This window comes from Mya arenaria, chromosome 11 (genome assembly GCF_026914265.1).
Source record: "Mya arenaria isolate MELC-2E11 chromosome 11, ASM2691426v1".
Taxonomy (NCBI): Eukaryota; Metazoa; Mollusca; class Bivalvia; order Myida; family Myidae; genus Mya; species Mya arenaria.
The window spans coordinates 44,054,358-44,178,612 of record NC_069132.1 but is presented as its reverse complement, the minus strand read 5'-3'; the positions used below and the strand labels follow the sequence as shown (position 1 = coordinate 44,178,612).

At 34.2% G+C, this 124,255-nt stretch overlaps 3 protein-coding genes across 4 annotated transcripts; 2 read left to right on the top strand and 1 right to left on the bottom strand.

Annotated features, from left to right (window-relative positions):
* Positions 1-17,444: 17,444 nt before the first annotated feature.
* On the bottom strand, positions 17,445-78,474 carry LOC128208234 (cleavage and polyadenylation specificity factor subunit 2-like). The gene is made up of 22 exons (XM_052911709.1): positions 78,379-78,474; positions 75,082-75,179; positions 73,955-74,031; positions 72,042-72,201; positions 71,550-71,655; positions 63,997-64,126; positions 63,394-63,515; positions 59,612-59,700; positions 54,171-54,269; positions 46,570-46,692; positions 28,622-28,789; positions 28,247-28,347; positions 27,961-28,063; positions 27,249-27,352; positions 25,931-25,985; positions 25,542-25,575; positions 25,000-25,142; positions 21,882-22,022; positions 21,328-21,484; positions 20,428-20,489; positions 19,010-19,144; positions 17,445-18,250 (listed from the first exon to the last, which is right to left on the bottom strand). Exons 2-22 carry the CDS (start codon positions 75,151-75,153, stop codon positions 18,158-18,160), a joined length of 2,274 nt encoding a protein of 757 aa, XP_052767669.1. The 5' UTR covers positions 75,154-75,179; positions 78,379-78,474; the 3' UTR covers positions 17,445-18,157.
* On the top strand, positions 37,409-44,000 carry LOC128208235 (neuropeptide F receptor-like). Its single transcript, XM_052911711.1, has 2 exons — positions 37,409-37,791; positions 42,081-44,000. The coding sequence occupies exon 2, from the start codon at positions 42,545-42,547 to the stop codon at positions 43,706-43,708; it is 1,164 nt and encodes a 387-aa protein (XP_052767671.1). The 5' UTR covers positions 37,409-37,791; positions 42,081-42,544; the 3' UTR covers positions 43,709-44,000.
* A 17,851-nt stretch (positions 78,475-96,325) lies between the features above and the next one.
* On the top strand, positions 96,326-120,593 carry LOC128208246 (uncharacterized). Of its 2 annotated transcripts, XM_052911729.1 has the most exons (14): positions 96,326-96,518; positions 98,934-98,987; positions 100,860-101,006; positions 101,755-102,002; positions 102,654-102,748; positions 103,421-104,161; positions 105,835-105,890; positions 107,154-107,224; positions 108,720-108,785; positions 109,238-109,334; positions 109,629-109,671; positions 110,288-110,454; positions 111,024-111,101; positions 112,971-120,593. In XM_052911729.1, the coding sequence occupies exons 1-14, from the start codon at positions 96,378-96,380 to the stop codon at positions 113,091-113,093; spliced, it is 2,127 nt and encodes a 708-aa protein (XP_052767689.1). In that variant the 5' UTR covers positions 96,326-96,377; the 3' UTR covers positions 113,094-120,593. The 2 variants fall into 2 exon arrangements, with proteins under 2 accessions (XP_052767689.1, XP_052767690.1); XM_052911730.1 differs by lacking the exons at positions 110,288-110,454; positions 111,024-111,101; positions 112,971-120,593 and adding an exon at positions 109,878-110,157.
* Positions 120,594-124,255: the final 3,662 nt, after the last annotated feature.

The following is a 124,255-nucleotide window of genomic DNA, read 5'->3' as shown; positions in this document are numbered from 1 at the left end:
CTAGTGTATGCATTTGTATGGAATGGAGTGTCTGTGTGATGTTTTGTTGATGTGGTCCGTCTGCGGTTAGCTGAAAGAGAAATCTGTTGTTCAACACTTCATCAATCATGAGAATAGCCTGCAAAGCTCGGTCAAAGTCTTTGCCAGACAATATATGATCAGCTGTCAACTTTGTAAAAACATCAGACTCTACCATCAACTGTTTTAACCCCGCATCACCATATATGTTCCCTATCCCACCAAAAATACTGATCATGAAATGCATGCCATCTTCATAGGTATAACGCCCTCAAACTCACTCGGGTAGGCCCAGACAATTTCAAGGGCCTTTGTCAATAAACCCATATCAAACACAATTGGACAAATATGTTGTCCTAAAGCACCCATCTGTTCTTTTGTACGGACTAATGTGGTATACACAGTGTTAAGATCGGGGGAGCTAATATGATTGGGTTAAAAACAATGTCTGATGTTTGGACTAATGTGTCCTCCTGGATATTTGTCTGAAATACAGTCCATGGTGGTGGCTTGAAAGCTTGGTCATCACACATGTGGACCAGGTTGCTCCTGCTCATGTGGTACATAATTTCCTGCAAGCGAATGATCTTTGTAGACTGGCTTTCTGGTTTGCCTAATTCAGCTACATGATATCTCGCTTCAACTGCAACAAGATCACCACTACACCCAAGTAGCCTAGCATGTAACGCATGGTCATTTTTGGCTTCAGTCACTTTTTAAAGTTTGGTTATGAGTATAGAATTTTCATTTGTGGAGCCTTCCACTTTCGACCACTCATTTCTATGTTTGTTGCTACATCTTTTACTACAGATAAAACAGTTCTCTTTCCAATCAAATTCTTTTTTTTGTGATCTGGTTAATTTGTTTGTTGTGTTGTCATTTTGTTGCTGATCAATCATGCCATTGCTATTATAGCCGTTATAAAATGGGTGCAAAAACTTTGATCTGCATGCCTTATGGTAGTGAACTGCTATTTCATTGTTCCTTATCATAGACTCATACTCTACAAATTTCATCATTTCTGCCTTTACAAGTTGTAAGCAATGAATCAAACTTCTTTGGATTAACTGTAATTCTATTGCTCTGGAAACCTCTCTTACAAAAACAACATGTTTCTGGGCTGAATATTAATTTATTCTTTTTTGTAGTACATGGGACCGCCTCAGAAACGTTCATTATCAAACTTTCATACTGAAAATACAGTGGATATATTTGAAGGGATATAATTTACAGTTGCACGGTTTTTCATTTATAGAATAGATTTATTTGCATTTCAAGCATATATTGTAATATTTATACTTATTCAGCTGTCTTATAGTGAACATACATGTAAACAAATGTCTTTGAACCATTTTCACTCATAACATTATTGCGAATTATCAAAACAAATAGTCTAGGACACTCTCAATTCAACTTTTCAAGTTTCTGATCAAATAAATAAACAATCCATCCATCTCTTAAATATTTTAACATTTTATACATGACAAAAAACACTTACTATGTTTAAGAAGGAATAAATATTTAATATTCATTACAATTATACTCACTTTAGTGTCAAATGTTGAAAAAGAGGCATATGTTTACATGTTTTTAAATTTTCCCGCCGAAAAAACTTCCACGGTGCTGATGTAAATTCTATCCCTGGAAAATGATGTATAAATGGCTTTTAATTTATAAAATCCTGAAATTAATATGCTTTGATCAAACATAATTATAGATGGCAGTTTTGCAACTTAACAGTCTGTTCTCTCTAGTATATTCTGAGCTAAATCCTGACCTGGTCCGAATTTTAAACCACTTCAATTTACCCCACCCACCCCAAAACAGCTTTTGACAATTTATGACTTGGTGATAGATGGAAACAAATTTGTAAATTATGTATAAATGTTTATAGTTCTCTTTTAATCTAAGAAAAAGGTAAAGGGTGCAATAAATAAAAAGATACAAATTAAAATAGTACCCTCATATGCAAAATTCTGGCAAAATTTTCACTATTTATTATGAAATAATTGTAAATCTTTTATATTTTTACCAAGTTACATCCTGAAAAGACATAAACCATCTATATTTTTGCAAATGAGATGGAAAAAATGTAAAAATAAGATAACAAGTTCTATTAACAAGGCAAAAAAGAGCATAGCTGATTTTCAGATTTTGGCGGCCATCTTTGTCGGCCATCTTGGATTTTCTCGGCTCGCCGCCATTTATGCCAATTTATGCCGGCAGTCTGATAAACTTCAGACCTTCCCGGTTATTATGGTATATAACATGAAATGTAGCAAAGGGGGGTCCGGGTCCCTGTTTTCAAAAGTGCTGAAAGTCACCCTACCATTTGACGGCAAGTTAAGTATAAGATAAGGTTTAATGAGCATGTCCTTCAATTTCTAGTGTAGTATTCTTTAAGCCTTTGATCAAAATGTCATAGTAAAATGGCAGTTGGCATATTACTAATTTGCAAACATATTACAGGAAAGGTTAGCAGACTTAACGAATATGTTGTTTGTTTGTGAACTTTTATATTACCAAAACAGTTTGAGAAATGGTTTCAAGAAGTTTAACATACAATGAAAAATAACAACGAGCTGGTTAATACGGAAGCATGGGTGCATAATTCATTTTTAATGGAAAGCATCATATTTCGATTGCTACTTACTTGGACCTTGTATTCCCGCGTTTAAGCAGCTCCTTATGGCATAAAGTGTCATAATAAAATGCTTAGGTCTGTATTTTTATTTCAAGCCTGTCTTCATGGGTTAACAATTCGCTTTTGCTTTTACGACTCCTATCATAGAAAAAATGTTTGCCCTCACAGACCAGTTCGAAATAAATATTAACACATAAATAAATGGCTCATGGCATCAACAGTAATTTAAACAACTATAAAACAGGAAACAAGGGATCATGCGTAGCAATCATAAGAAATTGATGCATTGTATTTCAATTACCGAATTTGATATACACAAACACACATTTTTCCGTAGATTGTTGCAGAGGGTGGTGTCACATTAGAGTGCAATCGCGAATATTTTAGAATTTCAGTAAAGTAACGAAACGATATGTTCAGAGAGTTACTAGTTTAAAGGGCATGTATGTTTATTTAACGGTAAAACCTGGAAATAAGGGGCCTACTGCAGACATAATTTAATGTCACACTCGCCAATCGGCGACAAAACTCAGCATATCAAACAATGGTCCTTTACCATTGTTGCCAGGCTCTATTATACATTTTGGAATACGGGGAATATCCAATCTGCTTCAAAAACCAACACAAAAAGCTACAAGATGCCAAATCAATGCACTAAGTGTGAATGTCCTACAGAATTTAAATAAATTGATCATGAGAATACAACTACTTTTTGACATGTGCAACCATAGAATTTGCATACAGATATTTCCATTTAATGGCCCTCCCGGAAGAATGGAGTGGTAGGGTTTCAAACCAACGACGACTTCAATATTGAATACATATTACAGAAATGCAAGTGACTTCACAAATTTCCACGGCAGTGTGCCATATAGATAATGGACTTAATTGACATTACTTTATCAAACATGTTCATGCTTATTGAAAGCTTATGTGATATAAGCGATATAAGTTTGTATAAATGATGACTTATAAAACGATGGGATGCATTGTTTAGTATGTAACGTTTTTTAGCATGTTCCAAAAACCCTAAAATCATATTTATTCAATTAAGAGTTTTTTTAAGTGGTATAAAAATGAAAAAAAATGACAAGGATGAAATAAAAGTGAAATCACCACGAAGGTACAGTCACGGAAACGGGATGAAAACAATTTGCTATTAAAAACACACGGCATTCACTGCAAGATGATTGGTGGCTGAAAAGTGATAACTTGGTGGTTTTATCCTTTTCATAATTAACTAATTGTGTTTATAGTATTGCTTGAATGAAAAAGGAAGATTTTGTTCTTGAAAGCAAATTTTAAATAAACACAATGACATTTAGCTGCTTGATCAAACAGGGCCCATTTAAATAGCAATTAAAATATTATGACTTGCATTGTTTACCCATTAGAAATACACGAAGTCAAACACAGAACCTACTTTTTTAAAGATAGTTTCAGAGGGTTTCTACATACGAAAGCACTTGAATCGCAATCAAAAGTATTTTAGAACCTCAGCAAAGTCACTTAAAATTATTCTCACGTATGCTTATATTCCAGTAGGTGTGTACACTTTTTTAAAGGTGACTCATGTATATTCCTTCATAACGTCGATCCGAATGAACAGTTAAATCTACTATGAAATTCTTGAAGAAGAATAAATCAATATCAATAAAATAGGCACTTTTTGGAATATCCTGGGTATGATGATACACACAAACACATCAGGAGCTGCAATGCAATTTGTGGTGATTTTTTTTTTAATTTTAGCTTATTCTCATAATATATCAAAAATACCCTAAAGGAATATATATTTTCTTAGGAGTTACGTAAGTAAGTAGTAACGTCTGCTTGGTTCATTCACCAGCAATCTAATGTTTTAATTTCCATAAGGTCTTAAAACATATAATATGGTGCATCCTCTCTTACACACATGGATAACTACCTACATACTAGAGACAAACGTATTCCAAGAGAGCTGACAGTCTGGGTGCCCCAACCAGTTTGCAAACGTTGTATATATAATAATAATTTGGAAAACTACTAATAGGCCGCGCTGTTTCAAAATCTAAAGCAACACAAGGCAGTATAACACAATTCAACGTCAAAACATCCAAAATATAAATTCATCCTGAAACTACAAGAAAAGGAGGAAATTATATTACAAATGGATGGTATACGAATGACAGTAATAGCTATAGAACGATTTTTAGGCAGATTTTAATCTGTCCTGTCTTTCAAATTGGATAACAAACTGCATTGAATGCAGGACGGTTCCTGACTAATAAGTGGTTATTACTAATGTGATTATTTTTACATTTCCAGTGAATTACTTTTATTTTTGTGAGTCTTTGAAGCAAAAAGAAAACGTTTACTCTTAAAGATAACAAGGAAATAAATACATACTCATAAACATATTGCTAATAACAAATACAGTCAACAGCAGCTGTTTCAATAAAGGATAGCAAGGTCCCATTAAGTAACAATCAAAAGATTATGATGTCTTGTCTTTCCAATAAAAACGGTCATGAAACACCCAATTTTCTGTAGATTATTAGAGAGGTTTAGTGCATGTGGAACCTCTTGAAGCTCATTCGCAAGTACTTTAGACCCTCAGCAAAGAATAGGTTGAACAAAACAAAGATCCCGTCAGTTAGATTATCTTTCCGCCTGGAATGCAGTGTTGTGCAGTAGGATCGACAGTTAGGCTTACATTCAAAAACATGTGTCTTACCACTTGATCAATAGGTTGAGGGTCCACCACTATAGACTATACAGTGAGCCGATTGTTCAGAAGTCAAAGTAATCATTATAATTAACGACACCATTGTTAACCTTTAAAGGTGAAATATTTTATGTTGGGCTCCCATATTTTATTATAAACAAATACAGCTAAACAGACGCGTACAAGTGTGTTAAAAATCAACAGATGTGTTCCATTAAACTTCCAACTCAGTAAAGATTTGAAAGTTAGCAAATATGACATAAACAATGTTGTTAACATTAGCAAAATTAAGTAAATTAATAATAGGGCCAATTAAATTATTTTAAATGCATGTACTATGGGAATAGGATAACAATGATTTCAACGTTAGCTGTTGTATTGATGAGTATATTAATAAAATTAAATGAAAGGACGTCAATTAGGAACTACAATAAAATAAACTTACGATAATCTATCATGGTTCTTTGTAAAAGACGTCTTAAATTGGACTTTAATCATGATAAGTCTGAGCTATTTTTTTCATTCATCTTTTAATCAAACTCATCACAGTTTTCACTCTCTGAAGAAGAAAAAACATTTATCAAGTTAAAAGGAATAATCTGTAATAGAGTCCAAAAGCAAAAATTATTGGCAAAGGCAAATGGTAGACATAACAAATTCACGCTTCTGTCTAAGCAACAAAATCATACAAAAATACTTATTGTGTTTTCATCTTAATTTCTGTACTAAAACACCAGACCCAAATGCCACAAAAATACATAAGTCAAATCTCAATAACTTTACCACATAACATCAAAATTAATCATAAAACGGATGCTTTTACCTTTTTTAAAAGCATGTTTTCTTATTAAATATAGAACTTACTTCAAGATTCCGAGGAAAACTCATTATACAGCGAAAAAAGGAAATGAGTAGTCAACTCATTGCTTTTAAAAAATACAAATTACTCAAGTCTACAATGTGCTCTAGAATTAGTTATCTTTGAAATACATGTATGAATAAAATATTATTATCAACGCATTATATAAAAAATACGTCTTAAAATAGTAAAATCATACCAGATATTGAATCATTCTATGTTTTTGATGTGTAAAATCCGTTGAGATTGAGTATTTTTGTGATGTATTCAATTTCACAGTGCTACATGAGGGATTGGCTAACATATAATATATAAGTTAGGTAAAACACAACCTTTTAGGCATGACTCAAGGTTAAAGTTCTTGAACAGTCTGCCTCCAAAAATAACCCTCCTTTTACAAATACATAAATTGAATACAGGTCATTTATAGAAGAATGTCTAAGAGATTAAAGAAAACTGAATTCAATTCCTTAGGATTGGAATTTGAGAAAGTGATAAAATGTTCACATCAGGGTGTTAAGCAACTTGAAATGAGCCAGTACTGAAAGGGTTTTTAGAGAAATCAAATTGAAGAGACTACTGTACATGAAATTTGATAAACATTAGAAATAGGTATCACACTAAGTCATGACAAAAATGTTTTTCTTAAGTAAATTAAAAACCATAACCGTTTAAATGTGGAATAATTATGAAAACATTAAAATCGCCATTTACTCAACTACACTTAATGCATTCAAAACTCAAGTACATAGAATAATCAATGACTAAGGCATTTAAACATAATTGTAGAGTGAAGAAGAAAGATATACTCAAGAAAACTAGAATCCTGCAAATCTACTGATTGCATATCAAATTTGAAGACTCTATACCAAGTCATTTAAAAGTTAATGAATGGAAGAGAAATGATTACAAAGCATGGATGACACAAAACTGGGCTGATGTTAAAATAATACAAGGCTCCGGCTTATGCCCTACATATGGCGTCAAAAGTGCTAATGTGTAATTAGTTTTAAATGTCTTCACTTTGTAAACAAGTTGCCATGATATGAAAGCATGGCAGCTCAAATATTACTTCATGTCTTCTTTTTGGAATGGATGGGAATTACAATTTTGTGCCAAGAGTAAATATTTACATTTTCTATATCATTAAATTTCTTTTAAAATGAACCTGTTCATCATTTGTGACCTCTGTAAACAGATGTTCACAAGAAAGACCCGGGTCGTGCATAGTTATGTAGAACATGATTAAAATATATCAATAGCTTTCTTGATATTTTTACAACCAAAACCAGTATTACTACAAAAATATAAAGTAATATAAAGGAAATAATGTTAATGTAAGAATTGATTTTTAGTGTATTCATGCAGTATGAAAGCTCTGCCAAATTCTGCAAATCTTCAAATAAGCACTAGCGCACTTCATGGATTTGCCAAATCTCCATCGAGTATTCATACTGCATGAACACACATAAGAATAAATTCTTAAATGAACACAAAAAGCTCTTTCTGCCTACAACTGCTAAGAAATGAATGTTCCGACAATCCCAAGCAAAAAAGATTGTAACTCTTTGGTGTTCATTTCAGGAAATATGTTTCCTCGATTACACAGAGATATGGATAATAGACTACACCTACTGTCTAATGTTGTTGTTGTTGTTTTTTTGTTTTTATTTCGTCCACCTTCCAATCCTGAACTGCCTGCCTTTCAACTACACACACTGGCTTCGCTGGTCATCACAGCGTCTGGTTGTACTTCGGAAGGTCACTTGGCTGTTTGGGTACTACCAGGTTGTCAACTTGGCTTCCCTTGCACAGCATTGGTCTGGTTCCCCTTAAAGCGAATTGAATTTCTTCCCCGGAAGTATTCATCGTGTAGAGTGTCCCCTGGTACTGCTATTCCAGGGGTAGTTTTTCATTCACCTGTTCAAGGAGGCGTCAATCCTCATAGTACTTCAGATGACCGATATGTTGTTATCTTCCCCCACTTGTCCATCCAAAGCTCTTTTGGTCGTGTCACAGGTCGGCTGAGGGTCGTTTTCATATAACCCACAGGCAGTTTTTTATTGATAGGCAGGTTTTACTATTCCGGTGGGATGGGAAATACCAGATGTTATTTTAGAAAAATGCTAGGCTAGACCCGGTTTTGAGCCACACTCCTCTTGCATACTTAATTCTTACTTAAAGATCAACTAATCCACCTGTTATTCTTATTATTGCTGTAGGTTTTTGAACATAGTAGAGTTGTATTTTCTATCATGAGAGGTACTCCATTATTAAATTATTATTGAACTGTGTTTATATACAACGACCACCCAATTTCACAACACTTACAACAGTTTTAGGTCTGTTTCAAATGAGTGTCACATTTTTCCTTCCTGGACTCGGAACATTATATAGTGCAAATTGAATCATTACAGTTGATTGTTCTTTAATGGTTCAATTCTTAAAGAAGCATTGGCAATTACAAAGAAATGAAAAGGAAGTTGCTTGTTTAAATATACAACTACTACAGGCAAAGTGATAAGTGCATCATAAAACTCATTGGAGAAAATAATACAGTTAACAAGAATTCCACAAATTGAACAAGTCGAATATGTTGACAGGTGGGAATGTCTACTATTTCGAAGAATAAATTTGTTTAATTATGCACAAATCCCCCCAACCATAAAAAAATAATAATAATAAAACCCGCCAAACTATCGCTAATGTTTTTTATTTGAACATACATCAAATGTTGTTGTTTTTTTGCTTTGATCATAAGTCAAATTAGTTAAGCATAATAATGAATTACAATTAATATATTTCTGTTGTAAATCTATCTAGACATAATCACTTTAAAGAGGCACACTTACTCCCAAATGCGAGGCACTCTTACTACCAAAGAAGATTTACCATAGTTGATTGTTTAAATTTAACGAAAAGGATGGATAAACATTGAAAATAATGGTTCTTATGAAGGAACCATACTTAATTTGAAAGAAAAATATTATTTTATCAGTCATTTAATATATGTGCGTTTTCAGCTATTAAATACACGGTTACAATCTTATCAGTAAATAATATTTTCTATAAATGCATTATTGAGTAAGTAATTCAAAATTTATGTTTGTTATACATGTGTATGTATTGATTTTAAATAAGAGTGTCAATTTAAACATAAAGATATAGCTTTTAACTGTTATTGTTGAGAAGTTCAAGAATATACCTGGTGTGGCCCGTGTCAGTGTTTCTCCAATTTTAGTCCTGAAGTGAAGGCAATAAATTATTTTAGATTATGACCCCTGGCCTTTCTGAGCCCTGGGGGGGGGGGGGGGTCCAATCCATTTAGGGAAAAACACAACAATACATTGATCTAACACAACAAGATGGCCTTGGAGCAACCGCCAATGCGTGTTGTTGTTTTTTGAATTGAACTCATCAGTTATTAAGGCCACACTTATGGGCTTTGCTGATCATGCATATTTTCTATGGCAGCATGTGTACCAACTTTCATTTGAAATTTATAGACAATATGTTTGAGTTTTAGCTAAGGTTAACGTTTTTGCACAATGACGCCGCAGACAGTAACGAAACCAAAGATATCACAATACTCCGACATTTTTAAAACGGACGAGCCATTAAACACTACCATGGGACATTTGATTTGGGCTAGTATTAAAATAAAAGCAGATTAACTTTACAAAATGTGAAAATTATCATAATTCAATACAATGAGGTTAATTTAAACATATTGTTTTTAGTATATATATCATCCATTAGACTGCAGCATTATAACCATGGTATACAACGTTATAATTAAAACTTTGAGCAGGTATAAGTAAATGCTTTTACAACATATAAGGTCACGTTATAGTAGGAAGTTGTTTACATTAGTTAGCGCATTTAATATGTGTATTTTCCTTCTTAAAAATATTTGGGGTTAAAATAAAGGAACAATTGAACAATATTTTTTTTTAAATATTGTTCTGGTATTATTTTTCATTACTAATGACAATAAATTGATTGCGGAGAATTGGAAGCTGAAAATTCGTCTGCAGCACAGAGTCAACATGGCGGGTGGTTTGTCATATTTCGACATGTTTAAAGATCTTTTTGGTAGTTTTGAGTTGTTTGCGCCGGAATTGAGTGACGAAACTGCTGCTGCTGCTGCTGCTGCTGCTGAGATTCCTCCAGTAATTGAAGAACTGATGAATATTTTAATGATTTACATGAAGTTACAAACAAGAGACCTAAGAGGGCCTATGCTCTACTGGCATCGCTCTTGTGGTCATCTTCAATACAGAGCATGTACGTTTGCGTAAAAGGAAGCAAATATATAGTTCACTTTTTGTGCTTGAGTTAGTTGAAAACGCTGCACGTTCAACATCTGAGGACAGAAAGTGTTCTAAGCAGATTAGTTGAACTAGCATGAACTATTTTAATATGTGCCAAATAAAAGTAATCTGAGGGTAAAACATATTTGCTTTCAAAACTGTACTCATTTCTGTAGCTTTAAAAATAAAAAGTTGGTCAAAAGATCAAAGTCAAGGACATTCGAGGACAACATTGATGCTCGTTTGCAAAACTGTACACATGGTCATAATTTCATTGTTGTACCTTTTAAAAATTAAAAAGTAAGTCAAAAGGATTGGGGCCAGATTTTGCCCAAGGGGCATAATTTCAAATGTTTTGCTCATATGATGCTTCACAACAAATATCAAATTTATGGGCCTTGTGGTTTGAAACAAGAATGTTTTGAAAATATTTCTTAAATAATTCTCTAGGAATCGTGTGACCCCCGGGACAGTGCCAGTTTTGACCCAAGGGGCATAATTTAAACAACCATGGTAGTGGACCACTAAATTAAGCCTTGTTCAAAATAGCAAGGATCTGCATAGCTGTTTCAGACAAAAAGGTTTTTAACATTTCCCAATTTAAGTATACCAAACTTGTGAACCCGGGGGCGTGGCCAGTAATGACCCCAGGGGCATAATTTGAACAAGCAATTGTGACTTTACATGTAAACTTGTCTAAAAACACACTTCGCTCATGTAGACTTGGCTAAAAATAGACTTTAAAAATATAGCATTTTTTTTATATTTCCGAGACCCATTATCTAGGCATGCATGGGCATATCTGGCTGGTTTTAGAAAGGAACCGCGCGCTAATGGATATCTAAAAACTGTACAAGTTTCATCGAGATGCAATCAAATCTGAAGACTGTATCGTGTTCACAAGCAATTGTTTACAGACGCACGGACGCACATACTACGTACACATTACCATCGCATAAGCTCTTCTGGCCTTTGGCCAGTAGAGCTAATAAAAATGAGAGTGAAAATGAAAGTTTAGATCTAGGTCAACAGCTTAATGAAAGTAATAACATGCCAATCACTCATGTATATAAACAACAGGGCAGTAGGTTCAATGGTAAAAATATTGTCTTAGGCAAGGAATAATGGAAGATACATTTCAGAGTTTAGACAAGTCACCTTTACGTAAATATCATACCTGAAAAGTGCTGCTAATCCGTTTCGGAATGGTAAAAAATGAGGAGTCAGCAGCCATTACTGGTCTCATTGTTACCAAACTTAGCCCCACGTGTCGCCAAGTCACGATGTATTCATATGCGCGGGAAGGCTACATGCTACTTGGAATTATCGAGTGATGAATTGCGGTTCGTGGATTACAGCAAAATAAAAATTATCTTTTAATTTTTATAGTTGTAATTATAAGTATTGAATATTATTTTTCGGCGTTTCATTGATGTATGAAGTGTCTGAAAAATTACACCTTATTTATACACCGAAATGTTCAATTCCTAAATAAACGGGACAATATACAATATATATATATATATATTTATCATAATTCGAATGAAAGTAAAACATAAGTTAAAACTTTTAAATAATCTAGAAATAAGCGACACTTCATGCGATTAAACGTTTCATACACATAAGGTTGATATCAGGTGCGTACTCGTCGTATGTCTGCCTAATTCAGTAATCTGAGCATAACGCTAATCGCTATACATGTACACTGTGGTTCTTAATGTAAAAACACTAAAGACATGTATGCGCGTGTATATGTAGCGAGTTTTAAGTACAGGGCTTTCCCTTGACAAAGGGAGATAACCACTGCGTCTGACAGGCGACCAGGCGCCTTGACAAAAACACGCGTAGGACAGCGCACTCGACTATACGCCGCTTTGTCTTAGAACTGAATACAATAATGATGTAATATTTGCATGTCAAAAAATGATAACAAGAAACGCCGCAATGCAACGAAGCCAGGTGATCAATGATGACAGAAGAACTTCAGCCATCTTTGTAAGATTCAGTTTCAACATTTCTCTTTTAGTGACCTTGAACATAGGGGGCCCCAAATGCAATCCCATGTAAATCCTCAATAAACTCTCTCTACGTACCAAGTTCGGTCACAATTTGTCAACCCTTACTAAAAGTATTCCGTACAAAAGTGTTATCTTTATTTCCTTTAATTCTGACCATTACTTCCGCGGCGTCAAACACAATTCCATGAAATGAGTCTATACGCTGTTCTATATACCAAGTTTGGTCGCAATATGTCAACACTGACTTAAGTCATTCAATACCAACCATTTTTCTTTTTCTAAGTGGCAGAGACCTTGTAACTCTTCCAATATATCAAGTTGGGTCCCTATATGGCAAACCTAACTGCAATTATTCGACAGTGAGCTTGACGCTTCCCTCCCGCCGGACTGCCGGAACAACAACGTACGTACTTCTAATTAACAGGTTTTGTAAAAAAAATCTGAATATCTGCCTTGTCTATAAAAGGCCATAATTAGTATTTATGGTTAATATAGAGTTATGTAACTTAATTCTATGATGGCTACTGTGTAAGAAATAAAGGCAATTTAAGAAAAACAGTATTTGAGATCTGAGCTAAAACCCAAACTTAAAGAAAACGTTTTAAGTCGATCAAGGGCCATAATTTGTTTCTTGATATTATGGAGTAATGTAATCTTATTGTGTGATGGCCGTAAATCTGTGTGTATTAAAGTATTAAGTCCATTAGAGAAAGGATATTGAAGTAATTTATCAAAACACAAACTTGCTCTTAAACTTGACCAAACACAATGTGTCATAAAACTTTAACGTAAGTGTTTAAGTCACTCAGGGCCATAATTTGTGTTTAGGGTTAAATGGTGTTAAATAACCTAATTGAAAGATGGTCGTTAAATATTATGTGCTGTATGAAGTAAATTGAATAAATTGAATAAATTGAATTTCTTACAATCTAAAAAATATCCATAATCGCTTTTTGATCGAAAACTAAAGACACGTTTCCCTATAGACGCGGCTTAATAATGAAGGGAAATAGAAACGAATTTAAACGCAAACTTATCATGTTTCTCTTCGAATAATATCAAATACGCTAATGCGAGGTAGAAGCTACACTTTAGCTTAAATATGTATGCATACGTTTTTATATATGAGGTGTATATGATGCAATCCTTTAAAGTACAGTTTCAGAGCTATATTAATTGTTAAAAAACGGCACACTTTTGGAGAAATCGTCTTAAATTATTTGATTTATTTAAATGACTATGTCGGCAGAAGACTCGGTAGTGCTGTACCAATTGGTTTTGTCAATGAATATTTCAAATGAAAATGAGACTGTCATTTTCCATTTTTCTTTTGTTTCCAATGGTTCCCCTTCAATTATTGTACTAAAAGAATACTTGATATATGGGTGGCAATCTGTATAATGGCATCCCTCAGGGGAACGTTGCCTCAACCAAATGTGTCATTTTTTTCTAACCAGTGTCAGAAGTTTAGCCGAAAGATATGAACCAATTAGCATCACATTAAAATCTCAGGGGAGCCTTATATTTTCCGGATCTTTCTAATGGGCATTCCCTTACTGGACATTACCGACCTACTACGACAATTAAAGACACTGATCGATTGAAATCGAAATAAAGTACTCGTTTGATTCCCATTCCATGTGTTACATGTCATAAGTTACCTGGATAACACATTTTAATGACTCCTCGTTAACTATGCTAAATAACTTGTTAACCAAAAACCAGATCATGAGAACAGATATTAAAACATATTAAATGTTATTGTTTGACAAAAATATCACATGTTTAAATTTATCATAAAAAACATGAATAACATCTCATTAACATTGCTCTATTATTTGGAAAATAAGAAACATACAGATCTTATGACGATTTACACGTAATTGCAAAAAATGATATTTTGAGTAAAATACGAACACTTCAAATATTATGATCTATCTCTGCAAGGAATAATTCCAGGTAGCTTTTATATTCCTCATTGAACGGTTGATAATTGTTAAAAAAGTTTGGTGTTTGAGGTAATTTTATTCCTCCCACCTCAGATAAATAGATCCAATAATTTAACCATGCTAGAAATTCTTATCTTGTCTACGGGCGAAGATAAAATGCCCGAATTGAACTCATTTTTTAATGGTCGCCACATTGTAATTACCTCCCTTGTTGAAGACTGTCGTCTGTAGCATCATGGAAACCTTGTCTTGTGGCAATATTTAGACCGCTGATTAATTATTTCTCGCTTCAAATGTCACCATAGAACAGTTTCCACGCACCTTTCAAGAAATAATGCTTCACCCTCCTTAGAACTATTTAAAGACCGATTTGACTAATAACATAATCTGAATCACTGCGCGCATATCCATGACAACCAAGAATTATCGCATTTCCATACGCAATTATTTTCACTAAGAACAAAGAGTTCCAGCAAAAAAATACATTTTTACTTAATTTTGTTTAACTGAGGTGAAAAAGCATCTACCATAGCCGCTCGTGTAAGATAGGTTCATCCCGACCCTCGCGCAGGGTGATTTGCGGAAACTCGGTAAACCTTGTTTCCACAAAACAACCTACGCTCGGGTCGGAATGAACCTATCTTATACTCTCGGCCATGAAAGATACTTATAGTCTATGATTGTTTCATATTCGTAATCACAGTTTTTATGTTCGTGTTGTTCAATCCCAAGGCCTGTTAATTAGATATGAAACAATCAGTTGTTATTTAGAATTCAATGAACTGAATAGATATTCTTCCCCAGTGGCCATAGATATTATTTTCTTATTCTCAAACATATAGGTCCGACTTGTTTACCGAATGAACATCCTGGAATAATAATGTTCACTAGAATACACTGCATAATTAACTGTCATGAGCTTGATGAACCACGAGAACGTCACCTCATTGACAACGTTGTTGGGTGGACAATAATTGTCCATAGTGATGAAAGGTATAGATGATATTTCTAGAATTTCCGTGTTAAAAAGAAACACAGAAAGCAATATTTTCTGTTATTACGTCTGATATTAAATTTGATATAACTCAGAAATTTAACATGCTTTCTGTTTGTTCAATACTATGATATAAGAACAATTTCAATTTAATTCACATCTTGCGCGAAAAGCAATATCCGAAATATTGAAGGCTATAAAACTTTTATAAAAACGCGTAAGAGAAGTGAACTGTGGAATAAATACCATGATAATTAAGAATAGCGATGCAAACTCATTTATTTATATACACGTGTGTGCTCCTTTGTCATTAGTTAATATGTATTTAATTAATCTGAAATGTATGAAATGGTATGTCCATCGAACTAGTAAAGATAGCGGTTGCAAATTAACTTCTGTTTTGCTAATGTTTTATACATGCTATATACTATTTTTCGCATTGCATATGTAAAAATTCAATATATTTTTACAAATGATATTAGTCCTATACTTACCAAAGAATAATGTATCATATTGAGTGATGTACCCTTAAAGCAATATTCGAGAAAAAATAATCTGTATTCATCTTTGTTCAGAGGGCATTAACCGCATACTAATTACAGTGAAATTTTCAATTGTTATGTTATTCAGAAAAGGAATTACTGCTATTTCTGCAGAAAGACAATTACTTTGCTTACTTTGTTTCGAATAATAACAAAACAAAATCATTTTTCAAATTTTAATTTAGAAAATAAGGACGGTGAAAAATGCAAACAAATATCGAAGCAATTTTTACTTAATGTTAGTCTAATGTATTTAGGAGATCTCAATTGCTCCATACATTAATGTGATTTATTCGTCATTTAAGAGTTGTCTGATTACATGACATGACCGATGGAACATTCCAAAAGAATGTAAAAAAATATGCACATCATCTGTCAGTCTTTCCTTTACCTTGAAATAAAGCGGTGCTAACTGTTTGATAAATGTCCCTCCAACAGGATTAGTCTGGTCAAGATGGCATATAACAGCTGCTAAACCGGCGATTTTAGTCGCCACAGACATCATTACCATTAGTTTTACAACATAATTTTTGTTAACGGATTTTATGGAGAGCTGCTAAAATGTCTACAAAAGCTAAACATTCCTGACAACTAAGACGAATTGAGACAGGCATACGGTTAATAGAAAATATCCTTTCTTGCATATGATGGTAAAATTGGATATAGAAGACATAAAGTTCCGAGATACACTAAAGGCGTCTTTTGATATGTATTTGCAAAACACACAGCAATAAGGAAAATGGTTTAAATTACTCTGAATATAATTAAGAAAACTTGAAACCACGAGGGTTAACTGGATTATACTCAAATTATATATCAAACGTTTCTTGTTTTTTCCTGAATTGTCTCCTTTTTAGATATGGATAGACTGGTATAAACTTTATTTTTGTCAATGTTCCAGTTGATTAAATTGTATTGTGTGGCGTCGAAAAGCGGTATTTATTAAATACTTTATACGTTAAAAGGCGAATGAGAATTCATGGAAATTTATTTTTAGTAAATTTCCTAATATTATTTCATCTGAATTCGTTTTGGCATTCGCATATGGCATGTGCATTCAATATTTGTAGAAATGTGATTAAACAAATTAAAACAACAACCATAAAATGATTGCTTCCATCCGGTTGTATGTCACCAGTGCTGTTGACCTAGCTCTGATCCCTGTTACTGACACATGCGTATATCCTAGATATTAACTGATGCCCTCGTAAAAGGAAGATACAAACCCTGAAGCAGGTTCAACAATAACAAATCAAACAACCACCAAATCAATTATTTTAATCCGGTCTAAAGCGTTTTTTCAAACAAAAGTTTTAATTGTTACCAATTCATCACGTTTAAGATGGCTTTGCTAAATACATTTTAAGGATTGTTTTATTTCCTACACTAATATAGGAGGTTGTTAGCTTAAATGTTATTGTTTTCCTAATTCTTAAAAAAACAGTGGCTTATTAAAGTGAGATTTAAATAAGATCCATTTTATTTCGACACTGCGCGATTTTTGTAGTTTTATATTAAAACAAGATATAAGTCCGCTGCTTAGGTGTGAAGGAATGTAATTCAAAATATTTTTTGCATTTTTATTTGACATATCAAATACGACGAACTTTATAGTGTTTCAAGCAACGTCTAGTGACAACCCTGCTTTGAGCAACTGATTACAGAATCAGTATACTTGAATACTAAGATATTTCAAGGAAATGGGTTCAGGACATCAACAACTTTTACATTTTGCCATCAATATACTTCAGATCTTAAATACAAAAGTAAAAAAGTATTTACATTTTTATTGAATGAAACGACTACGTCTTTTGTAATGTTAAATTAGTATGTAATGTTCTTGAGTCGGTGAGAAAGAGTACTCATCCAATTAAAACAAAATACTTTGACATTTTCAAACGGCATTGATAGGTTCAATCATTTTACAATGAAATGTACGAATAAAACTGATCTGGAAAAACAAAAAGACACTCTGATTTCCACTTCATTAGTTACCGTCAAATGTAACGTTATAGGTCTCTTGTACTTTATACAGATAAACGTTCATGAACACACTCCAGTAATGGTGATTTCCAAACGAACGTCAAAAACAACACGATGACCTCAGCATTGGTCAAACAATGGCGTACTGTTTATACAAAAGATCTCGCACTTTGAAATAGTCACGTGAGATAGCACCCTCCAGTTGCATACGTCCAGCCTCGTTCTGAAACATCAACATTGGCTTATGGAACGAAAAACAATATGTCATTTTCAAGAATACGGAGGTACCAAATACCTATTGCCATGGTGGGCGAAACAGTTAATCAAAACAATGCTTAGACTAACATTTCATCAAATAGCAAATTTGAAGAGTGCTATTTAGTCTCACCTGAATCCTTGCATTAATTAATGGTCAGTTAAAGTAATTACGTGACAGGCATAGGGAATATCGCAATAAAATTGTATAACAAAGGTTATTATCCAAAATATGGAATAAAACACACAGCTATGTAAAGTGCTTGACAAGAGTAATTATTTCAATTGATGAAAAATAAATGTAGGCGAAATTTTATTTCCGTTGATAATAAAGACTATCATTATTTTCAAAACACTTGATCCTATCAAATTAAATCTTCACTTCTCTATCTCTGCTAGAAGAGTAGGATTTTCAGGCTCAATAAGACCAGATCTAAATCGTCTTAAGGAATGTACAGAAAGACGTACGAAAATAATACACCTTCTATCATATAAAAATAATTAAGGAGATAATTGCCAAATAAAATATTACTCACTCTGCGCGATAATAGTGAGAGTTGAATACATTTTTTATAACGCAAGTATGATTAAAGAGATAATCAATGAATGCAATATTATGTAGAACGTAAAAGTGCACTATTATATGTGTCTCTTCAAATAAAGTAAATATATGTTCACGTATTTTCCATTAACACTTTCGAAAAATAAATAGAATGATCATCCTTACCCTTCTGACTGCGATGGTGTCGTTACAAACCAGTGCTCCCGCACTAAACTCAGCCTGAATGCCTTCCTGTAACAGCACTACCTTAAAGTCGCTCAATTTCGGCTCGTTGATAAACACAGCTGTGTGTCCTGAGATCTGAAAATAGACGGCTTGTTTGCGTTGCTATGGACGTTTATCTCCAAACAATATAACAGTAATACGATTAGGAGCGTACAAAACATCTAATCAACGCGTAAGACAACATTTTATTTGAATACTAAGCGAGTGCCATCACAAATTCGATTGAATTCTACGCGTCGAGGATTGGGCATAACGAATGTACCTTTCGTTCGATTTCCAATGTATTTGTTACATGTATAAGAAGTTACCAGAAAACCGCTTATGTAGCATAGTCAGATTCTTAGTTTTGATACTAATAAACCTAGACCTAAATGAGATAGTGAATGTACAAAGAAATATCTCAGCAATCTAGATCTATTGACCAATAATTCTTGGAATGGTAATTCAATGAAATCTGTAGGGACAAACCCAGAAGTCAAACTTCAAACCCAGATAAAAGGCACAAGGTAAAGGTCAAAACGACCCTGAGCGAGAGACACAAACGTACACACAACAAACAGACAACATACGAATCTAAATAGTATTACCGATAAATAATCGGATTAAGTCAGTGAAACTTCACATGAACACGCGTTTACTGGAATCATAGATAATTTACCCAAATTAATATTATAAACCAAGACATTGTTTTCCGCGTTTACTGGAATCATAAATAATTTACCCAAATAACTGTTATAAACCAAGACATTGATTTCCGCGTTTACTGGAATCATAGATAATTTACCCAAATAACTGTTATAAACCAAGACATTGTTTTCCGCGTTTACTGGAATCATAGATAATTTACCCAAATAACTGTTATAAACCAAGACATTGTTTTCCGCGTTTACTGGAATCATAGATAATTTACCCAAATTACTGTTATAAACCAAGACATTGTTTTCCGCGTTTACTGGAATCATAGTTAATTTAACAAAATAACTGTTATAAACCAAGACATTTGCATCATGTTTTGCTTCAAAATTATGCCGTTTGATAGTCTCAAAAATCGTATAAAGGAGAACAGTACATTATTTAAACGAAAACAAAATAGTGAGCTTAACTTGTATGTAGTATATATGCACTGTGCTGTAAGTGGAGTTTTGTACTGTTGTTCCATGTTTCTTGTTTGTGATTTTTTGTTTTTGTGTTCTACGTCTATGGCGTTTACCCTGTGCCATTAAACAGGGTTTATGTTTTAACTTTTGGCTACTGAGATTGTTTCTGTAGTTTTTCTCATAAGTATGATCCTGTTAAAAAAATTTTTTATGAATTTTCGAGAAAACGGTACCTGCTTAAATGTAACCAAGAACACCTACCTGGTTAGAAGGAACAGCCTCCAAGATGGGCACGTTTTCGAGGCCTTCTCGTCCTCTTACAACTGGCAAACAAAGTAGGAGATAATCATGGAAACCAATCGTTTTATATTGTGATATTGTTAAAGTGTTTTACTTATAAAGGCAAGATCATTAATGTATTGACGACATCATCCATACATCATCCATAATACATGTAACATTTTTCTAAATGACTGTAGCAAAGGTAAACAAAGAAAGAATGAACAAGAGCACCGCGGAGTGGGTGCCAACGCTCGTCTGTTTTTTAAAGTCTAAAAAGGGGCATAACTCTAAAAAACTAGAGCTATGACCTGCTATAAACATGCATAGTGTTAATAGGAACACGTGTAGCAAGTTTAATGTGAAAATGTTGAACGGTTTTTGAGTTATGAGGTAAGGTTAAAGTTTTTGGACGACGACGACGACGCAGACGCAGACGCAGACGCAGACGACGCCGACGACGCCAAGGCTATCACAATAACTCGACTTTTTTTCTTCGAAAAACAGACGAGCTAAAAATGATCAAAACCTGGCGCCAACTGCTCTTTGATATGTGTGAGAAAACTGTCAATTTCACTCTTCTAATCTATAATAAGACTTTATCAATAACATTGCTATGTTTAATGAAATAATAAATACTAATGACTGAAAGTCAGTTTATCATTTCTGTTCTAAAATATTTATACGAAAAACATAACCTGATATGCCTGAAATGAGAACACCATTTTATTCAAGATTACAAAATAATAGGCGCTTCGCTTTAGATGACGTTCTGATTTCCTCTTTTAAAAAACACATTAGTGTAACTTTGCTACATCCGTTCCCCGCATATATTTAACAAAAAATATATTAATCAATACAATATAGACAATTTTAACTCACTGGACAGTTTAGCATCTTCCTCATCATCTTCTTGTATATCAGTTTCGATATCTAGTCGGCTTTCTGTAAAGTTGATGATACCGTCAATCCATGCGAGCTCAGCATCTCGCGCCTTGGAGAACTCGAGCGCGGACACAAGGTAGTCCTTCAGCTTCACCTATTGAAGATTTAAAAGCAGTCTTAAATTGTTGAACCAATGTTTAACTTCTGTTCCAAAATTTTACATAGATCAGTTCTAAAGAAATAGAAACAAAAGAAACCACGTACGTTACATACCGAGCGCTTAGCATAAGACCGACGTAATAATGTCTCTTCTTATATAGAGATACGACCGCCTTACGCTAAAGCCATAGATATGCATTTCTGAAATTCCAGGAAGCTGAAATATGGTGTTGAATCAACGGACAACAGCTTGCGCCTATTGTGTTTAAGACAATAGTGTTACTATTTGACATATTTTGGATATAATTCCAGTTCTCAAAGAAACTCTAGTATCCAATATTATATATTCTTATACATTATATATATTATACATTATATCCCGTCTTATTTACCTGATAGATATGACTTTCTGTAGTAGCGTCCACCACCTCTCCTATGCTAGGCGTGAAGACAGATCCCTGTACAACCCCGGAGGTAGTGCGACAATATTCCGCCAGCGATGACGTAGCCTCCTCACTTCCATGGATAAGAACCTGTGGGTAAGCGCTATAATTCACTATTTAAGTACATTTGGGGAGGTCGGTAGTCAGATTAAAAATAAACACTTTTTGGGATGCACTTTTATGCCTCAATATGAATTGCCAATATTGTTAATGTATCATTACATTCCCCAACAATCGACAGTTGTACCTTCTGTTTTCATTTTAACATACTTTTGTGACGTAATAAACTGCATCTTTAAGCCAAACATTCTCCTTCTACTGTATATATCCTTTATATTGGAGTAATGGAATTTGTAAAATAAGTCGCATATTCCAACTCAGCTCGATGAAATCTCAAAACTAAAATTCAACAATCAAAATATTTTAAAGGTATCCTTTTAAATAACACCTAATTTCGTTTAATCATTTTAATAGGTCTACAATGTGGACGAATGTTTGCTCATTTTGGTGATCCTTATATTTTAAAGTAACATGGTTTGAGTACTTAGAGGTGTGGTACAATTTGGTTCAGTTAAAAGTAAACAATCTTCGTATGTCCAATTTAATCAAGTGGGTGTATTTACTCAAGGAACGCACGTCAAGAAAGCCGGTAGCTCTATCTGGAGTCTAAACAAACATAGCCTCCTTATTTTACTTTCATGATTTGGCTTCACATGGACACACAATGCTTTACTTGGAAGCACGTCAAGAAGCCTAGTGACTAGGTTTCGAAGTCAATACAAATAAAGGCTCCTTAAGAAAATCTTACAATCACGACTTGAATTTACATTCAGATTAATTGCTTAACAAAAGTGCTTCAAAAATAACTAACAACTGTCACAGAGGTGATGAATTCCCATATACGCCACCTGGACATAGGAATGGTTATTCTTAAAAACTATTAACCAATGGAAATAAGACGGGAATTAAATAGGCACTTAATATTACCTGAAGCATTAAATTAGTACTAATGGTGTTTAAGTATGTTCGCACAGGTCTGCCTTATTTATATGGTCCCCGTTAATTTGGAATCTACAAGGAACTCACGGAGAGTACACATACAATTAAAGCATTCGAGAGCAGCACAGTAGTACGTTTTAATTAAGAATATATACTCTTTACCAGTATGACTTGGTTGTTATTGCAACAAAAAAGATAACTTGTTATAACTGTCAGAGAACCGTTCAGATCAAACAAAAACTTTTATTTCCATTTTTGCATTGAGTTCAGGGATGTGGCTAAAAAGGAAAAAAAATCAATTCCCTGACATTGCCCGGAATCTATATTGACCAAATCATGATTGTCACTGACCAATACTCCATATGCTCCAGCCTCCTCTATCAATGGCCGTCCATTCCACTCATTTACTGCTGTTTTTACGGTTACAAATCAATGTGAACAAACAGCCTAAAGCATACACACATAACAGTATTTCAAATTTGATCATAGTTGTCACGGAAGATATTCATGAGTGAAGTAAAGATACAACTTCATAACTATCAGAGTATATGATAAACGAAACTACTAAAATGGCGTTCTTCCAGACATAAAGCCATTAAGTAACTAGAGATTACTTTTTTGAAAAAGCGCTTGTCTCCCCTATTGTGTGGTCGTATCTGAGAAAAAAAAAGATGGACATGAAATTTGTAATTATGGACAGGAGACAAACCAACAGTGAAGTTTGGTTTATTCACCTGTATTAAATAGTGAATATCTACTGCGACCTTGACCTTTGACCTATTGATCGCAAAATCAATAGGGGTCATCTACTAGTCATGACCAACTTGCATACCAAGTATAAAGTTCCTGAGTGCAAGCGTTCTTTTGTTATTGAGCAGAAACGAAGTGTGACGGATGTACTGACGGACAGGGCAAAAACAATATGTCTCCCCATTAATTGGGGAGACATAATAAATTCAGTTGAAGCTTTAAGGAGACTTTTTTTTATAAACACAGAATCCTGTCCATGGCTATACTATGACATCTTATCAGTTCTTCCAATCAATCAAACTGGTATAAAATGTAACTAGATCAAAGCATTCTCCTGATATTGCACGGAAATATTTTTTTACATTAGAGGTCACAGCGACGTTGACCTTTGACCTTGTGACCCCCCAAAATATAGGAGTTTTCTAAACCTCATGATCAACCTCCCTACCAAGTTTGGTGAACCTAGGTCAAACCATTCTCAAGATATTGAGCGGAAATGTTTTTTACATTGGGGGTCGCCGCGACCTTGACCTTTGACCTAGTGACCCCAAAAACAATAAGGATCTTCTACACCTCATGACCAACCTCCCTACCAAGTTTGGTGAACCTAGGTCAAACCGTTCTCAAGATATTGAGCGGAAATGTTTTTTACATTGGGGGTCGCCGCGACCTTGACCTTTGACCTAGTGACCCCAAAAACAAAAGGGATCTTCTACACCTCATGACCAACCTCCCTACCAAGTTTGGTGAACCTAGGTCAAACCGTTCTCAAGATTTTGAGCAGAAATGTTTTTTATATTGGGGTCGCCGCGACCTTGACCTTTGACCTAGTGACCCCAAAAACAATAGGGATCCTCTACACCTCACGACCAACCTCCCTACCAAGTTTGGTGATCCTAGGTCATGCGGTTTTCCAGTTATCGATCGGAAACGAAGTGTGACGTACGGACGGACTGACGGACTGACGGACTACCGGACAGGGCAAAAACAATATGTCTCCCCCAGAGAGGGGGAGACATAATGATGCATACAAAAGGACAAATGTTACCAGGTATAACACGGATCAATATAGTTTAGATTTTATATTTATTTTTTCACTGACTGTTTCCTGACTTTTCTGAAATTCATTTTTAACGAACCAATTTTCAAAATGTCCTGACATCCCACTCACCTTGAAAATAATAAAATATTTTTGACTTTTAAAGGTAGGTGGTACCCTGATTAGTTTGTGCATCTTAAGGATCTCTATTCCAGAACTTATTCGATAATAATCTTAGGGTGGACTATTTTAATTGCTTTTAAACTATGTGCAACTTACCAGCTGCCTTGGCTTAATCTGACTTAGGATCTTCTTCATGGATTCTCCATCTGTCCGGCCTTCAAAATCGATGTACTGTATGCTGGCATTGATATCTAATGTAACCGTCACGGCAATGCATTTGGTTGGAACTTCAGATACATCTTAAACACATTAAACATTAAATGATTATATTGGCACGCTATTTGCATACGCGACTTCTAAAAAGACCATTTAGGAAATTAAAATGCGTTAGTCTTCTCCTACGCATTATCATTGCCTCAGACAGTGAAAACGATTTGATATTCAACTGGCCCAATAATATCGGTTCATACCCTTTGTGTAAGTGTATATATTTTGCTTTAATTATCACCTGTCAAATGCACATACAACGTCGTTTATTTTTCAAACGGGAACTGTTATTAACTGCTACATAGAATGCCACCCAATGGACGAAACATGTTACAGATTACGTATCAAAAATGTTATGTTATGTATATACTTTACCTTCAGTGTATACTAATTAAAAATAAAACATTTTTTTCAGACAACACATCATATACCTTGAAGTTGGTCAGATTCAGCAACAAGCTTCTCCTATAAAGCACAAAGGAATTCACTGTAAGTTTTTAAATAATTATAAAATAATAATTAACAGGGCCCACTAGGTAAATGACGAAACAATAATTAGAAACTTTTGTAATCGTATTAAAAATATAGATGGATAAGTTTGCCGAGCTCTATAATATGGGAATCATGGATTACAGCTTCATGTAAAACGTGTCCATCAAACCGAATGAGAAACCAGGACCTCCAAACCTTGTCTTTGGTACTCACTGTTCAGACTTTACAAATAACAATAAAGCAAGGTCAAGAAAACTTAAAATAATATTATGGTGCTGAATAACTGAATTACAAACTGTTCGAATTTTAAAGTGAGGTTAAAAGTTACCGTCGACAGAGTTTCATCAGACACAGTTGTCTCGCTGATCATGTAGTCTTCTGGTCTGAGATAAATAAAAAATATTTGTATCAGGTAAACATATACTAGTTTTATTCATTATAATTGCAAAAGTATGAAGAATGTGTATACAACAATTCATATCTATAGCCACCCACATATGTTACTATACAGTTTCGTAATATTAAGGTCTGCAAAAGATATCAGCATTCTATTCACTTGATTATTTTCGCAAATGTCTTACGTCAATGAACAATAACACATACGCCAAGAGCATTGCGCGATAAATTCATTTCATTTGTATGTGTTTTTTGTCACGCCAATAGTTGACATAACCAACTCATGAACAATTGGATCTCTAAGTTTAAAGTTCCTTGGTCAAAGCGTTATTTGGTTACTGAACGGAAACCGTTTTTCACCATAACGTCACCTTAAAATTGATATTATGACCTACTGACCTCAAATTCAATAGGGGTCATCTACTAGTATTATTTGGCAAACCAAGTATAAAGTTCCTGGGTATAAGTGTTCTTAAGTTATTTATCCGAAACAAATGGTCATATTAAGATAACTAAAAAATTGTAAGCAAATCATGTTTTCATCTGAAGGTCGACACGACCTTAACCTTTTACCTACTAATCTAAAAATTAATCGGTGTCATGTAATGATTATTACCAACTTGCATACAAATTATGAGGTTCGAGGATCCGTAGGATCTTCTTTTTTTGCAGAACCCATTTTTCACCTTAAGGTTACCGCGACCTTTGACCTCTTGATCTTAATATCAATAGGAGTTATCTACTAACAGCAATATTGGGTTTGAAGTTCCTGGGTCATGGCGTTACAAGAAGCATACTGATTGACTGAATGCCTGACGGACTGACAAACAGGACACAAAAATATGTCGTAGGGGTAGATATAAATACTCTAGCGGACTTAAATGCACAAATTAGTAATCGCCGACTACTGGCAACCTTAACAGACAGCCATCAACCTCTCAACAACCTATTTCAGGCTGTTGTTTGGAGTTGGCGATCGGATGTGGCTAATATGTGAGTTGGGTTTGAAAATACTTTTAATATGGAATAATCAGAGACAATAAACCATTTTAAAGACTAACACTTCAGTTTTGTAACTTTGTGTGAAATTTGACAACATACATGTCCTGATGACTAGAAAAGAAATTTAGGCGTAACTATTGTTGTGAACATACGGTAACTTAACTTGACAAAGCACAAGGCAAATCGGTAAAGAATCAATTTAAACATAAACTAGATAGATCATGAATGACTTCCTTAATATTTGTTACCTGATGATTTCCCCATATTCGTCCCATTTCATCCTCTCCTCTGTGTAGGGGAACATAGGGTATGACTTTTTAGCTTGTTTGAAGAAACCTGAACGACCTTTGCCCTTAAGAATTAGAAATATATTGAAGTCATCGCAGTTAACGTAGTTATTCCTCGGAAATTACAATAATGTTATTTGCATTATTTCTTCTATTAAGACCCTTCGTGCATGATGTATCACACTTCGCATAGTCCAGCATAACTAAACGGCATGTTATTACTCTCATCAGACTTACATACAGCATAAACAATGAAGAACAAAGTTATGAAGAAAATGCTCTCATAATAGGGACATGCTACAGTCATTAAAGAACCATATATGTTTATAGGTTTAAGAATGGACTGTTTTATCAAAACTAACTACATTTTTATACATTTCTGATGTTAGTCGAATTGTATCATGAAAATATTGTAAAACATCAAACGGATAAAAACTAATTAAGTATAACTAACAAAGAGTAATTATTAATTTTATATTGTCATTCTTTTACATAACATTTCAGAAGAATCATTAATAACTACGCATAGAAAAACTTCACATTTTTGTATCGTCATTATAATATTGGTTGAATTTTATATAATATTGGTTGAATTTTATATAATATTGGTTGAATTTTATATTGGTTGAATTTTATATAATATTGAGTCTTCTAACATACAACTCACAAATACCTCTTGTTTGATGATGATATCATGCTTGGCGCGGGAAGTGCTCGGGGCGGGGACTGCACCATCCACTTCCATCTCCGCATCACTCTCATCGCTCGACTCCTCCCTTTAAAAGTATCGACTTACGGTTACACATTTCCGTGATACAGCTTACGCTCATTTATTGAAATAAATGATAGATTGCAGTTTTTTTGTATACCTGACTCTGTTTAACTAAGGCTTTTTATCACTATGTCATTAAAAGAAGTGTACCTGTACTTCCATATATCATCATTATTTTATCACTTACGGTTCTTGGACAGCTTTTTTCTTTTCTTTTTCCTCCGCTTCATGTTTTTTCTTCATAAATTCTTCAAGCTCAGCTCCTTCAAGACGGATTCTCCGGCGTACCTGAGGATGTAATCAAAAATCATTAAACTAACTCTTATTATTAATATTATTTGGTTTTAAACCAAATAGAATAAGAAGAGTTAGTTTAATGATAGTCATCATGTCAATTAAAACAACATTACACAGACATATTTCATTTTCGATTCCAAGGAGGAAATTGTAAATATATTAGTTTGTAGTAAGTGATTTCAAAAGGTATATCTTCAAGATGCAATTTAGCGAAAAATAAACCCACAAAAGTTTATTATCTTCATATATGAAAAAACATGTTTACCTCCATTGTGACAGTTTTGTTGTCCGGGTGATCTATTAGCCAGCGTGCTAGTGTGCGAGGGGACGTGCGATTAGTCAGTATGATGCTGTTTTTCGGGTTCCCACACCACGCCACAAAAAGATCTCGAGAAAACCCACTCTGTAAATCAGGCTGGCTGCATAACACGACCTGAAAGTAAACAAGATCTAGGAGTCAAACATAAGGAACTCACCATTGTACAGTTTCTATGAAAATGACTGTTCTTCTAAAATTGTATCTTTATTTTTCATATGAATTCTTCAGGCTTGTATTTACCATATAAAAGAAAACATGTAAGTCTGTCCTTTATTCAAGTGCGTTGATGTTTGCACATAATGTAAGTGTTCATGCATGCATTTTTTGTAAAAAAATAGCATGCAATGGCCAAAATACACCGACATTTATGTAATAAGAATACTTATGTTTAATATTTTCTTACTCTTCTTTCCTCACGTTTATATTCAGTATGTTTGAAACACATATAATCAGCATGTATGCTAATGTGGATCCAATGCTTCCATTAACACCAATTTACATCAGTTTATATGTAATAGCAGCCATATTTGCCCTTTAATGTTAATTTCAACGTGAATGTTCATCGCAAGTGAACAACCTCTTACATAAAAAGATGCCGCCAATACTGACAGATTATCTTGTTACATGTCTGTATATAATTGTAACAACGCCTTTGCATTCCTCATGGCGATGTACAGACTGCTTCGTGAGATAATTTAATCATGATACGCAATAAAGAGTGACTGAATCTCATCAATTAATAATTGCAGTAAATGTGATTGGCACAGATATTTGCACTGATTTTATTCATTTGCTAAGTTATATATCACCTTGCCAGTGAAGCAGACTTTTAGGAAGACGAGTATTATGGAACCTATTCAGTAAGCGCAATATTTGATAAATTATTTTCTTTTTCGCTTTGAGCAATACTTCGTTTTACTTTTATCCAGTATATAAGTTAAGTTTTCAATATAGAGTTCTTTGTATTGATGTGAACCATGTTGTTTACATTTGGTGTGAATATTTTGACTAAATATACAACCTCACAAACCTCTTGAACATTTTCTGTTCAGACCTCTATTCATTATTTAAAAATTATTTAATTCAGTTTGTATTGTTATCACATTAAACGCTGAAATTTCTGTTCCAAACGTCTATCGAACCTGAGTACACCTGATTCAGCAGCAAGTTTATCAAAATCCTCAGAGTTCGCCCTTCACCTCGCCGGTGATAAGGATAAAATGGCGTCCAGCTGTCAAATCACGTCCGTGAATTGGCATACAAATAATCATATAATCAAAGCAGGTATCGTACAATCGTTTTTCGGATTAATAATTCGGAGAAGACATAGTATCTTTTTCGAAACTAAGAGCTATATTGGTCGATTTTTGCAACGTTTATTTGATAAAGCTCTATGAAATTGGTAACATTTACATTATATTTAATTAAAAACAAAATCCTTAGACAGTTAGTTCGAACGCTCGTTGTTTTGATTACCCAATGTTTGTAGTAGTTTAAATGTCATCGTTGCTAATAGTTACAACACTTCAAATAGAAACGTAAACATAAAAACAAAAAACAAAAATATATTTACTTTAACGCCTTTTTCTTTCGCATGAAAATAAAACACGAGGACCGCAGGCAAAGATCAGCAGAGCGTTTCCGTTTCAAACATATGCATATAAATATTACGAATGTTCAGAAAAAACTTGTGTTGGAATTTCATTGTTACCGGCCGTCAACAATTGTCGAACATTTAATTTTGTGAACATATCTTTGTATGCAAGTTTTCAATATGACAATGCTTTGCCTTGTTGTACATATACTTATATTGTAGTTTGTACTTCTAAACTGCTACATGTCCCGAAATATACCTCTTTTTTTACCTACATTGTATTACCGGTCATATATAGAAATCAAACTGTCTCATATGTATAGTTCAGAATGGCAAATGCAAACTTGGACTGATTGTTATACTACACATACTTCTAGGTGATTATAAGATTTGTTTCGGAGATTTATTCTTATAGTAAATATCCTAATAAAATTATACTGTTGTCACGATTTACGGTGTAATGTGATCGCAAAACATTTTTCACCAGACAAATCATGCCACCAGACATTTTAAAAACTTCCATCCTAAAAATAATCCCAGGAGGACGTCCTTCCAGAATTTGGTTTCATTTGTCACCGAATGAAATTAAACTTCACTTCTGGTTCTTTAAGGCAATTAAGCATCTCAAAACCAAGTACAAAAACCTTTTATTCCTTAAATAATAAAACTACGATGCTTTCAGACATATTTGTTTCGTTTCCTTGAAAACATTACTTAATTAAGAACCCCGTGCATGGCGACGTAACCTGATGAGGAGTATTAGTGCAATTTGTTTGGAGCTATTCTCAGATTTCAATTTAAGGTTATTAGACCTGACTGATAATGATCAAATCAAGGTTAGGTTGATTCTAAGATATAAAAGTCGATACATATTGAATACGGCTCCTGACCACCCATGATGAAAAAAATAACCAATGTGATGCATAGAAATATTTGAGCACAATGAATTGATATTCATCTCTGTTCAAACGCCATTTATTCGCACACTAATTCAAGTGAATTATTCCCTTGTTCGGTCATTATTCTTAATTTGAAAAAGGCTCTCGCTATTCTGACATAAAAAATTGACCGAAAAGAAATGGCTGTCTGCTATAAATGATTAATTTGGTATACCAACAAAACCAAATGTCTGGATGTCTCGGTCAAAATGTAGGTTACCCATAAAATCTATGGTATTCAATTGCAAGAAAAACTGTTTTGTGGGTTCCTTTGTTTTTAAATCTAGTTTTAGGAAAACATACATTGAATCATATTGGAAAAGCCGTTTGAATACAAATATAAATAAACTAATGTCAATTTGACATAGGAAGCATAACGGCTCGTTGCAAGATGCGTTACATCAAGTTATGGCTGGCTGACAAACTATTACATGTCATGCTCTTCTATCCAGCTTTGAAGCAATCAGATCAGACCTTTTAATAATCAAGTTACCTTCTAACGTTCATTTAGCCATAACGCATACTCAGGCAGACACTATGAGCACTTAATCCTTGTTTGTTTACTAGATTCACCAATTATGAGCCTAGTTTGTAAGCACAAACATCCGTCTTTATTGTTAATGTACTTTTATGTCACATGGAATGTACTCTGGTAATGGAATGATCAAGGCTGCAAATATCTGCTGCTGGAATAATAATTTAAAACCTTAAACTATGTTGGTTAATTGTAAATGCCTCATTTTCCGAGAGGAGAGTGTAGTCCTAAAATATGCCTTAAATCTGCAAATGCTTAATGGGAAAGCCCTGGCGCATATTAAGTTGTATGTAATGTATTAACTGTTACAAATAACTTTTACTATTGGGTCGTGTCAAATGATAAGGAAAATTGATAAGAAAACTTAATTATTATTAATGAATAAACATTGGGTACCTGCATTTTATTTTCAATGCTCTTATTTGTATACATTCAAGGGGTGTCTCAGCAGGAATATCGTTGACTAGAAATTAACAGTCATTCAACCGACTCATTGCAGTTTCCGATAAGTGTGAAAACAATTTTTACAGATGTGAAGTATTCTGATTAATATGTACGATAGCAAGACTTACGAGAATAAATTTAATTATTAGCTGTAAAAGGTCGCCCCGTACATGTCCACAATCATTTGGGATCATGTATTGTGGCTTATTAATCTTGATAAGGCAAGTGTGACGTGAAGTACTCATAAACAGGGTTTGGCCCTTAGTAAAGTCCTGTTTCACTGACCGTTTTAACAAATTTAAGCACGTAGTAATGTTCTGTTTCATTGATTGTTCCAAGGCGGTAACCCAAATGTATGAGGTTAAGTACTCATTAACAGTTTTAAGCCGGTAGTGAATTCCTGTTTCACTAAGCGTTCTTAGGAAGTTACCAATCATTTGTTAATAAATATATTAGTATGCATTTGTGGTATGTCTCTGATGTTTTGGAAGGGGTATGACTGCATTGATTTGTGCGTTCTGCGTATCTCGTTTAGTCCGTGTGGCTTTGACTATGTGCCTTTTTACAGGGTCATCGAAAATTATTTGGCTACTGGGCTCGTCAACAGTGTTGCACCCATCATTGTTTTCTTAAAACAAGTCTCAAGAAAAAATAGCTACCACATTTATTTAAGGATGGGTCGCATGTCTTCAAACTTTACAAGCGCAGGAAGGCACACGACCAAACTTTATGTTATTTACAAGCTAGCCCTCTTACGTACATACAGCATGATCATCAATTGCGGTAAATTCTTATTTTTACATTTAAAATAATTATTCATAACTATTATACCTTTGTAAAATCTTATTTTGATTTATTGAATAAATTAATAGACGATAAGTTAAACTTTGCTAACCATTGGTTAAAAAACGGCTCGCTAATGCAATCAGACTCCAATATCGAAATTGACAATGAGGTAATAACCCAACGGGATATATATTTGTAGTTAATTCTTCAATAGTATCTCTCCACTCGAACATATCTTTTATTAATGTTTTGTTTTGCTTTCAATAACAACTTGTAACTAAAATTATATGTAATACTACTGTACCTTGTTATTCAAATTACATTATTATAAATGATTACTACAGAACTAAATTACCTTACATCCTTTAAATGGGGATTAAGCTTAGCCTGTACTAATTCCTGACTGAAGAGCATTTCAAACCAATTCAAACAATACTGAGGTGGAATAAGAAATATACGGGCAATGAAGATCATTGACTTTCAAGCATAATAAAGTGATATCAGAAGGCCTTTAAGGGATGGACAAGCGTAACAAGAGGTTCTCTCAACATGCTCTTAGAAAGAGAACACAGAGATCACTAGTCCCTTGGTCAAACATGTCTGTGATGACATCTCTGCACTTCGACGCGTGAAATCGAAAAGGGTATTATATCTGACTCTTTGTTGCATCAGTGACTTTTAATCCTTTTGTTCGAATTGCGTTCTATGAAAGTCTATGCTATATCCACGTGTATGTATTTTAAGCGTTCTTATTATATACCTTTCAAAACCTATTCTTTATATAGGATTGTTGTCGTCATGAAACATTGGTCATAAAACATTTCTAAAACAATATGTAAATGTACGTTTCACGGCGCCATATATTTAAGGAATAATTCGTAACTTAAAAGGTCTTAAAATTGTAGGAACATCGCGAATTACAAAAATTGGATTTGTTTTCACTTCTTGATTGTTTTGTACATCGTTAATACTGGTTAAAGTGTAGTATATATAACTATAAAACAAAACAATAGAAGTTTGGCGACTAAAATCGAATAAGATCTTTATTATAACAGAATCCTGTTTTAACGTCTTCAGATAGATGATGTTACCATTCATCTTAGTAAAACATAATCAAAAATCATCAGGCTGTCCGGAACCATCAAGCAGAATATATTGGATATGCTTTGTCTTTAAAAATTCACACCGTTCATTCATCACTCTTTTTCTTTTGATAGTATCAATTTCGTACAACTCAAACCCCCAAGATAAAGCCAATATTTCTATCCGAAGTCCAATTTTATTACAAATTCCGTTTAGCGTTTCTTAACAGCAAAATTCCTATACTTGAAAATAATATCATTTTGACAAGTAAATAAAAAAGGTTTCCCATTGTCTACAGACCAATGTGTTGTGTAAGCTGAAGGCTAAGAAGAGAGTTCCTGAACATACACTTAACTGGGGGCTTTGTGTTATCCTTGTTGGCAGTAAAGAAGCCGTGATGAGGAAAATATGGAAATGCCTTGCAATTTTATTTGTTGGAGAATATTTCTGGAAAACGTATTACACCCCAACCAACCGCGTTCTTTGTTAGACAAAAATTTTGATATAAGCATGTAGACAGAAATATATCGTCTCCTTTATCAGTTTAAGAAGTTTGCTTTTCAAACCGATGGAGGAGTACAAGGAGACGATTTAAGCACTAAATTCAATAATGACTTATCTTCTTCAACTGATCCAAGAAGTAAAATCGGTCATGTTCTAAACTTATAATACTTTCTGACTTAGTTACTGTATCAGATTTAAATGTGTTTGTAATATGAGATCCTAAGATGAAACGACATTGGGGATTAAAATCGAGATTAATAGACTAATGTCGAACTCAGAGCTTTAACTCTAGTGCAACTAATTAAACCAGACGCACTTGAATTGCATTCGTTTTGACAGAACATAGATACAATTGTCATGATCTAATAAACAAGAAAAGGTGTCAAATTGTTTCATGACATTCGATGCTCTGATTCGTATCAAGTGTATGGACATTACACTTGAAAACGACCTTAGTGATCGGTAAACATGCATAATTGGAGATGTTTTGAATGATTAAATAGGATCTTATCCGATAAGTTATAACATAAGTTAAGGCATCGGCAACACCAAGCAATGCTATGCTGTGTTGACCTACTTTATATCAAATTCATTTAACTTAACTGATGCAGATAACTTATGTTTTCTTGACCACTTTAAATATTTGACGAAAGGGTTAGCGTACATTTAGTCAAAGCGGTTAAAATCCAATTCCTTGTCGGCCCAGGCTTAAAATGAAGCGTTCTAGCATGTTTTTCACGGAAACATATTTTGTTGTTTTTAGGTAGTATTTAAATGTTCCCGAGTAAAAGTGTTCATTATTATTTGTATTGGCATCATCATGATTACAATTATTATTTTATTATTACCAGTAGTATCATTTATAACTATTATTATAATTAATAAAATACATTATGTTGATTGCCTGACCTATATAAACATTTTATTACCAAAAGGGTTAAAAATAGTTGACATTATTAAACATTTAATCCTTACACGTTACATTATGGGTTTTTTTGCACGGAAAAGACACTTTGTCTACGAGAAAATATGATTTACTGCAAGAATCAACAAATCATAGAGGAAGGTTTTTGATGTTTGAAAAGTAAGCATGGCTCTCGGCTTATGTCTGTTAATTGCGGCAGCCCAACATTTGCCGACGACGTCTCTCTCATCTCGTTATCTCAGTATAAGCTGCGATGCATGGTGGATATTGTGTATAGTTACTGTAAACGTTGGCACGTCGATATCAATGTCGATAAATCTAACGTAGTCGTATTTACTCAAGCCCGCCGAGTCCCACAAGTATGCATCATCTATGGGGACCAAGAAATAAAACAGGTTACATCAAAAACGCACCTAGGCATTTCCCAAGAGGGCAGCCTTAAAATACGTGTTTTTTTCAATGGTGGGTCAGGGTGTCCACCCTCTCGGTGTGAACCCCGTAGTGTACACAAGTCTTTACAAAAAAAATTGTAATTCCCATTGCTCTCTACGGCTCCGAACTCTGGAACTCAATGACTAACGTTGACACCTTAGCCATCAACCGTCTCCAACACTTCGTAGCCAAAAAGATCGCCTATCTCTACCAGATCGGGTATGTCGGAATCTATTCTAGGATTAAATAAGTTAGATACCTACGTCGAAAAAAGAAAACTGATGTTCTTACACAAGTTGGTAATGCTTCCAAACAAATGTATAAGCAAACAATTTTTTGTGAGAAAATATATTTCTTACATTCTTGATAACAACTCAATTAAACGAGGATTTATACCAGATATATGTAAGCTGCTGACCAAATACAACATGCCATTTGTGCTAAATAGCTACTTCTCCAGAGAAAGAGCCACCCCAGATAAACAAACTTGGAAACGCATGGTTAACAATGCTGTTATACTTAATTGCAAGTTATGCTGGGATATCCGTACTTCCAATGATTGCGATTTTATGTTATTTCGTATTCTTCATCCATGTTTACAACCTGCTATTATGTATACTATTTCAAGAAAAAGTAGTTTTCGTCACACAGCAAGGAGTATAGCAACATTGTGGTGCAGACCTTCGATTTTACGAAACAGATAATGTGCTAAGTGTAACTTAACCTTTCAGGAAGAGCTTGTACATATATTAAGCGAGTGTTACCACACATTGGCAATTAGAGAAGACTTTACTACCCGAATGAATACTATTTTGAATGAACATGACTATGAAAGCTTAAATAACTTAGAACAAAAAATTCTGCGACTTCTCGGAGCACCTTTAGAACCTTTTATAGACACGGACAACAACGCTCTACTTCTGCAATGTTTATACAATTATACATTACGGTGTATACGTGCATACTTTGACTAGAGTTTGCTGGAGCGACATTTAATAGCGCTTATCATAATAACCGTAGCTTGGTTGCTAATCAACTACCGATTATAACCATAATCATAATCACTTTTACCTCAACCTATCTACGTGCACAGCTAAACCGAACAGTATAGAAACATGTTCCGTAAAAGCCTCTTGTTCTGTTTCGTTAGTGTGATTACACAGCAATACTTGTATACAATGCATGCATCGTTTTCTTATACATACCCGTTATTATACTCATCACAGCTATGTTTATAATCACTAATTAAATCGCTAGCTCAAATAACAATGTGGACCCGTTATAAGATGAAAAAAATAGAATACAAAACCTAAAAACAAAAGCATCCAATGTACATATGTGTAACTAAATGTATACATATTATGTATAATTATGTTGGATACGTTTTCCCTGTTTATTGTGTTAACTTGTTCTATATTGCTCAATGTTAGAGCACCTTACACGCTGTAAGTATATTTGCATATCTTCTGTATAGGAGGAAATAAAGATTTGATTGATTGATTGACTTTTAAAACAACGTTATCTTAACCAAATACAGAGGCAACCTTGTTCTCTTTAATTTATGCCATTTAACACAACAAAATGACATGGAAAAGAGAGAAAATTTAAATTCAAATTAGGGCATTATGGTCAACTTAGAGGTGGATGAAAATGTCACATGAAAGGATTTATAAGAAAGAAATGCTAGCAAATATCCGATATTTTCACAGCAGATAAACTCCTCTCACGAAGCCTAGACAAACAGCAGTGACGTTTATCCATGTATCGGAGAGTTGAGAGTTGTTACAATATAGAAGTGGAAAAGTGATCAAGCATTGCGTTGTGTCAAACCAGAGATGCACACGCATGTGAAATGGCAGGATTATTAATTAACAGGTAATGACAAATTAATAAACGACTAACAATGATTATATGTGACAACATTTAAGGATATAATTAATGGTATATGTAATAAATCGGAAGGAATTAATGCTTATTTCAAAAACGTTAATACATTTTAAGAAAATGATGTAAAAATAAAGAGATATATGTTTAATAGCAGTTCATTATTGAATGGTATTAGTATGTAGTTATAACTGAAAGAAAAGTTTACCAAGTGTATTCACGAACAAATTATCGACGGCGTAACAATAAATAGTTAAATTAATGAAAAATACAACATAATTCAAACAGTTTTTTTAAAGGATACGGTAACATCTATTTCTTGATGTTCTAATAATTATGTTGTAAGCATTTTCAATGTTATACAAATACCTTAACTTAAGTTGTGATAATTTAAACATGTCAGATACTTAAATAACAATTATCTCCGTTGACAACAACAAACATAATATTAAATTATTTTAAAATTTATTTTAAGATTTAAGAGTACATCAAAGTAAGTATCAGAGTACATTGTATATATAATTCCACAATTAACAATGAACAGCTGTTACATACATAAAATAATATATTTATTGCAAAAGAACGATTCTTGGGTTTTAACAGCTGGTAGTCGTCAATCCTCAAAATTAACAGGGGGTCTACTTGAGTATGAGAGAGTCATGCCCACAGCAGGGAAAAGAGGCTTAGACCCCTTTTGAAATTGGTTTTGAAATCATTTATGTTTATTTCACGATGTTTATTTCAAGGTACCTCTAGTTTTTGATGTAATTGTCCTATCAAAAAGGCACTTATAAAGAATGGAACTTTAATTATGAACAGAATCATATTTCTTCCGAAATGAAACAGCAATAATTTAAAACAATTATTTTTTTCTAAAACAGCAGGCCCAAATTTCCCGAAAGTTCTTTAGGACTACAAGCTTAAGCAGCTTATTTTATGAAACTAAAACTTAATCTTGATTTAACTAAATAAACATTTTTGAGATCATCATAAGGCATTCCTTTTCAAATCCAAAAACACTTGAAAATATGACTCGACTTAGACCAAAACAAAATAGTGAACTTAGTTTAATTCTGTTTAAACGGACATTAGTTATTTCGAGAAATGAAACATTCAACTTGTCATGGTATATAAAAGTATTGATTTTGAACATTACTGGCTAACTGTTGATGGCAGTGTAAATTACTGACACGTCTTTCACATTTGGTCTACAGGCCCGATATTAAGAACTTGTCCAGCGAAACATGTTTAAGTATTTAAGTATTTTATTTCATTTAGCGAATTCGGTTGCATAAACAGGACGTTAGAAAAGAAAAAAAATATAAGAATAATTCCTTTAAAAATAAAGCGTTAACCTCTTTAAAGGGACAAAACTGCCGATTTGTACCCAACGAAAAATGAGTGAGCTTAGCGATCCTGTTTATATGAAAGTTAAGATGTTTCAAGAAACAGAGGTCTGTAAAATGAATGTTGTAATGTATCGTATTCCAACTACACAAATGGAACGCATTATGCTTAAGTGAACGAATTGTTTTATACCAACTTTTGACGTGTTTCCTATCAACTTTCTAAACAGTTGGAGTGTAGGTAACAAGTCATTAATGTCGGCATTTGTCTCAATCCAAAGTTAATGTTTGTGACATGCCATTGATGTATTCAATTCCACTGCGTCTGAGCAGGTTGTTGATGGCATACAATCAATGCTGCTAACTCTGCCCTCACGTCAGTTAGTATAAATGTCACTATTAAAGACAGCTATTTTCATTGTTCAGTATGGCATATATTAATAACTGATAATATAGCAATAAACGACATATTTTGTTTCGTCTATTTTGACCGTTTTTCTTCGGTCATAACCATTTATACACATCTGTAGGTTAACTATACTACTGCCTTACAATATATCGGCAATGTGAGAAAACAATTATGAGCTAAAATTAAAAGGGTAATTCAAGTTCAAGAATGAAACGATGGCAACAAACACAAATCACCATAAGAAGTACTTAGTTATGGTTTGGGTACATATTGCCTACACGACTGTATACTGATTTCACCGGTAGACACAAGACGTCAAGTCAATATAAGGATGAGTTTTTAATCCAAAACATTTGTGATAATCATCCTGTAGCATAGTGATTATGCAATTTATCATTACATTGCGTTATTTTTGGGCTATGGTCTTTGTGTTTTATAACAATTTCATAGTTTGTTAGATTTAGTCTTTAGTATTGTCGTTGCAGTTTCCATTAAATATTTGATTACTTACTATACAATGAAATATACCAAGAAATTTACAGGGCTTTAGAAATAAACGAATGTGGTTAATTATAGAGAACAGAATATAAATTATAAAGCTGAAGTATCTAAAAAGAGGTTGGTACATCGAAGATAATTCGTGTATGGTTCGAAGATATAAGATCAAGGTGGATTAGAATCATTACTTTCTGAAAGGAACGGTAAAACATGCTTTGAATTACATTACCGCTTAATCATATCTTGATCTATACGCAATAATTAAACTTTAACAGAAGACGGATAATATCACAATCGTATAACAAGAGCTGTCACAGTATGTGACGAATGCCCCCGAATGTGACATTGACCTACGAACAAGGTCAGTACATGAAAAGTTGATCTTGCCTTTACGTGTCAAATACATATGGCAAGTTATTTTAAATTGCCTCTGAACATAAAAAAATACCACCCATACTTGACAACCTACACTGTTATGTCCTTATATTCAGAATTCCATTGTGAATAAACACTAAGTGTATCTTTCACCTTAGAGGTAGGGACATGGGTCTTGCACACGACACGTTGTCTTCGTATGTGGAACACATGTGGCAAGTTATTTTAAAATCTGTCCATACAAGGGAAAGTTACAGAGCCGGACGGACGGACGGACGGACGGACAGACGGACGGACGGTGCGATTTTAATATGCCCACCTTCGGGGGCATAAAAATATTTATATCATTTTATCTTTCTTTACCTTTACACGTCTATAGTAGCTGCAGTTTTCACTGAGTGTTTCTATATATTGACGGAATGTATAATTGTCATTTATGGAATATTGTTTTAATTTTAAACAATTTAATAATATCAAAGTCCTCAGTAGTAGTTTCTAAATACATCATTATTTAAATGCTAATATCTATAGATTTTTTTCTAAGACATAAGTAATGTACTCTGAGGGAAGATCAGATGACTTAAGCTATGCTAAAGCCTTTCTGTAAGAATTTTTATATATATATATCATGTTACAGACAGTGTATAATGCTAATGGTGGATTGCATGAGATTCGCATTGCAATTAAGACACCAGTAAGACATTTGGCTTCAAGCAGGCCTAAAGCTTATCTGTTCTGAAAATAATTCCAAAATGAATATATCCCATGTTAGTATTATCCCTTAATCAATACATTGAAAGGAAAGGCTTCAATCAAATCCTTGCCTATTATGCCAAATGACGGGGAATTACTACAACAATTACTGCAATAATGAGTATTGCCTTACAACAGCTTTTATCACCGTGTGTTCGTTTTGCGGCCTTACATAACTGCACGGAAATGCAACATAAAGGAGCCAATCAGCCAAAAGAAAATTGGGAGTTTATTTAATGGAACAAAAGGCAAACAAACAAACAATTAAAATCGTTTACCAATGCAATTAAAATGGTCTTAATAATACAAAGAAATATTCGTGGAGAAGCCCATTAGCAATAACGTTAACTAAACGCTGTTTAAATGGCTAACTTACATTGAACAAGAGACTCACAACATAGATAGACCACAAAACCATATATACATACTACAGCGCCTTGAAATATCACATGAAAAACGTAACAACCAAATCGTATGTTTATATCTAATTGATACTTTGAATTTCAAAATTTCTTCAATCAAATGACATACTAAAATTGTTTTTAAGAAACACATTAATAGCAAAACTATAAATGATATAAACCTTTTTTTCTGGTCAGAGATAGTTTGTTCTTTAACCCGATTTTGAATACGATTGAACAATGTTAAATAATATAAATGATTTGAATGATCACAGTAGGACTACTTCATATCATTACTTGATAAAATGACGTGTAACAGACTATATAACGTTTTCAATATTGTTCATGAACGTTGAGCTTCTATACAGATGGCACAATTGTTGTAATATTAGCACATTGGTTTCAGGAATATTTTATGGGTTTATTTCAAAGGGAAAAGTAATCTTGTGAAAAAACCACTTATTGTAGAAATGCTGATATTTTATCTTTCCTTTTCAGACATGAAAATGGCCATTCCTAAATCCACTCATGCCTTTCTAACAAGGAAATTGCCCTGAATATTCGACAGTAAAAAATCTAAAGGAGTAATGCTGCTCCAAACAGTAACCATGAATTAAGGGTTTAATCGTCGAAGAACCCTCTATCATGAAAAATACATAGTTTAAAACGGTGAAACACGAAGTTGGTACTTAATAAAAGCTCAGTTACCATGAATCTGGCCATGAATAGACGTGTGACTGTTTTAAATAACTATGTAATCAATATCCCAACCGCAGTTTAATTGTCACTTAGTCTGCACTCATATAAAGCATAAGCATTTGTATGCAATAAGTTGAACATATTGATACGGCATGATAAGTCGTGAAATAAACTGTGGATGCTATTAGTTTGGAGTGAACCTGCTAATTTTCAGGATCGGGAATACATATATAAGAATTCATAGCAGCAGACCATTTCCGCAGATGCATCTTACAGAAAGACCAGGCATCACCACAGCAATGGAGAAAACTACAACTGAGGCAACAACGATTGGCTATGGTTCTACAGGAATATACCTTAACTTTGCCAACATGTCATTCGAAGAAATTCAAAGGCGACTAGACAATTTCAGTCAAGAACAACCCGAGAATTTGGATATTTTGCAGGACCAAAGATGGAGAATTGCTACAGTTGTGATTTATAGTATTGTGATACTGTTTGGATTCCTGGAGAATATGGTAATCGTGTGTGTTCTTATAAAACATCAGCACCTGCATGTGCCAACGAACATTTTCATCCTGGGACTGGCAACCTCTGATATTCTTCTATGTGTGTTCAACTTGCCGCTTCAGCTTCATTACCAACTCACTAACCAGTGGGCATTCGGAAAAGCGTTGTGCAAAGTTGTAATGCCCACTTATGGTATACCAGTGTTCGTCTCCACCATGTCGATTTTAATGATTGCCATTGACCGATACATTCTCATAGTTCATCCATTCCGCAAACGCATGACATCCCAAATGGCTGTTGGGCTGGTTGTCTCTATAGCTACACTTGCTGTAGTACTGACGATTCCACTTTTCATTCAAATGGAGTACACAGTAATAGACTTTCCTGAACTTAAGATTTATCAAACGTACTGCTCTGAAATGTGGACAAGTTTGAAACTTCGACATACATACACTGTTTCTATTCTAGTTGTTCAATATTTTATGCCCCTAATAGTGACATCATTCTTATACATACGAATCGGTAATGTGTTGAGACGAAGACCTATCAAAAAGAAGGAAAAACGGCATAAACACAAAACGAACAAAATACTCATTGCCATAGTTTTGTTTTATGCAATTTGCTGGACACCCTGGACAATGCTTGCTCTTATGTTGGAGTTTTACCCAACCATCATTCCCGGAAGTCATATTAAACTATTTGATCTTCTCCTCAAAATATTCGCAATGGGGTCGGCGTGTATAAATCCTTTCATGTACGGATGGCTCAATGACAACTTTCGAAAGGAGTTTAACATACTGATGCGAAGACAAAGTAGAAGTCGTGTGAAAACAAACGGAAATACATACTCTTTGGCGGAACATTCCAAAACAGAACCATTGTTTGACACGTGTAAATGTCCAACGGCCATGATGTAATGTTCAAGGATAATTGTTATTTCTTGATTGCTTGGAAAACATAGGTTTTATCATTGCACGGTGTTGAATACATTTCAATATAAAATGAAATGGGCATGTAAACATTGCTATTATTTACAATAGTTTATGTACGAATATTTACATGAACTTCATTTCTGAAACGTAAGCAACGTGTACTTGACTTTTTTTAATCATTTCTGAAAAAACAACAACATTGTTTGATTAGTTTATTTGAAACGGAGTTACAAATTGCATCTACAAATGTGCATTACTTTTTGATAATATATATGAAACTCAATTATGTCGTTTTATACCCCTTTTATCGTTGCAGACAGCAGTTTCTTGCTGGGAGAGCGTAGTCTTGTTAACTAGTCTCATTAGCAACAATTTGGTGGTCGAAACAGCTTCTAATAACCAAATACGTATAACTGTGGTCGAAACAGCTTCAAATAACCAAATACGTATAACTGTAAATTTCTCAAAAACTAGACTTTGTAAAACACATATACCAAATACACTGTACATTTCCCAAAGAATTAGATTTAATCAAACACATATACCAAATACACTAAAGTAAAAATGTGCAAGGCTGCGAATATTTTCTCAGATCTGTTAATGTTCTCTGGCAGAAAAAAAAACATGACATGATTTAGATGTCTGGTAAATAAATATAATTCTTTCTCATGTACTATAAAGGACAATTACTTGCTGAGACATTGTCCGGATAAATTGTCTAACCCCACTAGGGAATAAAGAGGCAAGGGCAATATTGTTTGAATTTTATTTTTTATAATCCAAACCAAAACATTATCTTTCTCACAGCAGGAAATATAGGCAAGAAAATTATCTTCCAAGATGTGGACACATTTTTATGTAAACCATAACAGACTGTGTGATAGCATTTACCACGAGCTGTCACAGTAAGAGACGAACACCCTCGAAGTTCCATTCATTTCAATTGATTACGCAATAACTCATATGTCTACCTACAGGAAGAGCTAATAAACTATAAGCATATGCCAGACCCCATCATGGATAACTTGAAGTTTTGAGGAGTGATTAAGATTGTCCTTACACAACAAGTCATATTTATATACCGATCACAGTCATGTGCCAAATTAATTTATCATTCCTCAGTGCATGCAAAAGTTACTGCTCGGACACGACCAACTATAATCTTGTCTATGTTCAAATATGCAGCATTCCATAATGTTTAATCTCTAAGCGTGACCTTGAACTTTGAGGTAGGATTTTGGCCTGTCGTCTTGATAAATTTGACACTTTGCATTGTAATTTTAAATTCCCTACCCGCAGAACGGAGTTACAGCCCGGACGAAATGTGCAAGTCATGTCAAGCGGCCATTACAACCTTGATAGCATTTTTATATTATTTCAAGACGATGACATTGATGTCAACATTTTTTTATTTCATAATGAAATCATTAATAAGAATTGAGGAATAAATCATTAACAAAACCATGACATACTCTAAATATCTGCAGTGTTTAATATATTTTAATGTTGTTATTTTATAGAAATACGTGGATTTACAAAGGAATTTCATAACGGCGTAAACAAGTACTACAACTGCTGCTCACATGTTACGCTCATCGGAACATGTCAAAAACATATTCAACAATCTGCAGAAAATTAATTCATCAATTTTCTCCCGAGAAAAGAAAACGACAATCACAGAGCATGCTTAAGTAATTATTTCGTAAGCATAATAACGGCTGTTTACGCGGCCATAAGAACCTCAGAAAAAATGCCAGATGTTCTCTGATGTTATATTTTTAATATCTGCTACAATGATGAACGGCTGAATAGCGGTTGTAAGGACACACATACAATTACATCTAACAGTTCAGTTGTGCATCAACACGCTGTTGTAGGCCTACTGTATGTTTTATGAATGGTAGTTTACAAAATTTGTTTGTGAAGACAGCTTTAGGCATCAATCACGCTGCAATAAGTGTCCATGGTAGTAACCAGCACTAATGATCATTTGTAAGGAGCCTAGTACGACAAGAACGAACACTCTTATAAGACGGACACACTAACCAGTCTGAAGCAGGTACTTCAAGAAAAACCGTTATTATCTTAAACTCATAAAACTAACAAATAATTCCCTGTTAATAATTCGTCCCACTTAACATAAAACTTAAGACGAGTGAAAGGAGATGTATACCTATTGTTTTACTGTAAGAAAACTTTAATTTTTGTAATTGCACACGTGAGAATGGCAATTTAAATGCTACTTAGTACAACCGACTTATTAAGCGCCATTATAACAGGAAGTTCTCTCTTTCTGGAAATCAGATTTATGTCTGTTTTACGGAAAATGCATTAGAGAAACATAAAAGCGGTAGATTATTTCTTCTTCATCTGACCGACTTTACTCAGACCAAAAAAAACACAACTATCAAAGCACATAGAGATGAGATCTATTTCGAAGTTGTTCACCTAAACTAACATGTTTGGACTTAATACTCATTTTCATTATATGCTGCTGTATGTATAATAAATAGTGTAATTATTACCTGATTTCGTAAGGTGAAGTCTTCTTTTTAGTAGTGCTATTTCAAAGCTGTCCACCTTAGGTAACATCTGTTGACGTACTACTCATTTTATCAATAGCTTTGCCGATATTCTTGTTAAACATTAAACAGAGAATAAGGTTTTAAATGGAACAACCTCTGAGTAAAGCGGCATAACTAGTATAATCTTTAATAACAGTATTATAATACATGTTGTTCATTGAAATATTCTTCTGACCAGCTTAATTACTTGTCAAAACTTGCAATGAAAGCTTTGAGATTTTCCTCTCGATATATATCAGACTTAGTACACCACCGATCTACCTTTGGTTCTGGTATTTTTCCCAGCTCAGAGAGATTGTGACACAGTTTGAGGTGCTTGAAGTGGTAAGGGTTGGTCCTGTGATCCTCAAATGCTCGCATGATTTTATCACTCATCCATTCTACCTGAAATACATTAATACATTTGAACACTGTAACAACTTCAAACGCCTTAAATTCATATTCAACTTCAAGTGTTTTGATTATGTACAGCAAATGCACTAGAAATGTTTAAGGAACTACAACGTAATTGAGATGTAACCAAATTTATTGAAATACAAACTTCAAAGCATTGCATTAGTATTTGTGTTTTGCTTATTTTTAATCTGGTTACAGTTTCATTGGATAATGGATTACAGGGATAATTCTATGTCAGATTTTCAATGAGAGAATTGCTCCCATTGGTCCAAAATTGGTGAGAGAATTTTAAGTTCAGTTCAGATTTTTATAATACATGGATAACGCAGTGATAAAACTATGCATAACAGAAACTTTATTCATAAACATCAATATATTTACACAATTACAAAATATAAAGATATATAGATATAAAATATACACTTGTTTGACTAGAAGGAAATACTTGTTAACAGTTCAGACATCATGAACATTCATACTCATCATACTTGAGCAAAGAATAGGATTTAGCCATTTTTGCGGATAGGTGCATTTTTTTTATTTATTTATTTATTTTTATTATTTTATTTTTTTTGGGGGGGGGGGAGATGAAGGCTTTCCATTTTTGTTTTCATCTGAAGCTGGTATTTAATTTTGGTCCAGAGACTATTTTCAAGGAATGCAAACAACGTTTTCTGATTTGACATTTTGACGCTTCCGATATTGTAGACGCCTTTAAAATGCAGTGAAACCCGCGTAAACAAAATTATTCCGGGTCGCAAAACGCTTGAAAACAAGTGCATGGACGATACCGATCAAAACATTCGATAAGACAAATGCAATCAATGTAGGGGAGGCAATTCGTCCGTAATTCAATTAATATAAACAAGAAGCCATCGGCGACTACGATGCTTTATTTCGTAAAACAACCAAAGGGAAAAGGCACAAAATACACAAGCTGCGATCAAGCGCGAGAATATCTCGCATTTATGTGATTTGGATGCGATTTGGGCGATTTTTATGCGAGAAATCGCTTACTAAAATTATCCCTGGGATTATAAGAATTGCTCAAATGTGGTGTTGACATTTTAACGCCTCTTTATGCTGTCAAATTGTTTTAAACAATACCTGGTTGTTAGGTAATCCGTCTGTGTAATAATCCGTCAAGTATTTGATAACATAATTATGTATGGTTCAATTTATCAGACAAAAATCTAGACCTTATCAATAGAGATATGTTGATGTATGTGTGATGAGTCTGTCTTCTTTTGTACATGGGGCGTCACTCATTTAGTGTATATTTAGCCTTTAAACATACTTTTTTATAGCGTTGGCTACTTGGATTTTCCTTGTGTGTTTTCGTTGTATAATCATTATTAAGGCTTGCGGCTGCATGTTGTACTATTAAGGCTTGCGGGTGCATGTTGTACCACACCAATCATTAAGGCGTTGAACAATTATTGTTTTATTTGCTGTTATTGACGGTGCAATAAACATTATAACGAAGGCAAGTTGGTGAACACAAATGTTACTTTTTGGCGTAAACCATTTAAAGACAGACTTCAATCTTCATTTACTGCAAGATGGGTTGTGCCTGATCATTGACGGGTTTATTATGTCCATGACTGATTAACTTGTTTCCACAATAGAAATGAAATACGAAATGTTTGCACTTAAAGACAAGTCTCAAAACATAATGATATACACGTACTGCAACAACAATCAAAGGCAGCTGCTTAAACACAGAAGAAGTCCAAGTAGGTAACAACTTAAAACTACGAAGCATTGTCTTTCAGGAAAATTACCCATGAAAAAATCCATATAGTGAATCCCTATATACAAACTGGTGGTCTGCCTTCCCTTTAAGGTATCAATTCATCATGCAGATATATCAAACGGGGAAGACAGCTAACAAATGATAGAGGGTCCAAATGATGAAAGGGTTAGCTTTGGCATCATCATTTGAGGCAGACTTCAATATGTCTCGTATTTCAATTGAATAACACACTGCATTGACTTCAAGATGGTTTATGAGTGATAAGTGAAGACTTGCTGCTTTATTGTTTAAATGATGTATTCCTTGTACCAATTGGCGTCTATAATTCAAGGACCTTTTGAATACAGCCTTGAAATAATAAGTAATTGCCAATCAATGAAAAAAAACATAAAATAATCGTATGTCATATCGTTCTTGTTGTATTTGGACTTAGCAATAAAGGTTTGTAATAGTATACATCAAAACATAACCAGTTCAAACTTGCACTTTTAATAGATCGTTGGAAAGTTTTATTATACGTGGAACTTCTTGAAACTAACCAAAAAAAGGTTTGGTTATATAGCAAGTTAACATACGAACAAAAGTGTTCGGTTAGCCCGTTTATATTCACTGTAATATGTATACAAATTAGTAACATCCCAACTACCTTTATATTGTGACATTTGGACCAAAGACGTAAAGAATGTTACACTAGATATTTTAAGGCATGCTAATTAATCCTTCTCTGATAATAGCATGGTGAGAACTGTTATTTCATGGTGAGAACTGTTATTTTATCTCCAGCTTCGGCGTTTCCATTATTTATTACTTGTACTCATTGGCGTCTATAAATCAAGGAAAAGGGAAGGGCTTGTTTTTGAAGACAGTCGTGTAATAATTAAGCAGAAACACATAAGTATACTGCCAATCAAAGAAAAAGCACCATAAAGTATTTCATAGCGTTCTTGTTTCGTTTTGACTTCGCTATTACTTGTTATATATTCCATTTTATTGTTTGTGGAATTCCTTTACCAAAAAATGTTTGATTATATAGCATGTAAACAAACTTTTTTTTTCGTATAGTCCGTATATATTTCTTGTAATATGTATAGAAATTATCAATATCCACAGTTCCATTTTACATTTGGATCAAAGAAAATTGTACACTATAAATACGTCATATGTCACAGTATAATGGTAGTTGGGCTGTTGTATTTGTATATACGATATATATATAACAGTGAAAATTAACGGGCTAACCGAACATTTGTGTTCGTATGTTAACTTGCTATATAACCAAACTTTTTTGTTGGTTTGTTTCAAGACGTTCCACATACAATAAAACTTACCAACGACCTATTAAAGGTGCTAGTTTTAACTGGTAATGTTTGGATGTATAATATTACAAACTTTTATTTTATGTTGCTTTATCACTGATTGTCAGTTTACGTAATATGTGTTCTCGTTTAATAATTAAACAAGGCTGAATTCAAAAGTTCCTTGAATTATGGACGCCAATGGGTACAAGAAATACATCATTAAAACGATTTTGTTTGCTTAACTTTTATATTATCAAACTTTCTTGTAGATAAGAATCAAGATATTCCAATACATCTTACCAAAGATCTAGTAAATACGGAAACATGGGTGCATGAGTTTAACTTATTTAAAATGGAAAGCATCAAATTGTGCTACTTACTTGGACCTTAAATTCATGCGTATAAGCAGCTGCTATAGACTGAAGCTGTCATTATCAAATAAACACAAACACATAAATAGATGGATGGTGACATCAGCAGTCATTGGCACGGGGAAATATTTTGATCATGAAAATACATCCACATTTTACGAATGACTGCACGGGGAGCCATTTGAAACTACTCCCTCAAGTAATTTAGAAAAGTAACCTAAATCATAATGATTATCTCTTAAGACTTTTTAGCAAACTGATTTTACAGCCCTACAAGGCTTTCCATACGGGCGGCGGTCACAATAAGATATCCAGTTTTGTCATGGCTTTGAGCATAATAATGAATAAACAGTGTGTAATCTTGCTTTCCTTTCTTTACCATGTGCAATCATAGAAGAAGCATACATATAGTCTCATTTAATGTCCCTCCCAGAAAAAATGAACTGGTGGGCGTTTCAAGCCAACTACCTCAATACTGACAGTGTTTAAATACCACTTGATCATTTGATCCATCTCAGTGACATGAATGCACTTGTTTACTTTACAGACTTCCACGGCATTGTGCCATTTAGATTATGGACTTAGTAAACGTAACATTATCGAACGAATACATGATAATTAAAACCTTTTGTGAAAAAGCGATATTTTTTGTATACCGATAATATTAACATATAAAAGGGCGGAATGCATTTATTAGTATGTAACTTTGTAAGTGTATTTCAAGAACACCCTGAATGCATATATATTCAATTTAAGACCTACCTTGAAAGAAGTATGTTTACTCAAAAATGCTATATAATCTCATTTAGTTCAATCATGAGTTCTTTAGTAATATATTGCTTTTCGTACATGTTAAAATAAACATAAAGATTATGATGGCATATATATTAAATAAACTTTAAATGCATGTAAAATGTGAATGACGGATAACAATGATTTAAACATCAGTTGTTGTATTAATTAGTATATTAATCAATAGATTACTGATAAGACTTCGATTAGGAATTACGATGAAAAACACTAACGATAATCTATGGTTCTTTGTAAAGACGTCTTAAAATTTGACTAAAATCATAATATGACTGAACTCATTTTTCTCATTAATCCTTTAATCAAACTCATCGCATTTTCCAACCTCTGAAGAAGAAAAACATTTATCAAGCTTGCAAAGGAATAATCTCTGATAGAGTCCCAAGGCAAGATTTATTGGCAAAGGCAAGTGGCGTCGACATAATCAATTCACACTTCTTTCCAGATAATTTCAATTTGCATTTAAATTGGAACTGTCATTACAACACTTTACTTCTAACAATGATATGCCTTGCTATCGTGTATCGTCATTGGTTACATGTGTGCAGAGTTTCAGGTAAATGGGATCATTTTAGTCATGATCAAAGGTTAAAGTTCTCGGACAGGCTGCTCCCAAATAATAACTACAATACATAGGTTGAATACATGTCATTTATAGAAGAGTTTCTTAGACATTAAAGAAAATTTAATCCAATGCCTGAGGATTGAATTTCGTGAAAGTGATAAAATGTTCACATTAGGGTGTTAAGCCAATTGAATTGAGCCAATATTATAGGTCTTTCTAGAGAAACCAAATTAAAGTAACTACTTTAGATGAAATTTGATGAACATTAGAAATAAGTATCACACTTAGTCATGACAAAAATTACTTTCTTAAGAAAATACGAAAGCATTACCCCTCAAATGTGAGATGATGCTAAAACATTAAAAACCACATTAACTCAACTACATTTAATGCACTTAAAACTCGAGTACATAGAGTTATCAATGACTAGAGAATCTAAAACATTTTAGAGTGGAAGTAAAAGAAATATTCAAGACCACTAGAATTCTGCAAATCTACTGATCGTGACCAGTTCGCATATCAAATATGAAGATTCTATACCAAGTCATTAAAAAGTTATTGAATATAAAAGTAAGGATGACAAAGTAAGGATGACATAGCATGGCTGACACAAAACTGGGATGATGTGAAATTAATACAAGGCTCCGGCTAATGCTCTACATATGATATTGCAACGTAAGTGCTAATGTGTAGTCCATTTTAAATGTCCTCACTTTGTAAAAAAATGCCTTGATCTGAAAGCATGGTGGCTCAAATATTACTTCATGCGTTCTTTTTGGGGTATATGAGAATTTAAATTTAGTAAATATTTACATTTTTTGTACATAAAATTTGCATTCATTTTGTATGAACCGGTCGAACATTCTTGACCTCTGTAGACAGAGTTTCGCAAGAAAAATTACTATTGAACTATAACAACCAAAATCATTACTACCACAAAAGATACAGTAATGTAAAGAGAAAAATGTAAATATAAAAATTGATTATGATTGTTCGTGCATACATGCAATATTTTCGTATTTTCAATTTTCAAAGAAGCACTAGTGCGCTTCATGGATTTTGTTTGGTCCACCTCTTAATCCGGAACTGCCTGCCTTTCACCCCAACACCCTGGCGTCTGCTGGTCATCACAGCATCCGGTTGTACCTTGGAATGTTACTTGACTGTTGGGGTACTAACAGGTTGTCAACATGGTTTCCTTAGCACAGCAGGAGTCTGGTCTCTCTTGTAGAGGATTGAAGACCTTACCCAGAAGTCTATTATCTTGTAGGTTCTACCCTGGTACAGCTATTCCCAGAGTATTTTTTTTCATTCACTGGTTAGAAGAGGCATCAATCCTGGTAGGACTTCAGATGGCCGTAAGACTGGTATCTTCACCCTTCAGAAGCTTTTCCATCCAAAGCCGTTCTGGCCATGTTACAAATCAGCAGTGAGTCATTTTCAGCTACTCCGCAGACAGTTTCTGAACTGAGAGGCAGCTTCCAGCTCAGTGAGGTGGGAAATGCCAGATATTTCAGAAAATTGAGAGGCCAGACCCGGTTTTTAACCCGAGTCCTCTCGCATGCTAGTGTCTTACCACAAGACCAACTATGTACCTGTTATTCTTATGATTGCTGTAGGATTTTGTACATAGCATGAGTTGTGTTTGCTATCATGAGATGTATGTTGTTATTACAATTTTAACATAGAATTGTTGTGACCAACCAATCTCATATCAGTTACCCATTTCAACAATACTAAATTTGTTTCAAATGAGTGTCATATTTTTCCTTCACGAACTTTGAACATTATATAGTGCAAACTGAATAATAACACTTGATTTTTTTTTAATGGTTCATTTCTTAAAGAAGCATTGGCAATTACAAGGAAATAATACTTCAAGAAAAGGAAATTGCTTTGTCAAATATTCAACTATTACAGACAAAGTGATAAGTGTATTAAAAAAAAACTCCTAGGAGAAAATAGTCAAGAACAAGAATTTCACAAATTGATTATGTTGCCAGCTAGGAGTCAACTTTTTGGAATTAGATTTTTGTTGACATTTGCACAAAATTGCCCAGTTAAAAAAACGTCCAAATATCGCGTATATTTTGTTTCTGTACATAATTCATACGCTGTTTTGTTTGTTTTGTTTTTATCATAAAAGGCAAATAAGTTAAACATATAAATGCATCAAAATCAATACGTTTCTCTTGTGCATCTATATATACATAATACCTTTAAAGATGCACTCTTATTCCCAAATAAGTTGTACCATATTTAATACAATTGTTTTAATTTACCGAAAGGTATGAATAAACATTGAAAACAATGGATTTTTATGAAGAATACCGTGTTTAATTTGAAAGAAAGTTGCAGCAAACATGGTATTTCTACCTTATGAGGCGATAGTTGATCACTGTAAATCTTTTAGCACCCATCAGTTATTTAATATTTGTTTTCAGCTATTAAATACACGGTTGCAATGTAGTTATCAATAATAAATATTTTCCATAAATGCATTATTTAAGTAAAATGTTTATCACTCAAAATTTATGTTTGTTATACATGTGAATAAATTGATTTCAATAAAATGAAATATATTCTTGTTATATAAAACATGTCTCAAAACATCAGTGCGAATATTTTCTCTGAATGTAAATAGGACGATGCCATGAAGGACTCACCTGGGACTTTGCAAACTCGATGACGTTGAAACTGACATTGTTGAGAAGTGCAAGAGAGTACGTGGTGAGGCCTGATTCAGTGTTTCTCCAGATCTGGTCCTGAAATGAAGGTTAAAGAAATGTTTTTAGATTCTGAACTCTAAATATGCTGAGCCCGGGGGATTCCAGTCCATTTAGGGAATGGACAACAAGGCATTGTCTAAACATGCTGAGCCTGGGGGGTTCCAGTCCATTTAGGGAATAAAGCAACAATGCATTAATATAGAAACAATGCGAATCCCAATGCGTGTTATTGTTTTTTCACTTAAGGGGCATAATTCAACAATTATTAAAACCATACCTAAGGGCCTTGCTGTACATGTGAATATTAGCTATGGCAACATGAGAACCAAGTTTCATTAGAAAACTATGAACTTCTAGTATATCTTTGAGTTATAGCAAACGTTTTTGCACAATGACGCCGTCAACAATAACGACACCAAAGGAACCCAACTCTTTTTTTAGCGGGCAACTAAAAATCAACAGTTTAAACATGAAAACAACAACATTGATGGCCCTAAATCGCTTAACTAAGTGAAAGTTTTCAACCTTTGGTTTTTATGAGAAATAATGAGATTATTGGTTTATATATATGGCAAAGCAACTAGGGATTAAACTATGATCAAGTATTGTCAAATGTTGTAGTGGTTCAGGTCATCGAGTACAACATTGATATTGATATTTGTTTTCAAAACTGTACACATGGTTCAAATTTTGTTGCTGCAGCTTCAAAAATAAAAAGTAGGTAAAAAAAGTCACAGTTCAGCTCATCCAACCACAACACTTATATTTGTTTGCAAAACTGCAAAATTCATATGGTTTAAATTTCATTACCACGGCGGGGAATCCACGTGACCAAATGGTAGGTTTCAGTGCAAGATGGCGTCACCAAAACGCTCGACTCGAGCCGAAAATCAAGGTAATACATATAATTATAATAGTTTCTTTAATTTTTAACATAGCCTATCATATGCCCAACTACCTAGTGGGTATTAGCATATCCATGTTGTCCTTGAAACTTGAACCTTTATCGAGAACACTTCTGCAATGTTACCTACATGTACGAAATTCGACTGGTAGGTACAGTCCCATTTATCATTTTGGCTCGGATTTAACGGAAAATGAGGTTAAGTTTTGGAAAAATCGCATAAAACACTTAAGTTTTATCTAAACATAACAGGCACATGCATTTGGGAACGAATATATTAATGATTTTAAAAGATATAAGAACGAAAAGAAAATGATAGGTTGCAGCTCCGATTTTTAAAGAGATAGGTTGCAGTTCCATATTAAGGTTGCCGTCTGGACTGCAGATTCTTTGACTTAGTTTTATTGTTCAAGCCAAACATATTGGTTCTCATTAAACTCAACTGATATTTTTCTATACCATTGTTCTTTTTACTTAGTTATAACATCATTCAAAATTATAGAATCATTGAAAATCACATCGAGACTGCTGTTTTTATACTTTTGATTTTTCTGCTTACAAATTTATAAGGTTACCATCATTAATGATTTGTTTTCTGTGACAAATTAATGTATAACACGTTTATAGTTGAATTGTTAAACCATTATCTGTGATAAAATCTGCTCACCAGTATACTTTTATTGTATGACGTGTCAATCGATGTTTTGCAATTTTCGAAATATCATATGGAATGCTTTTTTATCCTTTAGACCAATGACAAGAATAAGAGAGTCTTTCCCTTCAGAAACCTAAACGAAATGAATGCAGGATATCTAAACAGCCAACCAAAACAAATGGCAGCGATACAACAAAACGAAAGAAGTGTTCGGTGAGCATTCGTCTGATCACAAGGAGAGGTCAAGACGGGCCTCACGCAGAAAGAAAGCGACAGTACCCACAGACAGAAATGCAATACAAAGGGAAACTTTAGGTGTACGTTGGGAAAAGGCTAGATGAAATTTGTCCAAACAGCTTCCAACAAAGATCATCGGAACAGACTCATGTGTAATTCTCATAACAAAAAATACAAAATATGTCCATTTTTCACTGTAAATATCATAATAAAAAGTTTATCAAACCAAGAAATGACAATTCACGTTATGCTGATGCCGTTCTTACATTTGATATTTAAGCTTTAATATATATGTGTGTGTGTTATAATATTAATCAATCAACATTTTGTGTTAATTGTTGTAGAATGCTGATTGGTGCATGTCAAAAGCAACTTCCTATATGAGCTTGTATATTAATTTTCCATTTACGTTTGAACTTTTAAATCGCTCTTCACATATTACATGTAATACATTTATGGTCACCAGTTCATGTCAGCAGAACTCTTGAACGGCGATGTTTGTCATTTTTAGTTAAGTATAACTAAGTGTTATTTACGTTTGAACAAAATCAACGAATTAAACTCGACTGGTTTTCAATGTCAGCATGCATTTTATATGTAAAAATATTGTTTAATCGCAGGATGATGTGGTTTTAACCTAGCTTATTTCTCCATTGTGTAATTATAAAACTACATTCGTCGCTGTTATAATCCTTCCGTGTCATGAACATGCATTATCTGACTTAATATCAGTTCTAGAAAAAATATGATGTAAGATATTGAAGAGTTAGCTTTCGATTAGTACACCGTGTCAAACAATTTTGGTCCAATTTAGACCACCTTTGTTTAAATTAACAAATACCAAACAAGTGATTTGTATTTTTTATTTATTAAACCTTGTGTTAACCTAAAGGCAACTTCAACTAAAGAAATCTTTTACACTTGATCAGGATAAAGATAAGTTTTATCCATAACACTTCACATACAAATATATTGGCAGTAAATAATAAAAAATGTTAAACATCTTGATATTATATACACGTGATATTATTCATTAATCATATATTTAACTTTAATTCATAAACAAGAGGCACATCAGTGCCTGTGCTCCACTGGCCAAAAGGTTCAAGCAAAGACCACCTAACGAACATTTTCGTCAAGTTTCATAGAAATACAATCATCAATTTTTGAGGAGAAGTTATTTAAAAAATTTTTTTACTTTAATAGCTCTGGCTGCCATGTTGTGCAGTGGACCGAAATGATTTGGGCAATTAGAGTAAAGGAGCACCAAACAAACATTTCTGTCAAGTTTTATCGAAAAAAGGTCATCGGTTTCGACGACAAGTCGTATAAAGTTTTTTTTATTTTTTAGCTCTGGCAGCCATGGTGTGCAGTGGACTGGAACCATTTAACAAATTTTGGTTAATGACCACCCAAGGAACATTTCTGTCAAGTTTCATCAAAATCTGATCATCGGTTTCTGAGGAGAAGTGGTGTAAAGGTTTTTCCTATTTTTAGCTCTGGCTGCCATGTTGTGCAGCAGACCAGAACTGTTTGGGCTATTTTGGTTAAGGACTACCCAAGTAACATTTCTGTCAAGTTTCATTGCAATACGATCATCGGTTTCTGAGGAGAAGTCGTTTAAAGGTTTTTCTATTTTTACCTCTGGGGGCCATCTTGTGCAGTGGACCGAAACCATTGAAGCAAATTTGATAAAGGACCATCCAAGGAACATTTCTGTTAAGTTTCATCAAAATCTGATCATCGGTTTCTGAGAAGATGTTCTTTAAAGGTTTTTCTATTTTTTTGCCCTGGCAGCCATGTTGTGCAGCGGACCGGAACCATTTGAGCAACTTTGGTTAAGGACCACCCAAGGAACAATTCTGTCAAGTTTCATCAAAATCTGCCTATCCGTTTCAGAGGAGATGTCGTTTAAAGATTTTGCTATTTTTAGCTGTGGCGGCCATATTGTGCAATGGACCAGAACCATTTGAGCAATTTTAATAAAGGACCACCCAAGGAACATTACTGTCAAGTTTCATCAAAATCTGCCGAACCGTTTCAGAGGAGATGTCGTTTAAAGATTTTGCTATTTTTAGCTCTGGCGGCCATATTGTGCAATGGACCGGAACCATTTGAGCAATTTTGGTAAAGGACCACCAAAGGAACATTCCTGTGAAGTTTTGTCAAAATCTGCTTATCAGTTTCAGAGGAGATGTCGTTTAAAGTAAAAGTTTACGCACGCACGCACGCACGCACGCACGCACTCACGACGGACAATCTGTGATGACATAAGCTCCATGGCCTTCGGCCAGTGGAGCTAAAAATGAAAACAGTTTGTCATATTTCAAGTCCTTCGTGCGTGTATACAATATCAGTGATACAATCACATTACATAACTTGCATTCTAGACGGCAACCTTTATATGGAACTGCAACCTACCTCTTCAAAAATCGGAGCTGCAACCTATCATTTTCTTTTCGTGCTCATATCTTTTAAAATCATAAATAAATGGGACTGTAACCTACCAGTCGCATTTCGTACATGTAGGTAACATTGCAGAAGTGTTCTCGATAACGGTTAAAGTTTCAAGGAAAACATGGATATGCTAATACCCACTAGGTAGGTGGGCATATGATAGGCTATGTAAACAATTAAAGAAACTATTATAATTATATGTATTACCTTGATTTTCGGCTCGAGTCAAGCGTTTTGGTGACGCCATCTTGCACTGAAACCTACCATTTGGTCATGTGGATTCCCCGCCGTGTTACTGTAGCTTAAAAAATAAGAAAGTAGGTGAAAATGTCACAGTAAAGATCATCCAAGCACAACATTAATACTTGTTTAAAAAAACTGGTCCAAATTTAATTGCTGTAGCTTGAAAAGTTACAACGTAGGTCAAAAGGTCACAGTCATGGTCATTAATGCACAACATTGATATTTGTTTTCAAGTGTACACATGGACCAAATTTCATTGCTTTAATTTCAAAAATAATTAAGTATTTCAAAAGGTCACAGTCAAGGTCATCCAAGGACAACATTGATATCTGTTTTCAAAACTGTAAATATGGTCAAAATTTCATTGCCATAGGTTAAAAAATAAGAGAGTAGGTCATAGCGGTTTTTAGACAGGATTTTCCAAGATTTCTCTATATAAGTATGTAAGAAACTTGTAACCCCTAGGGCATGGCAAGTTTTGATCCCAACGGCATAATTTGAACAAACTTGATAGAGGGCCACTAGACAATGTAATAAACCAAATATCTTAGCTCAAGGTCTCGTGATTTTTATTAAGAAGATATTTAAGTTATTCCTTCTGATTACCATGACGACCAGAGTCCTACATGGATTTCATTTCTTTGAACAATTTTGAAAGAGCACCATCCAAGGAACATCCCATCGAAGTTCCATTTAATTTAAATTAAATTAAATTAAATATGTTTGTCTCAATTGGCCATGAAACTCATCTGTAATGCTCCACACTTAGTTTTAACAAACACCAAGCCTTACCAAACAACCAAAGTGGGTAGGTCTACTACATACAAACATGTCTTAAGGATGGTGTAATGATTGAAAAACACAATTAAAGAAATCTGATACCAGTAACTGAGCGAGTTCAAGCATTCTTCCTGCAGTATCCACAGCAACCATGACATTACCATCACGTCTCATTGTCTGCAGAATGGTTGCTATGGAGATAAAAAAAAATACAAATAAATGATGAAATAATTGTTATACGAGCACTGCTCATAGGCATGGTATTCACATAAAATATCAATTGCATCGCAGCATTAAGGGCCTTAGGACATAATGAATACAAACGAAATAATCACTCATAAAACCCCCCAAAAATAATGAACTTCTTTATTTTAAAGGATTTTCATTGGCACATCATTTTCTCAACAATTTATGAGCATTAGTTTACCAATGTTTCCATAGAAACCACTGATTTTGTGCTGATTTATTTTGACTGCATTCATATCCAGTGTTAAAGCGGTCCAATCGATTATAAATACAAATATGAATCATCATTTACTTTTCTTTATTTATGTTCCATGAGGATTCCATTCCATGAAAACAACAATTATAAGCTAGTTGTAATATTGATACATAAATGCTGCACGTCATTTAAATTATGTTCTGTCGTAATATCATATGCATGACATCCAATTTGATATTCAAAATGCGCAATACATTACCTCACTAGTAAACATGAATCTTACGCAATATAAGTGATATCATCATGAAATTTTTCGTAGTACTTCCTTACACCAAATGTCTTTTAATTCGAATTATAAATTGTAATTTTAATAAAAATAATAAAAACATATGCTAGTCAGAAGCCCCACAATTGTTCGGCTCATATACAAATTAATTAACATTTCAATAATAAAATAAATGTGTCTTTCTGAAATGACAGACTGGGAGTATTTTTTTCTTTCAGTAGAATATTATCATTACAAATTATTGTTCGTTTGAGAACAATATGAAACATAACACTTCAGGAAATTGTTTTCATTGGTGCATTTTGTTTGAATTAATCAATTTTAATAAACTACTGAAAGATTCATTCTTTCAGTTAAAGCTTTTTGCCAAATAGATAAACAGTGTTTTAATATCAGGTCAGTATATAACATATTCACAAAATATTATTCATGCAAATATTTTGGAATCAAAGCATGATTATAATATCCAGTTAGATTTTAAGTAACAACAGAAATAGGACTTAATCATGTGACTAGGACTGCCTTATTATAGGGCTAAATATAAATATTTTATGTCAAGGAAAATTCAGCATAGTTGTAGACAATTTCTACCAGAATGTGTTTCTTTCGATTCTTTTCGATTTTGTTTCAAAATCGACTGATTTTGGCATCAATGGCCTCAATTCAGGCATATTGGATATTTCACAATATAGCAGATCTCATATGTTTGGAAACTGCCAAAGTTTTCCTTTTTCTGAAAGTGTTAGTAATGCTTTTAGCCGTAAAACATCAATTTTCAAAGGTAAATATGCAAACTGCGATCTGATCTTTTTTCAGCAGTCTGATATCACTGGTTTCCAGACAATTATGCAAACATTGGCTCATTCCAAAAACAAAAAATAAAAAAAATTGTCAAAACGATCAATCTGTGAGTGTGCAGTAATAATCTCATCTCTGCATGGAACGAGTTGATTTCTATTTAGAATCAGAATGTGCAATGTAAATAGATTGAAATTGAGTTGGAATAACAGATTATATATAAATAATTTATTTTCATTTTGAATAAAACAACAATTCAATCAATGTCATCAGCCTCAAGAGAATCAAGCATGCTGCCAATTTCTCACATTACAATTAATTTTAATGTGACAATCAGCAAGTAAAATGGATTTTAATATCAAATCTGAATAACTGATTGGCTATATAAGCACACATGGAGAATTTCAGTGTTTTTGTTCACAAGTATGGAAATACTTCATAACAATGATTAATGACAGTCTGTATGCTGTAAATACTTTAAAACAGGGGTTCTAACAAGTGACAATTGTCAAATCCTTAAAGAAAGCCTGAAGGGGCCAGGGGGGAGGTGGTGGTATGGCTGAGGTCTATTAGAGGTTCATGGATTAATATCTAAAGCAATGTCAAAGGGCTAGGATCTCTATTGACAGTTTTTGATGCAACTATCACAGCAAAAAAAATGCAATCTTTACAACTGTTCATTATTTTCGTCTGAATTTTATGCTCTCAATCCTGATGTCAGGAATAATACTGAATGTGAGAACCCTCTGTTAAAATATTCATTTTTACCATCATTAAACACATGTATTACCCTCAAATTAATGGAGTTTTAATTATACATGTCATTATCAGCAAATGTTGCATTGATTTCACATATATACTAATGGAGAAACTAATACTTTTATTACAATATCGAGAAGCTTAGAGCTGGATAACAATATTGTAATCATATACCAGATGGAATTAATACTTTTATCACAATATTGTGGAGTTTAAAGCTGGATACCCATACATTAATTATTTAACCAGATGGCTCTCATATTTGAAACTGAACCCTATAATGTATTGTCTTACAGTTATCAGAAAATGTTAACACATTCAAAGATATTATTACGGTGAATCATCATAATTCTAAATATTTTCAAGACTCAGACTAGTATACTGTTCATTTAAAAAAAAATGTATGTGTATATTATTATATGATAAAAAGAATACAAGAGCGCAGCGAATCAAATGCCAACACTCGTCTGTTTTGGGTTTGGTTGTATTTTTTTTTCAAAAAGGGGCGTAACTCAAAACAATTAAACTCAGAGTTATGGGTCTTGCAATTCATGTGTGTAGTTTCTTCGGCAACATGTGTCCCATGTTTCTTTCAAATATCTTGAATGTTTTTTTTTTAGTTATGGCCAACATTAAAGCTTTAACACAACAACAACACCAAGGCATTCAGAGATAAAACAGATTGATGATCGATTGCTAATCAAACATTTTCATGCATGAAGAATCTGTTCACAATTTGCATTTAGGGTGATTACTTTATAACTCAACATTTCTTTATGTAAATTCTGACTTGTCTGTTTTGTTGATTTCATTCTAGCATTGATTTATTAAATTACAAACAGGTCAAGAAATTGAAAGGGAGAATTAATTTAGATGAGAAACTTGGGGAAAATTTGTTTTGAAGGACAAACTTGGTTGAAATGGTCTGAATTCATGTAGAGACAACCTAAAAGGATAGAATTTCTATATTCTAATATGATGAAATCACTTTACATCCATGCCAAATTATTGTTGACCTATTCAGTCAATTTATGATTTTTATTTTCCATAGATGCCAATGTTGACCCGTTGGGTCAATTTATGATTTTCATTTTCCATAGATGCCAATGCTGGCCTATTCAGTCGATTTATGATTTCTATTTTCTATAGATGCCAATGTTGACATTTTCTGTTGATTAATAATTTTTATTTTCCATTGATGCAAATGTTGACCTATTTGGTCCAATTATGATTTTTATTTATCATCGTAACAATATTTATCATTGTAACAAAACATGTTTACTGAAATGCAAATTGTCATTAATTGTTAAGATGTGCACCAAGCGTCATGTTCATGTCTTTGCAAGTAAGGCATTATTTGCTTTGTTCAGTTTTGCAGGTAAGGCTTAGGATAATATTTTTACACAATGACGAAGACAATAACTGTATGATAAAATGCAACCTTTTTTCCCTAGAATAAACTTGAAAGATGTGAGCGCTAAAAATTTAATTAAGACTTCAATCTTCTATCGACTTCAATCTTCTATCACCAAATTCACATCAAAATACACATATGTCCTATCCTTGACCCTCATCAAAATTCTATTTTTTCGCACTTACTCATTAGTTGTTCATCTCGAACCCTGCGTCGTGATTGGTTGTAGTTTGCGTTAAAGGCGTCAGTGATCATAAGATGTGGGCGAGTAAAGTATTTCCCCTCCAGGATACAACCATTCAGATGTCTATAATCAAAAAACACAGAATTAACATATTGAGATTTTCGTACCATAACACTGCAGCTTACACCAAACCATACCGTTCATCAAACCATACATTGCACCATACCGTATGCCGAACCATACTACACACCATTCGCTACACAATACCATGCATCGCACCGTACACCACACAGTGCCATTCATCGCACTATACACCACCAAAATGGGCCAGAATAAAAATGAGCACAAAATACCATCCACCCCACCATACACTGAGTCATATACCGCACCATACCATATACAACACCGTCCAGTACAAAACACCATGTACCACACAATTCATAGCACTGAACTCTATGTTCATACGTTTTTTTACCCATGAAAATAACTGGCCAATAGACTGATAAAATCATTGAGGCATATCCAAGGATTAGGATTAGAAAAATATTGAATACTGCCCCAGATCTTCTTACTTCGAGAATGAGCTAATAAAATATGGTTAAACCTTTCTTTTTTGTGGTTGTAGTCAACAGCATAGACAATCTCCTCCTCCCCATCTTTCAGTATCTTCCAGATTGTGCCGCCAAGCATGTGACCAGCAGGAAGTGGTGTAATCTGTAGGCCAAAACCTTTCCCTGAAAATAAATTAATTTTCGTGTAAATGTACGACCTTAAAAATATATATTGGGAAACAAGGCTGAAATGAAACCTGCTTCCAGATTCAGTCACTGACCATGTGATCTATCTACTAGATGTGTTATCTGAAGGCTAGGTGTGAAGTGAATTGAAAGAAAAGTTTTTGGAATTTGCAATAAAACCCCAACTTGTCCTGAAACTTTATACTTCTTAAGTCGCTCAAGGCCCATATATTGCATTTAGTTTGCATGGTGTTATGTAACAAAATTTTATGATGGCCGTCAACATTTGTGTGAATTAGTATGAAGTCAAGTGAATGAAGGGTATAGAAGTTATTAGTGAAAAACCCGACACTTTAACCTAAGTTCTTAAGTCAATCAGAGCCTATACAGTAATTTTTATTTTGGATGATATGGTCTAGTGGCACCAGGACGAGCAGTAAAGCCCTTCTAATTCTTTATATATTCAAGCTTAACATATAATTTCTTAAAAATATAACAAACAATTCTTAAATCGATTACAAGAAATGCCAAACAGAACTGAAATCAATCAAATCAATTTATCCTGCAATCATGCTGCTGGCTTGATAAAGGTCTTGATCCTATTTCAATAAAGCTTGTTAGCTCTGTTTATGGCGTAAACTGCATTTCAATAGAAATATCATAAAGACATTTATAATAAAGATTCTGCATGTAACTTTACAGATGTACCTAGGCAGTGTTAGGTATACTACAAGATATCCTATAGAAATGGGGTCCTGCTGGATAAACTTGTTGATACCCAAGGCAGTATTGCAGGTGCCGCATATAAAAATCAGTTAAATGTGATCATTTTCTATCACTTTATGAAAATCTTCTGACAGTTTTCCTTTTCAAATATGAATGAGTTCCTGCACTGTACAAAAAAAATATTTATTGATAAGATCTCCTTGTCTTTTAATAAAGCTCAACACCTAAGCAAGTGCTAACAGTGTTAATTTATTTCGTGACAAAGGGAAGCAAGCTGCCACAATGACATTTGCATAAATCTGGAAGCTTTTGGTATTGATTTTCTTTGTTATAGATGGCAGATAAGTTTAAGGCATGTAAAATTACTGTCAAAGGGCATTTGAGTAGTCTTATTGAACAAGGACCTTATCGTTTGGTGGTGAAAAAATTTCTAGCTGTGCAATTAGCTAATGCCATATTTTCAGATAAAAATTTTGGATACTGAATACTGTTTGATAAAATGTTTTGTTATTTTATTTTTTGGCAAAAAAAAATTGAAGTGAGAGGCAAATAAATATGGGCGGACAGGTAACCGAAAAGCAACCTTTTTTTGAGGCCTTATTAAAGCTGTACTCTCACAGATATACCATTTTTACAACTTTTTTTACTTTTTGTCTTGGATAGAGCTAATTTTGCGTAAATATCTGCAAACCAATGAGAAAAGATTGCTGACAAAAGATCAGATCGTAGATTTTCATATTTTCGTCGAAAATTAATTGTTTTATGGCTTAAACTGTTACTAACGGTTTAAGAAAAATGCATAAAACATCAATTTTTGAACTAAAATATAAAATTTGGCAATCAAATTTTTTGTCAGCAGTCTTATGTGACTGGTTTCCATGGATTTTCGCAAAAATTGGCTTGTTCCAGGACAAAAAATAAACAAGAGGGTCCTGAAGGTCGTGAATTGCTCACCTGATCCAATAAAGATCATCAACAATAACAATCTGATCAAGTTCCATGAACATATGGTCATAAGTGTGGCCTCTAGAGTGTTAAAATACTTTTCCTATCATTTGACCTGGTGACATGACCCAGATTCAAACTTGGTCTAGAGCTAATCAATATAAACATTCTGAATAAGTTTCATGGACATACAGTCATAAATGTGACCTCTAGAGTGCTAACAAGCTTTTCCTATGATTAGACCTGGTGACCTAGATTTTGACCACACATGACCCAGATTTAAACTTGACTTAGAGATTATTAATATAAACATTCTGACCAACTTTCATAAAGAAACATTTATAAATGTGACCTCTAGAGTGTTAACAAGCTTTTCATTAAATTTGACCTTGTGACCTAATTTTTGACCACATATGATCCAGTTTCGAACTTGGCCTAGAGCTAATTAATATAAATATTCTGACTTAGTTTCATGAACATACAGTCATAAATGTCACCTCTAGAGTGTTAACAAGCTTTTCCTATGATTTGACCTAATGACCTAGTTTTTGACCACAACTTACCTAGATTTAAACTTGACTTAGAGATTACTAACCAACTGTCATTAAGATACAGTTATAAATGTGACCTCTAGGGTGTTAACAAGCTTTTCCTTAAATTTGACCTGGTGACCTAGATTTTGACTGCACATGACCCAGATTCGAACTTGGCCTAGAGGTAATCAATATAAACATTCTGACCAAGATTCCCTATGATACAGTCATAAATGTGACCTCTAGAGTTCTAACAAGCTTTTCCTATGATTTGACCTTATGACCTAGTTTTTGACCGCACATGACCCAGTGTTACACTTGACTTAGAGATAATTAATGTTAACATTCTGACCAACTTTCACGAAGAAACCTTAATAAATGTGACCTCCAGAGTGTTAACAAGCTTTTCCATCAATTTGACCTAGTGACCTAGTTTTTGACCGCGCATGACCCAGATTCGAACTTGGCCTAGAGCTAAGTTTCATACACATACAGTCATACATGTAAATGTGACCTCTAGAGTGCTAACAAGCTTTTCCTATGATTTGACCTGGTGACCTAGTTTTTGACCGCTAATGACCCAGATTTAAACTTGATTTAAAGATGATTAATATTAACATTTTGACCAACTTTCATGAAGATACAGTCATAAATAAGACCTCTAGAGTGTTAACAAGATTTTCCTTCAATTTGACCTGGTGACCTAGTTTTTGACCGCACATGACCCAGAATCGAACTTGACCTAGAGAGTATTAATATTAACAATCTGACCAAGTTTCCTTAAGATACTGTCATAAATGTGACCTCTATAGTGTTAACAAGCTTTTCCTTTAATTTGACCTGGTGACCTAGTTTTTAACCCCAGATGACACATTATCGAACTCATCCAAGATTTTATTGAGGGTAACATTTTGACCAGGTTTCATTAAGATAGTGCCCAAATTGTGACCTCTAGAGTGTTAACAGTCGACGGACGACGACGACGGATGATGACGATGGACCATAACGGACGACGGACACAGGGCTATCACAATAGCTCACCTTGAGCACTTTTTCTTTGTTTCAAAGTGCTCAGGTGAGCTAAAAAGTTGTCAAAACATTCAATCTATGAGATTGCAGCTTTAAAAAACAATTTGTCTGAAATCTCATGATGCCTCACGTCTCCAGAATAGTAATGATACTTTGAAACAAAGAAAAAAGAATAATGGATAAATTGAGCAAAATGGAGGTAGTTTATATGATAGCTATTTTGGCTCGCTACAACTACATGTAGCAAAAATGTGCTTCCTCGCCAAGATGTACTTTTCTCACTTACTGGAAAAACTCCTTTCATCTTGGCACCAACCCTGTATTCTCTATTGATTTTATTCAACAAGAGTTGTATAACACATTGGCTTGCAACTCGTACAAATAGAGGAGTAGTGGTCAGTCAACGTCCGTTTTTATGAAGATGTCCCCATTTTATTAAGCTACAGTGACAAGCCTTGTTGAACGTCATTGGATGATTTTTGGGAGAAACGCCCAGATGTCTTCGCATATCTCTGCCAACAATGACGTCAACAACAATGACACTTAAAAGAAAATGTGACCGTTTTCTAGGAAAACCAGACAAACAAAAAATTGTCTTGCCATTTAACATGAAATAGAAGAAATATACATGCCTATCTTCAATGACAATGTCAGACATTTTCTTCATTCAAAAGTTGAAAGAGTGAAGACAAGTCTTCACAATTTCCTTTTCTGTGATCTGTCAATTTTTCTTTTCTGTATTTTCATTCATAACTTAAATAAACAACTGCAAATTTCAACCACTATCTACCAGCTTCATGCCTCTCACTGCCTCCTAGGACCATCCCAGTCACCTAACCTCTCCATGGACCATACCCATCTCCCAACACCTCCATAGACCGTTCCCATCACCCAACCACTCCATGGACCTTTCCCATCCCCCAACCTCTCCATGGACGTTTCCCATCCTCCAACCTCTCCATGGACCATTCCCTTCCCCCAACCTCTCCATGGACCTTTCCCATCCCCCAACATCTCCATAAACTGTTCCCATCCTCCAACCTCTCCATGGACCTTTCCCATCCCCACACCTCTCCATGGACGTTTCCCATCCTCCAACCTCTCCATGGACCTTTCCCATCCCCCAACCTCTCCATGGACGTTTCCCATCCTCCAACCTCTCCATGGACCATTCCCTTCCCCCAACCTCTCCATGGACCTTTCCCATCCCCCAACATCTCCATAAACTGTTCCCATCCTCCAACCTCTCCATGGACCTTTCCCATCTCCCAACACCTCCATAGACCGTTCCCATCACCCAACCTCTCCATGGACCTTTCCCATCCCCCAACCTCTCCATGGACGTTTCCCATCCTCCAACCTCTCCATGGACCATTCCCTTCCCCCAACCTCTCCATGGACCTTTCCCATCCCCAAACCTCTCTAAGGAGGGTTCTCATCACCCAACCTTTCCAAAGACCATTCCCATTCCCCAACCTCTCCATGGACCGTCCCCATCCCCCAAACTCTCCACGGACTGTTCCCATCCCCCACCCTCTCTATGGACTGTTCCCATCTCCCAACATCTCCATGGACTATACCCTTCCTCCAACCTTTCCAAGTACTGTTCTAATCCTCCAACCTCTATGGACTGTTCCCATTCCCCAACCTCTCCATGGACCGTTCCCACCCCCCAACATCTCCATAAACTGTTCCCATCCTCCAACCTCTCCATGGACTGTTGCCATCCCCCAATCTCTTCATGGACCATACCCTTCCTTTAACCTCTCCATGGACTGTTCCCACCCCCAACCTCTCCATGGACTGTTCCCATTCCCAAACCTCTCCCTGGACAGTTCCCATCCTCCAACTTCTCCATGGACTGATCCCATCCCACAACCTCTCAATGGACTGTTCCAATTCCCAAACCTTTCCATGGACCATTCCCATTCTCCAACCTCTCCATGGACTGTTCCCATCCCCCAACCTCTCCATGGACTGTTCCCGTCTCCCAACCTCTCCATGGACTGTTCATGTCCCCCAACCATATCATGGACTGTGCCCATCCCCCAACCTCTCCATGGACTGTTCCCATCCTCCAACCTCTCCATGGACTGTTCACGTCCCCCAATCTCTCCATGGACTGTTCTCGTCCCCCAACCATATCATGGACTGTGCCAATCCCCCAACCTCTCCATGGACTGTTCCCATCCTCCAACCTCTCCATGGACTGTTCACGTCCCCCAACCTCTTCATGGACTGTTCACGTCCCCCAACCATATCATGGACTGTGACCATCCCCCAACCTCTCTTATGGACTTTTCCCACCCCCCAACCTCTCCATGGACCATTTGTATCCCCCAACCACTCCATGCACTGTTGCAGTTCCCCAACCTCTCCATGGACTGTTGCAGTTCCCCAACCTCTCCATGGACTGTTCCCATCCCCCAACCCCTCCATGGACTGTTCCCATCCTCCAACCTCCATGGACTGTTCCCATCCCCAAACCTCTCCATGGACTGTTCCCGTCCCCCAACCTCTCCATGGACTGTTCCCATCCCCCAACCTCTCCATTGCCTGTTCCCATTCCCCAACCTCTCCATAGAACATTCCCATCCCCTAACCTCTCAATGGACTGTTCCCATCCCCCAACTTCTCCATGGACTGTTCCTGTCCCCCAACCTCTCGATGGACTGCTCACGTCCCCCAACCATATCATGGACTGTGCCCATCCCCCAACCTCTCCATGGACTGTTCCCATCCCCAAACCTCTCCATGGATTGTCCCATCCCCCAACCTTTCCATGGACCTTTTGTATCCCCCAACCACTCCATGCACTGTTGCCATCCCCCAACCTCTCCATGCACTGTTGCCATTCCCCAACCTCTCCATGGACCATTCCCATTTCCCAGTCTCTCCATGCACTGTTGCCATTCCCCAACCTCTCCATGCACTGTTGCCATTCCCCAACCTCTCCATGCACTGTTGCCATCCCCCAACCTCTCCATGGACCATTCCCATTTCCCAACCTTTCCATGGACCATTCCCATCCCCTAACCTCTCCTTTGACCGTTCCAATGCTTCAACTTCTCTTTGTTATGTCCAAATTCTCCCACCTCTCCTTAGACTATCCTCATCCTCAAACCTCTCCTTGGACTGTCCCCATCCCGATTCACTCCATGGACCATCCCCATCTCCCACTTACTCCACAGACCATCCCCATCCCCACCCACTCCATGGACCATCCCAATCCAAACCCACACCAAGGACCATCCCAATCCCCACCCACTCCATGGACCATCCCCATCCCCACCCACTCCACAGACCATCCCCATCTCCCACCTACTCCACAGACAACCCCCATCCCACCCACTCCATGGACCATCCCCATCTCCACCAACTCCACGAACCATCCCCATCCCCCACCCACTCCACATACCATCCCCATCCGCACCCACTCTACGGACCATCCCCATCCCCCACCCACTCCACGGACAATCCCCATCTCCCACTCACTCCACGGACCATCCCCATCCCCACCCACTCCACAGACCATCATTATACCCCACCCACTCAACAGACCATCATTATACCCCACCCACTCCACAGACCATCATTATATCCCACCCACTCCACAGACCATCATTATACCCCACCCACTCCACAGACCATCATTATACCCCACCCACTCCATGGACCATCCCCATCCCCCACCTACTTAACATACCATCCCCATCCCCCACCCACTCCACCGACCATTCCAATCCCACACCCACTCCACAGACCACCATTATATCCCACCAACTCCATGGACCATCCCCATCCTACACCCACTCCACGGACCATCCCCATCTCCCACCTACTTCAAGTACCATCCCCATCCCCCACCCACTCCACAGACCATCTCCATCCCCACCCACTCCACGGACCATCCCCATCTCCCACTCACTCCACAGACCATCTCCATCCCCGACTCACTCCACATACCATCCCAATCCCCCACTCACTCCACAGACCATCCCCATCCCCCACTCATTCCACGTACCATCCCAATCCCCCACTCACTCCACAGACCATCCCAATCCCCCACTCACTCCACGGACCATCCCCATCCCCACTCACTCCACGGAACTTTCCCATCCCCCACCAACTTTACGGACCATACCCATCCCCAAACAAATACAAGGACCTTCCCAACCCCCTCATACCTGGAAGGTTGACGGTCTGGGAATACTTCAGTTGAATGATCTTATCAAATGCCTGATCCACGTCATCCAGAGTGAACATATTGAAGTTTTCAGAGTTGTTACGGGACTGAAAATACATGTATAACAATCTTATATCTATTATCGTTACTTAATGTAAATTATCTACAGATTAACAAATTTTTAAAGACACAGATGATGACAATGAAATTAAATTAATTAAACCAAATGTGGTATTGGTATCTAATTTGTGGATGAGTCCCAAGTGATGAAGCTGGAATCCAGGGCCTATCTAGAGATGAGATGAGACAGAGGCTTCATGCTATAGGAGCATGCTTGCAGTGAAACACACTGTAAAGCAGACTAATTTGATGTTTTAAGGGGTTGTGCTGATTGCTTATGGAATTGTTATTATCCCCAAACAACCCATACCATATGACCAATTAAAGTACGCTAGAATAAGCCAAATTATCCATGAACGGTAAGAATACTAACCTGAAAAAGATCATACATGAACATCTGGCCCATCTTGTACACAGGAACTGTGGCGTACACCGGACAGGAGAGTCCACATTTGCCCATCAGGTAAGGCAGGGCGCCCAAATGTAGAAGATCTGGGTAGGTCAACAGTACCGCATCTACCTTGTGTACATGTCTGAAAAAGTGCAGAATAAACAACAAATCATGGGTTGAGTTTAAGACTTCAAGTACGGGAGATTCCATGTATGCCCATAAGGTAAGGCAGGGTGACCCAAGTGTTGCAGATTCGGATAGGTCAACAGTAAGCATGTACCTTGTTAACATGGCTGATAAAGTACAGCATAAACAAGAGCAGTCACAGATATTCTGTTTATGAAGTTTGAAGTTGATACATTAAAGAATTTTCAAGTTATGCTCCAGACAAAGAATATGTATGAAAATTAACAAAGGGCAATAGCTAAAGAAATACTGCACCCAGAGTAAGCGTGGACACAAACACATACACACACACATGCCTACCATTATTATATTCCTTTCTCCATTCAGCGGGGGATAACAATACATGTATATCATGGGCAGAGTATAAGACCTCAAGTAAGAGAGAGTTCATGTTTGCCTATGACGTAAAACAGGGTGCCTAAGTGTAGCAGAGCTGGGTAGGCCTACAGATCATCATCTACCTTGGGTATATAAGTAGAGAATAGCTTTAACACTATATCTTAGGCCCAGTTAAAGTCTGAAGTCCTACTAGGTTCTGAAGAACAGAAAAACCCATGGTACCTATTAAATCCATCCCAGTATTACATAAATAACAATTGCACAAACTGTGACTTCCTGTTGACAAAACCGGCATAAAAAATTAACAAGTTACCAATACAACCAACACATTTGAGCAGGATTCATCCCATTTGTCATTAGCCAATTCACAGTAACAAGGGATGGCAATGTGTACTCAATTACTCCAGTATTTGATCGATTGTCTGAAAACTCGAACACTAATTCTTTACTTGAGTCCTCGGAAAAAAACCATAACAGTGTTGTTTTAATTTCAATAAATGCACAGTATACAGACATCATACAGACTGTAACAGTACTGGCGCATTGCAAACAAGACACAATCTCATGCATGCGTATTTCTGAGAGGCTTCCCAGGGGATTTTGGTCTGAATTCCAGAGGATTTTGATATTACACCAGGAGATTTTTATATATTTATATGCAAAGTGGCAAGTATATTATTTATGATTTTGCATGTTCTATACTTGCAGTGTGATATCTTTATTAAAATATAGAATGAAAAGTGACAAACTACAAATTAAAAGAATGAAACCACATTTTTTTTTTTTTTTATTCATTTGATATATATTTATATAGTAAAAAATAACAAACTTATTTGTAGAGGAAAAACAAAGATAAAAATGGCAAATATTACGATGAAATATACCGTAAAGGTTACATTGCATATGTACATGTCTCTTTCGAAAACAAAATCAAGCTTTTACGAGAACTCGATCGGAAGGTAATCTGAGTACTCGAGTACCAATTTTGCTACTCGTTGCCATCCTTAAAATAAACATTGTAAATGTCCCAGTCATTCACAGCAACTTCATATTTTTGTACATGTAACTTGAAGAAATGTTTACAAGATAAAAGACAAGAGAGCCACAGAGTTTACGTCAATGCTCATCTGTTATTTTTCAGTCAACACTGAAACATTATTTAAGCCAGAGTTATTGGCCTTAATATAAATGTTTATATGGTCTCTGGCAACATGTATAACAAGTTTCATTTGAATATCTTGAATGTTTTTTTTTTTTCTGTTATGGCTAAGGTTAAAAGTTTCTGTACGATGCTGGCAGCAACAATAAGGCTACTATAATATCATGACTTATTCCCTTCAAAACACAAACAAGCTCAAAAACAACAGTACCTCTTGATCTCCTTCATGACCGGCATACTGAAGTCTTCATCCCAACCGCAGTCCAGCAGAAAACGAAACTCATCGACCTAAAAACCACAATAGGATGGTAATTTATCATTCTAATTTGAGCGTTTTAGCTAAAGAGTAATTTTTTGTCCTTTTTGGTAGCATCCTTTTGCCCTTATGGAGACCAGCATCGGCTACTTCTGTCTTCATAGATTGAAACACTTAAGGCTGTCAAATATTTCCTTATGAGGGTCTCATGTTATTGATGATCAGTTCTACAAGTTCAGACTAATTTTTTTTTCATTTTCAAAGCCTAATTAAAGGGCAATTACTCTCAAGTGTATATAGCTGGTTACCAAACATAACAAAGTATTCATACCAATACACATTCGGACCAAATTTGGAGATAATTGAACAAAGGCTTCTAAAGTTATCGAGCAGACAAGGGCAATAGCTCATGAGAGACTAGAGCGATATGGTTGCTTATCAAACTTGTATGAGATATTATGCCCATACGCAATCTGACCAAAATTGATGATGATTAGACAGATTGGTAGATCATGGCAGCTGCTAAAGGAAGTTCGGAAGTACTTGTCTTCCTAAAATTGAGTTCTTGGAATTATTTTTTTCCATAATGTATTAAGATAACTTCCAAATATCAAAACCTGGTGTAAAATATTACTTTTATGGTCACAATCAGTATGGTCACCAAAGTAAAATTATTAATTTCAATATACTTTTGGGCAAGTTATTAGTTGGTAAATATTTTAATGTATAATAGACTAAAAATTCAACATTTCCAAAAAAACTTATAAAGGTTAATGGCAAGGAAGTTCATACTTCAAGGTTTCAAATCCCTAATGGAGTCCTAGGCCATAAGTTTTAAACCATAACCACCTTAAGAACCAGGTAGAATATTTCCTAAAGCCAAATGTCTCACTAAGCCTTGATTTTACTAAATAAAAAATAAGTCTATTGTGATTATCAAAAATATTATTAAAGATTTCTTAAGAATGTGAATATTACATAGATTATGACTAAACAACAACAGTAAGCTTAGCTTAATACTGCTATAAGGGATTTAAGATGTTTCAAGAAAATGGGCCCTGCATGAGAGATAAATTGCAAACCTGCAGTAGGTAGCAAGGCGGGCTTTCATCTTCGGCCCCCGACAGTGGCTGTAGTCGGATAATAGATGTCATCGTACAATGGCACTTCAGCGGAACAGCTGTAAGTTAAAGCAATGTTGATAAAGAAGTTTCATGGTTGTTCTGACATCAATCTGAAAAGTGTGAAGCCCAACCAAAACAAAACAATTAGTCCTCATGAATATTTATATATCTATATATATATATGCAAAGCCTAATTGTAACAAAAAAAAAAACAAGTTTTATTTCGGACATGAAAAAATTACACGGCAAACAATATCCAAAGTATATGCATTATATAGTCAGCAAAATGTGTTTCCTGTGATCTACCATGTATTTGGACCAACAACAAGCATGATGCTGCCAGTGAGAAGATATCTGCCGAAAGATATCGAGGGTGCATCGTAGCGAAACAAAGGAGATGGTAGCGTTGATCTGTTTGTTGCAATTTTGTTACTTTTATTGGGGTGTCAATGACATAATACACAGGTTGGTGTATTACAATTTATACTGACTTAGCCATTCTGTATCGAGGAAAGAACAAACTGAACAAATTTCAGACTGATTTTTGAACAATTTTCTGGACCTGAAATCGTTCCAGCATGGTTGACATTGATTTAAACTGACAAATTGTTTAAGTTTTGGAAGACCTGGTAGATACAGTCCAGCCAGTTGTATGAATTTCAAAATTACCCTATTTCCCAAGAAGGCACACCAAAAGTCAATCTTACTAAAGTGCACATGAGGACATCTTGCTATGTATGTTCCGAATAATCTGGATTTCCTAAATTGCTATGTACAGTTCAGCCGATAAGAAGTTATACACAAATGACAGTCTGTGTTCATTGGAGTCAATTCCTTTTTTTTAAATTGCACATAAGGGCCAAAGTAAAAAAAAATTAAAATAGAACATTAATTGAATAACAAAAGTTGTTGTGATGACTTAGGATGACTTATTCGACAAGGTTTGATCTACCAAACAACTTGATCTACTGACATGTTCAAAACAATATAAAACAATATAACCCTGCTTCTTTGAAAGAATAGAATCTAAAATATCAAGTCATTGACTTAGTCTTTTGGTTTGATAAACAGCCAATCATTTGATAAACAGCCAATCATATGTCTTTTTTTATATAATTGTGATATTCATATAATAGTACATATTGAAATTTTGTATGTATGTACAGGGTTCTCTATAGGAACCGGCCGACGGCTTAAAAGGCCGCTTCAAAATGAATTTGGGCCGGTTCAAATCGGCGAATTCTTAAAAATGATATCGAAGAAATTTTGTAAACATCCTGCCGGAAACCGGAAATCTAAATTATGTGACCTGCGCATGTGACCTGTGCATCTAACCTCTTTGAACTGCACGCGCAGTTAATTCTCATTGGTTGGCTTATTATAGATATTATCGGAATTTCCAGAATTGCTATTGAGCACCTACGTCGCAAAAAAAGATGGCGAGGTTAAAAATCGAAAAAAGTTTGTTTGTACATCGCCGTGAACAACCAGTGGTAAAAAGAAGAAAATATGTTTTATCTATTGTACAAATTAACGACATAAAAACTCTTTGTGTACAGTAACATTCCAATGTTTACCGGCACGTCGAAAAGGATCTCTTGTTACGTTTTACATGATAATCGAAAGTGGTCAGTATTAATTAACTTACCACGATTAACAAATCACGTGGTGTTGTGTCTGCGATACCTATTGTTTATATTAACTTAGCGCGTGCATTTTATCTCGCTCTGCATTCCGATGATTCCGAAACAAAAAGGAGGCAAAAAAAAGAGGAAAAAAACGAAAGATGACGGTCAGCAATTTATGACAAAGTTTTTTAAGTCAGGTTCGTTAAATTTCAATATATTTATTTACTTGTAAGTGAAGATGTGTAAACAATGATTAGATCTAGATAAACGGAAATAAAACAACCTTTTTTAACAGTGGTGCTTTACGATTTGCATCAATATTCAACATGAGTGGAATAACAAATAGGCAATAGAGAAATTCATTTTAAATCAAAATTGTGTTATATTGTCTTCAAAAATAACTACCCTTATCATGGTCAAAATAGCCCAGAATGCACGATTTCACACCTTGAAATCAAAAAATTTCTGGGGGGGGGGGGCATGTAGTCCACTTAAATGGCCGTCAACCAGTCTTTTGACGATTTTTAGACTATGGCAGACTGGTGACACATGAAATGTCAAAATAATAAAAAAGTATCCCTGATCGCTCATTATTGTAGCTAGGGGGGCATGCCCCCGGACCCCTCTAGCAAGCGAGCGTCTGCGACGCTCGGATGTTTGGGCCTCTTCAAAGTATTTGAAAGCCTCTTACAACAATTCTTATTGAGAACCCTGTTATGTATGGTATGAATGCATGTGTATATGTATTTGCATATATGTATGAATGTATATGTAAAATTTTACCTTGATCACTATGTTATTATGTGTGTCATTGTAAAAACACTATACTCATGGGCATTTCTACCTCAATGTATTTGTGTATTTGCAAATAAACTATATTATATTGGTGTTTTTTACTCTAACATCAATGTCAACTTCAAACACAGGGATTTGATATACAGCATACGCCATAGGGAACTATTTAATGAGCCAGGAGTAGATGTTAGTCATATATATGATGCGTTTTTGTTCACTATTTGAGTATTTCATACAGCCATTTAGTCCATAAAAAGAGCCGCTTCAGAGTCTTTGACGATTTTTGATTTGGCGACTTTTCACCTCCATAACCCACTTGTTTATTTCCTAGCATAGAATGACAGATCCCAGCGCTAAGTATATTGTGCGAAAAATTTAATGGGCACCTGCTAGATGGTTTTAAAATGGTGATGCTTTATTGACAGAAGTTGATCTAAGTTAAACTAATTATTTGTGTTTCATAAAACACTTAAGTGTAGTTAGTAAAAGGTATTGCCTAAAATAATTAAATTGTAACTTTTGTGTTTTAATTTAACAGTGAAGTGTTAAGTATTTTGGAGTAATAGTTGAAGAATATATTTTACATTGGTACTGCTCAGTTGACTTGTGGCGTTAAGGGAACAAAAAGAGTATTCAAATGTTAAAAAAAGTTCCCTAAACGCGCATTATTGTGGCTAACAGCCACTTAGCTTGAAGTTCCACTTAGCTTGAAGTTGAACAGATAAATGAGGGAAGTACTAAAAGGCTGAGCAAGGAGCTGAACATGTAGATATTGAGGGAATAAGTAATTTGGGAAACTAATGTCCTAGAAGTATTGATGAAATAAGTGTACCTGATCATACGATTAATCGTTATTAGTTTAAGATGTTATTGTTAATAATCTTTCATGCGCGCAGCCATTGTTAAAGCGTCTACCTATCCTGAATTTATATCAAGTCAAAGCGGGGGGAAATGAAACGGTCAGATATCAACGCAGTGACTACGGTGGCCTCGAATTATCTGTTTATTAGTATTTAGCATAGTATCAGTATCAGTGTTTATTTGTAGAGTTATGGCATGGTGCTGTGCTCTGCCCTTTTTGGTAGTACGTTTCTGCCCTTTTGGAGATCAGCAAGTCAACCTTTGTCTTCATATAATCTCGAAGTATGATTGGTTATGATTATTATAATCACTGATTATTTCAGTTGTATTTATTAAAACTTTTAAAAGGATTATAAACACATAAAGAATATGCATTTAACAGTTGATATCTAGTATTACTTCAATAAATATAACTTTTAACATTAACATATCCTGTCACAATCATAGTGTTCAAATTGCAGCTGCGCCCATAGCAATCAAGCCATTTAGGAGGTACACGCTTGATCTCAAAATTGTGTCCTGTTCAGGTGCGGGAAATATACAGTTTAAAGAAAAATACTACAAATGGCCTACATTTATTTCTAAAGTAGTCCGCAGAAATCGTCACTCGACCAACTGACAGTTGATCCAAATAACAAACAATTGAAATAATGAAGCCAAGTTTATTAGGCACACATTCATCAGGTCGATTTGTATGCAAATGACAGGATAGCAAAGAATACCATTTAAACCAGAATAGCTAGAACTTCAGTTTCCGAGGAGCTAGTCGAGACTCCAGCATTTGAATCGAACGCATAAACACTTATCCATGGCATGTACCAGAGTGGTTTATACATTTAAAAGACGAGGGAGATTTAAACGGCCAGACTACGAAGAAGCGACTGTACGCATATTGATACCTACTAATCGATACCTTAGTTCAAAACAGAACAGAATCAACAAAAGTTGTTGACAAAGCAATTGACCTTACGCCAGAAATTTGATTGACGGGTCAATTGACCAATCAGATAGCCGCTCTGATAAGCCCGCATCGGCTTTGTTACTATCCGCCATTTTGTCCGACAAACACGTTATATCCGTCAATAGTCGTCAATGTTTTTTTTCCGCTGTAAAAATGGTTAAAAGATGCAGTTATGGAACCTGCAACACTGACAGCAGATACACTGAAAGACTTGAGAACAATATAAAGTGTGTTAAATATTAATTTTAAAATGATATAACATGTATATTGAAGTTGATGTTTTATATTTTATAAGAGCATTTAGCTGCAAACCATAAGCAACTAGCTTACTACCTTCAAGGTCGATCATTATAGTCTAAACGACGTTCTCGATACCTCAATTCTTGTTGGTCATATATATTGACGCCCTAAAATAAATCTAAAATTATATTGCATACGACATATGGCATCTCATTACCCATTTAAGGGTGAAAACATTTCTGTATTGTGAAATAACACGTGTTTATGCAATATTGCAATACTCTGTTATACTGTGCATGATTATGATTCAACAAGCCACACTGACTCAGGAATTACGTAACAACAATTTAACCAAAAACAATCTATGTTACATGTTGAACAGTCAAACCATTAGTTCATAGTCATCCCGCTGGTTAACCACGGCCGAAAGTATCTTCTTTGACGACTCCTCTTGTTTCTGGATAGCTAGACAGGCTTTCGTACTAAGGGTTGACGCTAAACATTTGGTATGGCCTAAGATTGTTCAAAGGAGCAGTTTAATTTACGACGGTATTTATAGTCAGAGGAAAATATACATTTAAATGTATGCATCCATCGTTCCTGAAAGGTTAACATTTTAATTTAAAAGTAATGACACAATATTGTATCTGTATATAACAGATATATCGATCTTAAAAAAAATAAAAAAACGTTCACTTAGTGTACAGCGTCATTTGTTTCAAGAGGGAAGATTCTAATAATCTTAAATGGTTATTATACTTACGATAAATGAAAAATAAAAACAAACATACTTTTGTTGACACTTGCAGTGGGCGTCTAGTAGGCGTTTTTTTTCAAAGTGTAAACTTCCAGATTAACTACATGGCAAGTTTTAGATTTCCGCTGACTCGGGTGTACTTCACCTCGAATCAGGATCGAATTCTCACTCCCCTCAAATACTTGTATTTCTTTAATGTAGCTCCCGGATAAAAAAAGCAGAAGCTTTCTTTTTTTTCTTTAGCGATATTTGTTCTTTTACGTATTCTAAGCTGATATTGTCAGGAATATCCCGGAGACCGAGACGCCTTTGTTTATCCACCATCTTTGGTCAGTGTCGGACATAAGCGGAGTAACTTCGCCTGATTATCGGGGGCGTGGCCTATCGAGCCATGACATCCTGAGTAATTTAATGGATACCTCCTTTTTATTGGTCGATATACTATCTAAAACAAGAGCAAACCAATTCGATAGATAGAACAAATTCAGTGGATATTTTCGGATTTCACTCAATACAGCGACAGAAATGTTAACAATGAATTTACTGGATAAGTAATTTACGACAAAAAATAAAAAAATAAATTAATATCAAAAATGTTGATACCGATCAAAATTATGTGTTTTATCTTTGGAATTGTGTTCCACACTTTAAACCCTTGTTTTGGGTATTCATATGAAAATGCCACGAAGCTGAAGTCAGATCTTTTGCAGAATTATCACAGCTATTTGAGACCACTGAAAAATCAGTCAAGACTATTACCTGTAAACATATCAGTGGGTATTCATTATATGTTAGAAACAAATGTTATTAAAGGGACTTTTCATGTTATGGTATCAGCAACACTAGCATGGATGGATGAAAAGCTGACTTGGAAACCAGAAGACTACGGAGGGATAGAGGAAACACTACTATACCAACATGAAATCTGGATTCCACCAATAATACCTGGAAACTCCCCAGACTTGCAGCGTTTGGGTGATCGAGATGGGCGAGCAACAATTAGGAGCAGTGGACTCGTAACACTTCTTCATTTTCAAACAATTGAATCAATGTGTATGTACAACATGAACTATTGGCCGTTTGATAAGCAATCATGTTATTTTTCTCTCTTTTTGCTTGACTACACACGAAAGGAAGTGAAATTGAATATTCCACAAAACGGAGGCGTATTTCTTTTTTATGATAAGAGTGTTGAATTTATCTTAGAAGAGACAGTTGGCCAAGAAATAGCCATTCAGGACACAAGTCAAGTACTTATTCAATTGAAAATGCGGAGACAACCTTTATTTTATGTGTTGTCAGTTATTCTACCTATTGTCGGACTCATGACTATCAACAGCTTTGTATATTTGATTCCCCAGGAGGCTGGTGAAAGAGTAAGCTTTGTCGTTACTATCATGCTGGCCACTGCTGTTTTTCTCACAATAATAGCCAACGAAATACCAAAAGTGTCAGATCCTATACCTTGGGTATGCCTGTATGTATTATTTGGAGTTTGTCTTAGCATCTTAAACACAATTATTGTCATTCTAAGTATGAACATATATTTCAAGAGTGAGCAAGTTGAGATAGGGTATATCACCAGGAAATTGGTAAGACTATCCAAAATAGACTGTATTAAAAAGCAGGACAAAACAGCTGAGAACATCGAGGAGAACAAGAACAATAATAAAGGAATCAAGAAATACGATGCAAAACAGGATCAGGCGTCTCCAAATGATGAAAATATCGAGAAACCAGGAGAGCAAGTGAATGCAAACATGCATATTTCTGAGAATAAACCCTACATATCTTCAATTAAAAATGACCACGTGACTATTAAATCAATGACGTGGCATGACGTCAGTGACGCAGTAGACAGAATTGCATTCATTATCCTTACAATGCTCACTACTATTGGATCAGTGATGTTCATAGTGTATTTATTCTCAGCATCTTCCTACGTCGAAACTCATTTCTGAACACTTGAGTCATCAATTTTGTCTGCTTTGCAAGTTTTTAGTTTACAGTCAAAACTTGCTACGTCGAAGCCGTTTGGAAATACTTCGAGATAACGAACATTCGATATAACCGAAATAGAAAAAGTGTTAAACTTTACCTTGTAAAAATCAAAAAAAAAATTTAATGCATGATCATGTCTAACTCATTGAGTATATTATGAAAACACAAAAAGCATATGATTTGTGCACAGATACAAAATATTAGAGATGTTAAGACGTTTTTAACTGGAGAATTAATGGTCACGTATAATAGCTATTAATTGAAAAACACATTTATTAAAGCTACAATTTTTTAACCTGTATATAACTGAAACAGAATAATTCATTAAAAATCGCATTCACAAATGTTGTGCTGTGCTCCTTAATTAAACGTTTATGGTTTTCAACATTACAACCCTCATATTTAAGTATATAATAAGTGTTGTTAATGGACCTTTACATAAATGTATGACAATATTGACAGAAATTCAGTGGATAACGTATTTGTACGACGTGACACAATAAAACAAAAATGTCTTTATACAACCAAGTAAAATAAAATAAAAGAATATTCAATGAACTAAAACAAACATCGGATAAAAACACAAAAGAAAAACTGGATAAGACAAAGTAATCAATATTGTCCATTAGGCGCTCGATTGTTTCTGCTATGAATACATTATGTTCCATTCGTTGGGGATGATGTAAACATACTGGTTCTGCGTGCAGTGGGGCGTCATGGCCGATGAGGTTTATCCGAGGCGTGGCTATAGCTAGTTATATCAAATGTATATATGAACTCGTTAATATTCACCATTGATACATAATTGTCTGAAATGCCAATTGTCTGAAAGTGGCAAGTTCCTGTTATACTTTCGGCAATATCATAGATAGGACGCCAAAAACACCCTGAGATAATTATTCTTAAATCGATGGAATGATTTGCTCGTCAAGTGATAACGCAGGTGAAACATGAATGAGAAACGCACGTTGTCTAAATGCATACAAAGGTTGGTATAAATTGTCAAAAGCGGCTGTAATCCAATTTTAAGATGATAAGTTCATTTTTATAAATTCAGGATTAAAATATTAAATAACAGGTTGAATTAGGCCATGATTTTTACATATGATTATATTAATACAAATATAAAACTACATAATAGTTGTACATGTAAATATGTCAAGGAAAACTTAGACTTGGTTCTTTCAATTAATGTTGTTTTAAGAAAGCTGCAAAACATGAAAGTCGTGCCATCCAGTCGAGCTAACGTGGAAAGTTTGTTTTCCGGCCGAGTTGTCCCGAACCAATCCTGACCTAAGAAATCGTCTCCGGGATGAGGCAGTTTAACCCTCCTGACATAAACAATCGAATGACAAATATTAGGACATTGAAAAGATTATAACCAGACAGTACAATATGAAGGACATGCTATTTCAATAACTCTCTGAAAAACGCATATAATGTGTTTATAAATATGTGTATATAAATGTATTTATATATAATTTGAACAACTCAGTTGTAATAAAGACGTATAACTCGAAAGCTTAAAAGATACTTATAATGTGTTTAAGTCAGTGCTGAATTTTTATAAAGTTTACTATGTATTTGGATTTAGTGCTACTTTGTTTCATTAATGTTGTATGTTATAAGAATAGTTATGTGTAAGGTTTCATTCAAAGCACACAGCAATGGTCGAAACTTTATGTTCCACTTATCCATCAAACAACACTGAGTATTGTATGAGTTCGTTGAATTGTGTTGCTTATTCTGGTTGTTTCATGCATGTGCTTTTAAAGCTGCACTCTAACAGATATACCAGTTTTACAACTTTTTTATTTTTGTCTTGGAAAGAGCAAATTTTTGCATAAATATCTGCAAACCAATGATATAAGATTGCTGACCAAAATTAGATCGTAGATTTTCATATTTCCGTTCGAAAATTAATGTTTATGGCTTAAACCGTTTAAGAAAAATGCATAAAACATCCATTTTTGAACTTAAATATAAAAATCTGCGATCTTATCTTTTTCAGCAGCCTTACATAACTGGTTTCCATAGATTTTCGTAAAAATTGACTCGTTCAAAGACAAAAAATAAAAAAAAAAGATGATCAATCTGTGAGAGTGCAGCTTTAACAGAATAAATAATGTTCTCGTGCAAATGGCATTTTGTGAAGTTGCTAATTTAGACATAATATTTTGCCCTTAACATTTACAGAGTTCAACAAATTTATAAATTCATTTTTCGGTCTTTTTGTTCTACTACTATTATCTATGAAAGCGGTCGTCCCTTTTATCTACTTTTCTGTTGTATTTGCACTGTACAGTTGCCCTGAAATGATAGAAAATAAAAAAGTTAAAAATATATCATTTTATTTATTATTTCATTGTAATCTAATATTAATATGAGAAGTAGTCATTTCTTGGCTATTTATAGAATGTATTCTTACGCAGTGAATATGATGTTTTTTCTCATATGTGATATGTACACTGATGCCCAAATGCCCAAATGCTTCAAGTAAACATAGACAAAACGAACAAACTTGATACAATAGAAATTGTTTGCCGTGAATTGCGATTCAATGTGAGATATAACAGTTTTATAATAGTATACTACGACGAGTATTTTCTATCCTGTTTCTGTTTTGGGCCCACCCCACACTTTAAATATTATATATTGACTCGTTCAAATCTATATCTTGCATTGTAATGCAAACAGAGAATAATAAGTTAGTATCGTGGCCGAGGAAAGTTTATCTGGCAAGGCGTATGAATTTATTGGTAAGGCAAAGGCAGATAAGCTTTTACTATACACGGCACTAACCTGTTATCCTTTTTCCTGCCACATATTTGTTTGATCTCAAATACGTCATTTCAACAAAACATCTGTTTTTAAAGGTATTTTACTTTTGTAAATGTAGTTATTATCACTCAATGTGTCATAGGAATTAGTTCGGCGATTTTGACAAACTTTATGTAAGATGAATATTTTACTTCTTTGCATGATCTGAATTTTATATATATATATATATGATTCAACAGACAAAAGTCCATTTACAGTTAAATGTATTTTAAAATTTCATGTTACCATTATCAGCTTTTCGGCTATTGCCCTTACTCTACGTTTTGTGCCGCGTGGACGACTCTTAATGACTCCTTCCCGAGATCTAAAAAGGATCAAGAAATGTGTCTATTTCCTCGTTTTATTATGAGATGAAACACTTCGAAGTCAACAGTAAAAGTGACTCGAGCGAGGAAAGACACAACTTTTTAGAGAATTGCCAAAACTATCATCATCCAATGACAAAGGATGTTACAAAAAGTCATGCCAATACATGGCCAATGAAATTGAGACAATTAATCCAGACGCAGGGGACACTAGGGGCTGGGCCCTAAAAATGTCATTGTCTGACTTAATCTCAATTATCAGTTAAGTCGGGCATTCTGTTTATATTACAATCTAAAGTTTCGCAACAATCTTTAGCGTAGTGATAGGTTGTCAAGAAAAATAATTCCACAGACTAGTTGATAATAAAAATGCTATACGCTGTGTATACTATAATATAAAGTTTGACAACTATGTTTGGATAGAGTAATAAATGTCATGAAATAATTTGGCTATTATCAAAATTCACTTTAAGCACCAGGAATGTGATTCTAACAGACAAAATATTCTAAAATTATGAAACATGAAAAGTATTAATGACATTTCGTAAAACTTCATTACACAAAAGTACTCGAAATTTTACAGCATAACACTATCCCTCTCCCTTGTTTTACTTTATTCCTATAAAGTTGTAGGACTCGGGGAATGCACAACATATGAAAAATATACAAATGCTCATAACACCACCATTTTGACTAATTGTGTTTATTAGCTCCTGTGGTTTAATTTGAGCTCCTATGGGTTTTAAAAAAAAAAATGTACACTAACCATGTGAAACATTTATACACATTGTTGACATCAAAACAGTGAAAGACCAGCATCTGTACTTACTATATTACAAAATGCTGAAAAACAGAATCACATCAAGAAGAATTGTAAATTATTTACACAAAATATTGTTGTTATTTTTTTTAAACAAGTTCTGTTCTGTGGAACATAAAGTGGCTGTCCAAAGAGAAAAGATGTATTTAAACATTTTACATGATATATAATACATAATACACAAGTTTCTTTTGTAGGTGCAACAGTCCAAAAAATTTGTAAAGCAATGGTATTTTCTAGTTCAATGGGATTAACAGGTTTCCATGTTTGGCATAAAAATTGGCTGAGTATGAAGTATGCATAATATGTCGAATTCGTCTAGCTGCTAGAGGACCAACTCTAACAGTGGATCCTACATTATTATTTTGATGAGTTAATTTATTTTCCACATGAAAGTCATCCCAGTCAAATGATAAAATGGGTGTCCATAGTCCTTGAATTAAAATGCATGAAATGCTCTGTGGAACCCTAATATTCCAGTAGGTGGGACACATCGAAAGGTTATAAATAAGCACAAAGACACATGAAAATCCATTTGTGAGCTCAAGAACAATTTGACATGATCTATTTCTTAGTCTAAACTACAGGAATGTGTTTCTAACAGACAAAATATTCTAAAATTATGAAACATGAAAAGTATTAATGACATTTCGTAAAACTTCATTACAGAAAAGGATTCGAAATTTTACAGCATAACACTCTACTAACTGACATTTTAAACAAAATGACCGTCCGTTCACAAAATTTGGTCGTATTTAATCATTATTTTTCCTCATTGTTTGATCCATGTACGCTCATATTTTGTTAATGGCCCATACGGGCATCAATTTTACAAACAAAATACACAATGCATTATCATAAATTTGCAAGATTAAGTTATATAAAACATACAAGTAACAGCAAAACTTGAACACATGTATGCACAAATACATTGTATTTGTTATTTAAGGAAACATTATATACATTATGAAATTATATATTACCGTACTATAATGGAAAAGGATAATTATATATGATTATAGTACAACTGGCATTATTTTTCTCACAAAAATAAACAATTTAAGAAGGATATTAGTGTCATTGTTTTGAAAAAGTTGTTGCAAATTTTTAGTAGTCGGCCTTCGAAGAACACGAGGCACACACCTATATTTATCAATACAAAAATGTGAACATTTAAGTATATAATGAAATTCATCACCTAAAGCATGTGTATGACACAGGTGACAGATTCTGTTAACACGTTCAATATTATTAGATCTACCTTTCTCAATTGGTAACTTGTGATTACAACACCTATAATGAAAGAGAGACAAAGCTAATTTTTGGGATAATATCTTTAGATAACTCTCAAACTTGAACTCATTCTTAAAAATTCTATAATTGATGCACTTATTTGAAGAATTTACTGATTCATTCCATGTTTGAATATACTGGTCTTTTTTTCTTGATTTAACAATATTGGAAAACATGTGGGGATAAAGCAAATTGATTTATCCAATATTCAGAAAAGCCCAGCTGCACTAAGGATTCTTTTACATATATGTTTGCCATGGACACTAATAAATATTATTGCTATGAAGTTCAGACATAAATATATACATGACATTACAAATTTTATCTTGTTTACTATTAACTATTTTACACCAGTAATTCAAAACGCTTCTCTTTATCAAACTATTAATAGGTGATAATTGATGACCCATAACGGTTTTTAAATAGTAAAGCTGGAATAGCTACTACTATTTCACATACCCAGGCTTCAGAATCATACTATAAAGTAGGTGCAATCATAGTATCAAACAATTGAAGTCGGAGATCTATATCAAGAAACAATGACCTTCATTTTTTTGTTTTTGAGAATAGCTTTGAGAGCTTGATCACATAAGAGTTTCTTGGTTTTATTAAACTTGGCATTATAATTAAAACAAATTCCCAAGTAACTAAAGCTATCAACAATATCCAGTTTATTATTGTAATAATAAAAGTCTTATTTCAACACTTTTCTTTGGAAAATATGACAACTTTTGTTTTATTGGTATTTATTTCTAATTTTCATAGATTAGAATAAGAACACATAGCGTTAAGAGCATGAGGCAAATCAGAGGCTGATTCAGATAAAATAACTGCCATCAGCATATAATGACAAGTACAGTTACTTTTAAATAGTCTTTTATTGTATCATCGCTCAAAGAGTTTTGAATAGACTCCAATAGAACTTCCAGGCCCTTATGATGTTTAGACATATGTGCTACTAAGTCATTAAGAAAAATTGAAAATAAAATCGGAGATAAGTTTTCTCCTTGCCTGACACCAGATGAACTGGCAGGGAAACTAGACAGGCCATTATTAATTTTAACACAAGTCTTGGCATTATTATAAATAGATTATATAATTTTGAATACTTTACCATTAATATCAGTGCTTAAAAGTTTTTGCCAAAGTAACACTCGATCAAGAGTGTCGAACGCTTAACGATAATCCACAAATGCACAATAAAGTTTATTACCCTTGTGAAAGTAAAAATCAGTCAACAATTTAAGAGTAAATACATGGTCAACAGTACTGTATTTTTTCTAAAAACAGCCTGTGCCTCACCCTAATGTCCAGATTATTCTAAAAAAATATTGAGCCTTCTATTTAATATGCTTGAAATAATGTACCGAAACAACTTGATATGGTTATACCTCTATAATTATCAGTGTCATTTATGTCCCCTTTCTTCTTAAATATGGGCAGAATAATACCTTTCACTGTAAAACTGCGTCATCAAAATGACGCCATTGATTTATTAACTCAATGTGATATTAAAAAAGTGAGTTATAGAATTTTTGGATCTTATTGCGAGGAACCGTTGTTTTAGTCTAGATATAATGTTTAAAGGAAATAAATTTTACAAATGTCCTCTTGTTTTTCAAATGTAGTCCGTTGAAATAGTCACTTTCAATTAACCATGGATTATAAAAAAACACGTGGTCAACTGACCTTATAACGAGGCAAAGTTTATTAAGAGTAGTGTAACCGGGTCGATATGTATGTCAGTGACATGATAACCGTGTATCAAAGTTGAAAGATTGTCCTTTGACATACCCGTATAGAGAGTACGTCAGATTTCGAGGCATTTGGAACACCTCGGCCATTTTCAATCGAAAACAACCTCGGATGTATGCCAGTAGAAGTAGTTCGTAAAATTTTAAGTAATAGTTTTAATTAATTGTAGTGTTTTAAGGTGTATCTTTATTACCAAGTTTAAATTGATTGCCAGTGAAGTGTATTATTGCATAAATAATCAAGATTCAAGAGTAAAGTCATTCAGTTTAACTGGTAAATTAAGATTACTTCGCGATCTACTTGCAGCGTGGTTAAAAATAAAGATTTCTGACATTGTAAACCGTCCATATACATTCGAGGTCGCATGGTCACATAGACACTGAACCATTGCATGTATAGGGGCGGTCTATACATTTCATGCGAATATTAGCGACTGTGCGCTTAAAGAGCATACACATTATTGATACGTACTAATTGATACCTTAGTTCCAAGCAGACCAGAATCAACAAAACTTGTTGACGGATCAATTAACATCCTGCATTTATTAATGGATAACTTTTTCATTGGTCGATAGACTATCTAATATAAGCACACCCCCAATTCAGTTGATAGAACAAATTCAGTGGATAATTTCAGATATCGTTCAATACAGCGACAGAAATGGTGACTGATGAGGTAACTGGATGAGTAAAATACGAAAAGGGATTTTTTTTAAAAAAAACAAAAAAACACACACAAAAAAAACTTTAATTAATATAAAAAATGTTTATACCGATCAAAATTATGTGTTTTATCTTTGGAATATTGTTCCACACTTTAAACCCTTGTGTTGGGTATTCATATGAAAATGCCACGAAGCTGAAGTCAGATCTTTTGCTGGACTATCACAGCTATTTGAGACCACTAAAAAATCAGTCAACACTATTACCTGTAAACATATCAGTGGGCATTAATTATATGTTAGAAACAAGTGTCATTAAAGGGACTTTTTTAGTTATGACATCGACAACTCTAGCATGGATGGATGAAAAGCTGACTTGGAAACCAGAAGACTACGGAGGAATAGAGGAAACACTCCTTTACCAATATGAAATCTGGATTCCACCAATAATACCTGGAAACGACCCAGACTTGCAGCGTTTGGGTGATCGAGACGGGCGAGCAACAATTAGGAGCAATGGACTCGTAACGCTACTAAGTATACAAACAATTGAAGCAATATGTGTCTACAACATGAAATTTTGGCCGTTTGATAAGCAGATATGCTATGTTTCTTTTTATTTGCTGGACTACACTTCAAAAGAAGTGATATTGTATATTCCACAAAACGGAGGCGTATTTCTATTTTATGACAAGAGTGTTGAATTTATTTTGGAAAAGATAGTTATCACAGACTTAACCAATCAAGACAAAAGCCAAGTAGCTATTCAATTGAAAATGCGGAGACAACCTTTATTTTATGTGTTGTCAGTTATTCTACCAATTGTCGGACTTATGGTTATAGACAGCTTTGTATATTTGATTCCCCAGGAGGCTGGTGAAAGAGTAAGCTTTGTCGTTACTATCATGCTGGCCATTGCTGTTTTTCTCACAATAATAGCCAATGAAATACCAAAAGTATCAGCTCCTATACCTTTGGTGTGCCTGTATGTCTTATTTGGAGTTTGTCTTAGCATCTTAAACACAATTATTGTCATTCTAAGTATGAACATATATTTCAAGAGTGAGCAAGTTGAGATAGGGAATATCCACAGGAAATTGGTAAGACTATCCAACTTGGACTGTTTTAAAAAGCAGGACAAAACAGCTGAGAACATCGAGAAAAACAAGGACAATAATAAAGGAATCAAGAAATACGATGCACAACAGGATCACGTGTCTCCAAATGATGAAAATAGCGAGAAACCAGGAAACCAAGTGAATGCAAACATGCATATTTCTGAAAATAAACCCTATCTTTCTTCAGTTAAATATGACCACGTGACTGTTAAATCCATGACGTGGCATGACGTTAGTGACGCAGTAGATAAACTTGCATTCATTTCCCTAACATTGTTCACAACTATTGGATCAGTGATATTCATGTTGTATTTATTCTCAGTATCTTACTATGAAGACTCTAATTTTTGAACAAGTCATCAAATTTTGTCTGTTTTGCATGTTTTGGTTTATTTTTAATCCTTGTGCTATAAAAAGTCATTGTAGGCTCCTTTTTTCATTTGGTAACATGGATGTTAAAACATCAAAAATTCTGTAAGACATAAACAAAAATATTTTTTCACTTGAGACCCAAATCGTCAATAAATGCATATCATTCGACTGAATTTGTAATATCATAAACAACATTTTTACAATATATAAATCTTAGTTTGAAAAATCTGATTAAAGTTGTTGTTGTTTTCTTATTCAAATAAACCTAGTGTAATTAGCAACGTTATACATTACAACCAAGACTAAATCATTTGGAATTTTTTTAGAAAAATCTAATGACACGATCGTCAACAAGGTAAGATGACCCAAATATATATTTATATACGAGAGAGAGAGAGAGAGAGAGAGAGAGAGAGAGAGAGAGAGATCTCAGATTTTATGCTTTTTATTATGAAACTCTATGATCACACAGTTTTAAACCTTTTATTTTATAAGGCAAACTGTGTGTGATGTTTTGGTTTCTAACGATGACGGCTTCGTATCTTTGAAAAGTATTCGCATTAGGTGCTCTGAATTGTTTCCCTCCGTCTGCAGATAGAGTTGGGATCTCTAATCATTGAAGTACTTGGGGTTTACCTTTTCGTTATTTATTATTATTTGTTTTATTGATAAGTTTCCTCAAGTTAATGCATACTTTGATAAGATTTACCTTTTGCGTTTTATCTTTATTAAGAATTGTTGGGATAAGAGTGAGGTTTGTGCACATAAACTGGTTTAAACCTCCAGTAAATTTACATTTTACTGACCGTTCCAAGACGGTACTTAACAATTCTTGATAAACATACCAATTATTTATATATATATATATATATATATATATATATATATATATATATATATATATATATATATATATATATATATATATATAGTATTTATGCACTGTGCTGTTTGTAGATTTTTGTGCTGTTCTATGTTTCTTGTTTGTGAATTTGTGTTCTATGTCTTTGGCGTTTGCCCATTGCCACTAAACCGGGTTTATGTTTAAAGTTTTTGCTACTGAGCATGTTTCTGTAATTTTTTGTATATATATTGACCTTAAATTGAAACTTAGATAGCTCTTATATTCTCGGAAGAACTCATCAAGCATGCGGTTCTAAATTTGGATACTTTGGTGGACTCAACGAAACCCAAATTTGAGAAAAGATGAATGCCTCCTCATTTGCAAGCTGATGGGAAAGATAGTATGAATCAAGGATGAACAAATTTTACTAAATTAAGTTCTAACATTAATTAAAGAGGATCTTACTTTAAGAGAGTCTTTCACAGAGTCTTTCACAAACAGACATATATTAATAAGCTCAGTTCTATTATTAGCATAACATATAAAGATAGGCAAATATTTTTGCAAAGTTTAACATTTTTGCAGTAATTATACATTTTGTTTGTAACACTATGGTCAATGGCTCAGTAAACTGACAAGATTATTTGTAAATTGGGCGCCTTAATCCATCACGTTCCGAAATATCAGAGAGGAAAAGAGATGTATTACAAATCAAGAGGACAAGATTTCGAAATCCCGCCTTCAACGTAAAACATTTATATTTCTTTCTTTGTTTTCTTTTCTTGGTTACCTTTTCATTTGCCTTTGAACAAGGTTTATATTTGGGGTTTTTACAACTGTTGCTGTTTTTATAGTTGTCTTTGTATTATAAGACAGATTTCTCTTTTAACCTTTTTAATGGGGCACACTGTAGGTTGATGTAAAAATAAAATTTAATCTTAATGCATTATTATGTTTAACTCATTTGACTTAAATGATCAAAACAAAAAATATTTACAGTTAAAAAAATGTTAACAATATGTTGGCGCTTTTTACTGGAGTATTTGTGGTCACGTAGCTATTAATTGTTTTTTTATAAAAGCTAATATTTGTTTACCTGTACACAAAGCAAACATAAAAATGCATTAAAATGGCATCAACCTATATTGTGCCCCTTAAAAACGTAAATGTTTTTCAACATTTTGAAGAAAAGAAAGCCTTTATATATAATTATTTAATAACTGTAGTTAATGGACCTTGACATTAAAGCTGCACTCGTACAGATTGACAGTTTCAGAATCAGCTGATTTTGCTATCAATGTTTTCAATTGACTCATATAAAATAGCTCACAATAGAACAAATTTGAATTATTTCGAAAACTACCGAAAAATTCATTTTTCACGACTAGTCACGTTTTTAGCCATAAAATATCAATTTTCGAACGTAAATATGAAAAACTGCGATCTGCTCTTTTGTAAGCAGTGTTGTATCACTGGTTTCCAGACATTTACGCAAAAAATTATTCATTCCAAGACAAAACTTTTTTTAAAAAAGGTTGTCAAAACTGTCAATCTGTGAGAGTGCAGCTTTAATGTATAACAATATTGACAGACAATCAGGGGACAGCCTACTTGTACGACGTGACACAATAAAATAAAAATGTCGTCATAAAACCGAGTAAAATAAAATAAAAAGCATTGAACTAAAACAAACATCGGGTAAAAACTCCACAAAAGATTAACGAAATGAATCAAAGTAATCAATATTGTCCATTAGGCACTCGGTTGTTTCTGCTATGAATACATTTGGGTTCCATTCGTTGGGGATGATGTAAACATACTGGTTTCTGTATTACTTCGGGCACTTTTTGATATGACGCCAAAACCACCCTGAGATAATAGTCTTAAATATTAAACCGGTGGAAATATTTACTAGTCACGTGATAATGCTTGTAAAACTTGAAAGAAGCGCATGTTGTCTTAAATTCATACCAAAGTAGGTAAATAATTAAGATCGGTTGTAGTCTGTGTTTACGTTGATAAGTTCATTTGTTTAACTTTTTCGCATATGATTATATTTATACAAATATATGTCTACATATGCTTGTAGATGTAATTATTAGGCCTAAAAAAATATTTACGTTTCGGGTAACCCGACCCTACCTATAAAAATGCGCCGACCTTAACTATTTTTTACCGTTTCTGAGAAAAAATATTCGTTAGCGAATAGAGAGTTATGAATGGCAGATAAATGCGAATTGGACGCTTGCCAAGATATTGTAAAGTGCTCAGACGATTAAGACCGGTATTTTTTTTGTTATACGAGTTTTGATTGGTCGTGCAGTTTGAATGTACGACTTATTTTGAAAAAAAAAATATAAAATAAAAAAAATCCCTACCTACCCTACGTAGAAATTTTGTGAAGGTTACCCTAAACAAACATATTATTTTTTGGCCAAAGTAAAACAATCTAAGACTTGGAGTGAAGAGTTTTTCATATAAATATTGGTTCTTTCATTTCATCAAAATGGTGTACGTACATTTGTTAATAATTCGTTGTAACATTCGAAAGTTGCAAAAATAAAATGACAAGCGTGCCATTCAGTCCTGCTATTATAAACGTGGAAAGTTTGTTTTCCGAGTTGTCCCGAACAACGACTGACCTAAGAAATCGCCTTCGGGGTGAGGCAGTTTATCAGCTCCTCATAAACAATCAAAATGACAAATATTAGGACATTGAAAAGATTATAACCAGACAGTACAATATGAAGGACATACTAATTTAATAACTGTCTGAAGAATGCATATTATGTGTTTATAAATATGTGTAAATAATGTATTTATATATAATTTGTACAACTCAGTTGTAATAAAGACGTATTACTTGAAAGCTTAAAACACACATATAATGTGTTTAAGTCAGTGCTAAATATTTATAAAGTTTACTATGTATTTGGATTTAGTGCTACTTTGTTTCATTAATGTTGTATGTTAAAAGAATAGCTATGTGTAAAGTTTCATTCAAAGCACATAGCAATGGTTGAAACTTTACGTTACACTTATCCATCAAACAACACTGAGTATTTTATGAGTTTGTTGCATTGTGTTGCTTATTCTGGATGTTTTATGCAAATGTATTTAGACAGAATAGTTAATGTTATCGTGCAAATAGCATTGTCTAAAGTTGCTGATTTTGATGTAATATTTTGCCCTGAACATTCACAGAGTTCAACAAATTTGTAAATTCATATTTTGCCTTTTTTTCTAATAGTATTATCTATGAAAAAATGTCATCCATTTTCTCTGCTTTTCTGCTGTATTTGTACTTTATATGTGTCCTTGAAAGATACAAAATAAAAAAAAGTTAAAAATATATCATTTGATTTATCATTTCATTTTTGTCTAATTTCAATATGTGTAGTTGTCGATTCTTGACTATTTATAACATATACTCTTACGTAGTAGATATGGTGTTTTTCTCATATTTGATTTGTGCAGATATTATATAATTATAATCTATGGCTGTTAGTATTTTATATGGGTGCATTTTTTCCTAATAAAGAAATTTACACTGAAAAGTTCACTTGAAAAAATGCCCAAATAATTAAAAACATAAACAAAACAAACAAAAGTAATGCAATACAAAATAAAGTTTCCCTTGAACTGTGAGTCAATATGTTATACAGCAGTTTTACAATAGTACACCACAACCGTATTTTCCACCCTGTTTCTTTTTTGGGCCCAGCTCTTTTAAAATTAAAGCTTAAACCCAATTTAGCAGTAAACAACGTTAAAGAAAACATTTGGGACAATTTAAAGGTAAAGAAATGTAATGAGAAACTATTCAGTTCGTTCGCGAGCAATCGGGGACAGAATTGACTCGATACCGACTTTCCTTCGACGTTTTATCTTGAATCATTTCTCAAGCGCCTTTTGATCAAGATTCAAAATTAGTCACATGACATCAAAATGGTAGAAGGAAAAGATTGTTATTCTTGAAAAAAATATGATATTTCGCTCAAATGATGCTCTCCTTTTTCGACGAGAATATGGTTTTCTATTTTTATCTTTCCGTTGGAGCAGCAGCTTTGATTTTTGCAATACTTGGTGTCTTGCGGTACATTTCCATCAGCAAAATCAGACTTGACAAGAGAGATGAAAGGGTTGGTTGTATTTTCTTGCTTAAGTTAAATTAGATTGTATATCCGACGTCCTTAAAATTGCATGTCACGGCTCATTAAGAATTCAAAATTTAGGCCAGACAATGAATTAAAACTCTTTTATGTTTTGTTCACACTGTCAAAATGATGGTGGCTCTATTGTCCACATAGTAAAAAATGGCATGGGATGTTTTGTCCTGCTGGTTGTAGTACTAAGTGAACCATTTCCCAAGTGAACCATGTCTAAGTGAACTACTTGATCAGGCATAGTGAACCATCTATATGGTTATATATAGGGAATATTGTCTGAATGTTATATTATATTTCAGAGTTTAATTTCTTGATTATAAATGATTCAAAAGTAATCATATCAAAGTGTTTAATTATCAGTATTTTGTATTTTGATATAACAGTGTTTTGAAAACAGAAAATAGAATCCAACAGCAAAATTACCTTTTTTTTATTTAAAGCTGCACACTCACAGATTTACCGTTTTTCCAACTTTTTTTTTATTTTTGTCTTGGAATTGGCATATTTGCGTAAATATCTGCAAACCAGTGATGAAAGACTGCTGACAGAAGGGCAGATTGCAGCTTTTCATATTTCCGTTCCAAATTTAATGCTTCATGGCTTAAACCGTTACTAACGGTTTAAGAAAAATGCATAAAACATCAAGACAAAAAATAAAAAAGTTGTCAAAACGTTCAATCTGTGAGAGTGCAGCTTTAACCCATTTCATTCGGGATACACGTTTTGGTGTAGTTACCCTTTACATGCGGGATACACCAAAAGGTGTAGTTTTTGATGTACTGAACTTTCACTTTATTTACTTTCGTTTTGACTGTATTGTTTCCGGTTAATACGTTTTCCGGTATGACCGGATGTTATGCGCAGATAGATGCGCAGAAAATTTTAATGAAGAAATCATTTTAAAACTCAAAAATCGAGTTAAATTTAAGCTTTTTATTGCGATTTTGATGCAAATTTTGGTTGAAATGAATGGGACTTTTGACCTCAGTGACGATAGTGATATTGGGATGGTTATAATGACGAAGTTTATGTGAATTTGTTTGATACAAACAGAAGACATATTAAAACATCGATAGCAATCACAAACTATGACATTTGCATTATTTGGTGGAGTTTTTATGACGATCTTGAGGAGTTCTAGAATGATTGAATGACAAAGAGGATCACCCCAAGGTTTCCAAGTGGAAATACAAAGAATGGTGGTCCTAAAGAACAATATGACCCAAGAAAGCCAGGCTATTGCACTACTGTCATTTATCAATAAAACTGTTATGGGGGCAAGACTTCTGGACCTTACTGGTTGAGGATTCAAACTGCTATGCCAATCAACTTTGCGATGAACATCCACCCGCCCAATTTGCTCCGAAGTGGACTTGGGATGATATAAACTGTTATAACTTTTTACAGATTTAAAATATTTGCATAATTCTTTCTGCATTTTAAAGATAGATTAATTTAGAAACTTTCATACATTGGATTATGTGACATTTGAAAAAAATTATGTGTGATTTTTTTGCTTTCAATTTGTGCATATTTATTTTTTGGTGTGTTTTTTTTCATCATCACCTGGTTAACTTGCAAATAATAATTTATTTAAAATCATTTGCTAATAAAACTTACATAAACATGTGCAGATTTTTATTTCCTTTCCAAATATGTAATCTTTATTGGGTCTTGTATCAATAATAAAGAAGTTATTAGTGTTTATACAACACAATGGTCATATAAAGTCAGATGGCTTATCAGTTATTGAAAAATGCCCAGATATTCAAGGTATCATATCTAACTGGGTCTCAGAATGAAATGGGTTAAGCCCCAATGAATATATTATCAATACTTCATACATTGTATAAATGTTAAATTTTATTCCATATTTATTAAATTTTTTATCCGTGTTTGTTATTTACACCTCAATCATGTCATAAAAACAAATAAGTCTGGATGTAATTAATTTAATAATTGTACTTTAATTGGCCTTGTTAATTTAACCATCTTTACAGTGTAGCAAATGTATGAAGTATTGCATGTAAACGCTGATAATAACTAGTAATAGCCACTACATGTACCATAATGTATATGTGGTTCACTTGGTCCTGAAATGGTACACTTGGGAAGTGGTTCAATTAGGAAGTGATTCACTGCTCCCTTGGGTGGAACATCCTGGGTTATACCCAGCAGATTGAATTAGCACAAGCCCTTCACAGCTTAAATACTTACCATGCCTACTTAATTTTGTCAAGCACTTAGTGTTAAAATTCAGCCTTGTCCAGCCAAAAGCTTAATTTAGATAATTGTTGACTGTAAGCCCTTCACATATCTGTATATCTATATAACTGCAAATGAATAATTCTCTTCTGAGTCAGTATGTTTAAACTTCTTTTCTTTCAGAAAAAAGTGTACATGTCAACACTTGATGTTTTGACTTTCTTGAAAAACCAGAAGGTAATATGTTTGAATTATTGAGTGACAGAGTGTACTTATTTGAAAAGGAGCAATAAGCTCTCATTTATGCCCTCAATGGGTGGCATATATTGTGTTCTTACTGTTAGTCCCTGTGTCTTATCAGCTACAAAACTTTGTCTGCACAGTTTGTGTGAACAGCTTGACCTAGGACTTCACTAGCAGGCCGCTCTAGGCCAGTAGATGACCCCTATTGGTTATGAGATCAGTAGATAAAAGGTCAAAAACCATAGCATTTTTTCTTTAACCACTTAAATTAAATTATCTGCCTCATGTTTCAAAAAAGCAATACTGAAGGGGGGCATAATGTTTTACAAACCAGGGCTTTTTCTGTAGTACCCACGGGTCCAACTATCAGACCCACTCCCAAAGCAAAATATAAGATATTTTTCCCAATCCTCAGAAAAAAATCTCAATCAGAAGTAAAAAAATAATTTAAAAAAATATTGAAGTCTTTTTTCCTGTACTGGTTCATTTTCAACATCCTAATAAACAATGAGATGTAAAGTTTGATAATTGAATTCAGAAATCATTGATTTTTGTCACATTCAGAGATCAGTATGTAATATATATAATCTGTCATGATTTATTTTAATAGATATTTACACCCCAGGGATTGATGTTTCAGCCATTTTGATCTTTTAAAAGTGAAAAGAAACTAATATTAAATAATTTCTTCATTCACAGGAGACCAGACAGTTTGTTCTTTTAACTGTAAAATTTCCCAATTTCGGCATTTTTGCAAATTTTCCCAAAATGTCTAGGGTCTTTTTCCCAAAATGGGCAGAAAAAGCTCTGCAAACACCTTTAGCTTTTGTATGTTTAACAAGATACAATGATTTCTAGATAAAAGATCAGACTGAGTTATAATTGCAATTTTCTGTACAGATTGAGATATGTGCATGACATACATTGTAATGCAAAATTGATTTCCAGGGCAAGTATTTATTATACATCTTAAGTCATTTCCTATTTTAAGTCATCACTTAAGATGTTTAATGAATACTAGCCCTGGCCTACATGTGACTCATATAACAGTCTCATTTACTGTTACTTAGTTAACTCTTTATTTATCTGGATTTGTACTGTACAAACCAAATTTTATGAATGGCTAATTGCGATGTCTTGACTAATGGGACAGTGGCCAAATACTCCCTGATTGACAGATTTACAATGTGTTATAATTTCGGCGAAGTCAATGTCGCTTTGATGATTCAAATGGGTGAAGTCTGGGAATTTTAGGCAACCACTTCGCCCAAGTCGCCCCCTCGCCCTGGTACAGATATATCCCCTAAGGAATAATGGTTGTCCAGTTAGCGCAGTGGTTAGTACACTTGCTTCTCACCTAGGCGACCCAGGTTCGATTCCTGGCTTGGGGGCATGTGTGTTTGGTTTGTGGTCACCAAGCCGGACAAGTGGGTTTTCTCCGGGTCTCCGGTTTCCCCCACAACACAAGACCACTCTCGCCTAAAATCGTGCCAACGAGAGTGATTAATATAATGATGTAATAACTTGTTTCACAATCGTTGTAAAATAAATATGTTTAAACTAAACTAAGGAATAATGGTATTACTTTATGATTTTAAGAAATGTGAGGTATACTCAATGTAACTGGAACTGTTTTTGTCTATTAGTAATCATTCATCAACTTATGAGACAACCCTTAAAAAGCTATTACCCTTGTAATAGTGACAAATAGGGCTATATATCATTCATTGATGAATGGACTGGATCTGTCAGAATTCATCAATTGTGGGTTTTCGACTACGCATTTATTGTAGAGTTACATGTATTTGTAGCATACCATACATTTTGTGTTTAAAAACTGTCATTACACAATACGCATCTTTTCAGCCATTTCCTGTGGGTGTCCACACAGGTTGGAAACTACAAGGGCTGCTTAATGGTGACAGGGTATGGAACCATGAGGCTTCCATTGACAATCAGAGTGCTCCATTCCTCATATATGCCACCTTCCGCAAAGTCAGAGTGCCTTCACAGGTAACAGCGTTCATTTTCAGAAGAATATATGTTGAGACTGTCAATTTTTCAAAGAGTTTTTTTGGGGGTATTGCAACAGCCTTGGTGTTTTTTTCAGCATTGTTGTAGTTAAAAAAAATCAACCATAGCAATAACTCAAAAACAGTTCAAGATATATTCAAATGATTATGAAATGTTGAGTTATGCCCCTTTTTCGACATATCACAACAGGCAAGCATTTGCTTTGCTCTTGTGAATAATTGTCATACCTGTGGTGTCATAAGTATGGTTATCACGAAAACAACCTTGTCAATTGCTAAAAATGTGTTAAAAAAAATTAAAATGCAACTTAGAACACTAGTAACCAGTTACAATTCATATAATTGTATGTAGAAGTAGCCTTAACTCTAGCTTAAATATGTATAGAATTATGCCCCTTGATCAATTGAGGAAAACTAAACTGACAGGCGATAGCATCTGCTTGTTATGCTCTTGATTATGTTAAATAAATTATTTTTGTCCATTATAAGTAATTAATTGTGATTCACAATACTCATACAATGTTTCATCATCAGTACATACAAGGAGTTGCAATTGACAACACTCATTAGACATTTAATAATCCTTATTCTCTAATTATTAGTACATGTACATTAATTAATTTAAGTTCCCAATACCCATTCCCTATCATTAGTACATTAATTTATTGTAATACACAATTAATTAATTAATTAAACATAAAAAAGGAAATGTTTGTTCTATTTTATAGGTGGTTCTTCAAATACTAAAAGATGTTTCCAAAACAACAAGCTGGAAACCAGGTTGCCTAGCAACAAGTATTACATCGAGGCCTGGGGGAGAGGAAGAGCCCATGGTACGAGGCAAGGGCATCATGGGAAGTCTGCCCGTGCAACACGATGTTGTGGAGGAGACCATGCCAGCTAAGCAGCCAAGTTTCTGGAGAAGCCTTTTCATGGAAGATGGCGAAATACAGACAGATAAAATGGAGCAGAAAAGGTAACCCTGTTTGGTATTCAATTAAAACTACCATTAAAACAGTCAAACATTGATGGCTTGAACTCGCTTGGCTTTAATTCCTCAATGGCTTGAACTGAATGTTGAGGACCGATTTATTTTTCTGAATGTATGCATTCCCGCTTGGCTTGAACTTTTCTAGGCTCTAAGTATTTTTGCCGGTCCCTGTGAGTTCAAGCAAACAGGTTTCGACTGTATATAATAGTATTCTGCACTAATGAATGTTGTTTGTCATATAGTAGTTAAATGTTTCATCATATTTTGCACATGTATGTGAAATGTTAACATAGGTGAAATGATATGGCACGGCACACAGATAACCAAATTCTTCAACTAAGGTCACAAGTAGATGTTTTATGTACATTGAAGAAAGTATCTGTTCTTCCAAGGACTCGATTTTGTAGCCTTACCTCTATTTTGGGGAGTAACATTCTTTGAACGGAATCCTTGAATCTGTTATGCAGGTACTGGCATCAGGAAGGCAATGGTGTGTGCTCTAAGATAGTTGGTACATCTGTGTGTTACAATGTATATGCAGATACGGGCATTCGGGAAGACAATGACATGTGAACCACACCGACTCTTTTCTTGTACATTGATTAAATGCTTATTTGTGTGTGTTATGTGTTTTAGGTACTGGCACCGGGAAGACAACGGTGTGTGCTGGCACTTGCAGATGTGTGAGGCACGTCAGCACTGGCTATTTTTTCTTGCACAGCCTGTACAGGGTATGCAGATTATTACACCCCACTTTTTCTGGCTCACTTCTGAGTTCAAATTACAAATTCGTAAAAATAAGACTAATAAGACATTTATGGTAATCAAAACAATGCATTCTTCCCCATCAGAAAAGCTCTGACCCCCGTCCAAAAATGGTTGAATAAACAATGCCGGGATTCCTCCTGTTACCTGTACACCTGTTTTCCCTCACGACAGAAGACCATCCCTCACATTAACTATGACATAACATGGTGGCAATGAGTGTGGTCATTATAACATTGTTATATATCAGTTCATGGATTCAATGCGCATGTGTGGGTACTTTTTCCTTTGAAATGCTTTCTGGGTTGAAATCTGATGAGTCAGGGGTATTCCATCCTCGATAATATTGACTTTTGGGAAGCATATGCCATTGGTGTATACCTGTTCATAATAAAATGACATGCTGCCTTAATGTAAACAGTAAAAGTTAATAAAAGCTTGCACAGTTTACGTCACACTCTGGGATTTACCTCATCAAACCAATCGAATCAGTGTTGATTTTCAATTCCCTATCGCTAGTGTTGGTTAAAAAGAATCTCCCATGTGTTTTTCCATATTAATGGAGTAGTATAAAACAACTTAATGTAGAATAAGCATTGTAAAAAAATGATTTTGAAATTATGTATGATTGTTTTCAGAGGTGGACGAGTGCCTTCTCACGGTGGTTGGTTACCATGACAACACAGATGGCTTCTCAACTGGCCGTCATGTTAGTGAAATTCTCGGTTCCCTGTCGGCTTACATTCGATACCGCAAGTGCATGGCGACGAGCCTTGTTGACATGAAAATGCCATCCACAAATCACGAAAAGTATGCACGATCCTACAGCTCGTCTGAGGATCATACCGCGGGGCAGAAAATGTTGCTGCGTTTTAGATCTCTAGTCGAAAAACCTATCGGTGCTGAAAAACTGTATTCTATGAAACAGCAGCTGGTTCGATCTACTTCCATTCTACGCCACAAAAGCCCGTCATTTACGACTGGGATGGACTTGCCAGAAAACAATGCTCAGAGTGATTTGAAAACCTGCTCTCTAGATCGAAGGAAAAACATGCCTCATTTTAGCAGATCAGAGCAAGTGAAACTGAAGACACAAAGTAGGGACTTTTACCCAAAGCCTAAGGACACAAATACTCAAAGTGATAGCGATGCAGCAAATAAGAATACTCACTCAGAGAACAACAATGTAGATAAAGAAGCAACTGTTGCCAATGCAAACACAAATAACAACAGTGACGCCTCACAGTCTGAAGATGAGACAGGTGACATGGATGATAATGATATTAAAGATTTGGATCGCTCACTCGAAGCAGATGTAGATGATCAAGAGAAATTTGAACAAAGCCTGCCACAGAAAGATTCCCCTGACCCTAGTAAAGGTAAAGAGACGACAGATGCAGTTATAGGCTTGTTTCATTTTCTAAGAAAGCAAATTGTGTGGGCTTGTTTGATTATCTAAGAAAGCAATATGTTTGGTTTTGATAAAAAGCAAATTTTATATGGCTTGTTTGATTTACATTTAGAAAGCAATTTTTATATGGCTTGTTTGTTTTACATTTATAAAGCAAATTTTATATGGCTTGTTTGATTTACATTTAGAAAGCAATTTTTATATGGCTTGTTTGATTTACATTTAAAGAGCAAAAAAATATTTGGCTTGTTTGATTTACATTTATAAAGCAAATTTTATATGGTTTGTTTGATTTACATTTAGAAAGCAAATTTTATATGCTTGTTTGATTTACATTTAGAAAGCAAATTTAATATGGATTGTTTGATTTGCATTTAGAAAGCAAATTTTATATGGCTTGTTTGATTTACATTAAGAAAGCAATTTTTATATGGCTTGTTTGTTTTACATTTATAAAGCAAATTTTATATGGCTTGTTTGTTTTACATTTAGAAAGCAAATTTTATATGCTTGTTTGATTTACATTTAGAAAGCAAATTTTATATGGCTTGTTTGATTTGCATTTAGAAAGCAAATTTAATATGGATTGTTTGATTTGCATTTAGAAAGCAAATTTTATATGGATTGTTTGATTTCTATTTAAAAAGCAAACTTTGGAAAGCTTGTTTAATTTTTCATAGTAAGCAAATTGAGTTTGCTTGTTTTTTATTTTCAAGTTGTTAAAAAAGTTGACATACACATGAGATTTGAAAATCATTTAGGAAATCAAAATCACAAAGAGTTTAATTGACCTGAGATCATATAATAATTATAAAAATTTGTCACTCAAGAAGGCAGATGGCAGTATAAGTCAGAGATAGTATTTGAAATCATTGTAGTGGTTTAACTGGGTTTTATAATAGGACAGGGTGCTGAGAAAAGGGACGGTGCTAAGAGTTAAAGGGCCATTTGTTTCAAGCTTTAGAGACCTTACAAATGATAATTTAACAAAAGATATTAGAAATGTGTTCAATTGAAGAAGTTTTATGTTTGAACTGCCAGATATGAAAGTTTGTATGAATTACATATTGTTATTATTATTATTATTATTATTATTATTATTATTATTATTATTATCAGTGGTCGAAATTAGCACAAGCCCACAAGCCCTGCACTGGTAAAATGTCTTTCGGGCTTGCTCATATTCTGAATTTTATATAGCAGGGCTTGTTCAAAATTTTGATGCTGAAGCAATAGTATAAGAATTCGGGCTTGTTCATCCAAAAGTCTAATTTCGATGACTGTATTATTATTATTATATATTTTGGAAGCTTTTAAACAAAACACAGGAAATAGTTGAGTATCTTTAGCATTCAATTCTCAGAATGCAAAAGGTTGCTGGTCTCCCATAGGGTAGAGGAGTGCTGCTTAATATGACAGGGGGCCGCACCCTCCAGTAACTCATTCCTATATTGTGTATATAATTTAATTGTATATTAAGTAATATCCTAACAAGTTTATTCACCCACTCTGACTGTTACATGTACTTTTGCACATGTTGAGGCTGGACTTGGAGAGAAAACAATGATAACAGTTGATTCTTTCCAAGTTTTGAGGTATTTTTTTCCAGACTTGTTAATAATTTTTGTACCTTTTTTTCAGAGGGCATTCAGCACATAGTGTCTGCTAACCACACAGCTGCCGAGCTAACCACTGTGGTGTGTTACCTTTCACATATTTAATATAAGATAATAACATGTAACATATACACATTTTCAATTAACATGTATATAAGTATCTTCCATGGCCTAGAGTGTGAGATAGGTTCATTCGGACCCGAGCGTAGGGTGTTTTGGGGTAGATGCTTTTTCTCCCACCTCAGTTAAACAAATTTAAGTAAAAATGTATTTTTTTGCTGGAACTCTTTTGTGCTTAGTAAAAATAATTGCATATGGATATGCAATAATTTGTGGTTGTCATGGATATGCGCGCAGTGATTCAGATTATGTTAATAGTCAAATTGGTCTTAAAATTGTTCTAAGTAGAGTGAAGCATTATTTCTTGAAATGTGCGCGCAAACTGTTTTATAGTGACATTTAAAGCGAGAAATAATTAATTAGCGTTCTAAATATTGCCACAAGACGAGGTTTCTATGATGCTACAGAAGAGTCTTTAACAAGGGAGGTAATTACAATGTGGCGACCATTAAAAAGGAGTTCCATATGGGCATTTTATCTTCTCCCATGGGCAAGATAAGAATTTCTAGCATGGTAAAATTATTGGATCTTCTTATCTGAGGTGGGAGAAGAATGTATCTATTGTCAGAACTTCTGTTGTTCTGATGATGGAGTGTACTTGAAAGTAGATTAAAATAGCTATAATCGGCCACTTTCCATAGTGATTTTGACATAATCTATTATTGAATGTAGTTATATGCGTAAGAGCTCTTTTTCTAGGATATGAGTTTGTTTGGTCCAATTTTTATTCTTTCAAAACGGAAACCATACCTGTAATTCACACCAAATTAATACATGTACTCACTTTTATTTGCTTGAAATTGTTAATATATTAATCATTTAATTGATGCATAAAAAGTAAGACTTTTAATCTACAGGGCTTGGATTTAGAAAAAAAATTGAACTCGCAAACTTTTATGAGTGCTGAAAAATAAAAAAAATTGTAAAACGGTATATCTGTGAGAGTGCAGCTTTAAATCTCAAAATGAAATACCACAATGTGCACTAAGTGTAAAACTCTTGTGTAATTGCATCATCTTTCTACATGGCTACAAAAAAAAGAAAGTAGGCAAAATTAAAGTTGCTATTTTTCAAGAGTTTTCACTCCCTAAATTGCAAGCACTTTATTACTCAAAATGCATTTTCCAATTTTCACTCCTATTTTGCGAGTGTGTGAGAGCTAAATTCAAACCCTGATCTATCAACATATGTTGTGCCTCTTTAGCATGTTCACTACTGTTTCAGGCCCTACAGGCAGCCAACATTGATCTTAGAACTTCCATACAAGACCAAGTACTGGCATCTGGAGGATGGATGTGAGTGGAAAAACTTTTGCGTCTAAATAAATTAAATACTTCTAAATTAACTTTGATAAATATCAAATTAAATAAAGAATCTAAGCTGTGTTTTTTCAAAGAAGTATTGCCAAAGCCTTGGCCATGTCAGAAATAAGCCTAAGTCTTGGGTATTGTCAGTCTTGGTGTTGTTGTCATCAGCAGCATCATAATCATGGTGCCACAACTTTAACCCACAACTATGAATTTAAAATTGTCAAGTTAAACCCTTGTTTTATGAAAAAATGACGAGTTTTGACATTCCTTCCATGGAACGCCTGGTTTTAAGTTTAAACGACAGTACAGCAACTAAAGAAGCTTAAATACAGCCCATGAAATTGGTTTCATTTCATTATGATTGTTAGAATAAACGTATAAGTTTTCAGTAATTATCAGTTCATACCACTACTATACATAAGAATTATACATATATAGGGATTGTCCATTTCAGGTTGTGTGGTCAGGACAATGATGTATATATTGTTTGTTTCAGGTTGTGTGGTCAGGACAATGATGTATATATTGTTTGTTTCAGGTTCTGTGGTCTCGACAATGATGTATATATTGTTTGTTTCAGGTTCTGTGGTCAGGACAATGATGTATATATTGTTTGTTTCAGGTTCTGTGGTCTTGACAATGATGTATATATTGTTTGTTTCAGGTTCTGTGGTCAGGACAATGATGTATATATTGTTTGTTTCAGGTTGTGTGGTCAGGACAATGATGTATATATTGTTTGTTTCAGGTTGTGTGGTCAGGACAATGATGTATATATTGTTTGTTTCAGGTTCTGTGGTCAGGACAATGATGTATATATTGTTTGTTTCAGGTTCTGTGGTCAGGACAATGATGTATATATTGTTTGTTTCAGGTTGTGTGGTCAGGACGATGATGTATATATTGTTTGTTTCAGGTTGTGTGGTCAGGACAATGATGTATATATTGTATATATTGTTTGTTTCAGGTTCTGTGGTCAGGACAATGATGTATATATTGTTTGTTTCAGGTTCTGTGGTCAGGACAATGATGTATATATTGTTTGTTTCGGGTTCTGTGGTCAGGACAATGATGTATATATTGTATATATTGTTTGTTTCAGGTTCTGTGGTCAGGACAATGATGTATATATTGTTTGTTTCAGCTTGTGTGGTCAGGACAATGATGTATATATTGTTTGTTTCAGGTTCTGTGGTCAGGACAATGATGTATATATTGTTGGTTTCAGGTTCTGTGGTCAGGACAATGATGTACATATTGTTTGTTTCGGGTTCTGTAGTCAGGACAATGATGTACATATTGTTTGTTTCAGGTTCTGTGGTCAGGACAATGATGTACATATTGTTTGTTTCAGGTTCTGTGGTCAGGACAATGATGTACATATTGTTTGTTTCAGGTTCTGTGGTCAGGACAATGATGTATATATTGTTTGTTTCAGGTTCTGTGGTCAGGACAATGATGTATATATTGTTTGTTTCAGGTTCTGTGGTCTCGACAATGATGTAGTGGTGCTAAAGAAAGTCTCAATCAAGGAAAACATTCACTGGTTAGTATTTGGGGTTAAACAAAGATCAAGAAAATACACCATTTCTCTAGCAAATGTTTAAACCAGAACATTTAGTTTAAAATATTAAGAAATACACCCATTTTATCCAGAACATAATTATAGTAAATAAGTATTAAGAAATGCAGCATTTTATCCAGAACACAATTATTTTTAGAAGTATAAAGAAATACACCATTTTATCCGGAACATATTTAAAATTAAATGTATATAGAAATGCACCATTTAACAAGAATATAATTAGCATAAGTAAAAAGCATAAGGAAACCATTTTCATCGAATTCATTTTATCCAAATTTAGAATTTTATGCTAGAAGGGAGGGAAAGAACAATGAAAATAATGTGAGTAAAACATGGCATTAGTGTAGATTATTAGTTCAACAGTAACTGTTGCAAACTTTTTTGTATTGCTCAGTGTAACCTGTCTGTTACAGTTACCTTGGTAAAGGTGTGATCCAGGCCAAGCCTCAGTCAGTGTGGAATGCCATCCGGAACCCACGAACCAAGTTTGCCTATGATGACAGTTTAAAGGTCAGTTTTTCTATATGCTATTCCATTTTAACATACACCCCACCCCATGATGGTATGTTGGGTGGAGACAGTCAGTTTGACAGTCCTTTTCCTCTTTTTAACACAAAAAAAGATCCCTGCAACCTTTCAACACAAACTGTTCAGATTCAAGTTAATATACATTTTCAAGGTCAATGTCATTTTATAGGCAAAATGCAACGTCTTTAAGAACCTAATGCCTTATGCCAGCTCCCTTTAAAACATTAAATGGATACAGTTTACTTGTAATTTTATTGGCTTTTCTTATTTTTGCAGAAAGTGGATGTGATTGAAAAAGTGTCGGACAACATCAAGATCGGTAAGAGTTGTATTAACATGTTGTAAGTTTGAACACCCTTTTAAAGGCCTCTTAGCGAATGAAGATAAGTTATTGAAAAGTATTTTGAAATTTTGTTATCATGTTTTTAGAACAATGTTACTTCTATGGAAATTATGGCATATAAGAGGAAACAAAAGTGCAGCAGAGCAAATGCCAACCTTGTCTCTTTTTTTTTCTTTTTACAGTCATTAAAGGGGAATAACTAGACAAATATTTATGGTAGTATGGACCTTGCTGTACATGTGCGTATTGTCCTCTGCAACATGTGTACTTAATTTCATATCAATATCTTGAAAGGTTTTTGAGGTATGGCAAAGATTTAAAAGTTTGCTGACAACCATGATTCATAGACAATTACAATATCTCTACTATTTTCTTTGAGCTCAAATGCTAAATAGAAAGACTTGTTACATCCACATCCTCTATAAAACATTAAGTCGTAAGACTGTTCAGCCATGGGGGCTTTTCCATAATAAAGTATTGAAGATACCACTGCTACTCGAATATAAGATGCTCGATATTGAAGACACATCAAGGAAAATTTTAAATTAATTTCATGCTCACATTTAATAATTATCTTAAATTCCTTCCCTAGTTTACTACTACCATGAGGTACTGCAGCTGTTCAAGACGGAATGTTATGACATGGTGGTCGCACAGAGTGAGAGAGTTGACAGGGGAGACAAATACATCCTAGCCATGCAGTCAGCTGACTCACAGTCAAACACAGTCGCCACCCCATCAAACACATCAAGAGTCAAGGTAAATATTTATTATTTTGGTGGTTAAAATAATGGTAAAGGTAAGATTTTTTTTTTGTAGCAAAGATGAACATGCAACCCATGCTCGTTAGAACTTTTGAGCAACAAATACATGACTGTACTGCTTTAATAATAAAATCTGCTAGCTATAGGTACATGCAGTTTAAAAGACACTTTACCTTAACTTTCATCATCAAGGCTCAAAGAAGTGATATCAAACCAGGAACTCACTGATTCAATGTGGAATAAGCATACCATTGGGATATTGCCACCAATAATACATGTATATAATATAGATCTGCAAGTTTGTGTCTTCACTATAATATGTGGTGTTATCACAATTTTGACAAAAGAGGGTGAGAGTGGTGTAGGCGTCTGCTTCTCACCAAAGAGGTTGTGGCTGTGTTATTTCCTATCATATCATTTATTTGAGATTGTTATGCATTTCCCCAAAGTGTGGAACTTCTCGATATTTTAGATACAGGTGCTAGATAAAATCCAAGGAAAATCACCCAGTTACTTCTATTTTTGTGGATTGAAGCTTGTTCTGAAATTGTTTTGTACTTGAAGGTTTTACCAAGTGGTTGGATCATTGAGCCGGTGAACAAGGACAGGAAGGTCTACTCAATGGTCACCTACATCATGCAGGTAGGTCTAAAAGTCCTGCTGGGGTGGGGCTGAAGTGGGGAATAAAATACATTCAGGGATGTGATTTGTCTGCAGATTCGTGGAATTCCGCGGATCTAATGGCCTCGTGACCCCCCCCCCCCCCCAAAAAAAAAAAAAAAAAAAATACATAAAAAAAAAAAACAGCTTTTTTTAGCTGATTTAAAAAGTTACAAGAGTTATTTTGGTTGTAAGAGTTGATATTTCAGTTTGCTTCAAATTTAAAGTCAGAAGAACCCTAAAAAGAGCTTCTAAAAAGGCAGTTTTTCTTCTACGACAGTGTGCTATTGACCCCAAGAGCGCCCCAAAAACCCATGGCCGAAATGGTTTCAGCCCTCCAGCTGCCAGGTCAATCACATTCCTGACATTATAAACAGCCTTGGTACTGAGGATGGTTGTAAAGTGTCAGCCTTTCACCCAGGTCAAAGGTTCATAAAAACCACAGCCTCTCATAATGGTCATCTGGCTCAAATTTCTTGAAACATTGTAAATCCATTGTAACAGGATTGAGCTGAGCTCACTTTTTTGTTTTGATATTTCTTTGTGTGATATTTACCTTCTTTAGAGTTTTAGGACTTTAAAAGGAAATTGTCTTTGTGATCATCACAATAAATTATTTTTTTATTCAGTAAAATCAAGATTAAAATTAAAATCAAGATGAATATTTAAATTGGTTAATTAAAAAAAGAAGCTTGTTAATTTTAAAGCTGTACTCTCACAGATATACTGTTTTTACAATTTTTATTTTTTGTCTTGGAAAGCGCAAATTTTTGCGTAAATATCAGCAAACCAATGATAAAAGATTGCTGACAAAATATCAGATCGCAGATTTTTATATTTCTGTTCGAAAATGAATGTTTTATGGCTTAAACCGTTACTAATGGTTTAAGAAAAATGTAAAAAACATAAAAAAAAAATAAAAAAATCCACCGGACCCTAACACCCCCATTATTGCCATTCAACAATACTATCCGTTACTAATTTTGCCCTTTTGGTACTGTTTTTGATAGTTTGTTCTTTTGAGAGAAATCTAAATATATTGCTTTTATAGAGCTCTCAATTTCAAGCCTTATATGAAGTAGATAAATCTTTATTTATGCTAAGCTCAACTCAACTCAACTCAACTTATCTTTATTTCCACCACACATGATGATATTCATATCATATACAAATAGTAATTAATAATGAAAATACTGTACAAAATAAGCAGATTAGAATTTCACTTTGGCAATCAATACAATTTTACAGTGCAAAGGCATTATGTCTCTTACATGTTTTAAAACACAACTTACTATTAACAATTAACTAAATGAATTAAAACAAATAACATGATATTTGTAGTCCACCTAAATGGCCGTCAACCAGTCTTTTGACGATTTTTAGACTATGGCAGACTGGTGACATGAAATGTCAAAATAATAAAAAAAGTATCCCTGATCGCTCATTATTGTAGCTAATGATATTTGCAGAAACAAACGTGCAAAGTTCACAATATTGTAAACACATATTTTGTTGTTTTATTATCATTAATTTCAATCATGTGCTGTATTTTTTTCTAAATGTCTAGGGCTGTATTCAAAAAGAATTGTAATAAAAAAAATCAACTTCTTTGGTGAAATTTTTCCATAATTTCGACAACTTATTTTAAATATCCCCAACTTCTCATTAAATTTATTTAAATGCATATATTATTTGGACCATTTTCCTTGTATTTTCATAATTTGGCTGTACAATTTTTGTTTAGTTTTCTTTAAATTAATCTTAGAAAAAAGGAAATTTTCGACTAAGTTGAAAATTTAGGTCAAGATAATTTGTGTATGGGGCACCAGATAATTGCAATTCATGTTTTAGATTGAACAAGCAGACAGCCCCCTGGGAGCAGACAGAACGCCTTTCGAAGATTTCATCGCCAAGCAGCCACTGGGTATTGCCTATTTGCGACAGTACCTTAAAGGTTGCCTCTACCAGAAATAGAACAACGCATATCTGTCTCCAATCTTCTACGCAGTGATCTCCCTTCATGATCAGAACAGAGATCTCTCCTACCATATTTGATAGCTGGATTTTAACTTGTCACATTTTAAGAAATTTATTTCATTTTTTTTATTCATATTTAAATCTTTAGATTACAGGATTTTTTCATATCTTAAATGTTAAAATATATTTGAACAAAACCATATACTAAGATTTTGAACACTTTGCCATGATTTTAATCAACATTATGTGATATGAGTGACAGCAGTGGCTTCTGTACAGCAAAGGGAAGTAATACCTGCAAGGAGTTTGATGTGTCTAAGTACAGTTAAAGGGGCATTCTGTCAGATTATGCGTAAATGGAAACTTTTACCTTCAAATTTAAAAAACAACAACATGATATTAGGAGAATATTCCATTTATAAACATAGTGATAAAGAATTCACCATGATATAAAACGAGACCTTGTGTGTCATTGTAGAGTTAAAAGGGTTGTTCTGTTAGATTATTTGAAGATGGGCTCTTTTAGATCAGAAAGGTTTTAAAAGGATCTTGTTTTTTTTCTAGATTTTGGGGCCGACATTTCAACAAGCGTTTTGTAGACAAATGTTTCAAATTTGTTTTTCTTCATTGTGATGAAATAAAAATCTATGAAAAAAGTGGTTTTGGCTGGAATTAACACTCTTGGCTTATTTATTTTATAAGATAAAACTTAAATTCAATTTTTAATACTACCATTTAATTGAAAGCTTTGATCTTACAATATCTTGCCATACGCTCATTCATGAGATAGCCCTATTATAGTGTTAAATTGCATTTAGGCCAAAAAAAAAAAATTGTTTGTTTAGGGTAACCTTCCCAAAATTTCTAGGTAGGGTAGGTAGGGATTTTTTTTTTTCAAAATCTGTCATAAGTTCAGAGTGTTTTCTTGCACATGGCAGTCTTTCATACATTACTGTCATTGCCTGACTTTGTTTTATCATATAAAAAATAATTCTGATTAAAATCAGCATTTAGCCGCCCTTCGTAACTCTCTATTCGCTAACGAATATTTTATTTGCTCAGAAACGGAAAAAAATAGTTAGGGTCGGCGCATTTTTATAGGTAGGGTCGGGTTACCTGAAACAGACATATTTTTTTTTAGGCCATGGGAAATATGAACAACTCACAAGCGTCACATCGAGTTTAAGAGGCATTTGCTTACATCTTAGTTTTCTTAAAATCTTATTGTTATTTAAAAGAAACAATATTTCTTATGGATAGTGGATAGCATTAATAATATTTAATATGCTTCTTTCGCTATTGTTTTAAAAGAATCAATATTTTTTTATGGATAGCATTAATAACATTTAATATGCTCATTTCTCTAAAAAGGAGAAGTTAAAAAGTTTTTCTTCAGTGAAATTATTGACTGTTTTTAAAAATCATATGGTTTTAAATGAATTTAGTTTTTATGGATATGCCTATAGCATTAATTATATGTTCTAAGCTCGGTTCTCTAAAACAGAGAAGGTTGAAAGATTTTTCAGTGAATTTACTCCCTTGTCGTACCCAATCACTGCGGCTTTAACCAATGATATTAATATCGTAGGGTATTAAAGGGGGACAATAGGTTTATACTTGATAGAAACAAAAAAATGTGTAAATACCAGCTACATGTAAGAAGGCCTGTATAAGGCATGGCTTATAAGTGGCTATTTGACATGTGAACTGACAGAATGTCTCTGAAAATACCAGCTAATTAGTCATATATAAGGCATTATAACTATATATAAGGGGCATTTTGATATATGAACTTCAACGCTTTTCATTTTAAGTAATGTTTTTACCAGTGAACAGTGCACTTCTTCCATTATGAACAAAGGAGATTTTGTCTTCCATCTTAAGTATTTCAAAAGTTTGCACTGTTTCGTTCTAAAAGTACCGTATATATGGAAAAAATCTATGTTTAAGTGTGTGCTGTGCTTATTAAAGTAAATTAGCCAACAATTAATTAATATTTTCAAATGGAATTTGGTGGTGGTTCACAATGTAATCTTTTCGTTAAAGGGACTCATTCATGTTTGAAAGGGTTAGTCGCTGAAAAAAGTATTTTCGCTTAAAATATTTTTTTTCAATGCTAATAAAACATTTTCAAAAGAGAGTGACTGAAAATGCTCTATTTTGCTGAAGCTATAAAGAATTGAATTATTTATGGCTACAGAACTCTGTTCAAATGAGTTTCTGTCAGTTGCTGTTTGATGTTTGTTCATAACAGTTATTAGATAAACCCAATTTCAAAAAAGTTAAAAAAATGTAACCATCATTAAAATCTGTGAGTCCCTTTAAAAATAAATGGACATGAATTTGTGTGGCTTGGTGTGTTCTGTGTATTGAAAAGTGTTTACAATTGGATTGTTTTAATAGACTGATTGTTACATTTGTCACTTGAAGTTAAGCTTAATATGTATCTCTCTTGCCACTGTCTTATTTTTGTTATTTTGTTTTACGCTTCACTCATTATACATGATTAAGAATACATTGCTTTCAATGCTTCGAACAAAAATCGTCTTTCTAAATTATCATTTTTTGCTTTCTCTAGGACTAGCATTTGCCTCTGTGAACAAAAGTTCTATAAGGAATCAAAATAAGTACACAAAATCGTCATATTTTGTTGTTCTTAAAAATATGTGTTCTTGTTAAAAGCATTTACTTGTAGGCCAGTATCTGAAATGTTCAGACCACCTTATGTGTATGCGGTATTTAAGTAATTTATTTATGTAAATCTTGTTAACCTACTGTGCTATAATATAATTAAACTGTTGCTACCAATTTGACCAGTAACAAAAGCAAATATGGTATCTTGATGAGATCATTTGCCAAGTTTTTTTTGTGAAACCATTGGATAATACAACCATGATGTGTTTATATTTACTTGCAAAATATACTGTTCTGATTGGTCAATTGATTATGTCCCAAAAGCTGAAATATAGTATACATGTGTTTATTCTTGTGTCGGTCAGAAACCAAACTTTGTCAACAAAAAAACTGGAGAACAGTTTCTCGAGGACTGTCAAACTTTAGTGGTAGGGTGACCATTTCATGACCCCTATTTTTTTTAGGTCAGTATGAAATTGAGACCTAGGACCATGAAACTTGGTAGTAGGTTGACATTGACCAGAAGATTGTGAGAACACTTGTTCAACGGTCAATAATCAATGCATTTTATTTAAAAATTGATGATTAAAACAAACAAGAAAAACCATAAAAAATCATTATTAAAGTACAGATGAAAAAATGTAAGGCTTGATAAAGTTTTGTTTTTTTTAGCCACATACTCCACAGTTAAAAAAAGCCAAAATATTGCTCATATTGCTTATGCACCAGTCAATTGTAATCCGAATCCCCCAGGTCTGGGGAATAGCGGGGACTTTGACTTTCGGTCCAGCCAAGCCCGGGTAAAATCTCTGCCCTGCGGGGATGAACTGATGGTAAAATCCCTGCTAAATGTCTCCGCACCCAAGGGACCCTAGGTAAGGCCCATTTCCCCGGCTATCCCCGGTATACCCACGGACCTGGAGGGGATGTGGTTACAATTGACTGGTGCATTATCTGTATCTAAATCATATGCATTTTTAAAAACGAAAATTGCATCAGACTGTATTGTGCACCTAAAATAAAAATAAAATATTACTTGAGGGGCTAAAAAAAATTGGGTTTCAGGTTATTTGTGAGCTAATCGTTCAAGGCCAAACAAGCTAATAATTAATTTTGTGATTAATTTTTTTTTTTTTGAAAATGATTGTTTTTCATTTTTACTTTATGTTAAATAATGCTTTTTAATGGATAAAAATATCATGCATAATAATTGTAAATAGGGTAATTTAAGTGTTTCAATTGTCACGATTATATTATTGTCACGAAATGTATTGTATGCAAAATGATTTTATTTAATACTTTTTATTGTGATCAATAATATTCCCCTCCTAGCACATTCATTTGTTTTTTAAATGTGATAAATAATATTGACCTCCTATAAATACCGTATTATCTAGCACTTTTACTCATAGAAATTGGTGCTACCTATATTGTATTCTAAAATCATTTCAAGTAAAATTGTTCAGCTTTTTGATCGCCAGCAAAACATGGCACTTGCACACTGTCAAACTTTGGGATTGCTTGGTCTGGTTTCACCGCGGGCGTCACACTATCAAACACGGGGATTGCTTGGTCTTGTTTCACCGTCGGCGTCACACTGTCAAACATGGGGATTGCTTGGTCTTGTTTCACTGTCGGGGTCACACTGTCAAACATGGGGATTGCTTGGTCTTGTTTCACCGTCGGCGTCACACTGTCAAACATGGGGATTGCTTGGTCTTGTTTCACCGTCGGCGTCACACTGTCAAACATGGGGATTGCTTGGTCTTGTTTCACCGTCGGCGTCACACTGTCGAACACGGGGATTGCTTGGTCTTGTTTCACCAGCGGCTTCATACTGCCAAACACGGGGATTGCTTGGTCTTGTTTCACCGTCGGCGTCACACTGTCAAACACGGAGATTGCTTGGCCTGATGTCACTGTTCTGAACAATTTGTCGTTTGGTGTTTTGTTTTGTTGCTGCTGTTTTGAGGAGTGCCTTATATGTATGAAATGATGATGATATTTCTCTATATGTTTAGATGATCTCTGGAATGAAGCCCATGTATTACAGTCTGACCGCTTGGTTTTATCCATGAATTATAGAAAACATTCATTATACTTTTTGTTATACCAGCTGTTTTTGGATTGTACATTTATATTGAAATAACATGTACTAGATAGATTGATTTATGATATTGATTTATGATGAGATGAATTTGATTGACTGTAAATTCTTTGTCCATTACAAATTTTATGATATTATATGACTAATGTTTATTGTCTGTTTCATTTTTTCAAAAAATAATATTGGAACTGCAAGGCAAATCATTTTTTCAGAATAGCTCTAATTATTATATGCTTTGGGGAGGTTTATGTTTATTATATATGTTTTGAGGTGGTTTACCAGTGAAGTACATGTATGCAGAGGATGATTGTTTGTTTCAGTGTAAGATCACAAAAATATTTTCTGGAATGAGCACTTGGAAAAACCTGTTTTATAGCTAAAAGCGTTACTAACAGTATAAACAAAAATGCATAAAACATCCAATTTTGAACTTAAATATGAAAATCTACAATCTGATTTTTTGTCAGCAGTCTTATACGGTATCACTGGTTTCCATGCATTTTCGCATAAATTGGCTCGCTCCAAGACAAAGAATAAAAAAGTTGTCAAAACGTTCAATTTGTGAGAGTTTTAAAAGCCAATGACATTTAATCTGTGAGAGTGCAGCTTTAAGGAATAAAATAAAAACAAATAATAAAAGGTGCAATTAATTTTACCCTGTTAACTCTACTTGCTGTTCATGGAACATAACTCTTGATGCTCACTCTATGAAATTTTATTGAGTATACTAGCACCGAAACAAAGAGTTATCCCCCAATAGGTTTAAGATTTATATTGCGATGAAAAGTAATTAATTCTCATGAAAAAATACACAAAAACAAAACATTATCTATGTATTTATTTTTTTGCCTGTCATTTTTTGCTCAGTAAAACTTGCAATTCCATTTTGTTTTGTATATACATGTATAAACATATTTTTAGCCATTCTGTTTTTCATAGAAAAAAAAAAATAGCCTTGGCTTGTCATCTTATGTGGCGGCATCACAAGCTCATTTCTATACTTGGCAATAACTTTAAAACCATTCAAGATATTCCAATGAAACTTGGTACACATGTTGCTCATAATCACAATGTGCGGCCATTAAGGCCCATAACTCTTTCTTGAGTAATTGTTGAATTATGCTTCCTTTTAATGAAAAAAATGACACAGATGGGCCTTGGAGTTCACTCTTTGACAGTCTTGTTAGACATTAAGAATATATTTTATAATTGCCACATAAAATTATTTCTTTAACCTGATTAATTTGGTCCCAGAATGTGTTCACAAAAGCAAGATGTATTCTTTTCAAAAGTCATTCTAAGACTTCCTGCTTTTACATCAACATTATTTCTTACACCTGATAAATTTTGTCTTAGAATGTGTTCACAAAAGCAAGAGGTGAATTATTTTCAAAAATTGTTCTAAATCTTATTGTATTTTCATCAACATCATTTCGTAAACTTTAAACTAAAAACGTGTTTACAAAAGCAAAACTTTAAGATGTATACTTTTCAAAAGTCTTCCTGCTTTTTCATCAACATTATTTCTTTAACTTGATAAATTTTCATCCCAAATCGTGTTCACAAAAGCAAAAGGTGTATTATTTTCAAAAGTTGTCCTATAAGGTTTACTGCCTTTTCAATGATTGTAATGAAAGTGATGGTCATTGTAGCTTAATTTATTCATTCGGAACTCCTCGGCCATTTTTATCGAAAACAACCTTGGATGTACTTTGAAGGTTTACATTCTCAAAAAGCGGTACGTTTAAGTCCACTGAAGTAGGTCCCGTAGTAATTTTATTTAGCAGTTAAACTTTATGACTTTACTCTTGGAAATCTTAATTATGTTTGCAATAATACCTTTCACTGGCAATCAATTTAAACTTAGATCAATAAATACAACTCTTAAACACTATATTTAATTAATGATATAATTCAAAAACTTACAAACTACTTCAACTGATGTACCCGCATACGTCGGAGGTTGTTTTCGATAAAAATGGCCCAGGAGTTCCAAATGTAATTATTATGGTTTCTATGATATGTATCATCTATCAATAAAATAACAGACGGAAGCATTAGTACGAAATGGTGAAACATATAAATATTGTATGTATTTTAAGCAAGACTTGAGATATATATGGATTTAAGTTATGACAATTTATATAAGAATTATTAATTAGCTGTTAAGTCAGAGGGTACTGTTGGTTGCATTTATTTTGTTTGGGATTTTGCTCGAAATATACCTGGTATATGATCATATCATATCACTAAAATCTTTCTTTAATATAAAAAACCTTCCATGTTATTTTGTCAATCTGTATCTTCGCCTTTCCCATTCTTATTAAAATCAAATTCCCAAAAACAATTTGTCATGTTACACTTTTGGGTTAATATAATAAAGGGAATATTTGCCAATACTAAACATCACGGATTGTTTTGAAACAGAAAAACAACACAAAGTTAAAGTTATCAACAGAATTACACACATGTACATGCATCTCATAATTTGTATACACACTTATTTATACCTGTAAAATCAAAATGTGGTGGATCAACAAATTATTAATTATGGAAGCTTGTGCTTTATTTCACTGTTGGCGAAGGTGTGTTACTCTAAGTACTTCGGTACATCGCAAATACCATATAGTCACCTATTTATATCATTATTTATGAATATACACTTGTTTTTATGTACATGTCTCAGTAATATGAGGCCATTCATAAACATTTCTTTGTTTGCAGTAGCCTGACCTTTTTCCTTTTTTGGGGTGGGTTGGGGGTGGAGGGGGGTATAATGACCAAGTAAAATAAAAACGAAATACAGAGTCTTGGCTATTTTGGTGATTATGGCCGGGGGGGGGGAAGCGGGGTGATATCAGTGTGTAAAAATGTCCGAATAGTTTTATTACTGAATCAAAATTATACAAAAAATGAGTCTGGCGTTTTTTACAAGTGGGTTAGGCAACTGCAAACAAACATTTCTTTACGCAAGGTCTTATGTTCAAGTTCTTAGCAATGCAATTCTAATCTGTTCAATGCAAAATAAGAAGGCTCAGTTCAAGATAGAGGTAACTCCTGCTATTTGATACGGAGGTATGTCTATCATGCGCTGAGCACTGAAATTGTTCTGTGATTCTCAGCAGTGATGTGAACAAACATGGCATTAACAATAACAGCTGAATGAATAAGTCCATCTTGAATTAATTGGCTTAAAATCAACCAAAGGTGACCTGGGAAATGCGGTTGGAGATTGATGTTCAGGCAGGATAGCCTGGAGTTGAGAAATATCTCCTTGTATCATTACGAATTATTTACATCAAAATTTATAGTATTCATAGATATTTCACAAATAAAGGACCTTGGACATGAAGTTGCAAAATTAGTATGAAAATGAAACTTGAACCTCAGTAGACAAATTTGATAGTTAAGTTTTCTGCATTTGATTCAATGTTTTAAGTTAAATTTTAAATTTTTGAAATACCGTTACTTATTTTACATCTAGAAGAAGATAATTATTCTCTACATCTTATATATGAATTCATTTTCATAGATGATTTTTTTTATCAAATTCAACATTGTTAACACTATACAAATAGATAATAAATGAGGTCCTCAAGCTTTCTTGTAGCAATTTGTTACAGTTATGTGAAATTTAAAGGCTCCAAATTTATGAAAACATGCTGTGGAATGAAATCAACGCACAAAAATTGCTTTCCTGTCTGCGATGAAAGTTGTTCACATCACTGCCATGTTAAATCCCAATTTTGTTTTAACAATGCAAATATTATGTAATAGGCAATAGGAATTTATGAATTACATTTCATTTTTTACACTTTTTTTAAAATATTATTTCTTTCTCTAGCTTGTTCAAGGGACTCGCTAATGTTTTTGGACCAAAACAAAAAAAATAACGGTCACAGTGGCAAAGGCATCTGAAAACACTAATATGATTTTTTTTTCTCTTTGATACTGAATTGCAAAAAAGAATAATTATAGTTTTAAAAAAATTCTGATTTGAGGGGGAGCAAACCATCGCTGATTTAGTTAAGAAAAAAATTAGAAAATTGGCAATAAAACCGATCGCTTACAAGGACTACATAAACTAAGGGATAATTTAACATTAAAGTTTTTTGTTGAAAAATGTTACTAAGGCTATTCAAAAGACAATATTTGAACAAATATCAGTGATTGGTAAAGGGTTCCAGCCTTTAGTATCTTAGTTGTAACAATCCTAATGATTTGCCATACTTAAAGAACAAGAAGTGATTGTATAAAACATTAGCGAGTCCCTTTAAGTATACTAGAAATGAAGCTTAAGCTATAAGCCACCTTGCCAAAATTAGTTATTTCAGAATCTTCCAATTTTTTATAGAGAACTCTCAAATATGTTTTTATAAGGCAATAATTTCGTAGACTGTCATTTGGGGTCTATTAAGGAGAAGTAAATAACTATGTATTTGTTCAGCTTTGTACATAATGGCTTCCATTTTATTTGAAAAAAATTGTATTTTAAACACTGCTTTTTCACTTTAATATGTATTCTTTTGTGTTCCCTGGTTCAATTATTTGGCTATTTATTTACAATGTATAAAAAGCAATAAACTGTTACTGGCTATCTGGTTTTCTTCTTCTCTCAGAGTGTATCAAGGTACGGCTGCATTATGGCCATGTTAACTAGTTGAACCCCCCCAGTGGACTAATATGCCAGTTAACTGAAGCTATACTGACTGTTCCATGACGGATAGCCCATCATTTAATTTATCGGTAATGCTATTTTGATATGTGTGTGGTATGTATGTGGTGTGTCTATGTTTGTAAGCGGTGTTTATACCGGTATGTTTGTGTCTCTAGTTCAGTGTCATTTGGACCCTAAGTATACGATTTTTAGCTGGACTATTTGAAAAATAAGGAGAGCTATACTTCTGACCCTGGCGTCGGCAGCGGCGTTCGGCATCACACCTTGGTTAAGGTTTAGCATGTAAGTTTAAGTCATTATCTCAGTAAATACATCATTTATTGCATTGAAACTTTAGATATGTATTCCCAACTATCTAACCTACTACATTTAAGAACTAGGTAACACTTTTTTGAATATAATGCAAATTATGGGCCTTTATTATCTCAATTAGAAATTCGGGTTAACATTTGGCATGTAAGTTCACATTAGGTTAATATCTCAGTAACTACTTGATGTATTGCATTGAGACTTTATACAATGGTACTCAACCATCCAATCTACTTAAATAACAAAGTAAGATAACTCTAGTTTGCATTAAATTCAAATAATGGCATCATTCTAATCTAATTTAAAGTGATTTATGCATGTTTCACCAAAACGTTTCAATCTTACACTGAAAAGCAGTGGAATAGTCAATTGTTTCTATAACAGCTCTTGTTTTTTACTATTCCAGGGCATGTCCCTGTAATTTTCATTGGATCATGACTCTGTCACATCCTGGTTTGACTTATTTTGAATTTCAATGCCTGACATTTAACCATACGGGTTGGGGTATATGCAACAGACATAAATTTGAAGCCAAAATGCTGATGAAACTGCGATAAATGAACTCTGGATGGTCCCACTGAGTGCCATGAGTTTGTAAATAAGGTTAGAGCCAGCCTGCTCAGACAGTTTAGTTTTGTCTTCATCCTGAGTCAAATGACAATGTTCACAAGACCTAGTACATTATTGCTGCGGAAGAGATTCTGAGGACAAATGGGTTAATCTGTTTACATGACAATGTTGCAAGCAACACATCGCTTAGCAACGATAAATACACAGTTAAAAGATTTCAAGTACAACGTCTTTACTTACAACTGACATACATCTGCGACATAGATTTTTACAGTGAACTATTACTTGTCAATCCAATGTTTTCGTAAACATCAAATGCATAGTGACAGTACATCTGAAAGAAGGCGGGGATTGCACAGTTACAACCCAAACGAGGAAAAATGTGGTCTAGTGGTATAGGCAAACGCCTCTCACCAAAAAGTTTGTAGGTTCGATTCCCACCATGGGTACTTTCTCGTTGCCTCTCAAAAAGGACACATTACTTGTGTCTGCCCAGGAAACGGACTTCAGAGAGTGATCTTATAAGCTATCAGTTTTCAACACAATCCAGCTAAAATAAATAAGAATAACCAACTCAAAACAAGAGTGTGATGGACAGAAGGACGGGCAGATGGACGGACAAAGCGGCAACTATATGCTCTCAGTTTGGGGAGCATAATGACTGCTATCCCTAATAAGTAAAAGGCAATGAACATGTTAAGGATTATTATTTGGGGGCAAGCATTTAAAGCAGCTCTCCAGTACCATTCATAGGTGCTCTGCTTATCAGCAATCTTAAAAGTTAAAACTAAAGAAAGCATTAACATTCTCATACCTGAAAACAGGCGGAGATTTCCCTTACTAGTAAAGGGCAATGAACAT

Excerpts from the sequence above, each read along its gene's own strand:
- LOC128208235 (XM_052911711.1), top strand. The coding sequence starts at position 42,545 with ATGCATCTTACAGAAAGACCAGGCATCACCACAGCAATGGAGAAAACT.
- LOC128208234 (XM_052911709.1), bottom strand. The coding sequence starts at position 75,153 with ATGACATCTATTATCCGACTACAGCCACTGTCGGGGGCCGAAGATGAA. Across the intron at positions 28,790-46,569 it reads GAAAAATACCAGAACCAAAG|GTCGTGTTATGCAGCCAGCC; the intron begins GTAGATCGGTGG and ends GTTTACTTTCAG. Across the intron at positions 22,023-24,999 it reads AGATTAAGCCAAGGCAGCTG|GTTCTTATCCATGGAAGTGA; the intron begins GTAAGTTGCACA and ends GCTTACCCACAG.
- LOC128208246 (XM_052911729.1), top strand. The coding sequence starts at position 96,378 with ATGATGCTCTCCTTTTTCGACGAGAATATGGTTTTCTATTTTTATCTT. Across the intron at positions 107,225-108,719 it reads CTGGCATCTGGAGGATGGAT|GTTCTGTGGTCTCGACAATG; the intron begins GTGAGTGGAAAA and ends TGTTTGTTTCAG. Across the intron at positions 111,102-112,970 it reads TGGTCACCTACATCATGCAG|ATTGAACAAGCAGACAGCCC; the intron begins GTAGGTCTAAAA and ends TTCATGTTTTAG.